Source organism: Pyrgilauda ruficollis, unplaced genomic scaffold, assembly GCF_017590135.1.
Source record: "Pyrgilauda ruficollis isolate IOZ18807 unplaced genomic scaffold, ASM1759013v1 scaffold4, whole genome shotgun sequence".
NCBI lineage: Eukaryota > Metazoa > Chordata > Aves > Passeriformes > Passeridae > Pyrgilauda > Pyrgilauda ruficollis.
Genome location: NW_024525489.1, coordinates 4,789,567 through 4,933,745, shown reverse-complemented (window position 1 = coordinate 4,933,745; position 144,179 = coordinate 4,789,567). Strand labels below are relative to the sequence as shown.

General features: G+C 41.8%; 1 protein-coding gene across 1 annotated transcript; it reads right to left on the bottom strand.

Annotated features, from left to right (window-relative positions):
• Nucleotides 1-60,856: 60,856 nt before the first annotated feature.
• On the bottom strand, nt 60,857-97,027 carry PKDCC (protein kinase domain containing, cytoplasmic). Its single transcript, XM_041477214.1, is given in 9 exon segments — nt 60,857-62,102; nt 63,648-63,821; nt 73,427-73,534; nt 74,362-74,441; nt 78,218-78,489; nt 81,568-81,690; nt 95,676-95,935; nt 95,938-95,994; nt 95,997-97,027. Coding segments are annotated over 9 exon segments (1,395 nt in total). The 5' UTR covers nt 96,232-97,027; the 3' UTR covers nt 60,857-62,016.
• Nucleotides 97,028-144,179: the final 47,152 nt, after the last annotated feature.

Below are 144,179 nucleotides of genomic sequence, written 5' to 3'. Positions count from 1 at the left end.
AAGGGCTGATGCTGCTCCATTTGTGTAAATTTGAACTGGGAGAAACACCACTGTAATCAATGGACTGTTCAACTGTACAGATAGCAGGACAAGGGTGCCCCAAACTTATTGTGTTTTGCACATTTTATCTTTCTTTACTTATTTTCCTGCCCTCACCTCCTTTTATTTATTCCTTAAAATGAAAGATTGTTAAGAGATGCGACTGGAAACAGTCTTATCACAGGGAACCGCCCTCAAATCAATGTGTCTTTTATTAGGCATTGTCTTGAAACTCCCAACCACAACTTGAACTGAGGACAAGAGAAGTTGGTGCCTTATTGCATTAGGCCTATTGTAATTTGTAGCTTAAAAAGCATTATTTAATTTTCATTTGAAACGGATTTGCAGCATATGCGATTTCAAAAAATAGGATGAAACTTACTGTCTCTTTCCATTTATGGCTCAAGCACTTTGTTGGAGGCATTGTCATTCATCACAGTGTCATCTCATGGTTATTAGTTTGCCTGCTGGGTAGAGGCATTTCAGCTAAAAGTGAAAGTACCAATTGTGCTAACTGCAGTTATATGTTAGCGGTATATTGAAGAAAATAGATGTGGTCTGGGACTTAAGCTAAAAGCACAAATTCTGTGGGGTGCTGAGAGCATCCTGCCAGATGCTGTGCAACCTCAGTTCCCATCCAGGGTGACAGAAAGCTAATGTGCCCTGTCTTTTTCAGGGTCAGACCACTGGTGATTAAACAATTCTAGCAAACATGATCTCATCCTTATTTGTCTGGGACATTATGAAACACAACATGAAGGAAGTTCAGATGTGGTAGCAGAATACAAAGCACTAACACACCCAGCATGATGCTTGAAATGTGTTCCTTTATAATCCTATATTTCCCAGACAAACACTTGTAAACATTGAAGTAAAACAAAACACATTTCCTTTTCATGAAAAAAATGCCTTAAAAACCACAGGATTAACAACACCAGGGAAGGACAATCCCCCGAAGGGCCTAAATCTTGTTTCCAAAACTTGGGCTGAGTTAACTGTGTTCAAGCTGAATTTCTTCACGATAGCACATGGAAAACATTTTTTAAAAAAAGAAAAGTATTACGGTCAAACAAACCCTGAATAGATTCTGAAGTGATACCTCATGATTTGAACACTTACTGATTACATTCCAGTGATGAGGGTGGGAAATGGAACTCACACATACTGGATCTGGTTTCTGGCTTGGCTGCAAGTTTTCCTGCATACACAGGGGCAAATCAGTTTCTCTGTGCTCTGTTGTGTGTCTCATAGCTAAAGAAAACAGAGGATATTCTGCTTGTTCAAGTCAAAAGAAACACAAATGGAAGAACTTACCTGCCATTCCTGTCCCCAAAAGCAAAGACCACTAACCATATGCTGAGGTGATAAGAAGTGATAGTATTATTTATTTTACATAGTAAAACAAAAAACATTGTGGAAAAAGCTCACTGTAGTTGTTTGGTTTTGGGGGTTTCTTTTCGTTGGTTTTTTTTTTTTCCCTGAATCACATTATTTTTGAAAATATACATAAGATTATGACATTATTTAACAGGTTTTTATTCAAATGTTGCAAAGAGCTCCTCCTTTTCTCCTGCCCAGGCTGTGTCCCATCATCCAATCAGAAGAGAAAAACTATCACAAAAGTGAACATCCCTGGAAATGAGGAGAATTATATAGACAAAATGCCTGGTTCATAGGGTGAAAGCATAAGTAATATAACACAGGCCCAGACCAATGTCTGTTTTATGGTGTTTTCTCTTTGGCAGCAGATTCAATTAAGACAGGATTCATCCCATATCCTTTTGAGAGTCTGCCCTTCAGCTGTGCCCTTCTGAGGGCTGTGCCCTTCAGCTACTTCCCATCTTCCAGCATTTAGCCACATAAGAACTTTCTAAGCTAGAGGTAGCATGTAAATCACCCATACAAAGCATCTTACATTCATGAATTTGCCTAACCCAGTAATTTCAGAGAGATAAAAATTACTTGTTTGTCCTTCACAGCATCCATCCTATAGCAAGGATGATTAAATGATGTGCTGAACAAAAAAACTCTTCCTTTTCCTATATTGTCCTGTTGTCTAGAAACATGGCCCTTAGTTCCTGTACTATTGCAAAAATTTCATCTCTTCTTAATTTCAGATATTTTCACCACACTAACCTTTCAGTCACCACTCTTGCAAATGGAAGGGCATTATTTTTTTAGACTCATTCACAGAAAACACCTCTGTTTGTTCTTGTTCCCCTTATCTATACTTTTCATGTTTTCCTGACACTGGTGCTTCACCCATCATAATCACAGTTGACAAATTCTTATTTGAACTCTTTCAAATCTCCTGTGTGAATACTGCCAAGTATTACTGATCTGTTGTGCTACTGATTTACTCTAAAATCTCTGACACTTCAAAATGGGAGTTTGCCCAGCCTCATTCGGTGTAAAGAATGATCCCAGTGTGAAAGTCTCCCACCTCATTTACAGGGGGGACCAGTGCAAATAATTCATTTGGCTATTCTATAGTGTCTTATCTTTGCTGCTTCTTCTCATCCTGCTACCTTTCCAGCCATACTGCTTCTGATGGAGATACAAAAGGCTTTACTCTTAGCTCCCATAACTTCTGCAAGTTGCTTTCACTAATATTTTAGCTAGCTTTGCTGTGGTTTAACATTTATTTTGATGGGGATTATACTCTTCCTCTGTTTTCTTTCTTTGGACACCACATCCATATTTTGGAAGATGTGTTGTCATTTTGAATAGTGTCTATTACACCACTCTTTAGCTCTGCCAGCTGCTTCTGGATGGGGCTCATTCAGAGTCCATTTTTATTGATGCTATTGATGACTAGCACACATTTACTCTTTTAAAAGCATGCATGCCACTTGCAAATATTTCATTCTTTTAACTACTATTTCCACACCTGCCTCAGAGAGTTTTGTCACTTTTATACAATTTCCCAACTATTTATCTGAAGTATTTTTGTGGTGACTTAAATGTTACAACAAACCCAAGTCTCTGAATTGCTTTTTAAGTGCTTGCTAAGGCTGGAAATCAGGCAACAAAGCAAAATAATGTAAGGTAAGTTGTCATGAAAAGCTTTCTGCATTTGATTCACATATTAATGCAGAGGTTAATGCTCCATCAGTGTTTGTTTCATAAATTGCACATGTCTACATTAACAGCATCCATGGCACTGTGGAGGTGAAGCAAGGGAGGAGGGATGGAGAGGCAAATTTATCCTAAAGGTACTACAATGAATTCTTTGTTGTCTACAAAATGCTTTAAAATTATCTTTGCCAAAACCTCGAAGTGTAGTTAGATCCTGATGCATGGCTTAATGGAAACATCAGTTTGATTGCAAATATTTCAGCATGGTAAACATCCTTCCTTCAACAAATCTGTATGTGAAGACTACAAATTAAGCCACAATGGGTGCTGACTACAGCTCCAGAACTTTGGGCAGAGTCTTAGGAAAACCTCAGAGAGTTTTTGTGCTCTCTCTCTTAGCAAGGTATACAAGAATCTTCTCAAAGTAATAAATGGAAAGGGAGTCATGTTCACATGAAACTTGGGACTTGCTAGGTGGTTAAGTATCTCATTCTACTTTTCGCAGGAATATGACCATGTTTGTGCCATACTAAATTTCTCATTGTAAATGTAAATCAGTATTTATTAAACTATACATTCCCTCAATATTTTGATCTGCTTTAAATAACGAGTAAATATATGTCTCTTTTTAAAAGTCTTGTTACAAATCTGACAAACAGAAAAATTTATGCAGATAACATACTCTATACATACTATAAGTTTATGCAAGTATATAAATATACCTTTTTAAGCTTGCTCATGTTCTGCATGCCTAATGGTATAAAACAGATGCTTTTTTTTTCATTTTTAAGAGCATAAAATCCCTGCCAATGGGAAAGAAGAGCTGAATTTATTTTTTATTTTCCAGACTGATACTTTGAATCCTGTAAGAAAGCCAGTAATTTTTTAAAAACAGAAGAAATAAACCAGGAAGACAGGAAGATTGGAAAAACAGATGTCATTGTAAATGACAAATAAGAATACAGTCCTGTTTTTAAAAAGCCTCTTCAGAAATTTTCCAATCTGATGTGATTTTCTTTTTGTATGGAAGCTTGAATAGAGTGTAAGAATAACTTAGAAGTAAATCTCACAACTTAAATACTGTATTATGGATTAAATCAGTTTAATTTAAATGTTAGTTAGTTAGTTTGTTTGTTTGTTTTTATTTAAAACATTAGAAAATACATGCATAAAGGAGAACTTTAACCAGACTTTTTGTAATAAGCCTGCTCAGAGTTGTGAACTCTGGGAAGCAAAGTGCATAGCCCACAGCAGCTGACCTAGAAATCACTGTTCTGAAATGATCCAGGGAGAGCTGACGCTATTTGTCAGTGATAGTAGTGTTTGGGGTGATCAAAAATTGCTTTAAACCATTTGGTCTATTTCTGTTTTTGTTTCTCACAATAATATTGAACCAACTTGTCATTACTACAGAATGAGTCAAAAGCAATGAAAGAGCAAAGGCAGACAGACCTGTGTGCTTAGCCAGAGCCATGCTTTGTCATTTTATCATACAGATCATGTCAGCTGGCGGCAGCATGAGTAATCTAAGCTTCAAACAATATCATTCTGCAGATAAATCAATGAACACAGGCAGAAACAAGCTGAGTCTATTTTAGACAGCCTAATGATCAGCAGTTTTTTCTAATTGCTTGTCAGACTTCAACCTGTCAAGCCTGAAGATTTAGGGACACTGATTCACTGGAGATTTCCTGATTGCATTCCTGCTGGGCTATCTATGAATCACAATAGGAGACTCCTAGGAAAAGGGGAGAAAATGGATCGCCTTCAGACCTTTATGAGGCACAGGTTATTGTCATGCCTCAACTAAATCCTAATTACTCTGATTAACAATGCAAGCCTGTCACTGCTCATGCATAATAGTGAAAAAGTTTGCAGTAATGACTATGAAATTCTGCCACTTCTGCTCAGGCCTCCACACGTGCCTTACTGGGGCTTTGTGGGCCCTGCGTGCCATTCACCCAGCTGCTGTTTCCAAAATAAGAGGGTTGCCAGGGTGAGCTCCATTTGCAATGCAGACCAGACCTGAACATACTTGGTGAGATCAACTGGCTCACAAGATGGGCTGCAGGATTTAAAACGTTTTGAGAAGTTACTGGCTCTGCAGATCAGATTTCTTGCTGCTTCATTAATTTTCCTGTTAAAATCAAAGGCCTATGGTACGTCACCATTCAAATTTAATGTCATCTTCTCATAAATATTATCAGTACCCTATCTGTCTCAAAATTTTGTCACTGCTTAACTGCTTTGTCACTGTATCTCTGAGGTATAGTGGAAATAATATTTAGGCAGGTGTCTGCAACAGCATATACACATCTACTTGGAAGAAAATATCCAACAGTTTAGTGAGAGGTATAGCACTGCTTTCATTTGAGGGAAAAAAAGAAGAGGCTTTTAGAAAAGAGAAGAGACTTTATTTCTTGAGAAAAAAAGTGTATTTTGAGATGCAGACTCTAGATTGCAGTCATCTACAGAGCTTTGGCAGTCCCAGAACATTTGCCCTCTCAGCTTCTATTAGCTCTGCAATCTGATCCTGCCAGCATCAAAACTGACTGCAGCTTGCAGAATTAGCCCGTGCTGACTCCATGCTGACATACAGCATTTCTTACCCTCACCTCCACACCCATACTCATTAAACAGTTGCAAAGTGTTGGAGTGCTCAGCAATGAAGCCTATAAAATTAAATCCTCAGTTATGCTTCAATAGGAAAATCAGGGCATAATTAAAACTCTTTACTTCTTGTTTCTCTGTTTTAAAGGACTTATCCTACTACTGTGTTCTGCTTTGCCACGTTCCCCACCAGAGCCCACAACTCTGAAAGAGAGTTTTGTCTTGGAAGAGCAGAAAATGCTGCTACTTCTTTTGTGGATGTGTGCAGGGTCTTCTGCTTCACAGCCAGTGCATTTCTTGGTAAAGATTTGGACTTTACCATGTGATCACTGAAAAGGAAAGGACGTTCTATTCTCCCTGTTTAAAGAAAAATTTCAAATTAAAGTATAGGAAAAAGACCCCATGGTAACGATCTGCTTTGAAATGACAGAGCTGTTTCCCTGTCAGAAGCAGCATGCTGCTTTCATTAAACTTTCTCTGGAAGTTCCCCGGGCAGGCTGGCCAGCTGGCAGCCCTTTGGCCCTGCCTGGATACTTGGTGCCCTTGGCACCGGTTGCCCAGGCTCCACACAGCACTGCTCAGCTGTCCGGCAGCCACAGGCACCCACAGACTCTCTCCTTGTGACAGGTATTCAGCAATGTTGATGTTTCATTCCAGGGCAAACAAAATGAAATGTTGACAACCTGGAATTTCCCAGAAAACAGATGTTTCCTTTTCTGGCCGGCTCAACCTACACACACACACACACACACACACATTTGCAGAATTATTAACTGCTATGCAATTACACCAGACTGTATGCCCACTTCAACTGTGTGGTGTGGAGGGAATCCAGCCTTCTATTCCCAAGTTAGAGCAGTCACCAGAGAGCCACAGAGGATGGGAAGCAGTTAGGTGCCATAAATCCTTCATGGAGCAAGATGGAGCTTTGTGCCATGTCATAGTGTGGAGCATCTGCTGTGAAGGAAGGAGAGCACTGATGTGTCTGAGTGGCCCACAGAGAGCCACAGCCCGTGGCTGACAGAACAAAGTACAGGAAAGGCATCACTGTTTGGATCAGCAGTGGCTCCATCCCCTGGGAGCCTTCTTTTTTTCTTTTTTTCTTTTTTTCTTTTTTTCTTTTTTTCTTTTTTTCACAGGAGCAGTTGCAAAGTGCCAAAAGCTATCGGGAAGCCTGCATTACATCAGCAAGCTGTGTACTGACCTTCTGAGCCAGCCCACAGGGAAGAACAACAGGAGGGAGATTGCAGAGGAAGATAGGACTACTTAAGTAGCAATTCATTGTGAACCACTTTTCTAAGCTGTTGATAGAAGCATCAAGTGTGAGAGAGGAAGGGGACTTATCTTCTTGCCCAAGCAGAACCCTAATGACTCCATAATGACTGCTAAATAATGTTGCCAATAATCTCCATTTAATTATACAGCTCTAGTAAGTCCTAAAAAGGAAAGAAAACACAGAAGCCGTCTGCAGTCCTAACAGACCCAGCAGTTCCTTAGCCTAGCTCTGTAAAATGCATGTGGGTATGTAGTAGGAGTTATCTCCTGGAAGAGAATTGCCATCCTTCATCTCATCTAAAATAGTCACTCATGGGAAATAAATTTGCTCAGCTCTTGACACAGCCATCAATAAACTCTGTCTGTTTCTCTCTGGCTTGTGAGCATTCAGGTAGGATGTCCTCAAGACAGAAATATATGTTATTTTACAAATCTCCTTTGGAAAGCTCTTCAGAAGCATTTTATCTTTGACTAGAGGGCACTACAAAAGCAGGGTGTTTAATGAACACAGCACCACTTCATGCGAAAATTTGAGGAATATTTTTCAGACAGATGCCTATTGTAAGAGCTTTGACTTTCACAATTGGCTTTTTAAAAGCCTGAAAATATGAATTCCCTCTTTATCATTATAAATTTTTTTACAGATTCTGAAAGTCTGAAAATAGGCTGCTCCTGGAAATAACAACTTAATAGTATACTGTGTGTACAACAGGCTAAGGAGAATATTTAAGCACAAAATTCTATTTTTGGCTTAACATTCTAAAGCTTTCCTAATGCTCATTTCACTAAAATATTTCTTCAGGCGCAGCCCAGATTCTGGCCAATACAAACACTGGAATATTCTGCAAGAAAATTGATAAAAAACATGGCATAATAGGTGAAGGATCTGTCATTTGACTTCCACCACCAGCTCAGGAGACTTACTGTTATTATAAATAATACAAATTAAGAAAACACAAAGAACCAGCTTTCTAGTTACAGTGTAGAAAGAGTGCCAGATTCTGGATTTGGGGATTCAATTACAACATGCAAGCCAGCAAAGCAGGAATGAAGAGAACCTCCAGAACTGTATTTTTATGAAAACATAGTGTGACTTCATCCATCAACTAGTGCACATTTAATTTTAGCCACATGTGTTAAATAAGCTGCCCTTAAAGCTCCAGCTGATGAACTTTGTTGGTTGCTCATTTTGGTGAATTCACACACCATCACCTGTCCTACCTCCCATTTATCTGTAGAGAGTAGAAGTGTAAGTGGGAAAATTCACAAACCAAATCTCGTATTATCTTAAATGAGATGGGAATTATATTATTAAAGGAAGGAGAAGTTATGTTAAGTAGCAGTCAAAAAATTGCTACTGTCTTAGCATCAGATAAATCTGAGGGTAGGCACTGATTCCAAAGCGGGAGAGATGTGGCGCAGGGAGCAGCCCTTCTCTGCAGGAGCTCCCTTTCCTGTGCTTCCATGGCCAGGGCTAATCACCATTCCTTTGGAAGGGTAGAAACACAGGCAGACACTGCACCTGATTGTAATACGAACCTGAGCTTTACAAGAGCTCTGCAGTACGAGAGGCACAGTCACATCTACTCATCTCACTGTAAATACCACAGAAATCTGAGCAGGTCACAGCTGATGGCAAACTCGAGCAGTGTGGAACCAGCCTCCCCGGATCTCTGAATGAGGTCGGCAGCAGGCTCCTTCCCGGCACCCAGGGACTTCATCTCCCTGTGCAAGAGACGAAGAAGAAAAAGAAAAGCAAGCAGAAGGAGATGCCAAGGGAACAAGCTGAGTTCAGAGCAGAATACAAGTCCCAAAAGGTGATGGGAAATGAGGAAAGGCTCTGTATTCCTCCAGTGGAAAATATTAGAGCAGGAGCACATTAGACAAACAGCAGCCACTTCTTTTCTTCTAACCTCATTTTTTTCCATTAAAGAATTTTTTAAAAAAATTGGCCAGTTGATGTGATTCAGCTCCTGAACTGGCTTTTCTATAGGTAACGCTTCCTGTCTGAGGTACTGTTTCTGGCTCACTGGATTTCCTGGCTGAAATTTTCAGTCACCTAGGGAACCTGCATGTTCACACATGTACCGTGAATTTAAGCAGGAAATGTCATCTGAACCCCATGAGCAGATGTGAAATATTCTGGGATGTTGGTTTTTGGTGATTTTTTTTATTTCTCTCTTTTCACATACTCCTAATTTGCTGCATCTTCTATGAGTCTTTTTGCTTCTTTGTTCTTTCTTCTCATAGTTTTTCTTTCCACTAAGACTCCTCACATTTCACTCCCTACTGATTCATATTTCTCTCTTTTTCTCCTGCAGCTACTAGCTTCTTCTGTGGTTTTGACTTTCTTTTGTCTCCAGATGCACTCCCTTCATCTTCACTCCTTTGTGTCATCAGTCTGCCCTATCTGGCCGGTTGCCCCATATGTAAAAGCTGAACCATCTCTCCTGTTCCCAATACCACTTATAAAATGGAAATTCACTTCAGTGCTTCCTCCCCAGCTATATAGATCATCCAAGCTCCATGCAAGGACCTCCACATAACTGCAGAAACACCCTCTGAAATATTCTATGGTATGGTGGAGCAGGGAGGGAGAGAGACAGGGTGAAGAGGAATTGACCTACATCTGCTTTTCTTGGTCATAAATCACTGCCTATAAAGTATTTAAATGGCTTTGAACACTGATACCTGCACCAGGCTGTTCCACAATGTCCCAGATTTTCCATTGGCATCTCCAGTATGCTGCAAAGGCAAATTCAGGCGGGTTCAGACACCTGTCTGTCCGTGAATTCCCAGGCGTGCTCTGTATTTGTCCACACGTATGCAAATGCTGGTGTTTGCAGCCACTCTGTACCACTGATTTAGAGGTTCCTCTCCTGTATCCAGATTATTTCTGTGGTAAAATAGGAAAGTAGAAGTTGTCCCTCTTCCAAAGGCCTTCAACTATTCTCCAGAATACATCTGCGTCTTTAATACTGTTCCTAGTCTGGAACGCAAGCGTGCTGAAAACAACAAAAATCAGCTAGCACTTCTGCTTCTTTATTCAATATAAAATATGGTCTAATGTGGAGCCATGCAACATGTGGTTATGCATTTGGCTCCATAGGCAAAATACCCCATCACTAAATTAAAAATTTCTTTTAAAAATTACAATTGTATATTGATTTCTAATGGAAAAAAAAAAAAGGCAATTAATGTATCTTGGTATATATTTGAGAAATTACACTTTTTAAGTCTACATTTTAGCCTAACACCCAAACAACTGCACAGCTTCTTACTTTAAAATATTTAGGTCATTTGAGGTCAGGCTTCTCTTTGCAGAACTCACTTACAAAAAGCTATTAGAGTCTGCCAATTCTGCAGTGCAAAATTTATAGCAACAGGTCAAAAGACAGTTCCTAGAGGAATCCAGCAGCCCTTTGTAGTAAATCAGCAGTCATGTCTTTGATAAATGTCTCCTGAGTCCAGCAGTAACTGTTCCTCTGTGCTGAAAGATAAAACAGTGGACTCGTAGAGCCATGCAGTCTAGGAAAAGTCACACAGCAACAAGGAACCGGTAAATGACTTCTGAGGAAGTAAAGTTTAACCCAGCACTCTTGAACACTGAACTTAGCAGCTCTGGAAAACAAGATGGAAGCCTACCTGGGCACGTGAATTCAGGTGTGTTGCTCAAGTATAAAATGTGCAGCACCTTGGAGGATAATAAGGCATTTGCTCTAACCCAAACAAGAGATATAAAACCTTTTCAGATTGATAAAACCCACTCCAAGTGTACCTATTTTCATGGTGTCATGAACTTCTGTGTTCAGCCTGTTACTTGATAATTCTGTTGGACTGCAGGTCCTACAAGCAAAGAGAAGAGGTTCTTCCAGGCTCCATTTTAATGCTCTGAGGACCAATCCTGCAGCTGCAAATGACATGAGCAACCTCAGCTTATAGGACCACTTTCACACAAAGCTCTTTTTTGCCTTTCATGGCCACATCTGCTCCCCTGATCAGCCACACTCAAGCCAGTGAGAATATTTTCCACATCTGTAAATTGGTCCATGCAGAGATGCCACAGGCTGAAGAGGCACCAAGGAGCCACTGGCTGGTTTGGAAGGATGAGGATGAGGTTTATAGGTCAGTTTTCACCCAGCAGAAGCAGCGCTCCCCTGGGAGGTGTCATAGCAGCCCAGCATTTCAACACCATGAGAGGCTAGACAACATCAGAAGCCGCAGCAGCCTGTGTGCAGCCTGTCAGTGCCTCATCATTTTAACCTCAGGGCAAGCGAGAGCTGATTAAGTCACACATTGCCAAGGGGCAGTTGGGGCTCTGGTGCCCTCATTCCTTGGGCAGGGTAAGATTTGGAATGACCACAGTACTTTGTTGCTGCGGTGCTTCACAAGTTTCTGCCACTGGAATAGGATAGCCAAGGATGACGGTGACTGGCGCAGAAGGAAAATGAATAGCTCACATAATTTTTCTGGCTGAGATTTATGAGCCCATCTCATGAAGATTAAATTGGTGGCGTGGTCTCAAATGAAAACTAGGTGTGAGAAGCAGCTTAACTTGACAGCATGAAAATTTGTACCCTGCTGGCAAAGAAATCTCTACTTTTTCTCCTAAAAACGCCCCAAGTCTAGTAAAAAAAATCTGGACTAACTCCCATCCTAGCTATCAAAAAAGTCAGTCCAGTCAAAAAAAATGGGTTAACTTCCATCCAAGCCATCAGATCACAATTCAGGTACTGGAACCATGCTAGGAAAAATATTATTTCATATTCTTTTCTTTCCAACTCAGTATCTGGCTGCTTTCCACCAGGAGAAGGAAGGCCTCCCTCTGAGAGGAATGGCACTAAGCCCTTAGCACATTTTTTTTGCACTTTTTGGGGGACTGCTTATTATGATTCCTTTTTTGGTGACATTTCATCTCTATTATCTTAGGAGTACATGCCTGTCTAGACTGGTTCACTAAGGATTTTCTGAAAATATCCTAGGATTTTTGGTAATAGCCTTCTGTACCTGCTAATGAAGATGTTTCTTTACAATAGGAAACAGTTCTCATCACTATTTCTGAAACTATTTCGTTAGCTGTGCCCTTACAGCTGAGACAAAATTACTCACATGCAAGCACTGGATGTAAGTATTCAGGACTAGGAATTTACACAGGGAAATTCCTCCAGAATAATAAATTATATTAGAAGAGAGATAGAGGAATCATTATTTCTGGAGCAACAGCATTTAAAAGTTCCCTCTGTGGATTAACACTTAATACACTTGATACAGGAGGAAGCTATTTTGTGGTCTGGAGAAGGAGAAGTTTTAAAACACGATAAAGTGCAGGACTAATGAACCACTGAGATCTGCAGGGTCTCTTGCCTCTTTACATCTCCCATATTACTAAATACAATACAGTAAAATTTTATGCACAGGGACCAATGAATAAAGACATAAAATGCATCATTATGCTGTACTCTAAGGACATTTTAAAGTCATTTTTGTTGGTGTAAAATAATATAGACTACCTAGGACTATAACTAGACTGTATGGATAAACCTAATACAGATAAATCTAAGCTTTATAGGGAAGAGATCTCATTGTCTCTACTTTGCAGATGCCTATGAGAAAGAGAGCTGGTTATTACTGTAATTCTGGTTCTCTCTAGGAGGAGGACACTCAAATCTGCTGTTCTAGTGCATTCTAGGCTACTAATTTCCCCCTCCCCCCCACCAATTCCTATAGGAGCCTAGGAGCCCTTGCTCTCGAGATCCCAGATGAAATGCTGGAGCTCAGCATTTCCACTGCCTCTTCTCTACCAGCGACATCATAGCATGTGTGGCAGCAGCTCTCTGGCCACAGAGAGAAACAACTTTCCCAGGCATTGTCCTGGGGAAAAGTCTGTGAGAAGTTCAGGGAAAAGAATGAGAAACAATTCTTATCTTCACTTGCCGTACCTGTTGTTGTGCACATGTAGAATGTGTTATGGAGATTTATTTACTAAAGGGTGGTTTCTTAATTAGCCAATGGTGATGGTGTTTGGATTGGAGGACCAATTATGTCCACCTGTAATTGTCTATAAAAGCAATGGGTTTCTTAATAGAGATATAATAGAAAAAAGATTATTGATCAGCCTTCTGTGAATCATGGAGTCAATGCTAACTATTACGTGGCTGGGGGCCTGCGACAACAGGCGTGTACTGTCCTGTTTTGCCCCAAGAGTTCCAGCTCACTCTGCTGTCCTCAGTGTGTGGAAGAATCAGACTGGGTTCCTTCAAAAAATACTCCTTCCTATCCCCTTTATATGTCTACACAGGGATAATAGGAAAGAAAAAAAGGAAATAAAATTTTATTTCAACATCTATAAAGCATATTCTAATCAGAACTCAGGCCTGCTTGTTTATGGTGCCACCATTCTATCTCAGACCAATGCAGCCTGCTCGCATGAAAATTCACAGCAGTCAAGTTCCTAAATCTGCTCTGTCAAGCCACTGGTATTACTTGCCAGGCTCCTAATACACCCCCAAAATAATACCTAGGTTCCCATCAAAACCAAACATGCTTTAAAAATCTGAACTAAACCCTCAGCAAGTGCATCTTTATGTATGTCCTAGTAAGAGAGATGTGCTTTTCTTCCTAACCTAGCTGACAAAAGCTGCATTGAGACAGTGCTCCAACTTAAAGATGCTTGGCTGTGGATGTGTTTCCAAGGAGCAAATGAATCCAGAGTCTGAGCACCTTGAGAGGTTTTTTGGTTAATATTCTATCAGGGAAGAAAAAAAAAAGACCCCACAGAACAAATATGCACAAGGTACACCACTATATAAACAGGAAACTAAGAACAAAACCTTCACAAAGACCCTTATGAACCTTTCTGTGCCTACCTGATTAACCTCTGCAGCACTCTGACATTGTTGTGCTTGGGGACACTAAAAAAAGGAGCTCTCAAGTGGACGGAGTGTGTAGTTCAGTATCTGCTGGGGCATGGAGGAATGGCAAGACCTGTGCCATAGCAGGTTCTGCCCACATTTATGCCCTTAACATCTTACTTGTGATGGTGGCCCTCTACATAAGTAGGTGTATTCCCAGCCTCTTCTCCATTATGGAAGTGTCTACAAGCTTGGCCATGTTTTTTTTTAACTTTTGTATTTAATAATCATAGTGTTTTGTAGCTGAATTTCCACCATCTGAGCCTTGAAACCCACAGGGAGACTGCTGTAAATAACAATCCCAAAGGGAGCCTTGTCCCCCTCCTTCCCTGCAGTGCTCCCTGGGCTGGCCTGAGCAGCACAAAGTTTGGGTCTGGGCTGTAGTTTATGTAAAATTAATTTATTTCTGTCTTCCATAAGGGTGATCCCCTGAAGCGGGAAAGAATAGATGGCAAAGGGGGGATAAAAGGTCAGTGGAAGCTTGAAATCCACAGTTTTAGAAGATTTTTTTCAGGTGTTCCTCTTCCTTCCTTCTTGCCCCTCACTCCGTCACATTTCAATTTCCTTTGCAGTCACATTTCTCCCTTTTAACATATCTTTCCCTCTCCTGCTGCTTGGGAGCAAAGGACTCCTGTAAACTGCAAGATAAACTGATTTACAGCCAGGTTTTCTGGAGTGTTGAGCTCCCATCAAAGTTCTCAAATACCTGCCAGGTTCTCAATAGTTTGAGATTGCTGGGTTTTGAACAGACTTGCTAGATCTAACATATATTTAACTGGGATATGAGGTCTTTCAATAAACTAGTTGTATGTTGGAGTTGTGCATTCCCCTGACTAGAACTGATGACACACAAAAATTGGGAAGGGCAATTACTTGCAAGTTGCTAACAAAGCAATAGCCTAACTCGTGCAGACAGAAATAGAGTTTTTGGCTCTTTAGGGGGTTCTTACATTCATATACTATTTTATGCAATTTACATCAGAAATAGGCCAGAATGAACCAGGGAAGTAAGTTAGAGTAGACCTGGCAGAGAAAATATTATTGACTCTACCCTGCTAGCAGCTCTACATTTTTTAAAGAACTGCACTTGGGTACAATAGTTTTGCTGCAATTGTTCATCTCCACTACTCTAAGGGTCTCATTAGAATATTTTCTTCATGAAGAATGCTAAGCAAGGAGAATATAGCTTTCTGTAGCACTGCCTTTTAAATTTATGTGCGTCATGGCAGCCATCCCAAATGTCATGCTGAGAAACATCTCAAGACTCTCAAAATCATGAGATTTTAAAAACACTTAGTCACCATTGACTCTTTACTATTTGTCTCCTGCATTTGAAATCCATTTGAGGTCACATTACCAAGTGCTTGTCCACTTGCAAGTCTAGAAATGTAACCTTAGGAAAAAAAGAAACCTGGGCTTCACAGGTAGTCATTTGAGTACAGGAAATAAGGATTTACTTGTGAGGATTGCAATAAAATCCTGAGATCTGGCAACATTGACAGTGTGATCCTTACTGCAATTAATGGCAGCTTCAGGAGCCCTCATAGGAGATAATAATTCCTTTGTGTGCAAAATATCTTTGCCCATAAAACTGTTATAAGGCTTAGCTTTGCATGTAGCTGCCAACATGAATTAGTCAAGAGCAATTCCTATCAAACAGTCCTATTTCCTATTCTAGTCAGGCAGAGATTTTGTGGGCAGAAAAGCAGCACAAAATGTTATATTTCTACTTCATAAAGTTATTTAATCATAGAATGGTCTGGATTGGAAGGGAATTTAAAGATTATTTCTTTCCAACACTCTGCTGTGGGTAGGGGCAACTTCCAGTAGACTGGGTTGCTCAAAGACCCATCCATCCTGGCCTTGAACACTGCCAGGGATTGGGCATCCACAGCTTTTCTGTGCAGCCTGTTCCAGTGCCTCACCATCCTCACAGTCTAGACTTTTTTCCTAACTTCTAACCTAAACCTATTCTCTTTCAGTTTAGAGCCATCACTCCTTGTCCGGTCACTACATTTTACTTGAGAAGGTTTTTTTATACCATCCCAGAAGACACTGCCGTTAGCAAATTAGCTAAACAAAATAACAATTGACTCAAGACAGGTGCCTATATGATTCTAAAACTATAGAATCTGCTGAAGAAAAAAATACCTAAAAAGAAATGAGTGGTGGCTCATTGTCAGACTACAGGGCTCTATAATGTGGTATTTCCCAGGCATCCCTCCTGGGCCAGTTTAATATTTTCATTAATAAAATTGCTTCTCACATTTTCAAACAATGGGGAAGCTTTCAGGGCCTGGAGGCATATTGAAGATGGTCACTAGTCTTCAGAAAAGAGAGAAGAAGTGGACAAATGCTCTTGAAAGTACAGTAGTAGGATGTGATTTAATATGCACAGTGGCAGGACTCTAGACAGAAATAACCATGTGCACAAATTCAGATCATGTATGATCACTTCTGCAGAAGAGAGATAATAGTTTATAAGCTAGATAGAAGGTCATTCAGTTAGAATTAAAAAAAATAAATTGAGGGGGAAAAAAAGAAAAAAAAGGAAAAAAATCATGCTGCATTTTATAAACACTTCTAGCAGAAGCAAGTAGCAATCCTTTTTCTTTGACTTGTGATGCCAAAACTGTAAGTGAACTTCCATTCCCATTTTTAGGTACTGGACTTATAAGAAGAGGTAAACTCATATAAAGACAGAATGGAAGAGAAATTATATTAATCTTTAAATATATACATAGTAGCAACAGTCTCACAATTACTAGGACAGAAGAAAATAATGAATCTAAGTAACAACAGTGTAGATTTAGGTTATTCTTTAGCTTCTGGACAATTTCCAATGAAGATAACTTTTATAAGAACAAGCTTTTATATTTAGACAATCTAATGAAAGAAATCTCATAAATAGCTATAATATAAAATAATCTGATTTTGTAGTGTAACATTCCTGCTGAATGTCAAATGGATAAGTTCGTGCCACATCAAAAACAAACTACACCAGGAAGTGATTTGTAGTGCAGTTAAAGAAAGTTTGCAATTAAGAAGAGATGTAGAGTACTTTAGTATTTGTTAATAATGTGCAAAAAAAATCTCAGGGTATCCAGATCATTCTGTTTCCAACTATTGGCGTTCAGTTATTGTTTCAGGCTTTCTCTATTATGCAGTGACTGAAATTATCTGAGTAGTTATTGTGGAACTGGAATCAGAGACCTAAGTAAACTAGTGTAGGCCACTTAATGGGGAAAATTTAATTTTATCTATCCTGTTGGATAATTTGATGCTTGGTTTTCTTGGTATCTTTTCAATATAAATGCCAAAAAAATGGCCTCACTCATTTGGATCTGGAAAAGAAATTAAACAGACACCAAGGAAGTTTTCCAGGAAAACACCCCTAGATCAAGCTGGATTTTGTTCACTTTTTCCAAGATAACCAACAAAGAAAACAATATTGAATAAATTAATTAATCAGGTCTTTAATAGAAGTAAAAGGTGCATAATTCCCTTCCTCCTTTCCACATATCACCATTCTGTGTATGGTGGATATAATTTCAACTAAACACTTTGAGAAGCTGAATGCATTGCAAAACGATGGACTCCCACTGAACTTATTAGCCTGTCCCTTTTTTAGAGAAATCTAAAAATTTGGCAAGGAAATTAAGAAGTTAATTGAATCTACTTATTGTGAAAATAACCAAGGGGAAAGAAGATGTACTGATGTTAAATGATAACATTTCATTTCTTTCCTGTCCTGAAAGGTGATATGTGTTGGAACTAATGCCCCTTGGCACAAGAGTTTGCTGGAATGTGCTGCTTTAGCATGGATCAGTGATCTTAAAGCTTTCCAAAGTGGGTGCAAATGTCACTCCACCGAGTAATGAGCACCAGGGAGGATTGTTCCCTACAGGATCTGTCTAAATAAATACAAAACTGCTAGCTGTCAGTCTGGGAAAAGGGTCAAAGGCTATTTTTTTTCAGCTGATGGCTTGTTTGTGAGGCATACAAAACAAGACATAAAAAATAAGGAATTGAGTAAATACCAACCAGCACATGGGAGAGCTTTATGAGACTGATCAGTGTGTAGAACTGAAATGAATACTCATGTGAAAGTCATGAAAACTTTTTCTTTCTTTCTTTCTTTCTTTCTTTCTTTCTTTCTTTCTTTCTTTCTTTCTTTCTTTTTCTTTCTTTCTTTCTTCTCTTTCTCTCTTTCTCTCTTTCTTTCTCTCTTTCCTTTCTTTTCATTCCCAGAAAGAAAATATTTTTTTTACTGCATTGTGGATATGCAATCCCACCAGTATTTGGACTAAGAGTATTTTCAAAGAAATATTTTAGGAGGATTCAAGAAGTGAAGTCGTGAAACTGTGTGATGACTCATTTCTCATAAATAGTGGCTTATTCTATGACAGCAAGGGTTTTTTTAGTATATTGTTATCTGCAGAGCCATAGAAGTCTATGAACTACCTGATCTGTGAGGCTGTGAGAGCTAAGAAAGCAAGAAAGAAATGTCTGCAGACTTAAGCACAGAGTGCTATACCTTAACTAGATGAATGCTAGAGAACCAGATGTGGAAAATATTTGAAAATCACTGAACTGAACTGTAATAAATAGTTTATAAAAAATAGTGTTTGAGATATACTGGCTGAGGACCCAGTACATCTCCTCCTGCCTTTAGTGAGAGCTTGGATGACTCCCTGGTTCAAGGCCTGGCCCATTGGAGTCAGTGTGAGTCATTCACAGACTTCAGTGGACCTAGCTGTAATTGAAAATCAGTCATTTTATAAAATATAAATTTGTTTGCAAAATGTTCATTTATATATAGGAACTAAGTTAATCAAATAAATGTTTTGTTGTTAATTATTTACCCTAAATCCAGTGCTTACCTAGTTTCCCTCAAAACTTCTGTATAATATCTGCAAACCTACACTGTAAACTAAATGGAGTAACACTGAATTCCAGAATTCCATGGAGTTACTTTTGAAGGTTTTATATGCTACATATACACTATATTCATATTTAAAACAGCTGTTTAACGTATGAGGATTTTACTACTTAGTTTACTTCTACCATTTTTCCATTAATACATTCACCATATATGCAGGCTTACATACGGACTAAAACAGACCCAAATGTTCTAAATACACAGTCAGTTCATTAATAAATGATAATAAAGAAAAGGAAAAATACAGTTTTTCTATTCATGCTAGCTGAAAAGATACAAGAGAAAATGACTGATCATCCAATTCCACAGACTACAGAACAAAAAGATGTAAACCGTCACCTAGCAAAAAAAAAAAAAAAAAAAACCCAAACCAAACAAATTGCATATTTTGAAACAGCTTAAAGAAAATTCCAGAAGAAAATAATTAGAGGCACATCTTTTTCTGGTTCTGGTCTTGCTCTATTCTCAGTGTCAGGTAATGCAGGTGTATTTTCTAAAACAAAAGCACATCCTCATGTTTTCAAAAGTACCTAGGGATCTCCTTGGCTCTACAGAAACCAGCTGCATCATGTCTCCACTCAAACATATAAAACTAAAGGCACCAAAACCCTGTCCTCTTCTAAGAAACTCGGGGTCATAAAAATGGCTGCTCTCAGATTCGTTGTCAGTATTGAACCTAACAACCAAAACTTTATCCACTTCCTGTGGCCTGCGAGCTTTCACGGCCAGCACAGACAAGCTCACCCTTTCCACTCCGGCTCAACGGCAAACTGAGCTGCGGGTCTGCTCTGGGTGGAGATGGCAAACAGATGAGTTCCCACACTTGTGTGCACTTGGGTTCTTTTGGGCAATTTTACATTAATTCAGAGGTCACTGGAAAGTGAACCCTGACAGGACGGAATGCTTAAATTACAAGACAAAAAGCAAACAAACTTGACCCCCACTTTTCATGATGGCTCTGACAATTGTGAAACACAAAAAAAAAAAAAAAAAAAAAGGAAATCGCGGAATGTTTGTTAGGAAAAAAAAGCATCTTGTTGTGCAATATAGTATTATGTCTCTCTGTGAAATGGGGAGATTAAAATCCACCATATCTTTCAGTTTTTCTAATTCTCTTCTGCCCCTAAAAATTCATGGAGTGGGGACAAGCGTGGCACGCACTAAGCATTCCAATTGCTTTTGAAAGGAGCGTTTGCTAGTGGAAAATGTGCTGTCTCTTTGATTGCAAATGTAGTTGATTGTGAGGAGAATGAAAGGATGACCTATGACATGACCTGCTAGCACAGTAAGGTCATTTTTTTTCCCCCTCCTCACACAAAAGATAAGAGACTGACTGCTTACAAAGTGTTCTGGCAAACGGACAAATTAGGACTGCCTGGACTCCCGCACCAGTCAGGCAAGTTATTCTAAGTGAAGATAAGTGAAAGTTTGAAATGTTTTGAGGAGGAGGCAGACTGGGAGCTTTCATTCCTTCCACAAATGGATGGATTGTGAAGGAAGAGAGCTGTGCAAAAATGGCTGGCCCAGGAGTTTCAGGTTTCAGACTTCAAGTTTCCATAGCTGAGCAGTAGAAAGGAGGAGGAGGAGGACAGGATGACTGCGTGGATGTAATGTGGGAAGGCAGCAGCTCAGGACAGGAAGCCTCTGTTTGACTCCCAGCCTGACCATTTGTTTTCCGTGAGGCATCACACAATAACAGGCAGACAAACAAGATCCTCCTTTGAGACACTGAGGCACAAGCCAGACCTTGGGTAAAATTCCTACAGCTATGTTACCATAGTATTTTATCTGAATAACACCTGTCCATTCAGGACAACTCTGACATTGTGAAAATTTAACTTTATGGCTTTTAAATCCAAACTTGCATTGGCTGGTCAGATCAGTGCATGGGCTAGTTTCTGTCTATGTGTATCCACATGCATAAACTGACTCTTGATCTACTGTCAGACCAACATTGCAAGCTCTGTATGAGTCACAAAAAAATGTTTTCATACCATGGTGATGTGTAATGAGATAAAATTATCTGTGAGAATTGTTCAAATAGGCTTGTGCTGTTCATTTTTACACCTAGCTAGAAAACTGAGATGCTTTTTTGCAAAACTAGGGTCAGATTTCTATTGAACCCTCAACAAGGCTCTAGTTTGGGTGAAAGTCCCCCGATTCCAACAAATAAACAGCCTAAAGCTCAATCATTTTAGCACAGAATTGCTTTGAGACTTGGGGTTTGAACCCTAACCCTCAGTGCAGAATTCCTGAGTATGAACTCATTCAAACCGAAGCCAAAACAAAGGTTTTCATGAAACCCAGGAAATCTGAAACACCAACTTTCTTAGCAGTGCTACAAAGCAAGCTCCAGAAAACCACGGAAAAGACCATACACCACCAAAAAAAAAAAAAAAAAAAAAAAAAATTAAACAGATGGAAAACGTCATTTTCTGTAAATGCTTATTTCTTTCTACAAAACTTCCAGGTTCTCTAATTTCTCTTTGATCTGTTTCAGAAATATACAGTATCAGTAAAGTTCCACCTGAAGTATATGTGGCACATACCTGATATCAGCTGGAAATCAAGGAAGGCTCCAAACAAAAGCAGAATCTGAATCACCCACCACAGGGTGACAGGCCAGATATATGTTTTCAGAACATTGGTGGAAAGCTGTCAAATGTGGGCTGTGTGATTTCACTTCACAAATTTTTTTTTTTTTTTAAATATAGAAATGAAATATTGGCACTTCTGAAAAACTTGCAAAATGAGACGTATCCTAGCATCACCCTGACGAACCAGATTTGTACCATCTGACAGAATGTCACTGTCAATTCATTTAGAATCTGGTCCAGAGCAATCTTTAAGCAAGTATTGTCTCAAAGCATGGCAGCAATCTCCTGCAAAGGTTCAAGTGTTCTATATGAAAAACTTTCATATAAAGGGTTCATATGTTTTATATGAAGAACTTTCTTTAGTGCTTCACAGGTTCTGGAGCTATGTTAAGAGGCAAGTTATAGGCAAAGCTGAAGCCCATTCTTGCATAAAGTATGGGTCCAAACCTGTATTTTTCAGCAATTTTCTTAGTAATAAAAATGAGCACATAAATGACCTTCTTAGCCCCATCAAAATCAAATATGTGTATAAAGCAAAAGCAAAAGTGTATAAAATAATCAACAAGAACAATTTTGTCCCCTATTCCCTGTGTCCCCCACTGCACACAGTTCCCATTCCCTTCTGGTGGAAGCTGTGGGAAAATTCAGTCCTGTGTATCTGTCAAGCTAAGTCTTTGTCTGTGACCAGAACAATGAAGACAGAGAATCTGGAGATCATTTCCCTCAACACTGTCTTGGACATGCTGGTATTATCATAGTTCTGTAGAGCATCCATACCTCCTTTGTCATGATTTTATCTCTAAAAAATGCGGGCACAGTGATTCACCATTAGGTTAAAATGAGCAAATTCAAATAGAAAATTTTATTGCCCCTTGTTTTAGAATATAAAACAAAATGCTTGACATCTGGTCTCTTTTAATGGCATCTGGAGCTGTGTCTAAAGAGATACTGCAAATTCAGTTTCTTCAATTGCATTTGAATTTCAGTATGAGCTATTTTAGGAGAACACAAACTTCTTGGTTTAGAGCTAGTTAAAATTACAGAGTAAGAGAAAAGACACTCTCTAAAGTTCCTTTATCTAAAATCAGTGTCTCTACATGGTACACTCTTTGATCTCTGGACAACAAAGAACAACCTCAGCTCAGAGGCAGGATGAGAAGGAGAAGCTGAGGAAATAAAACATTCATTGAAAGGCACCATCAGCCATCATTCAACCTCAGGGTGAGACACTGCCTGCTACCTTTTCAGATCACTTTTTTGATTTCAAGCTCGCTTTCTTTTTTTATTTCAGAGAGTAAAAAACTTACCAGCAGTTTCTGACATGTTTCAGATGAGCCATTTCACCATTTTACAGCCTCTGTGCAGCATTTTCTTCTATCTTTCAGCAATCATTTGGAGAGCTTCCTGCTGCTGGTGTGGAACCACTCCTCATGGATACAGCACCTCGTGTTAAGCTTTGCTGGCAAAGGGACAGTACAGGTTCAATAGATCTCATGGCTAGTGCATGGACATGGGCTTCTACTCTGAAACACCTCTGCCTTCAGTGTAAATAAATAATTATATTAATTATGTGAGCAAAACCTCACTGAATCTGACTCATGAGAAACATACAAGGCTATAGTAGTTAATTCCAGCTCTGGAAGCAACTGAGTCATAACTCAGCAATCAGCACATTGTTTGGATGCAGTATCAAAATCATAAATCTGACATGTTTTGGTCATTAGATGGACCAGAGATATCCATTTCGTTAGCACTGATCAGCTGCAGTGCAGCACTGATGCTTCACAACTGGTGGAGCTGGAGACAGAAAAACCAAAACTGAAACTCTCTAACTTTTAATCTACATTACATCAGTTTAAAACTGGGACAGACTTAAGACAGATATGGCCAGTAACCAACAGTTCCTGCCAGGCAGTAACTTATTAAGTTGCTATAACTCAGCTGTCTGTCTGAACCCTAGCACATTCAGTTAATGAACACTCCGTAATTTTTTTTAACCATGCTGAGATTTCTATTAAAAGCATTCGATTTGGGTTTTTGAACATGGCTGCTGGGCTTTAGAAGGAGAAGGAAGTTAATAAACTTCTTCTCATGCATAGAGAAAAATCAGGGGTTAGAGTTTCTTCTTGTTTTCCTGATTGCTATCAAATGGCTCCCACACTCACTTTCCAAAAGACATTTATCCTCAGCTCATTACAGACACTCTTCTTACTTAGCAAGAAAAACAGCAGGTTCCAGGAGCACCTTGACTCCATATTCCAGGCTCCCAAATATTGTGAAGCTAACAAGTGCAAAATAAAGGCTTTAGAACATTTAACATGTGGCGACAGAACTGAATATTTGCAAATATATTGGTGCACTGCAAGAACATCAACAGCAATAGGATAAGCTGTATCTCTACTCATTGGGCCAAATTCTGCTGCCTGTTTTCAATGCAGTTACCCCAGTGAAATCAGCTGAGTGACTCCAGATTTATATTCATGTAATGGAAAGCAGAATCTGACTCACCATGTGGAATCAATTTGGAAAGAAAGTTGCGAGTTTTATCTACAGCTTATTGAATTGTTCATTTTTCTTATTTTCTTATTTCTATTTTTCTTGGTTTCCTTGCAGCAGATTGATAAGCAATCTGAATTCCTGCTGAGGACTAAACTTATTATCAAATATCTGAGAGTAAAGGTACCTAGAGAAATGGATGGTCTATCCTATTTCCCAACCACCATCCAAGTTTCTTTTTGTTGTTACCACACGGAATTCTGACCCATATCATCACCAGCCCAAAGCAAAAGTGTATAAATAAGTCATAAAAGAATATTTACCTCTTGAATAACCTGTCCAGAGCCTGCTGCATGTTTATACAATCACAACTCTTGCAGAACAGGAGGAATTCTGCTGCTTGGGCTGAAGACTCCACAGACCTTAAACAAGGGGCTCAGCGGCTCCTGGGTGCTGCAGCCCCTGCTCCCAGGGGTTCCACACACCTGGATTCATTCCACAGCTGCAGTGCTGGGTCCCCATGCAGACCCCATGCCCATCACACAGGTTTCAATAGACACGGCTGGCTGACAGGCCCATGGGGCTCCATCTTTACCCAGGATGCCCTCAAGCATCCAAAGAGAAATCTCGTGACACTAAATGTCAGCTGGATTGCCACATGAGGAACGGCTTTACTGGGATTCCCATTTTTGACAGCTTTGGAACAGAAGACAAAATAGTGATTGATGAATTTCTGGCCAAATCGATGGGCATAAGATTTCTGCTGCCTGTTCCAGGGGAAGGCCTGCAATGAAGCTCATGGCAGCATTTGAGGATTATCAGTGTTTTTGGTTTTTTTCCAGGGAGAGCATGTATGTCTGGAAAATAATTTTGAACCCCTGTTCTTAAGATAAAATGAAGCATTTAATTAATTCCATCTTAATTCCACAGAGGTAGTATTTTAATTTGAAAGGTGCAATTGATCCTAAAAGATATGGCGGTTTGAGATGATAATCTCTAATGTGGGGTGGGGGCTGGGGATTATGAAATAGAGGAACAGATAAAGTGAGTAAAAGAAACTCAAACATTTCAATAATTTTATATTTAGAGAGTTCTGTTTTAGGGTTTGTTATAACTGTTATCTTTCAATGAAAGCAAAATAATACTCCTTACACAAGTAAACAAGAAACAAGATAAATAGAAGTTACAATAGTTGATTGTTTCTTATCAGTGCAACCTCCTACAACATTAAAAACAGAAAGGGTAAGTGAACTGTCTTCAGCACAACACTAGATTTTCATGAAATAGTGAAACTTTCCAGAAATTACTTGGAGACGTACAAAGCCACTCCTATGCAAATATTTAAACAATGTGAGAGAGGCACAGCAGAAACGTGCCTGAATAACTGGCATTGTACTTTACAGACAGAGAAGCAAAGGAAAATTATTTCATTAATGTCAGCTAGTCAAACGAAAAGCCAGAGTCTAAGATCGTCTTCTAAAGATAGAGGTAAGAAGCAACAAATCTGGCTGATAAAATTAATAGTGTACTTTCAGCAAGATTTATGAAAGACATTTTGAGTTAATACCATTAATGACATTTTGAGTAAGGAATGAACACTGATAGATTTATACAGCCTTATGAAATAGCCCAAAGCTGGACAACTAAATAGGTCTTCAAAGAGAAATGAGAAAAGGAAAATCCAATCTAGCTCTACAGAGCTGAAATAAAGTCAAGCAGCCATGCCCCTGCCTGCTTACTTCCTGAGAATGTTGGGGATGACACAGAAAGGCTGTACTTAGGAAAGCAGGTCACAGATCCAGAGTCACCTGGACTGCTGTGTGAAAAGGCACAGCTATAAATCACAGCTCCAGCACGGCCAAGTGCAGGACACCCAGCTATGCAAAGTGAGAGCTGCCAAGACAGCACACTACATCTGGCAAGTTGTAGCTCTGGAAATACTTGGGGTCTGGAGGTGTCCCTGATGCTGTGCTACAGCTGAAAGAGTTCATTTATTTCAGGGTTAGATGGAGCAATGTGATACTAATAAACAGGACAAGGAAAGTCACCAAACATTTACTTTGGGAGCTGGTGCCCAGCTCTGTACTGAGTACAGAAGAGCCATAAAGAGTGCAGAAATTACTTGGAAAATGAAACAAAGGAATGAAAATTTTACCTTATACCGCAACACTCAGGAACTCAACAGATTCCTGTGTCAAGGAGAATATAAAAAGGCAATTTTCTTGGTAACAAAAATGTAAGTCTTCAGAGTTGCAAAAGATCAAATTATAAGAAGCTTAACTGTCTGAGCATTGGAGCTAGACAAATTCTGAACAGTGACTGATTAGCCAGTAGGACAGCTTAATAAGGTTATAGTGAATTCCCATCACAGGCCATTTTAAACCAGAACTAGAATGTTTTCTAAATCAGATGCTTTTTTGGAATGAGACACAGCTTATGAAAATCCTGTGTCTAAGTTATGCTGGAGGTCAGAGTAAACGATGATACTCCCACCATCTGGTTTTGTAGTCTCCAAGTAGGAGCCTCAGAATAAGCTTCCAAAGGGAAGAAGCTGGCTCCTAACATCTCTAGCTAGCATTAATTTTAAGTGTTTGGTTCTGATGACAAAATGCATTCTTCAATGGTAGTCTACAGCAAAGTTATGATTTTCTAATCTTACTACTAAATTTTGACAATTAGTCTTTATTAGTTTAGATTTTCTTTAGCAGAAATACTTGTTAGGAAGATGCTGTCCTCTGAACAGCTGGTAAATTAGACAAATTCCCTTGTAAAAGAAACTTAGAACTGTGAGGAAGTGACTTTGTGCAAGATTAGATTAACATAACTATTTACTTCAAAAAGGAAAGAGCTAAAGGACAATGCCATAACTTGTGCATCAAGTCTCTTGTCTCAGTTCCAGAACTAATTGCTATTACAAATATTGACTCTGCTCATCCTGCCGGCAATCCAACAAGATGTCTCTTACTACATTTTCTGTTGAATCAGTCCCAGCCCCAGAACTATATGAAACTGTTCTCCTGGTGTTTATACAGACCCCAGGCCCGAGCAAGTGATTAGCTCCGGCTGCTGCGGCGCCTCAGCAGTGCAGGATGGCTGAAGTCAGACCTGCATTTACTGAGTTTATTCTTTGCCTCATCCCTGAATTTGCTGTAGGTGAAGACAGACAGACCCCTTTATTTTTCCAGCTCTCAGAACTTTCATATTTATCTTTTTCTAGCACAAATGAAGGGGGGAAATGGTGCACCATGAAGTGATGTTTTTCATGCTAATGGGTTTTTTTCAGCAATGTAAGTCCTTGCTAAAAGGTTTAGTAAATCAAAATTAAGCTATTTTAGAAGATAATTCTGTCAGGTAATGTAAAACTTTTTCTTCACCCTTTCTGACCTAGGTTCCTCTGAAGAAATCAGAAAATTTATTTCTTTGGGTCAAACACTGGGGACTTCTCTCCTTTTAGTCTCATTTGGTACCAGTGCCAGTACACTTTTTTGGCTCTATTGATACATTGCATTTTTCCATCTCTTGATAACACTGGATAGAAACAAAATTATATAGCATAAATACACATAAAAACACAGGCTAAACATGCAGGCTAAGGAATAAAAAATCTCAATCACCTGTGGCAGTAAATCAGCAAAAAGAACCTAAAAACCCCAAAAATTATCCACAAAAGTTAAAGCACTTAATCAGAACATTTCTAAAATCACATGCTTTGGCTTTTCCTCTACTTTTTTTTTTTTTTTAACTGACCTAAATCTTTAAAGTGGAGTAAAAGAGGAGGTTAAGTAACATCTTAAAATTGTTGGATGTCTTAAAATTTTCTCCATTCCTTTTTCCTCTCATTCCTTTTTTTCATAATGCAGCTATGGAATGGAAAAATCCATTATTCACATGCAAGGCTAGAATTCTTCCACTGAACCAGTCATATTATTTTTTCTAGAATAATTTTAATGCAGATTCAAATTTCACACAATTGGACGGGATTCATCTTATCCATGCCTTCCGTTAATTGCACATTCCTAAAGCTGTCGGTGATAATTTTGGTGAAATATAGGGTGTGCTGCATGGTGGAAAAGCATCAGACGTATCCTTCAGACATAAATGCTTACTATTGTTTAAGCTCAGTTGGTGGAAAGTAAATGCAAACTCTAATTTTAGCTTCAGTTGCTGTATTTCTGACTTTGTAAACAATTTTGCAAGAGGAGTTTTTTCTTTCTACAGAGTATAGGATCATCTTAGTTAAACAAAATTTTCAATAAAAGAATGTTTAATCCTCAATCTTCTAGAATGACTACCAATTTATTTAGTGATAGAAACTCATTAACTGGGCTCATATCAGCATTTATATTTTTGGTTGACTTCCTACTCTGTGGAAAAAATACTTTTGTTTTGTTTTTTTGAAAATCTGGTCCTAACCAGATTTTTAAGATGTGACTTAAACAAAAATAGCAATGTCTGTGCAAGAGATTTCTGTAATAGTTTTCATGAAGGATCCCACAGGAGAATTAGTTCAGTACTATCTTCCCAGTGAGAAAATAAGATGAAAAGGGAACACAAAATTTTTTCCCAGATACCAAACATGGAGATAAACCTGTTGGGTATCTTGCTCTACACATGAATTAGGCAGAGAAGAAACATCAGGGTGAGCAGCACAGTCAGAGGCTCTGTAGGGAAGTAGAGTGTGGCACCCCTTTGAGAGGGTTAGAAATTACTCTTTTCCAAGCAGTCATAGTGGAAGCAGACACCATTTTTCATAATGCCTGAAAGGCAGAAATAAGACTGAATGATGTGCCAGTAAAAGGCAGTTAATTTTCTTTGTATTGGCAATATAGAATTTGAACTTGACTCGTCTTTTCATCAAATTAGTAGTGGAGCAGACAGTAGACCATTTATCTTGTAGACCATCTTACATCTGACACCTGAAATTCACACTGTCCAAATTCAGCGCTTTATTTTGGCAAGCAGTTATGTGTTCAGATTTTTTGTATTTGCTTCTTGGATGATTCAGAGTACAGTAATTCAGGAAGCAATATTTTACATCATCCAGTACAAAAAGTGAGGCCATTTTCTCATATGCTATTGCAACTATCCAAAGCTATTCTTTTCATGGTCTAAAAGAAAAGAGAATGGTTGAAAAAAAGTTTGAATGGAACTTCCAATAAAGGCCATTTATTTTGTATTTCACATTTCTGACTTGTTTTGGTTTTTTTTGGTGTTTTTTTTTTTTGGTTTGTTTGTTTTTTTTTTTTTTTTTTTTTTTGGTGTTCAACTGTCCCAAGTTCTGAAACAGTTCATTTAATAAGATGTTAATAATTTTGGAAACAGCATCAGAACTAACCTTCTTGCCAAGTAGACAGGCCTGTTTTGATATCTTAGTAATGAATAGCACCTTCACCCCTGACTATTACTAACCCTTGCAATGCTAAGTTGCCATCATTATAAAGTTCATAGGTCTTTTTTTTCCAGACCAAAAGAATGAAAGGTTTTATCAAGATATGAAGTACATTCCAGTAATATGGACAATTTCTTTATTGCTGAAAGTGTAGCTTTAAAAATCTATATATCCTATTTATGAACAAAAAATTCCTTATACAGCTGTATTGTGTTGTTTCCACATTTGTTTAAACACAGGAGCCTGGCTGAGGAATATACAAACGATTCATAAAAACATGCCTATGTTACACATGTGTGAACCACATGGAAAGTAGCATGTGGATTTCAAACTCGGAGCAGGGGTTTCCCTTTTTATAACTATTCGAAGAAAAAAATATTCTTAGTAGGGATGTTTTTTCAATAACATTTTTTGAAACCTTAACTTCAGAGGGTATCAAAAATGCCTCTCATGAGATATGGGGCCACACATATTGCAGACAGCTGCTTGGAAAAGTTAAGACCCACCTGAAAAAGCAAAAGGGATGAAGTTTCCACAGCTCATTCCTTTCAGCAAAGCAAGAACCATACCTGGAAGACCAACCAGAGATACCCTCCATTTACCTCCATATCTATTAACTGCACTTTAAATTCCTGATCCAAATGTAAAAGATGGCAACGTACAGTATGAAGTCAAACAGGGGATAGAAGTCATAGTTCACACGGTCACAGGCAGCAGTGAGGCTTCCCATTTTCATAGAGTGCAGCTGACAAGTTTGAAAACCAGGATGCCATCCAGAGGGACTGGGACAATCCTGAGAAGTCGCACCATGGGAAGCTCACAGTGCTCAACAAAGCCAAGTGCCAGGTGCTGCACCATGGGTGAGGCCACCCCCGGTACCAATCCAGGCTGGGGAATGAACATCAGCCATAGAGAGGTCACATGCAGGCTCTGTCAGAGCTTTCCACTCGACTCTCAGCTTAACATCCTCAGTCCTGCCGCAAGCTCCACACAAAAGGCTCCCCATGGAAACATGTGTGGCCATAGTCCAGCACACTTCTGCCAAAGCAATTTCTTTCACAAGGGGTTTCAGGTCCCCTTCATACCACTGCGTTTTGATATGGCTTTTGGAGAGGAAAACTTAAGATATCCCCAGAGTACTCCCAATTTTTTAACTTTCATAAGAGGCCACCCAATGAACACTGGAAGGCTGTTCCTTGTGCTGCATTTTCTTTGGTGTTTTGTTATAAAAATTATAGCTAAGAGTAAAGAATCATTATTTTTTCAGTCCAGGCTCTCTTATAGAATGCTTCTTGGCTTCTCACTCTGCTGTCTTTGCACTTCTGAAAGTGCTTTACCACAACGCAACATTCAGAAAGCTCCTTCTGGAGCTGGTGCAAACTTAAATTCGGAGAGCATTTCATTCAAATATTTTGAAGGCAGAAGAAGCAAGCTATCACAGGTTCAAATATGGTGTGTGTTAGTGACCACAGCAAAGAACTTGCAGTGACAATAAGTAAAACAGGTTGGGAAAGAAGGCAGCAAAGGTAGAAAGGAGAAAGAGCAAGAATAGGTTTTGATAAGAAAAGATAAAAGCTCCACTGTTTTAAGGTAGTGTAACTGAAGTAAGAATCATGCCTAGTGATCTCAATGTTTTTGTTGTAAACAAAGAAAATGAGGCAGGATTATTTAAGGTATCAGCAATATAGGCTCTAGTCCTGAGTCTGTCTTTACAAACTGGTGATGGAAGAGTAGGCAGAGGGATATTGATGCACATAATATGGGGGTCATCACATAAAAATTAAGATTAAAATAAAGTCTAGTATTTCCTTGCAGGAAATTCACAGCATGGTTTTATTGAAGTAAAACAATGGTCTAGCAAATGAAATTGTGACAAATGGTAATCCTGGGTGTTTCTGCTATGGCTCCTCTTTTGGGACTGGGAACTGTGGTGACTGTCAACAAAAATTTTTTTTTTTTTTTTTTGAGACAAATAGGTGGAGCTGTGGAAAACAACCATCCTAAGGGAGCACCTTAAATCACCTGTCACTCTGAGGACAGGATAGCTGAAGTGGTGGCTGATCCAATGTGCCAGAGCTGCCCTGCCCCGCATCAGCAGACAGGAGACTGAGCGTGCTCCAGCACAGACATCGAAAGTGCAAGCCACATACGTAACTGTTATCATGGAAAATATATATTCCCATTGGCTCCACTGTCAGATACTCTGAAGCCATGGAAAATGCCACAAAAGATAAGCCGTGCACTTCTTTGTTCGTTCCCCTTGTTTGAATTGTTCTCTGCTCTGCAAGTCCTTTATCAGCGCGATTTGTACAAAGGCATCAGTCCGCTTCTGATAAGTATTGCTGATATCATTATTGCTGAAGGGTTGCTAGGGCCATTTATTTCTGAACAATGAACAATGGGCTGTGAGCAACATGTAATCAGGGGTTTATCCACTTATCTATTAAGATAGTTAAATTTTGGGGTCCCTATGCCTGTTTGTATTTGAATCACAGCTCCACTTGGACATAAAAGCACAAGAGTTTGGAGAGGTGGAGTACTCTTTATCCCGCTGCCTCGAACACAGGAGGTCAGAGGACTCAGCTTAGCAAGCTGGGAAAACTCTAGTTTGCCCTTTCAGGCTTGGCACCGCTTGCAGTGGAGGGCTAAACAGCAGAAGGAATCCGGGGATCACTATTCATTTTAACAATATTTAATTTTCCTGGCACAAAATGCTGATTTGGGGAAATGTCAGTGCATACCCGATAGCAGAAATGCTTTTTTTTTTTTAACTTGAAGGGTAGAATAGATTGAACAAAAAGAATTTCCTTGGCCTCAGAGGGGAAAAGAGGAAGTAGATCAGATCTTGTGTTTGTCAAGGGAGAATTAAGGAGAAAACATCTCTGCCAGGCTCTTTGTGATGGACGTGATGTTATCTCAGATGCGCCAAAGTCAAAGGCACACTTCGAGATTCATAAAAGTCAGATTATCTGCTATCTATCTAATGAAAACTATAGCTGCAGTGCTGTCAAAAAAACCCTTATTTTTTTGTGTGTTCTTTAATAACTGGTATAATTTTGGAGAAAATAAAATTGTAGTGGAAATTCTCACTGAGCCAAATCTAACTTTTAGATGATGTGACACTTGGTTTCCTAGAGTTACATTAGAAACATCTGGTGGAAAATGTTACTTCTTGATCTGTGCTTAAAAAAATTTCCTCTCCAACACTCTTAATTAATCTTCAGAGACATTAGCATTAGCAATAGTTCATTTAATGTATTTCAGAAATAAAAGTTGGAGTATGATCGGTGGGCAATGATTTTGTTGATATTTACACAGTAATAGCTCTGTAGTAAAGCTGTTGTAACAAACCTGGGGTTTAGCTCTTCTTAATTATCCAGGGTAACACAGTTCACTAAGCATGTCACTTGGCACCACTCCTTGCAAAGCAGAATTTTCCTGAAAAGCTTGTTTGTAGAAGAGGTGGGGGCAAACGGGGGGCTGGCGGTGGAGGATGCGGAGCTGGCTGGCACAATTGGCCATTGACAGGGCCCTCCTGCCGCGGGCAGAGCCGCCGCAGAACCTCCGTGGAACCCAGCCCAGGGCCAGGAGCCTCTGCCGGGCTTCGTGCTGAGGCACAGCCCTTCCCGAGCTGGGCAGCCAGAAGGGACAAGTGCAATGTGGCACTGCAGCGTTTGGCAGAAGTCTCAAGGGTGCCCGAGAGGATTTCCCTGCAGCCAGACTCAACTTTAGCACCAGACTATACAAATTCCCAATCCATCTTGCATGCATTGTGGATATTTTTGTTGAGTTCATTGAGTTTTGAGTCCCATCCATTAAATATGATGAAAATTAATCTGCTGCTGCCAGTGACAGCCAGGTTTAAATAAACCTCACTTTTTTCCTTCATGATTAGTGCCTTTGCTGCACTTACTAGCCAAGGTGGAAAGATGAGTCAAGTTCAATGCATGAACAGGTGTAAGAGCAAACAACACCTTCAACACACCCTTCATTATCAAGAGACCATCTAGCACAGCCTGAGAGATGTTTAATTAAAAATAAATGTATATTTATTTTTATAAATAAAAGAAGAGCTCGCCAATCTTTTTATCCCCATAGCTATCAGCATGGGATATGAGACTCATTTAAATGCTCCCTCTCTCTGAAAGGTTTTTAATTTCATTTTTCTTATTGTTAAATTTTTCTTTGACCAGAACTGTATGGTACAACAGAGGTTTATATATGTCATCAGTTTGTCTGTATAGTAAAAGATATTCATGAACAACAAAAAAATCAATTATATTGTAAGAACATTTCTGAATTTCATGCTTAAAACCACTTCAGTGCCTCTGTCCAGATGAATTTTGTATGTGAAGTTTTACTGTTGTAAAATTATAAAATTGCAGTGAGTTTATTAATCTTGATATTTATTTCTTAGAAACATTAAATGAGTCCTAGTGACAGGGGAAGGAATTGAAATTTAAACAGTTTCTACACAGAACCAAAGATGTACATTTGATTTTTACTTTTTAAAAATCTAAGCAGTTTGAAGTATTATGGAGTTAGCAATGAAACTACAGCTATTTCTAATTATTACTGTGTCTGACAGGATGCACATGTTTATGGAATAATCTATGCATAGCATGAAAAAGCTCTTTTTACTGTTTTTGAAACAATGTTTACATCAAAGTGAAACATATGTGCGATAAAAGAACAAAGCAGAAATCCCTAGTTGCTAGTCCTAGTTGAGATCTATATATAGGATATTTACAACATTTTTGGTGTGGCAGAAATCTGTGTCAGAATGATTAATTAACAGACATGAAAAAGTAAAGGACCGTGAAGGGCTGAGGCAGATACAGAGTCATCTAAACTACTAGGGTAGGTAGAAATGAGCACTTGAATTTGTCAGGCGCTTGCTGCAAAGTTTTAATATTACTCAAAAGGCACCTGGGCCCAAAGCATCAAGTGGAAACAATTTTACAAATCAAAGGAGATAAACTATGTGAAAAAATTATGAGTAACTAGTTTACTCAGAGGACTTGTAACAGCATCTGGAGCTTTCATCCTCGCCCAATTAACAGTGACCAAGACTAAGTCTCATCAGGAATAAAAAGGACAGATGTTCCCATCACAAAATCACCACCACAGCTGACACCAATTGACTTTCTTATTGGTCATGTCAGCAGAGGGCCGATGATTACAGGACTATGAAATATTGTCCTTCCAGAAAGGCCTCAGGATGGCTGAGGAATGATATCTAGACTGTGTCTAAACTGGGAACAGACATTGCTTAGGCTCCTGTTTGAAGAACTGTAATTGCCCTGATTCTTTTATTGGACACAGATATTGTAAATCAGGATTGCTGACTTACAGAGGCTTCAGTGATATCCACGGAAACAGATCAACATAAAATCTGTGGGCAGAAGGGCTGGGTTGGGTCACTGGCTTAGAAGGATCTCCTCTCAATTTTTCTCGCCCAATAAGCTGCCTCAATGTCACCTGAGGAAGAAGACACTTCCCTGCAGTGCAACTCTCTTATTAAGAGCTGTTGAGCAACAAAAGAAGAGTCTGAAATAAACCATTTTATTGGCAAAGGGGAAAGTTTTGCTATTGTTCTTTCAAATTCCTCAGTGGGGTAAGACACACAATGGTGAGTATGCTCCCTTTTGCTCTTTGATGACTGTTTTTTAGCCATTCAGTTGTAATAAGATGTAATTTGAATTATCCTAATTTTCCATTAATTCTTAGTTCATGTTTTCCATACCTTCCATTAGTTCTATAAGTAGAATAATATTTAGTTAGCTGAAATGGGATGGTTTAAGTGTGACCACTGTGTCTGGAGATAATGTGAGCAAGCGTCAGCATAAAATTTATAGGTACAGAAACATAAATAATTCTTCAATAAGCCCCCTCAATCTTAACATAATCAGTGGGAAACTAAAGCAGTTGCTGTCCCCCCACCAATCATGAAAGTACAAACTCACAGCAGGATTGGTTGATCAATGGAAAACTTCATTTTGGATAAGAGCCATTTTTAAGCCAAAAGCTGTTTATTTAGGCTGGGAAGTTTGGCTGTAGGGAGTAGGCATCAGAGTTGTTTATTATTGGAACCCAGAAGCACATTAATTATGTGATTTGAGTGACTGGGTAGCATCAGCCCTGCAGGTTTTGGACGTCAAATGCCCTCATCTCACATGGCGTAAACTGACCCCTGAAGTGTGGGTCTGTGCACCAGAGGTTAAAGGAGGACCCTCCTCCATCCCCACCCAGGCTCTGCCAGGGTGGCTGTGCCGCAAATTTATGTTTTGGGGAGATCAGAGCGCTTTGATATACTGCACAGGGCAGCAGCATAGCTTCAATTTCACTTACATGTTGTGATTTCCTATGAAAGATCATCTGTCATTGGGGGCTCTTGTAACACATTTGCAAATAAGGTCAAACAATTTGCTCAGAGGTGAACACGGTAAGTATAAACACATTGTAAATATTTGAGTATGAGTTTAATGGTGTTTGAGAAGCTCGCACAAAAAACCTCACAAATAAAATCGCTATATTTAAAAACAAATTAGAAACTTGCACATTATTTTAGCCTTTGGTGGGCATTCATCATCATTATGGATACTTGTGTTTATTTGGGTTAGTGTTGGGGGAAAAGAAACGTTTAGAAAGGCCCAGCAAGGGCGGGCAGGGCGGGACGGGGTGCCCCTGCAATCACCAGCTGCCATCGCAGGAGCACGCGCCGCTGCCTGGGGCACCAGCTGTGCCTTCGCCCTCAAAAACCCATTAGGCCTGTCCAAAAAGCATTTCTGAAGAGCAATTATGGGGTACAGGAGCAGCAGCTTTGGTCTATTGGCACTCTTGGAGAGGACTGACCCAGTGCTGGGCAGTGAAGGGATGGGTGGCCTCTGTGGACAGCACCGTGGCACGTCTCGGCTCCCTGGCTAGGGAACAAAGAGGGTTTTCCTGCGAAAAATGGCACGTGGAGCCACATCACACTCTGAGGAAGATAAACTGAAGATGACTGCCCCCAAAATTACCTTAGGATTGGAGAAACACCCATTTTGCCCCAGACATAGTGATAAATGCACTAATGGGAATTTCAGTCAGTCCTGCCACAACCTTCACAGAGAAAGCTCCCCACAGAAACATGTGTGGCCATAGTCCAGCACACTTCTGCCAAAGCAATTTCTTTCACAACGGATTTCTGGTCCCCTTCATACTACGGCATTTTGATATGGCTTCTGGAGAGGAAAAATTTAAATATTACTAGAGTACCGCCCCACTTAGGTTTGCATCCCTGAGTAATCTCCAAGCAAAGTTAAATTTGAAGAGTATTAAGTCTATTGACTTTTTATTCCAAAATGGTAACAAAAATGGTCTTGAAATAATTCTGAGAGTCATGATTTTCAGGACTGCAATATCCATACTCCAGCTGTTTTGCACAGGGCCCAACACTGCAAACACTCCTGCACATAAAGTGAGGAGAGCCATACCAGAGTGCAGACATTTCCAAACTTAAGTTTCCAGCTACTAAACTCTTTGAAACAGAGAACTCTATGTAAGTGGAACTGTACCTAAAGCATTTGGCATGTTTGGGGGGCACTGTAATAAATCATATTAGTAATTGTGTATAAATATGCAAATTGCATTATACAAAATATGTAAAAAATAGTGGATTAAAATAAAAATATATAGGTTGGACTCCCAGCATCAAAAGGGCCCTCTCTGTCCAGTGGAATCCTATAAATGGTATAGGTGAAGAATTCTAGTTCATTAATCTTACTTTTGATCTTTTTGAGTGAAATTCACCCCAGGGTTTCATTTGGTCTCTCATGAAGCCGTCCTATATATCACACAACATACAGTGCACAAAGACAATTATTTTGCTAAGATTTAGGCTGTGTTCCACTGCTTGCCATCACTTATAAGAGTTTTTTCCCCTTCTGTGGCATTATAAATTGCAATGCTCAGATACACTTCATACCTGTTACAGGGTACTGCTAAAAGAAATGGATTCTAGGTGCCAAAAGAGCAAGGAGCATTGGCAGCTGCTTTGGGAGCTCTGCCTTAGTGAGCCTGTGAGTGAACAGCCTGTTCTTGCATGGCTGTGGCTGGGGGAGTGAACCCTGCACAGCTTTTCACAGCTCCTTGGGGAAGAGTGAGCTATTGCGTAGGGACTGACCTTCTGTCAGCCCCTGAGACACCACAAACCAAACCTGGGGGAGGACAGGACTTAAACTGTTTCTCCTCAGCCAAGATCACACCCTTCTGGAGATTGCTTTGTCCCGGCACAGAAGTGTGAGCTGCTGCAGTAATTCTGCCATGAATGAGAGTCTTTCTTTTGAGTCATATACTTTTGTTTCCAGTCTATGGTGTCTTGGCTTACTACTGTGCTGGGGATTATCCCTCCAGAAAAACAGAGCCTGGAAAAATTACCCATTTTCAGCAGCTATGAAACTAGGTTTTAAAAAGTGTTTCCCTCTTTATATACATTTACATATGAATTGGTTTCACTGCAGTGAAACTATGTAAATTATTGTAATAATAAAAAATATAATAATATATTTTAGTACCATAATGTAATAGGAAAATGCACTACCAATAATATTATCGTTACTATTATCATTATTACTAGTAGAATAGTACCCTCATAGTTAAAAATTTCTAGATGCCAGTCAAACATAATGAATTGGACTGATTTTTTCCCAAGCAGCAAAAGCCTCAGCCTTACAGGAAACTCCACGCAGGCAAATCCCAGGTGAGCACAGAGGAGTCCTTGGCAGCTCAGGAGAATGGCCCAGCAATGGCTGCATCGGGACTGTGATCCAAGTAAGGGCCACAGGAGAACTGATGAGCAAGAAGAGATGGGAACACTTACACATGTACAAGGAGACATTTCTATCAACAGGCTGAATTCAGCTCACTCCTACCCTCAAAATCCTATCAAAACTGCTTCAGGTAGCAGCAGAGTCATGCGGGTACAATTTATGGCATAACTTGGCACGGACAGTGTATTTCTCCATTCCATGGGGCTGGGGTCCCTCAAAAGTCTGATCAGCTAATTCATAAATGCCTTGTGTAGCTATGTTATCCTGTATTAATGTGAGATAATACATCATTCTAATTTCATAATATCAAATACAAAGTTTATGAACAAAAAATATTTGGCACTGCAGAAGCGGTGAAACTCTACATAGTTAAAAGAGAATATTATAGCACAAAGCAGCTCTGAACAAGTTAATATTTTTTTTAAAAGTCCTGGAGGGTTTCTGGAATTTCTTCCAGGCTAGAACATTCTATAACATTGCATGTCATGTGCCAGAGAATGGACTGAAATCTTGTCCTGTGCTTATCCTTTTTCTGCCTTATTTTTGAGTCTCCTCTGGTTGTACTTTTTTTCATCAGACCACACGAAAGAGGATTGTCAATAGCACAAACAGATCTATTCCCTGACTACATCAAATGTTATATTTTAGTCTTTCTTCATCAGAACCAGCTGCTTCAGCTTCTACATTTAAGCTTGAAACACTGTGCCCTAGCTTACAATTATTATTCCCCGCTCCTCACTATCTTCTAGTACCATCCTGAAGCACATGTCAGTCTTGGGGCTCTTTTAATACCCATTTCACTTACCATTAGCTACAGAAACCCTTAAAAATAAACATTCTGCACGTGTATGAAGTTTATGAAGATATATCAGACTGAGTGGGACAATAGGGTTGAAGTGAGACAGCAGAGTCCATGTCCACCATGAATTTAGTTCTTTCCTTGCCCAGCTTTTTTCCAAGGATATGAATACCTGGAGGAGTGACCCAGAAGAGATGAGTCAGTAGGATATGCAATTTTTAAAAAGGTAGAAAAAAGGAAATCTTTGTGGAAAAGCTGAATGGAAATAAGAATGAAAGAGGAACAAAGACCACAAGGGAGAATGAGGCTGCAGGAAAGACATGAGGAAGATCTGAGGCTGAAAAGAGTGTGGAAGCAGGAAGAATGGCCACACTGGGCAAGGTACAGGACAGTCAAATTAAACTTCTGAAGTTGACCATGCCCCAGCTGTATGCCTTGAAATGAGAGCCAATTTAAGAAATATGTCCACAGAAACTACAGCAGGTTAGCAGCTGAGTCATAAACTGGTCCTCCTTGCTTCAGGATAACCACAGAATCACAGAATATTCTGTGTTGGAAGCAATCCACAAGAATCCTTGAGTCCTGCTCCTGGCCCAGCACAGGACACCCCAGGAGTCACACCATGTGCCTGAGAGCATTGTCCAAACACTTCCTGGGCTCTGTCAGGCTTGGTGCTGTGACCATATTCTTGGATAACCTGTGCCGGTGCCCAAACACCCTCTGCGTGAAGAACCTACTCCTAACAATTTATCACACAAAAGCAGAGTGAATGGTATATCCTCATCCATCCAAATCCAATCTGATGCTGCAAATCTGCCCAGAAATCTAAAGGCTGCACTAAGGGAGGATATAAAACATTTTGTCTTTTCCAGGAGGAAAATCAAAATAGCAGAATTAGCTATCTCATGTGCAAAGAGGCCCTGCTTGCCAGAGTCACGTTATTTAAAGCTTTTGATTGACCTGAGAGACTTCCTACTCTTTCTTGCCTCTGCCTCCCACTTCACATACTATAAGAGGGGTGGGTTTTTTATTTTTAACTGTATCATGACAATAAATTTAAAACTCTTGGATCTCTCAGCTCACTCTTCCTCGTTGGCGCCTCATTTGAGTAATGGGTCATGAAGTTGACATTCCTCCAGTGATGTATTGCTTGCTAGAGTGGCACTGACCACAAAAGGCAGGTCAAATAGTCTTTTAATTTAATCTTTTACAGCTAGAGATTCAAATGTTATAAAAAATGCAAAAGAGGATATCCATGTGATACTCTCGCTGGGGAGAGTATCCATAGGGGAGAGAGAGAGAGACAGCACCAGGAGCCATGGAGAGCTATATCTCAGGAAACATGGCTTATTTTGGGGACGAGCCAAAGGCAGAATAACAAGTGAGAGGGAAATGACGAAGAGTTTCTGGGGAATTTTTCACTAGCTGATTACCTTCTGTTTAAGGGTTTGGCTCCAAAGGCTTTTTAGGTGGCTTCATCCAGAATACCCTTCACAGCAGAAGAAAACTGTTACTCCTGGAAAGTTAAAGCTGAGTACATTAAACTTGGTTTTCTGTCTGTGATTTTGATTAATTGTGTTTCTTAAAATACATGTTGTCTCTCTTAGGCCATTACTTCTGATGGCACAGTCCTGGAGGTTCTTAGATTGCTGCAATTTATTATACTGTTTCTTAAAGTGTAGTGTGTCCTCTTAATTTTATGAGGAGCGAGGGTACACACAAACAAGAACAGAGAAAGAAAACAGTGAATTGTTTAGCAAGCCAGTACCACTTTGCATAGGATTATGAGTATGTTAACAATTTCAATAACAAAAATTAAATTAATTAAATTATTAATTATTAATTTTTACTTTTTACTTGGTTTCCTCTATATTTGATGGAGTTGAGTTTGTCTGATGCAATTCTATTTGTTGTGCAATTTGATTAGATCTCCTCAAGCTCAAAGAAAAAGAAGAACTAGTTTCAAAGTTATGGATCCCTTTTCCCATCAGTGCTTTGCCATTTTATTATTCTTCAGGCTGCACACAAGGTATGCCCTTGTTTTATGGATCCCTCTAACTTTTTCTCTCTGTCACTGAAATACAAAGTTTTGTAAAACCACCATCAGGAAAACCATATACCAAAGCTTGTCTTGAATGAGCAGAGACATGTGCTTGTACTTGCTGAGGATACTGATATAGTCTCAGGAATCTGATTCCAGGCAGGAGATTAATAGTTCTGAAAATAGATGAAAGGCCATATTTCTGCTCAGTCCATAAAAGTACTTTTTGTTGTTGCTTCAGCCCCACATATTGTTTATGCTGATCCATCTCTTCATGAAGAAAACCAAATGTCTATATTTCTTTTTTTTTTTCTTTTGCTGAAGTTAACCCATAGCATTTTAAAGTTGAGGAAGAAATTTTGACATTCCTATTCATTCATCACTGACACTGGAAAATTATGAGACATTATGAGAATGCCTGAAGAAAGAAAAATGTTTATATTTGACTTTTCATATCTTGACCCTCTGAGGTTATTTGCTTCATATTTTTGACTTAGATCCACAGCCTGGAAGGCTAGCAAGTCTAAGTTGCCATTAAGAGTCCCTAGTTTTAATGGAAACTTAGATTCTCACAAACTTCCACTACGCCAGCAGCTAGGGCACAGAAAAACCCAAATATCTCAAGTCTTTGTGATAAAATTGAAAAACTTGGCAGCACTTTTGCCTCCTGCTGATTAGCTCTTTAATCTATGAGCAATCTGATATGAAACCAATAGAGTAAGTCAACAGTAGATAGTATTCACTGTGAGTAAAGCTGGCAGAAATATGTGCTGTTTAAAACAAAACATGCTGAAGAAAGTTCCCAACCTGAGAGTCTTGGTTAAAGGATATACACCATATAAAATTTATGCACATACACACACACACATATATCAATAGGATCACAGATACCCACACTGTTAAAAACCCTGCAGCAGGTTCCAAACTAAACAGAACTACTTGGGTGATGGTTCCAGCATGACTTCATCTTGTTAAATAAAACACCACGTTATTATTTCACTGTTAATTTTAAATCAAGTGAACTGCAACTGTATGAAAAGAGAGAAATTTGTTTATGGCTTGCCTCTTCAGTGCCAAGCTGCCACAGAAACAGCACAACTCTGTTATCACAAGATGATACATGACAGGAGTTGGCACACATATGCCAGGCTGGCTATGATGCAAGAAAGCATTTCCTGCATCTGACAATTACAAAATCCTGGTGGGTTTGAGCATTTCAATTTCTTAGTTGTATGCATCCCTTGATGTATAATAAATATATGTGACAGCCTCTCCTTTAGACAGGACACCTGAAAAACCTCTTACTCTCTCTTCTACTTGATCACTGATTTTCACACTATTTTGTAAGAACTTAATTACCTTTTAAATATAAGCTGCCTCTGTCAAATTAAAGTCAGCTAGTGCTTTTAAAAAGATTATTGTGGGGACACACTGTGAGACTGCAAAATAAGAAAAAAAGGCATGTATTCATCTAATGGAAGTAATTCTGGCTTACTTCTGTATTCTATCACAAATCCCCATGAGGAGCACGGGCTGGCATTTGTAAATGGCAGCTGCTGCCTACGCACCAGGGCAATCAATCTTCAGGCTACTGCAGTTATCCATGTCAGAATAGTCAGTGGCCGTGAGTCAACAGGCTGAAGCATGTGCCATTTATTCCTATCCACTTGGAAGTATCAAAATAACAGCTCACCAAGGCAGAAAAGAAAGCAGTACCTTCTTAATTTCATATCATATTTAATATGAATACGGTAGTTTAATACAGGGCATTCACAAAGCTTTATCTTAGATATTAATCTCATTTTATTGGTTTGATATATTCAGAGAAAAATTAAACCACCCCAACAGACAATATTGCATTAATGTCTTAGTCATTCTGGACTTTGATATCAGTGGCATTCTAGAAAAATGGTGATTTATAAACAGATATTTTATTCCAAACATATTGTCTTATATATCAGTAAAAACAGGAGTATAAATTTCTCAGAGCACTTATATTGCTGACCAAAGGGAAAAGTTCTGCTAAATAATATTATGGAATTTCTATCCCTGGCAATATATTTAAGGATGTGATTTTTACATGTATACAGATTTAGAGATTTTATAGATTTTTTAATAGATTTCAAGATTTTTATTTGCCACTTAAAAAAAAAAAAAAAAAAAAAAAAAAAAAAAGTTTAATCCTTACCAAACTGTAGATTTGAAAATCTGGATTGAAACCTTCTTCTGCACAAGAGCCATGGAGGACATATGTCAATGAATTAAAAATTGGCTACTATTAAAACTAAATAAAGTAGTATTTCCTTTAACTGACGTGTCCTGAATGTATTGAATCTGAGTTTAATCAGATGCCTTGAAATGTTTATACAGTGGGGCAAAGAAGAAAGAAATAGATGGCTACTCTTCTCATTGACATTCATTATTTTGTGTTTGAAATCATATTTTAGCCCCATTAAGCCAGTAGTTTTCAGCTTATGGGCTGTGGATAAAGGGATATGTGGACTAGTTTGTAGAAAGTCTGCAGAAGGTAGCTGCAAAAGACAATGCCAATGGCTCTCAAGAAAATGGGCTCCCATCTCTCATGATGAAAAAGACTGACCCTGCATCTGGTAACCCACAATTCTGAATGTGGGCACTCCAAAGCTTAATTTATGAAAGTGCTTTTTGCCTATTTTGCTAACCTCGTCTTTACATGTCAAATGCCCATAGCTGGAGTGATGATTCAAGCAAATCTTCACATAACTTTGTCTGGGTTTGTCATTCTTCTCCAGAGGCTTTTTCTGCATAGCATCTTCAGATAAATTGAGGCATCCAGAACTGAACTGTGGTGCAACAGGGAATCTATCATTTAGTAGTTTCCCATTAAATCATTATTACAGTGAGGTATTACTTTTGTAAAGTATTTCTCTAATCCTTCTCTTTGTTAGTTTATTTTGGAAAGGCATATTCAATCAGCTGTAATAATCTCAGTGATTCATATCTGGTTCCTCAGAGAACCATGTTAGATCATAGACCATTACAATAATGAGAATTTTATTATATTTTCTAACACATAGTCATTTTCAGCTGCCAGAATGCTGATAGATGGATGGAAGAATGAATGTTTCAGGCAAATGCAAGTACTTTTAGGAGCGTCTAATAGCCCTTTTTAGTTGTTACTGATCCAGAATAATTTGTTAACAAATTGCATTAAAACTTCTTTTTCAAAGTAATTCAAATGATAAACAGAAATCCTATATGTTCTCTTATTACTCTTTTGGTTTAAGATTGGCTATTTGCTATGAATTTCAAGTATCCTACAGGCTGGCCACATGACTAGCTATTTATTTTATTTCAAAACCTCTCACAAAGGGTCCTGTCAGAAGTCTCTTGAAATTCCACGTGAATTATGTTCAAAAGATACATTTCATCTCTTACTCCATGCACTTTTAGCACAGAATTCTTGAAAGATAGAGCAGCACAACTTGCCCTTACAGAAGCTGTGTCAGTTGGTCCTTATCGCACTATGCTTATCTTAATGTGTAATCTAGTCTTGAAGTAGATTCCATTTGAGGTCTTATCTTTCCCAACTAGAGCAGATTAAAGAGGAAAGTCTTTGTTCATTGAAGTGCTGTGACTTACTTGCTCTCAAATCCTTGGAATTCAGAGACAGGCCTTGCTGTCTAGCAAAAGGTTTTATGCACTTGCTCAACCCCAGCACAAACAATGTCCCTGCAGCCAGCAGCCCTCTCTCTCGCTTCAAACTACACGTGTGACCAAATACCTTCCAAGCTGTGCTGAGCAAGTAAAATACCTTGCATGAAGAAAAACAGCAGAATGCAACTATCTCAGGCTATTAGCACTTTTTTTGCCCCTTTCAATGCAGTTTTCATAAATCACGTGCAAACTTGGATTATTCAGAAGCTTTCTCTGTTAAATACCCAGTTTCATTAGTTATAACTTCCTCAGACACATTTTCTGTTACCCCTAAGGAACTGCTGAATGTTTCCAAAAGAAGCACATGACGAGAATATTTATTGATGAGAAAAATGAAAAGAAAATATGTGTCTGAGTTTCCCAAAGCCTGTTAGGAGTTCTGTCTAAATTTCTGTTTTCCTGTCATGTATGGCCTTTCAAATGAACCTTACACCTAACAACAAACGGACAGAATTAGCCTTTTCCACATTTTTCCTGTGGCTGGGGAAATATGCCCCCTCCACCCCACCTTCTGCTCTATCTCTTACTGTGAGGTTGTTTAGTTTCACTGGGTTAGCATCCAATGCAAGTCATTTTTGCTGCGTGTAACTGGGTCTTTTAACTCTTGTAAAGCCTTTGAAGTTTCCTCTTTCTGCAAAGAGGTCAACGCGGTCTTTCTTTTGCCCTTTCAAAAGGACCTTTCATTCATTCCTGTGTTTGGTCAAGTTGTTGTGGGTTCTGCTCTGGCCTGGCACCATGAGTCCCCTCTACACAAGCAATTGCTGCTTTCGTGGCTACTGCTGTTTGTACTCCTTATTGCTTCTTTCATTTATCTTCGCTGACACACCAAAGGAAAGAGGGGGACGAAAGGGGAGAATTTGGCTGTAAGCTAAATTGATTGCATGTTATATTTCATGGAAGTCTGGCAGGAAGAGTTGAGTGATCTCAAGAGTTTCGGGAATATTTTCGTTCCTATTGTGCAAATCAATCAAAGCGCACTCGGCCCCGGCTGCCCGCCCCCCTGGCAGCCTGGAGCAGAGCTCGCTGCATTGTCAACAAAGGTTTGAATAGAACAAAAGTCTCCCAAGTGGACACTGCATTCACTTGATGGGGTCACATATTACCCAACATTTAATAAAACTCACATGAATTTGAAAAGGATTGCCAGATAGATCAATGACCGGAAAAGCAGTAAATTTAGCAGGTTGGAGGGATGTCTAGGTGATGGTATTACATGTGACAGTTGCTCTTCTGCTTGGATTTTAAGTATCATGGGTGTCTTGGGACTATTATAATGAATTCTTGCCAAATAAACATATCCACCACTTTCCTGGGAAGCTTCCACCCACCTTGCATCTGTCATGGAGGAATTAGTTTAAAGTGGGTTGCTTTTTCCCAAGCCTTCATCTGCAATCCCAGCTGATCAGACTGGTTTGGATGTAGCTTTGTACACTTCCCTGGGGCACCAGCACAAACACGGCAGAGCCAGCAGAAATGGGGAGGCTAAGACAACACCTAAGGAATTGCCCCCCTAACTGCTTGGGCAGAGAATGTCTCCAGGAGATCATGCTCCCTCTCGTTGTGCCAGAGCAATGTCTTGACCTTCTCTAAAAAACAGAACCATAATCCTGATGCTCTCATCCTGCCTCTTCCTTTAAAACCCAGAAGATGCCCAGGCTATAGCCACTCTGCTCACCCAGTATTCCACCAGGTCCTGAAAAAAGGTGATCTTGGTAATCATGATTCCTGCTGCAGTAACAAACTCTTAAATGCTGGCACAACATGGGGGTTTTTAATTTCATGCTTGAAAGCTGAGTGAGAAATAATGACTCTGCATTCTCCCTCAGCAGAGGCACAGCCTTAGGATATCTAAGGAACACAAGGCCATATGATATGTCACTGTTCAAATATTCAAAAGGAATCCAAAGGAGTACTTGGTGCTTGTTCCTCCACCCTTATCTGGTTCCCCACTAGCTTTGGCAATCCCTGTCACAAGTGAGAGCTGAGGGAATGCTGAGTCTGGAGTCATCACTCAGCCAACAAGTTAGTGCTTCTGCAAGATACACAGAACTTGCTGACTACTGGCACCTTATTTTGGACACAAGTCAGAGTAGAAGGAGAGAAAGGGTGCAAGAGCTTGCAAAAACCTGTGGTTCTGGGCAGACCTTCATTCTGCAAAAAACTTCCATGAACCCACTTTGGACTTTGTAATCCTATTTGCCAGAACCTCTTACTTTTGGGGGCTATATTAATCCCCTCTTTGCAGCAAGACACAAAACAGACCATTTATTTGGAGTGCTTGTTCTTTGGTAACACAATACAAATTTATGTCCAATTAACATATTTATGAGAGGAGGAATATGCAAGTACAATTTTAAATCAATATAAATATGAAATATAAAGATTGTAAAAATCAGAAGAAAAATCCTGAAAAGAGGGCATAGAGGGACATACTTTCAATATAAGAATTATTTTCATTCTGTTTTATTCTACGTCTCTAAAGAACAAACATTAATTTTTAGAAAAATATATAGGATTAAATTTTCCAGCTGGCTGCCTGAGTTCTTTGCACCAATGCCATGCTTCTGCAGCGAGAAAACCAACAGTGCACAAAATGTACAGAGGCTTGCCCTTTATACATTATCATGCACAGTTACTCTGTAAAATAATTTCAGTTGGATGGTTCAGAAACCCAAATTTGTACTTCATTGGAAAGGCTGAGATTTTCAGAAGAGTTTAGGGATTGACTTTTGCTAAATATAGGTGACAGTTATTGTCTGGCTGCAATAAACTCTTCAAAAAATTACAGCCCGAAAATCCCATGTGATAACTATCAGTTCAAGAATCTAGCAGAAAAATTGTATTCTTGCTGGGACTTTGCAGAGGCAGCCAGAAAACCACAGTTAAGGAACATTTAAAAACAGAATAAAACATTGCTGTTGGTGAAAGTGAGTACCCTGATGTCCAGCCAGTTTATTACATAAACTTTTCAAATATAAAGCTCACACATCACCACACAGCAACTCAGTTTGAAGCCACCTGATCCACCCCCACCATGAGCACTAATACTGTGCAAGAAAAGATTATTATCTGGCACAATTCTGCATTCCAGCAAGGATGCTATCTGTTGAATCCATGGATGTTAAGCTAAACGTTGTTTCTAATCAAAAGTAAATAATCTGCTTAAAGCCCACAGCTGTTTTCAAGCTCTCAGATTTATAGATAGAATAGGTATGTGGGATATACTTCTATTATTAGCCTCAGAGTTAATTGTTCCGTTTTCGACCTGCACCATCAGTTATCAAACCAACTTTGCTGACTAGTGCTGGATGAGCTGTTATGTATCAGAGCTCAAAAGAGAGGTATGCTGATAAGAGAAAATGTGAGTTTAAGACTCATCTGCTGTTGAAGACCCCCAGAGCATGAGGTGAATCCCTCCCTCCCTCCCTCCCTCCCTCCCTCCCACTGCTGCCCATGCTGCATTTGCTGCAGCCCCGAACACAGCTGGCTTTCTGGGCTGCAAGTGCATCTTGCTGGGTTGTGTTGAGCTTCTTTTCAACCAACACAATCCACAACCTTCTCCTCAGGTTGTTCTTAATCCATGCTCTGCCCAGCTTCTATTTGTGCTTGGGATTGCTGCCCACCCAGGAGCAGGGCCTTGCTGAACTTCATGCAGTTCTCATGGGTGCACCTCTCAAGCCTGTCCAGGTCTTTCTCGATGGCATCCCTTTCCTCCAGCACGCTGACCACGCCACACAGCTTGGTGGTGCTGGGAAACTTGCTGAGGGTACACTCAACCCCACTCTCCATGTTCCAAACAAAGATGTTAAACAATATAAGCTAAAATTAAAGAATTCCTATTTCCACCAAATGCTATTTTGATTTGTATTGGTTTGTTCCTTGGTTGTTCCTTGGTTCCTTGGTTGGCTTGGTAAAGGAGGTTGGTGGACAGTTTTAAACCTGTTCTAACCACATGCTGGCACATCCCACCATGAGCAGTAGCAACCTGAGGGAGCACAGGAAGTGGAGGACAGAGACAGAAGAAGACATGGGACACACACCCCATCTTGGAGTGCAAAATCCCACAGGAAAAATTACCTGCAGCCTCAGTCAGGATTGCAGCAAGCCCATAAGGCTTGGAGGAAATTTGCATCTTTCCTCAATGCATGCATTTCAATCATAACTCATTCCACTCTCGCAAGTACACTTTTAATTTTTGACTGGAGTCACTGACAAGTGCATTTGGGTTGTGCTGTGTAGAGATTGGTGAAAAGGCCTAGGCCTTTGGCCTAGGCTATGCTTCAGCATTGAATCTGTGAACCAATTCAGAAGGTATCATTTAAAGTGTAAGTCAAAATGTGTTTCCTTAAGTTTTCCAGCAATCCACTTTCTGCAGATATTTCAGATGGTCAAGTCTGATCATACAAACATTATGGAAAGCAAACACCAAACAGCTGTGAGCCAAATAAATCAATTTCAAATCCAGGGAGGACATTTGCAGAATTCAATAGGAACCATTATCCTTAGTTCCCAAGGAAAAGGGATCTCAGTTCTGCTTGCTGAATGTGTATTATTTGCTGCAATTAACTAAGAAGTTGATGTATCAAGGATCGAGGCCCAAATCTGGGATATACTGTAAGGGGTGAATGGTGAGGAATGTTTCTATCTACTTAAGCTTGGGCTTAGCCTCCAGTGCAGTGCAGTCACATGGAACATTTGCTGAATGGCTGCTGTGCTGGATCTTGAACTGTTATACAATTATAAAATATCATACAATCATATAAATGTGGGGGATTTAAATTAGACCTCCTGTGCTGGGTACTTACAATATTTTTCCCTTTCATTTTTCTTCTTTTTAACTTTATCAATTTATTTATTTTCTCTTTGGCTTCTGGAATGTAATCAGTGGAAAACCAGGCACAGGGAAAACAGTGTTGTGGGGCTTCCAGCCAGGTCCAGCAGTGCCCCAGGAAACACCAGGGCACCGTGACTTTGCCTGGTATCAGGAGGCACTCAGCACCTGCACGGCTGGCCAGTGTAAATGAATGCTGGCAGCAGACCTGTACTCTGGGAGTAAAGGTGACATATAATTAGTCCATATGACTTCTGTTGATAATAATTGCAGGTAACTGGCTGCATTCTGCTAGTCCAAATGACTGTCACCATGTGCCGAGGGCACATGTTATCTGCAGGGGTTTCACATTTCATTTCAAGCAAGGAGTTATCCATTAATAAAAACAGGAGGCGATTACACAAATGTGCTCTCTGCCAAAACTGCCTAGCAGAGCACATGCAGAGCTTTTTTGGCAGTGCCTCCCCGCTGAGCAGCACTGCCCCTGCGCCTCCCTCTGCAGCACAGCCAGGCACAGGAGGGGCTCCCAGGGAGTGGTGGAAACGCCTGAGTAATTCACTGTGGGGAAATGCAACAAGTAAATACTTGAACTGTGTTGTCCAGTGAAAAGGAAACAAGACCATCTTGCGGTGGGAGAAGGGGCATGAAAAGATGTTAATCGCATGAGCAGTAATCTCTTTGGCTGCTCAGTGTGCCACACTTGGGCTTTGTTTGCCTTTACTTATCTGGCTTACTTACCCCAATCCGTGTGATCATGGAGGTGCTGGAGGGCCTCTTTAAGAGTGCACGAGACCAGCTACTGGGGTAGAGCAATGAAACATTAAAGAAGAAAGGTGGTACCATTAAAAAAGCAACCTTCAAGGCCACCTATCTTGACAAAAGGGCTCAGACAGGCAATAAATGCAGAAAATCATTGAGACAGCAATGAATTATGAAGGCTATTAAAACCCACAACTGAATTTACAGAATCAGCTTCCCCTGATGTATTATAAAAATGCTTTTCCCCAGGAACTGGAGATATCCAAATTTGTATTGCAGATTAATTACAGCTTTATTTAGCAGAACTGCAGAGGGGGAGTTCGGCTCAGTCAAAACAGCATGGGTGTTAATAGTGTTAAACTTTCTGAATCTCATATACTGCCAGGAAATCATTAACATTGCATTTAACAATTTCAGGTACTTCTGGTTTTGAACTCCAATTTTATTATTTATGGAATTTTGATTGCAGAAAAAACATACCCAGCACTTGTATTTAGATTCTGTTTACAAAGGAGCTCTGTCTTCTCCCTGGAACTTGCATAAGAACAGAAAAGTAGATTATGTGGTTTCTTACTAGTTCTTCACAAAGAGTCTTCTGTTTCTGACAAATGGTTTATGCAAATGTATTCTCTGAACTGTTTTAAGCTGTACTCATGGAAAAATGACATTTTGCGAGCAGGAACAATGAATATTCAATGCATCATTTCTTAGGTGAGCTAATGGACGGCTTGTATTCTGCAGCCACTGCCATTCTCTAATTTTGAAATTTTGACAGAGGGCAGAGAAGTATCAACAGGCAGTGGGAACTGAAAAGCACTGGCTCTCAGACTTTCCATCAGAATTCCAATAAAGGCAAGTCAGGACTTTAAATTACAGGCTGGAAGCAAATTTTCAGTTTCCCCGAGCTCAACTAAAGAGCTGTTTTACAAAGGGCAGTACAGAGAAAAAAATCTATCTGCATCCTTGAAATCATAGCTACTGCTGAGCTGTGGAAGGGCAAGAGGGTGAAGGCTTCACAAAAGCCTCCCATAGATATTAATCCCTGGTGTGAATGGCACAAGAAAAGAGGCAATTTGGAATGTACAGGCTGTATCTTACAGGCCTTATTCATAAGAGCAGGCACGCTGAAGTCAAAAGCTTTGTTTGTATTGGGCTGGGACTTGCCTGAGAGCAAAGGCTGCATGAGGAGCCCACATTTTGCAATCCTGTTCAGAAAGGGTGGGCTGCAGGAGGAATTTGACCTTTCTATGACAAAACCAATTTAAGTCATCAATTCACATGCGACTCCTATTTAAGTCATCAATTCACATACAACTGCTGTATAAAAATGATAGCGTTAATTTGACAGAGCGAAAAGAAACCAAAAGGAGGAAGAAAGGAAAGTTAAAGGAGCTGGAATGTAAATGTCTTAAGTCTTCTTTGCCTCCCATGCACCTCACATGACAGAGGTAAGATTTTTGAGTAGAGCTCCCTAAACACAACAGTTTAGGCAAAGTAGGCAGGCTTTGCTCTCTCCTCCTCATCTTTTTCATGCACCCCTGCAGTTTTTCACAAGTATTTTTCTGGTTTGAAAATAGGATGCAGGTTGTTCTCAAGGGTAAGGGTATCTCTTCCAGCTCCTTTGTATTGTATTGAGCGCTTAGTAGTCTACATTTACCAGAAAGCTGGATAATTATATCTGTGAAACTTAGACATTTAGAGATAAAGAATTGTTTAGAAAATCTTCACCCAGACTGAAAAGAGGATCAGATCTCTTTTTCTCATTTACAGAAAAGATATTCAGCCTATGAAGCAGGGTAACTAATACCTTTGATAGCTGAGCTTCTCAAGTTCATCACATTAAGTGCAACTAGAGATTGGAAGACAATTTCATGTATATAAATGTGTTCTAGCAAGTCCATTTAAATAGCAAGTGATCTTAAAAGAGAAATTTTTGGACACGATTTTAAACTCAGCCTTCCAAACAGGGAATTTAACAGCATTACTGTAAAAAACATATACGCAGTAGACATCTCATTTCCACACAGTCATCTGAAATTTGTAGTCCAAATTCAGAGTTCAGTTACCTCACCATAATTCCTGAATAACTTGAACCTATAAGCCTATACATTCAACAAGGTAATTGTGGACAAAAACTCGAAAACTGAGATTGGAGATCCTGCATTACAGTGTCCGATCACACTAAATCTGCTTCAGTTGTTTTTACAAACTATGCCCAGAAAAATCAGAAACTCACTGCTTAGTCCAGCTCTATATAATAGTAATATATGCCAAAAAGATTGCAGTATTGCACCCTTTTTTAGTTCCATTAGCAGAGGTGCTTTCAGAAAATTCAGATCTAACTGTTGGGGGGAGCAATGAGCGATTCCAATCTGTGTGTAGAAATATCCACTGCTAGACATTAACATTAATCTTTCAGGATGGTGAAAAACCCTGCCTTCTTTGGGGGGGGGGGGGGGGGGGGGAATGAGGTTCTGCTAAACAAATGTTTTAAGTGGCCTTCTGTGGACTGTACCTGCTAGTATCAAGATTCTAAGCTGAGCATGGCTTCCTTTGGACAGCATTTCTGGCTGACAGACAAACAAATTTTGAAAGCAATTCACAGAGGAAAAAAATTGCTGAAAACACCAAAGATGTGCTCCATTTGTAGATTTAATTAAGATATCACGCCAATAGAAAAGCACTTAGTCTTGGTGCAAGCACAGCAGAAGAAAATTGTTCTGCAACTAAGCTGAAGAGCTTATTTTCAAAGTGGGAGATAGTGGTCCTGCTACAGCTGCAAGAGAAGTGATATAACACTCTTACAGACAATGTCTGGAGATGGTTTAATAATTTAAGCTCATGGAAATCCTAATCGGCTGCTTGACAGAGAGGAGGAGACTGTGAGAGGAAAGGTCAGGTCTGTACTTACTCTTCCCTCGAGGTCAATTGCTGGACACTGTCAGACACTGCAGCTGAGGTCACTGGCTGATTAGTCAGCCCCAGCAAGGCCATTTTGGAGCAGATGAAAGTTGCCTGACTGTCAGTGTCACCACAGCTTTGCATCTCAAACTTCACGTGACCTTTCAAAATCCAGTTGCTGCTCAATGCAGGGTAAGGAACTGGAGTTTGTGTTATCTGCCCAGTTTGCTCCCCTGGCACCATTCAGGACAAGTCCAATGCACACCTACATGTAATCCATGAGGAAAAGCTGGGCTCTTATCACAGGGTGAAGCCATGGCCAAGAATCTGCACTGCTCACTGTGGGTCACAGCTGGGAAAGGGACAGAAATTAGAGAGAACAGAGTAGGTGAAGCCCTGTGATAGCTCTCCAGGGGACCATGGTCCTCTGAGACCTGTACAAAGCCTTAACAAGTAAGAAAAGCCTTTTGTAACACGTGTGCAGGGTCAGAGGGAAAGGAAGATTTGGGATGCCATATCCAGTGCTGATCACTCCCCTGCTGGTGGGGCATTCAGTTCAGGCTTTACACAGCAGAAGCTTTAGGCCAACTTGCATATTTTTAGCAAGTAAAAGGCCAGCTAGGATCTTTTCAGCAAATAAAAATGAATATTAGTTTGATTGGCAATTTTCAGGGACTATTTCTTCTGAGCAATACATAAACAGGTACAAATGCATCTAAATCAGTAAATGAATGGCTTTGGTTTGCCAAAATGAATTGCCAAATAATTGCATGTCAAATTGCAGCTAAAATATCTCTCAGTTCTCCATCAGGCTGCTTTGTTTGTTATAAATAAAACCTTGATGCACATAAAGCCAGAAAATACCATGTCCCAGTAGTTCTCCCCAGATATGCACAGATAGGTCTTACTATGTTTGCAAATCACATTTCTGACACAGAGCCTATTGTGAAGAGAAAATGGCTTAAAACTTGACCTGAATCAATACTGAGACTGCAAAAAAAACCAAAAACTAGAGTGTAAACTCAGGCTCCTAATATTGTAACCTCAAAGTTTCGCTCGAATTCCTTCTTGGAAGTCATGCTTGCACTACTTACAAAGATACTAAAATGCTTCTTATATAACTGCTCAGGAGAAGCTGTATGTGGGGAATAAACTACTGAGCTGGCATCAATTTAATTTTACTCTAGTGTTCTGCAATATGGTATATTTCACATCAGCTCCACTGTGTTAAGTTCTTCTATCTATCAACTTGAAGAGACAAGTTTGACATTAAATTTATTTCTTGGATAAATTACTGGATGCTTCTGAAGTCTACACTGAAGCATGAAGTGATAGTGTCTGCTGAAGCCATCAGTTCTTATTGACAAGTCTGGTTAAATTATCAGGTTGTATGTAATTTTATTTGAGTGTAGGAAAATGAAGGTTATAGCCAAGAACTTGGTGGGGTTTTCTTTCCTGAGATGATGATTTATTCATTTTGGCTTCAATAGCTACGGTGTCAGGCGTATTTTATATTTTTCCAACTTTGACACTTCAAACATTTGATTTCCCTTTGCAACTTCCAGCCTAAAACATGTTTCCCATTATATATATTCAAGTGACTGCCTTGCACACACTGACTCATGAGGCTGGTTTTTATTTTCACAAAATATATAACCCTATTTGAATAAAATACAGATGGTGTCCAATACATTAAACACAGCAAATTTGCCATTCCCTTCTCCTCCCCTCTGTGTTCCCCTCCCCAGATTTTCTGTAGCTGCATGAAATCTTATCAGCCTCAGCTTGGAAAGGACATGGCAACAGAAATTTGATGCCATTCATATATGGTTTGCTGCAATAAACAATGTGCATTTTTTTAATTATTAGCATTTTTCTGTAGGATTCTGCATTTGGAGCTCTGCTTTAAAGCAAGCTTTGTGCCCCTTGGAAGGTAGTGAACAGGCAGCTTTACATTGCCCTGTGGTAGAGTTTGAATAAAGGGCAATCAACATGGCATATGGCACCAAGGTCCAAGATTCAGCTGCCTCTTACATCACCAAACAATTTAGAAGGAAAAAAAAGGCCATATACAAGTGTATAGGAAATTACCTAAGTAAATTAGTAAAAACTGCTGAAATTAATTGAAGAAAAACCTATTCTAGGTTTGTTCTGAAAGCATAATTATACTTCATAGTGTACACACATGTAACATTTACTTGGAATGCATGAGGTTTGGGGTTCTAAATAAGATTCTATCAGCATCACTAGATGGCATTGGAGGGTGCTTTATCTCATCATAAAAAAACAGTCTGTAGTAATTTTTATTAGGAATACTAAGTTTACACACTGAATTTATCCCAGGCAAGCTGAAGGCATGTTCTATGGTGAGGGAATTGCAACATGAGGCAAGAACCAAGGCTGGCTGAGCAGTAACAGCTTTGCTGCAGTTTCCTTCTGTCACACACAGGGAGCCCACCACCTCTGAGCAAGAATGGGACAACTGAAACCTGGAGAGAAATAAACAGCAAAGGGTATTAAAGAAACTGTGAACTGATATTACATGGGCTGGTGACTTTGGAGAGGTAAGAGTTAATCTCCCCTTGAGATGTAGGGTGGAATTTTTGGACTGCATATTTGTTTTTCCCTCACAGTAAATTATACAATTATTATAAAAATAGTATTTCTGTTTTTCTTACACCTTTTTTACTATATAGTTCCCATGTCACTTTTCTATTACTTTTAGAATGAGACATGTTTGCCATCCAGTGATTTTTTTTCGTTAGCTTCAACATCCACTTTGGAATTACTGCTAACTTTAGCCACTGATTCTTGTCCATTGATTGTTATTGCACAAAAGCCATGCAGAGTCAACTGCACCACAGGTATCCTGGTTTCTGAATTGCAAAAGTATTACTATACTCACAGAGCTCTCTTTTACTTCTGCTCTTTAGTAGCTGGCAAAAAGAGGCAAAGAGGAGTTTGTTCACCTATGAATACACAATTCCAGGAGCTCAGTCTCTAAGAAATGGACTGTATATCATAACAGTTGTAGGCCATGGAATATGTGTTGCAATGTAAGGCAGCAAAATGGTGATTTCTTTTCACATATGCCACTTTGACCCCCAATCCAAGTCTTTAAACTTTTCAGTTCTCGAGGTAGACAGTGCAGAGTCTCTTCACAAATTCACTGCATGAATGTGCATTATTTTTTTCCTCTGTAATATTCTTTCTGCTTAAGAGCTGTCATTGATCAAAGTTCTATAATGGATCACAAATCAGAGCCATGTACAAATCAAAACCTGATATTTAATTGAAGTGTTCCCATTCTTTAAACAAGCTTTAGGTTTGTATCTTGTGGGGGTTAAAGGACAGGATGGTAAAATGTGTAGGAATAGTAGCACACATCATGATCAACAGCTTGTGCCCAAGAATAAGGCAGTACCTGCCAGTAAGTCATATGGGGTTTTTCATAGGTCATGAACTTGCACAAACCCAAGGTCTTGTATAAAACATTAAATACACTCACTTCTAAAATTGCCACTGTGCCCCTGGTCATCTATTTGTCTGACTGGCTGCTCTGCATTCCTTCTACTCTATTTATGGAAAGCTGTAATTCATAAATACCAATTTGTACCATTATCTTCATACATGCCAGGTACTTGTAGTATTGAAAACTGGAACTTGTTCTTAGGGCATACTTAAAGTTGGCAGAAGGATGATAAATAGGAATGGCATTATGCCTGTTAAACACTGAGTATAAATGTGTAGAATTCATATTCCCTTCCTGGCATTATTTATTAAATAATGTGTATTTCATTTCTGTATCTTGTTAAAGCTTCCATCTAAAAGAAAGATAAGTTTTCATACTGTCATTGTTTAAATTTCACAGGAACCTACACATGCTCACATGGGAAAATCAGTGTATTTTTCCTCACTTACATGGTTCAAACATTCAGGTCCAAGAGGTAGGTTTTACTGTGTTCCTTCTTCGCAGATACTTGAAAATCTAGCAGTCTGATACTGTTTTATGTGAACATAAGTCAAGGATTAACTGATCTATGCTGGCAAAATTAAGCTCAGTAAGATCAGATTCTGACTTTATCGTTTCAAGTAGCCACTGGATAGTTTCATCTCCCTTCTCAGCCTCCCAGTCATTTGCTGAAAAACTGTGGTTAGCAGGGATTTTTTGTTTAAAAGCCACAATTTCCAATAAATGTGTTGTTTGCCCTCTGGCTTGACATCAAAGACAGTTTCATAATGAGGGTGGCTCCTACTGAATTATATTTCCCATCAGTTTGCAGAGAAGTGGGGCACCTATTACACAAAGGCAATTGTTGACTGTACACAAGCACAAAGGGAAGCAACACAATGTCTGCTTTCCTCCACATTTTTAAATGCACCTCTTAAAAGCATCCATTCCAACTGAAAAAACATCACTTGTACTTACTTGCAAGAAACCTACTTGTTAGAGCTCAAATGCCAAGGCCCATGTCTGTGCTGAAGGAAGGACAGGGAGTCTGCATGCCCTGGGAGCTCTAGAGTAGGGCAACCCAACATATTTCATTCCTGCTCAAAACATACAAAGAGGGAAAAAATATATTTTCATGGCCAAAAAAAAGATTCAACAATCACATCTCAAAAAATATTAAGCAGAGTATGACCATGAAATCTTTATATACTGCATTCTTTCCACCAATGTTCCTCTTCTTCTTTGAGTGCCATTTTTTGTTTCTGCAGTCAATTGATGAAAACTTCAGATGAGTCTTTTCAACCTAAATCTGTTTGACTTCTTTCAACACCATTTCACATTTTGAAATGGTATATGTTTTCCTCAAAAAAACTTGTGAACAGTCTTGCCACTCTATTTTTCTTCTTCCCCCTGCCCCAATAGTATTTTGTAGTTAAGCCTTCACACAGTTTCATGCTGAAGAATACAATATAAACTCCCCTACTAAATCTGAACATCAGTGTTCACATCATCACTGTTATCACTGTTCATATTATTATTTCCTGATAGGTAACATAATATGATCTCTGGATATTTACTGCCATCTTCCATATGCTTTGAATTAAAAATCCTCTTAGTACAAGTTGATAAGGGGAATTTCAGAGGCAGGGACAAAGTCTTCACTGTGCACCTACCATGGTCAGGTCCTGCCCCCAGTGAGTGTCCCCTGTGGCTGCCACACCACAGTCAATAACTGCAACAGGAAGAGCTGCCTTCATGCCAGTCTGCTGTCCTCCCTGCACCCCATTCTGCCATTCCCACAAATCTCACAAACCTTTGGGAAACTTGATCACGGCTGACAGGACAAAGCAAAATGCCTCAGTGAAGCAGTGAGAGGCAGGGGAAATCACAAATAATTGTACCACACTGAACTCCTTTATCTTATGTTGAAAGTACCTCTGGCATTCTTCACCAGCATCTCACTGCCCATCCAACCCCCTTCACTCCTTATACAAACTTACCTGAACCTCTCACCTGGAAACAGGGTTTTCAGGCTTTTTCTCATAGCAATGAATGCTCATGGCAGTATTACTAATTCCACCACAGATTTCTCCCAGATGTGATGTGAGTTGTGACCACCTGTTTGAAGCTGATTACAGGAGACCTCAGCTTTCTACTTAAAAAGACACACTGAAGTTGGGGAGAAAGCTCAGGAAAATGAGCTGAGATAAAGCAGTAGGCTCAGAGAAGACAGAGAAAAACAGAATTTTTATTTTGGTCTAAGCAAAGATGAAAGCTCTTGGCATGTCTCCCCTGCAACCCTCAGGACATCAGGCTGAAGGTGATGATGGTCAGTGCTTGTTTTATTGCCTGGAGCCTGTTTCCTGTGGTGGGGCTAGAATCACCTCCTCACCAAATCACTAGGAGACAGTGGGCAGCTCTTGGAGATGTTCTGAGCCTCAGACAGGCCAGGACGACATGATGCTGGACTGGGCCAAACACTCAGCACAGCCCCTTGCAGAGCTGCAGCACCCATAGCCTCATACAGCTCTCACTTCTCCAGATGAACTCAACATCCTGTTTAGCACTTCATTTTGTGCACAGGCAATTGGTTTTTCACTGAGGAAATAAGGTCTCCCTGTTCAGCATGACACATACATAAATACGTATACACATACACACACGTGCATGTGCACACACAGACAGCAGTCATTTAAGGCCCTGTGGGTGTCTTCTTTCATATTTCTACCTTGTGGCTTGAGGAAGCCAGGAAATGTAAAAAGCAGTCTAAAAGTTAGGGGAAAAAACAGATAGAAATGCCTTTTCCACAGAAAACATGAAGCAGGTCCCAGGCTGACTGGCCCAGACCTGCCAACTTGCTTTGTGACTTTGCTTCTTCCTCTTCCTCCTCCTCTGTGGCTTCTCAAGGGTATCCATGCCACATGTGCCAGTCAGGCACTGCTGAATCAGACCCTCTGCTGCAAAAATCACTTTCTCCACATAAATTCAGAATTTTGCCAGTGCTTACTATGGCTGTTAAATTCTCTTATTGTAGTATCACACCTCTCTTACTAAGATTTTAATCAGCATTTCCACTGGAAAGCCTTACTTTCAGAGTTATAAAACATGCCTGTATAAAGTCGATTACCACTGAAATTTAAAATCCAGCTTCTTGGCTCACAGCTATGTTTCTTTCTTGCTTACATGATCTCTTTTTGCAAAAGCTGATATAAATTGGTTTGGCAACTTTGTTTAATTCTAGGGATAAACAATTCCTGACTAAAGAGGTATTTTTTTCCAGTGTGCAGAAAGTGATGGAATTAAATTTTTGAAGTTACCTACTAGAGCTTTAAAGTATTACCCTGAATGCCTTTTCTTTTTCTTTTAAATGTTGGGCATTTTTTAACATAGGAATGCAACTAAAGGATTTAAATTTAAAGAACATTTTTAAATGCTGAGTATTTTGGGAACTGCACAGTGCTTAATGGGAAGGAAATCACAGGAGGTTAAAGACTTTCAAAATACATACCAGCACCTCAGTGCCAACAACCCATATCACTTCAATGAACTGTGCAGTATGTGTTGGCATGATTTATGCAGCAATTTTAAAAGAATCCGTAGTGTTTGTTTATTACCACAGTATGATTGATGGGTTCCTAAGTGCACGGCGACACAATCAGCTGAGCTATTAAGGCTAGGAGTTTGATAATTTGTGAGTTACAGCCATTACAGGACGTCACTTCAGCCAATTGCCAGCCATTAGGGCATCGGTGACCTCAGAGAAACGGCGGAGAGGCGAGACCCGCTGCCTGTGGTGCCACTGCCAGACCTTCCCTCCGGCGCCCCGCACTGCTGCCCAACTTCCCTGGCTCTCCTGCTCTCCTTCCCTGCCCTCCCTTGCAGGGGCTGCTACCCGGCTTCCCTTTTGACCCAATGAGAAATTTCATCAAGCCCTGCTCTCACCTTTGCCCCTTCCAAGTGCTAAAAGGCTGATACCAGCATAAGGCAAAGCACAGAGTAGCAAAGGCTGCTTAACCACTGTCTGCTAACTGTGACTCACTTTGTGACAGGCAACCACATAGGCAAAGCCACCAAGTACTCCAGGCACCAACAGACCCTTCCCTGGGAGACACTGGAACAACCTCAGTCCTTTCTGGAAAAAATATCCCAAGTTTAAGTTCACATACAATACACTCGATTGAGGCATTTATTTGAAACAGAAATACACAAAAACCAAGAATAAAAGAAATTTTATTTATCTTTTTTTTTTTTTTTTTTTACAAAAATAAACAATTTGAGAAACAAAAGCACATTTTTTCCTGACTGTACAAACTACAAAACAGTATGACATCGGTCACTTTAGCACTTACTTTATTGCTTTCACTGAAAGCAAATTCTCTAGACACATCCTGCCTTTAAGATGCATTTTATATAGAATTAAGGCTAGCATTCATTTGACATCATTAAGATCATTTACTTCATTTACTCTAAGAATCAGCAAGCGATGCCTTAGAAAACCAAGGACCTGATGATAAAAGGTACGAATAACTGCAAGATAGTCATTAAATTAGTACTGTTCAACCAGCTGGACTGCTTTGCCAGTCTGTCAAAGATGTGGCTTCCTGAACAATTCAAACTGATTCAACAAAAGTCTTAAGCACAGGCTTAATTGTAAGCATATGCTCAGGCCTATCCAGCAAAGCATTCGGCACTTGGGTAAGTCCCTGCCCTTTCAGTGGGCCTATTCATATGCTTATGTGATTTGCTAGATCCACAAAATGGCTCTTTCAAATTAAAAATGAAACTTTATGATAACATTGGAAGCAAAAATGAAAATTAGTTGCAGTCTTGCAATTCTAAACATAAGCAATTCCTTCCGTTTGACAAATATGTCGGCATTGCATATTCCATAGCCTGAACACAAATGCTGATTGTCCTCAGTAATGTTTGCTATTCAGCAGACAAACTGATACGCTTCAGTTCCTCTGTTGTGATTGTACGTGCCCAAATAAATACCAGTGTGGAGGATACAGGCTTCCCAGAGAAATGATCAGCTTTCATCCCTGGACGCACATGTATAGGTCAGAAATGTTATGCTAACCTTGCTTAGAAAAGCCAGAGCTGCCAGCTGATTTATAACCAAAATTATACTCTAACAGTGTATCATCTCTTGTATTTTGTTTTGGGTTGTTTTGCTTTGTTTTTAAATCACATTTTCAAAATCTTGTTTTATTGCACATTCATCCTGGTCATGCAGGTTATTTCTTTAAAGTTTCCTTTAGCACTCTATAGATTAGAATGAGTAATAGTGCAATTATTCTCCGGCCACAGCCGCCTTCTACCTAACAGCTGCCTATATTTATACACAAACAGCTCTTATCACTCACGTGTCAGACTGAGCCACTTTAGGTGTCAGTCTGTCACCTTCACATATGTTATCTTGTCAGGATCAGGCACAATATGATTTGAGGCCATCTTGAAGAACACAAGCTGCCGACCTGCATTGAATAGGAAAGAGGGGGAAGGGAAAAATATTTAGAAGGGATGAGCAAAAGGTTGCCTACCTTAAAATGCTGAAATTTCAAATTCTACTTCAACCTATGCATTCTTTAGGCCATGCAAGTCTGAACTCTCTCTTAACTTCAGCTGGTATAAACCTGAACTGTTTTTGTCTAAAATGACACCAAAATTTCCCTGGTTTCAGTATCTTTACTCTTACCTAATTATGGTCAAGATACAGCTGTGCACAGCTAGCACAGTAAATGAAAGCAAGGTCTGAAGACTTTAATACAAATTCCATGTGGTCTTTTAAAAAATGTTTTGAGACTCCCACTAATAAAAACAGGCTTGGATTTAGGGCTTAAATTAAGGACATTCATTTGATTGTACAGAAGCAGAATCATATTTGCATGCTTGATCTTTACAAAACTGATCAGTGCAATGCGTATTAAACGTGACTTTCTCTGAAACAGCTCTTTCTCATCACTTTGTAGCTCTGGGCTTTAAACAAGGTTTCTAGTTCTCAGATAAAAAGCAGCAGCAAGTGACAACAGCCTGGGTAGCACAAGGCACCTGCTGCATGTATATCCAAGGCCTGTGGGGGCTGAATTTGGCAAGGTTTCTTTGTTTGGTGTCTGTGGGAGCCACAGCACAGCTCTCCTATCTCCCCACATTCACTATCTGGCACCTTATTCACACTCCTGCCTCCCAAAGAGCTCCTGCTGCCCCACAGACCTGAAAAATCACTGCCTTTCTTTGCAGCACAGAGATACACTCTATGTCTGCTGTACTTCTGCCTTCCCTCTCTAAACTTGAGAAAATCAAATGCTATTTGCTCCCAGCCTGCCTCTCTAGGGGGCTCCCATAACTATTTTCTTTTAAAGTATTACATGGCAAACGGGATGCCTCAACTACTGAGCAAATTTCCGAGCTGCAGGTTTCAGGGACTCAGGTGCTCATGCCTCAGGAATGGTATGGCAAAGGGAATGACAAATAAGACTACAAATAATGCTGTCCCATTTGCTTTTAATATTGTAACCTGAGATAGAAGCTGCTCTAAACTTCCTATGAATTTCCCTGTGCCAGAATAAATACTTTTATAGTATATCAATTAACTTCAATATTCCAACTACAGATAGTTTGACATGATGACCTAGTAGTCCCTGGTTAGCTATAGACAAGGTTAACAGGAATCAGATTTTTCTTGGTTCCATGGAAGTGCCTGTTCACACCTCCCAGAAGCACAAAAATGCAAAAAAATAACATTTCAGATCCTGTAGTTTGGTAACCTGAGATCCACATGCTTAGCCCTCTAGTGCCAGCTCCTGGGAGCTTGCCTGTAATTTCTGCTCCCCTAACAGCTGGCAAAGAGAAGTCTCACCAAAAAGAAGCTGCCTCAGCTGAACCTTCAGAAACTACCTCACTTCTAGCTACTCCTGGTGGCTCCCGCAGCCCAGCACAACACACTCCCCAAGCTGTATTAAAACACTTAAGAGCAGCCAGAATAAGTAACTCAGTTCTGCTCCACAGCATCCAGGACCTACCTGTCCAAGTTGTCTGGTTTGTCAGGACAAAAGCTTTGCACTGGGAGTAGCTGTCACAGATCTCAATGGCTTCGTTGACATCAAACACAGAGAGGAGGCAGCCCTTATGATGGTAGGATGGCCAGCATCTGTAGTTCTCATCAGGAATAAAGGCTTCAGGCACCCGTCTGTACTCTGCAAATCAGAGCAAAGCAGTGGTTGGAAAGCTCCAGCAAACTGGTTGTTTTTAACAGGCAAGGTTTATTAGAGCAGCTTGGGAGCAGGATATATGATGGAAAAGCTGATGGTTTAGACTGTACCAGCTCTGGCTTATTCCCAAACGTGTTTATAGCTCTGCACTTTCCTTTCCTTTTCCTTCCCTCCTTTCTTCTTCTCACCTTTTTCTCCAGAAAGCGTCTGTAAATAAACAGTCTGTGCACAAAACCCCTTCCCCTTCCCCACTGTGGAGGCAAGGCTTTGGTTTTATTAGGAGTTTTACAGGAAGAATGTCCCATTGAATAAACAGCATCCACTTGAATGAACTGACTCACTGTCCTACTTCTCAACAGTGAGCAGGATTGTCGGGGTGAGACCTTACCAGGCGTTCCCAGCCCTCCCTCTCCCTCAGAAGAGCATGCTATTTTTCTCTGGCTCCTTTAGAGAAGGAAGAAAAGACAGGCTTTTAATTAAGCAAACTTTTTTTGCTTGCTCAGATTAGGACAAAAGAGGAGTCGCTTGATGGGCCTCTGAAGAGAAGGGAGGGGGGAAAGTAGTGGGAGCATGTCAGCGTGGTCCTCGCCCAGCGCCTCCGCGCTGCCCCACCGACTGCTCCTCTCCCTTGGCTGCCGTTCAGTCTCACTTGCCTTTATGAGCAGCCTCTTGTTCTCTGTTCACAGCTCCTCTCACTTTCCCAGCCACTAACGGGGCTTTCTCTAATGAATGCATCAGCAAATTCAACTGATCATTTATAAACATTTCTATTTAGCCTCCAGACGCACAAATTAATGGTTCCCTCCTGTCTCTCCTCCCCATGTCCTATTCAAAAAACTAAATACATTCTACATTTCTTCTAATTGTATCTATTATGGAAACCAGAGCTGTCTGCCCTGACTCACAGTCTATTCTTAAGTCACTTTGGTTCAGGCAGTTTCTGCCTGCTCTGCTGATTCAGCCTGCTAATATTTCATGCAGCACGTTGTATGAACACCACTGAGTCAAAAGCAAGTGTGTCTGCTACTCCAAACTGTCAATATTTCAACTGGGAAAAGAAGTGCACATTCACGAGTGCTCATTCTCACCACAGAGTCTGAAATAGTGGGAAACAAACGTAGTAAATACATTCTATTTTAAGCCCTAGCTCATTTAAAGTGTCATAAGAAACATTCCCAAACAAGAAGCAAAATCAGAGCTGATCATGTCCCAAAATAATCAAAAGCAAAAAAGTTTTCTTAATTCAGGAAATGCAGATTCATGCACAAGAAAAAAAATTCAAAATGTAGTTACACTTTATGACTGGTCACTTTTCCATCAAAAATATTTATGCATTTCTTCTGAAGAGAAGTCAGAGCATAAATCAAACTGTTGGCTAGGCAAAAGTCCCTTTTTTCCCAGTTTCTGTATCAACTGTAGAGTAACAATAATTGAATGTAACAGAATATTCTCTTATGTTCACATGGCAACTACTGAGTTGCCTCACAGCCTATGACAGTAAAAAGATGTGCACAAATTAAAAGCAAAAAAAATATCAATTCCCTGTAGTTAGCACCGTATGTAACCGTTTGTATCAGCATACATGCTATGTTGACTGGACATAAAATGTGATTATCCACAGCTTCTCTTTGCACACCACAGAACGGCCACCTCACGCTGCACTGTGCCAAGCCCCATGCCACAGGGGGATTTACAGAAGGATAGTCCTTGCTGTGGCAGCAGGAGATGAAGCATCTGCCTGATTCTCCGTGACAGGAAGGAGCATGTCCCAGCCCTTCTCCAGGGCACTTTGGGAGTCTGACAGACTCCATGCTGGGGCTGGGAGGAAGCTGCAGCATCATCCTTCAGTACATCATCACTGCACTAAGAGCACAGCCCTACATCACATCATGTATTTTTCTTCACACAAGGGAGAAGCCCATCTTGAGGGCCCTTATTTAATATTTAAAATATTTAAACTTCTCTGAGCACATATATGCATCTTTAATAGGCCTAAAGTACTTCCCTTTTCCTCAGCATTGCTCCTAATACAGCTCTCAGGGGTTAGGCTCTCAGCTGACATACACAGACTTCAAAAGAGCATCAGTGGTAGGAGATAAAGTTCTCCCTTTACATTGCCCTTTTCAAGGTGACCAAGCCTGGTAAATCATCTGGGCAGCTCAGACACATTAATCAACAGAGTTGGGCCAGCAGTAAGTGCGATGGCAAGGTCCTGGTATGAGTCTGCCAGTGAGGATGGAAACAGCCATGCAAGTATAGTGTCAACACACAGCAGAGCCCTGTGGCAGTCCCTTCTCGCTGCTCCCTGCCAGTTCTGACATGAGAAAAAGACATAACCATCTCCAGTGACTCATGGGAGCAGGTAACAGGAACATGGCAGTGTGACACAGATGCAAAGAGCATTTTCCTTTGGCTGTGAGATCACTAAGCACTAAGCAGGTGGAAACACCACTGCTGGAATCTGAGGGAAGGCACACAGTCTGAGGGAATCTGAGGGAAGGCACACACATGGGCTCCACAAGGGCAGCTTCCAGCAGGGCCTTCAACTGGCAGGAGCCATTGGATACCTGCAATCTGGGGATGGAGCCTATGCTGCCCGCAGGGAGGGGAGGATGCAGTGAGGGGAAAGACAGGAAGGCAGCTCCTGTCCCCCCTCGCATGGCGAGCAGCAGCGATAGCTGCCTGCGAGTGCCTTCACTTAGGAGCATCCCAATGGAAGGCAGCCACAAGGAGTGGAGAGCAGGACACGTGATGGCCCTGCAGCCTGGTTCCTGTCCCACACCATCCAGGCACTTCTGCTTGCCCTGGGAAGCCAACATGAGACCTCCTCTTCAACTACTACAGTCAGAACTGATCAGAAACTCATTGCAACACCAACCAAGTGGTGGTTAAAGCAAACTGCACTTCTCTTCAAAACTCACTCATCTCCAGCAAAGCAAGGCATATGTCTTGCCCATTTGCATGGTAAAGGCAAGTATCCATGGAATCTCTTACTTGCATAGTGTTGATTTAGGGAGCTTACTCTTTAGCCTTTATTTGTATGAGTTGTGAAGAAATGCACTCCTCTCACATGAACTGGAAGAACCCTCCCGAAGGATGCTCCTCCCCTCCTGAGATGTGTCCCAGCAATGACATTAGGTCCAGCCCTCAGGAGAGCTGGGCTTCCCCATCACCTTTAAAATGGACACCACAGTGCAGCTACTCAATTAAGCAGTACTCCAATGGTTTAAAGACAGTTCCAGCTCAAGTTTTTGTCCTGCCAAGACCTGGAACTTGCTTAAATGGAGTCCTTGGAATTTGAAGGCTCACAGCAGTAAATCACATCATAAAAAGGTCAAAGTTCTGGTCAATTTCCAGACTAATGGTGTTTAAAACCAATAAATGCTTGCCTAATACTATAAATGCAGCCATAAATTAACACTTTTGTGTACATACACATAGCTTGACAGAGAGTACATAAAGTCTGTCAAGGTAATGGCAAGGAATAGATCAGAGAAATGCAAGGCATCTCTACTGGTATCAGCAGAAAAAGAATCCTTTCCTCCATCTACTAATTTTGTGAGGATTGAAGCAACTAAATGCAGTGCAGTAAGCCTGATCTTGGTGTCACTTACAATGGGTTTACTCCAGAGTTTAACACAGGGGAGGTAATACAAGAGCTCACAGTTACACAGATAGATTCTACTCCAAAGCATTTTTTTTTTTGGTAACCATTTTGGAGCTTCAAGATACCTTGCTCTGCTGAAGCAAGGCAATCCTCAAAAGTTTTGGTTTTTGACAGCTTTTATAGTTTCAAATATTTTCATACAGTTGTTCTGATGAATCAAAACATACTGCTTTGATCAGGTCAAAGTCTTAGAAGTTTCTTAGCATGTTAGCCACATCCCCATGATGGCCACACTGATCCTCGAACCAAGATCACCCACTTGTTGTGACAAAGTTAGAGAGGCATCTTTAAAAGCAATCTGCAGCATCACTGACCAGTGCAAGAGCTATTAAAAAAAAAAAAAAAAAAAAAAAAAAAAAACCAAACCAATGCTTTAAATTCTTATTCAATCTTTTTTTCCATCAAAAACCACCTGCATTGTCCCAAAAGCCGACTACAATCTATAAACATACTCATTTTCACTGTACTAGACTGAATCATATAAAGAGCTCCACAAGTATATAATAAACTATGTGAAACCGCCTGTGGTTTCCCCCTTTTAACTTGTCTGAATCACCCTAAATCTGACTTTAATCAGTCCTAATGACCGTTTATTTCAGCCACAGCAGCCAGACTGCATTTTTACTACCAACTACTGCTACTTGCTGGAGATTTGCCCAGTTCTCTTATCACCTGCCAATACACTGTGGGTCAATGACAGAGACACAACCACGTTCATCCTTGACAGAAAAATCATGTTGCTTTTTTTTTCTCCCTCCTATTTTCCTCCAGTCTCAAGAGGAACACTGGCAGTCAACTCTGGAATTGCTTTTAATTGCTTTGCTCACAAGTAAGCAGAAAGAGCCTGATCTTGCCAATATCAGCAAAAAGTGGTATCGAGCAGTGTTTTGCTCCACAAACAGTCCCTTCTGATTCCCAGGGAGCTCTTGGAGAACAGTATGGGATCCAAAATAGACAATAATACACTGATGTTTTTAGTACGCTTCATTTTACTCTGAACTTTCCCTCATGTTCCAATACCTCACATTTAAACAAGCCTCTGACAGCAGGCCCCGCGAAGCACGCTGCACAGTTTGCTGCAGAGGGCGGCTTTTTGCTGTGTGTGAGGAAGCGAGAGGGCAGGCCTGGCCCACGGGCCTCTTCCAGCCAGGCCTGACGCATCCCAACGCTTTGGAAAGGCAGGCTGGCCTGGCAGGGCACGGCTTTGCCTCAGAGCAGGAGATAGCCCAGCTCCTCTGGGGAGCGTTTCCGTCCTCCGGCAGTTTCCTGCGCGCAGGCCAGGAGCAAGGCGAGCCTCGTTGCTTTTTGTGCGCTTCCATTGTGCTGGCAGCAGAGCCATATTTAAATCGGCATGCAGGCTGTCGCCGAAACACAAATAAATAACGAAAGGAACGACATGTTCCCTCACATTTTATTCCTGTTAACATGACACAGCTGGAGCATTTTTCCTGCCTCATGCCCCACATCCCAGGGAGATGTTCCATACCCACAGCCACCTCTGTGGTACACACCAATTTACCAAAGGCAACAGGCCCAAAATGTCCTACAAATGCTTAAACGTTGCATGTGGTCCACCCAATTGTAAAAACAAGGATGCTGCTGATGGACAAGGCAAAAGTTACCTAGGGTCACGTGTTGGGGCATTTAAGCTTGAAGACAGATGCCCACAGGATTTATAAAACACCCTCGGCGACTTCTTTAGCATTCTGGAAGGGAACCGAGGACCTCAGCAGAAAGTATTTTGCTGTGCAGCACCAAGTTGGACAGGGAGAAGTTTAGCAACAGCAGAACACATTGCTCAGGGAACGGGGTAAATGGTTTGCACAGTGGTGGAGATACAAGTGAGCAGAGCTGCACACAGCTGCAAAGGAACCTGCTCGTGTATTCCTGTCTGCTGGGATTGCCTGGCTCCTGATGTGAGAGCCCTCCCAGCAAGGCAGGGTGCAAAGGGAGATTTCTGCCCTGTGCACCTTTCCCTCTCAGCCCTGAAGGCTCTGGGAAAGGGACACCAAAGGAACATGTATAAAAATAATTTTAAAAAATACAAAGCAGATAAGATTTATTATAATATATTTCGATAGAGCAGGAATCTGGGCTGCAGTTTGTTCCTGATTTCAATAATTCTTGGGTAGATTTACAGATTCCTAAGCAGGTTGCTATAGTGACCCTGCAGAATATTTTTTTCAAAACACTGTTGTACTGTAAATATTTACATACAGCATAATCCTGCCAAATTGTCTTGAGACAAAGGAAAACACAACGTGTCTTTGCTTTATGTCCAGCCTTCCAGCTTTTTTAGCTTTGAGAATGTGCTTTCAGCTAACAGCAGCAGCTAATTACAGCTTTCTGTGGGTTTGCACACCCCCAGACCTAATAATGGGTCATTTATTAGCTTTAATGAATAACAAGGCTATCCGATTTACGAGTGTTAGCTGATTTCACGCATTTCTGAGTAAATTCTGAGTTAACTGAAGGGCTGGGGCTTAGCTCAAGGGCCAGATACTCGGTACAAATCACTGTCACTTGAATGAAGTAATAAAAACCTTGATACTGGGGCATGACTTTACTGATGAACATCAGTAGTTTTTTTATAGTCTCCTTAATCTGGATAATTAATGGAATGATTTAATCATTTTTAGATAACATATGTCAGAAGAAATACATGGTTCCTGTTTTAATTCACATTCTTCTGGATTCCAGCAGGAGAGGCCAACAGCCAACAGAATATAAAAGCATTTGTTCCTGGTGTTGTTTTAAACGCTGCAATGTTCCCATATCAACATGAACAGCAGTGTGATTTATGATTGCAGAACACATACACAGCTATCAAATGTCTCCCACGCCTCTACTCTAGGATACTAAACCAAAGTCCAGAGCATAATATAATTTACAGCACTATAAAATCTTTACAACTGAAGCACAGTGAAAGCTTAATATCCAAGACCTTCTGTAATATGACTATGTCATCTTGTTAAACTTTATTTATGGGAACACTAGGGCTGACAAGAACTTTCTTTGTGCCACTTCCCTACTGCTTATCAATATCACCTTTCTCAGTTTGTGGTGTTCATAGGAGGAGGTCTTCCTTTCAAAAACCTAAGTTCACATAGATAACTGTTTCCTCAACGTTAATATTTTAGTTATGGCCTTACATGACATGCCCAAGATCATGATCTTGTCTTTCCTACTATGAATTTACAATGGTCTATCCAAGATAATGCCTAATTCCAGGCATTTAAGACCTAAGACAAATTCTGAAGCTCTGTTACCTGAACCTTCTGTAGTTTCTTTTCAAAACCAAACCAAACCAAAACCTTATAATTCTTGGATCTGAATTCTCCTCCTGTTCTTTTAGGATTTCAAAATAGGTCGTGCACCAGAAAGGCCTTATTTCATCACTAAACCTTTAGATGCCAGGAGACTGGCATCACAAATTCCTGTCATTTCTATTATTTCTGAGAGCAAAAGTCCCGGGAGTGAGTCACCTCGTGAGAGTTCTATCATCTGGAGCAAAATGGATGCAAGCCTGTGCCTCCCCCATCTTGGCACCCACTGGGGTATGAATGTTGATTAGCTCCAGTCTGGCCTGAGAACAAATGATCACCTTTAATTTTATCTTAACTTGGCACTGGGCTGAAAAACACCCTTCTTGAATTTTGTCTATGCTGCAGAGCAACACAGGAAACATTTTACAAAATCATGCAATCTTAAAAATATTTTTTTGTCCAAACACAACCAAAGCAGGACCTCAACCTACATCTTGGGAAAATATCCCAGTTGTTCCTTTTCATCCCTGTCTACCCCTCTACCAAGACCTATACACAATATTCCAGCTGCTCAGCTGCTCAGCCTTGGTTTCAGTGGTGAGGATGCAATCTCAGTTAGGAACATCCTGCCAGTAGAAGAGGCTGATTCCCTGGACACCACTCCCTTCCAGGGCACCTGTCACCCTCTCCTGCAACCCCACTGTACCACAGAATTCCTCATTCTATTATCTCTGAATAAATTCTAATTAATAATTTCTAATTCCATAATCTCTAGACTGAAAATTTTAAAAATTAATTCCAACACAGTATTAGTATCAGATATCAGTCAAATATCAGTTGAGGAAAGATTATGGTTGGAATTAAAATTATAGAAGTGGGTATATAGGCACATTTTAGCCCTCATTATATGACTTCTTCATATTTGTCTGGCAAGGAAAAGGAGTCTTAAAATAGAAATAGATTAGAGCACCTTCTCTGTGTGGTTAAAGTGGCCTTAGAACAAACTAGAAACAGACCTGCACATCTTAAAGGCATGGCAGCTAAGTCTGAGAACACATCTAATCTAGGTGTAATTTCTAGCAAGATACCCAATTCCTCAGGCTTGTCCCTGGTTGAGAACATTTTCCTATCAAGAAATTCAATACTACACTCCTGGCATTTAATGTACATTATCCAATAAGTTACACAAAGCATCTACAGATTTTCAACATCTTTGGTCACACTGTGAAGTGCCTAAGTCCATTAGCAGTGTCCTGCAAATAAAACAGGCTCCTTGCAGAGCAGGGCATTCCCAGCCATGAATATGGGGGCAGCAGATTCTGCCTTATGCTATCCAGGACTCTACAGAATTAAAGAAACACAAAAATGTGTAATTATTACAGTAGCTAAATATACACAGAGCTCTGCTTCGTATCTGTGGAAACCTGCACTGATACATTGACTACTGCTGTCCAAAGCTTCTCTCCTTGTGAGTCTTTATAAACATGACAGATCTCTAACATTCAAAAACTTCACCTCGTCCTGCTACAGAAGTGAGACCTGGAATCACCAGCATCATAGAACAACTTCAGCTCTCCTGGCACTTCTTCAACAAAGGACATGTTTGTACTATTGATTGTACTGCTGAAAATAATTTTGCTGCGTTGACAGGTATCACTCAGCAGAGATGTGATGAAAAGCTGAAAATTAAAAAGTTAAATGAACACCTGCAGCAATTTTCCTGCCAATTTTACAACAAAATAAATATTGAATTATTCTGATAAGTGGGTCAAATTCATCCCTGGTATCATGGCCCTTTGAGGTTAACAGAGCCACAACCAGAATTAATTTGGCTCTTCTCTGTCACTGAGCAAATGCTTCACTGAACTTTTCAAACCCCCTTTGCCAACATTCATCTTCATTTAGAACCCATCTTTCCCTCTTAACTGAGTTTTTGCAACAAAGCCATAATTTTCCTATCAACTTGCAGTCAATTATGTTGACAGTTTGACATGAACATTGTACATATACAAAAATAATTTGCAAAACAGCTTTTACAATTGTTGCACTGAACCGTCATTTCCAGCACACATATGAATATGCACCACTTCGTACAACAGTCTGAATAGCATACAGACGTATTATGAAAAAGATACTGTTATTCAGCCTTGTTTTCATCCTGCTCTTTTTTTCTATTTTTTCATTCTATTGCTAGCAGAAGATGAGGGACACACTATTTTTCCCTTGCAAAGGAAGTAAAAATTTTATTCTTCCAATCTACAAACGCTTATGTTACAAGAAATTCCTTTTAAGTCCCAGGAAACCTATGGGGGTTATGGCCTCATGACTGGATTCTCCCCAAAACATGTTCAGGCAGGTTCTGGTACTACAACAGCAGCATGTGGATGTGATGAAACACGTTTTCCATAAATATGTCATGGAGAACTCCCTTTGGATTTCCTTATTCCGATTACAGCCTGCTCACACTTATGGATGTCCAGCTACATCACATAATGAGAAGAGTTACAGGAGGCTCCCAGGAAGCAAAAAGCAGATAAAATATTATCACATGAATGATTTCAAGGACCACTGAGCTTTTCTTTCTGCACATCAGCCCTTGCAAACCCCACAACAATGACAAAATCTCAGACTTTAAGTTTCAAGGAAGATGACTTTACCAGCTTTTGGCACCCGGGTTGTGTTCTGCAGGTACTCCCCACTCTTATACAGATTCAAAACTCTCTCCAGCTGAGCAGCTGTCTCATCAATTCCCCAGTGAAGTTCTCCTTTAAAAGCAGAGGAAAAGAATGACTTAGATGAGGAGCATAGTGCACAGGACAAAACAAGGTTTTATTTGAATGACACCCTAAGCATGGGAGCCCTGTGGTGCCCTGCTCCATGGCAGGGTGCTGACGTGGCCAGGAAATCCCACAGTTCCTACAAGTCAGGTTTCACACCTGACGTGGCCCAGGCACTCCAGAGGCTGACTCATCCAGCTGGTAGCCCCAGGCCTGCAGGCACAAAACACTGAAGAGAACTCCCCACAAGAGATCAACACCAACCAATACAGGGAACTCCAAAGCTTTCCTTGTTCAATAGCTATAGCCCAGCATAATTTATTTTCCCTTTGGACGCACACTGGACCAAGGCACTGAAAAACCCTCAGATCAGTGTTACCGGCAACTACTCTTGCCTCAAAGCCACTACCTAGGTAATCAGTAAAAGATCTATGGAAATGTCATTTGTACCTCTGGCTTCTGAGGTATAAAACACCACAATGAGAAAGTATCCTGGGTTTTTTCAAGAAAATTTCCCTTTCCAGGGACAGAACTGTTTTACAGACCCCACAAGGAATTGCATTCTTATGCAATTCACCCTGAGGTGTCAGGATGAAATAAATATCTCTGTGAAGCCTAGATAAAATCTAAAAATGGGATTTCTCTGATGTATGGGCTCATTCTTGCCTTCTTGGTATGGAAACAATTTTATCCTGGATAGAAAAACAATCTAGTTCTACTGCAGTGAGCACAAAAGCAGCATCCTCCCCTCCCAACCATAATAGTTACACTAAAAAAGCAACTACTTGGCATTACCATGTGTTTATTGTGATTACCTGTTGCATTGACTATCTTATCCAGCAATGGTCTCAGTGAGGATGGAGCACTGTGTGGAAGAAGATAGGTAAAAAAAAACCTGCAATAGAAAAGTAACCAATATTGACTTTTTTTTTTAAACAAAAGTTTACAAACATCTGGTATCTCCTGAACATCATAAGGAATAAAAGTCCTATTGCTTATATACCACTGACCTATTCAGGAAATATAATGGTATTCTATACTCAAATAAATACATAGCTGAGACTATTCACACACAACTGTCTGGCATACCTAGACCATGCTGCTACATACAAGGCTGCCTTGTACCTATGTGTAAATGTTCCATTAATACAGCAATTTGCTGTGAAGCCCCATGGATTGTGACTATTTGCAAAGCTGCCTGTACTTCAACAAACTAAAAGGATGCCATCAACCCCATAAATCTTGGGCTTGGTTTTTTTTCAAACCTTGAAAGTGCATAAATTGGATTTCTGTTCATTTCTAATAAGTGAAATTACTACCTTCTTTACTACAGTTTTCTTAGACTTTCAATTTAATTGCCAGGAGAAAGCCATCTTCTATTGTTTTAATGCTGCTAGAATACAGAATGTCCTCTCAGTTCCTATCATTTATCTATAATCAAGATGCATTAATTTAGGTATCCACTGATGGAGGTAGAATCACAGAATGGGAGGGGCTAGAAAGCACCACTGGAGGTCAGCTAGTCCAGCCTCCCTGCTCAAGCACTGCTCCCTAGAGCAAGTTACTTAGGATTGTGTCCTCGTGGCTTTTAAATATCTACTGAGAAGGAGATTCCACAACTCCATTTAAATGTTTTTTACTACAAAAGAAAAAACAATGTGCCATTACCATCCCTTGAAGTACATTTAATTTTCATATTCCTCCTTTAGAGTTCTGCTACTCTGCCAATACTACTACCTATTGCAACTAATTCAGTGTCACAGAAAGCTAAGATGGAGATGGACAGGTCAGGATATGACAATACAAACAGAACTACTGGACGTACATATTAGCTAATGAAAAAAACAGGAACACAATTGGGAAATTGCACTGCTTCACATCTACCTTGCAAAGCAAAGTAAACAATTTTTCTTATACAGAGACCACATTGTCAAATGGAAACCCCCAGGGACTCATGCTCAGGAGGGAGACCAACAGATGCTTTACATAAACACAAATTAGAAAATTCAATTACTGATACCAAAAATTGATCACAGAGGCAGGTATTATTGACCTGACACTATTTATACAATGAATATTGCTCTGAGAATGTAACTCCCTTTTGCATCCCAAACAAAAAGAATGTTTATGGTTTTCCCAAGTGAGATAATCCACTGGTAGGTTTTCCTTACCATGAGTACAAAACAGCCAATGTAAATACATACAGAAATCTGAAGAGCAGCACAACATTTGTAACAAATAATTTGTCTGGTAAACTTAGCTCATTGTTTTTGCTTAGAGAGTATCCCTAAAGCAGAGTCCAACTGATTGTGAATAGTTCTTTGCAAAAATTCAGTAGCTGTCACTAAGTTTGCTCAATGCTGGCTGGAAGCAAGTCACGGAGGTTATTGTTTTTCCGTAGCTACAGGGCCACAGAAACATGCGACTGTTCTACTGCAAACACCCACATGTGAAATCCTGACATGCAAAGACACTGGAGTCTGCACAACTTAATTGCAAGAACATTTGTTATTCATCGATTCCAGGGCCAGTGGTATCCTCTGTGATCTGCATAACACAAACTGTCAGATCCTTTTACATTCATTCCTACAAATTGTTTCTTTTTGAGAACTATCTGATCCTAATTTAAGAGTTCTCAGTGATGGAGAATTCATCTCAGTCATTGGTTAACAGTTCAAAATATTAATTATGTTTACTTTCAAAACTGTCCAGTGCTTTAAAAACTGTTCTGCAAACACTTGGAGGAAAACACAGTGAGACACATTTGTGACAGGAGGTAACCATCTGAAAGTCAAAGTAGGCCAGTTCTTGTAGAGATTTCTCCTAAATGTTTTCTCTCCTTTAATTATTTACCTCATAAAGAAACCAGCAAGATAGGTTTAAATATGCTCTCAAGGTTAGGGTGTGCTCTGTTTTAAAATTACAAGGGGCTTATGCATTGTTTGACATATTGCTGCTTTTGACTTCTAGCTAACAGCTTCAGAAGGCAACCTCTAAGCCTACAGCAAGAGTGCACCTATGAAAATAACAAATTTAGCAGCCTATCCCTAACGAAGTAGGATTTCACCTTCTGAGACAAGTGCCTAGGTCTTGATGTAACTCCTTAGCATGGGTGGTCACAGCCTCCCACACCATGAATCCACCGTTCAACAAAATCCCATGTCTCTATGGAATTAAGGCAAAGCATGGGCTGAGAACACTGGGGCACTGTGCATGAAATACACACTTGAGAGCAGTTCAAAGGCACTATTAAAAACTATATTAGAAAAAGACCACTTCCTTCAGCGTGAGCAGCAACCTGCCACAAACCCACCACACCACAGACATGTCCCCACTTAAAACTGAGATGGATGGGCGCTTATTAAAGGTTTCTTACCCAGAAACAGTAAAACAGTCTTAACCAAAAGCTAGCAAGCTAAGCAAGATCTTTAAGCCAAGCAAATGGAAATGGAAAATGTTGGAGGACACACTAAATACTGTGCTGCACAACTGCAGATGGCTGTCATGTGGTGCAGCCCATTTCAGTGTGGTCAGCTAATGCGACACACATGCTGGTGAGCGCCCTGCGACCCAAGCAGAAGGCTCTCTTTGGAGCAGCCTCTCCTCACGTGGTCTGGAAGGCAGTGAATGGCATGGCACTTGAAAGGGAAGCCTAAGGAATGAGCACATCATTATGGCACTGCTCTAAGATCTCCATCCTTCTATCTGGATCAGCCAGGGCGGCCGCCCACTCCAGCAGTGCCCATCAGTTGCAGCAGCAATGGCAGGATGAGCATGGCACTGAGCATCTGTGCTACTGGCTCCCTGGAAAGCAGTGACACGGCTCCCCCAGCATCCCACACAGCCCTCCGGGGGTGTGATGGTTGATGGGGGAGAGCCAAGACCTCAAGCACAAAGCCATTGCCTAAAGGACCCAGCTGTAAATCTGGACATCGCTTTAGAACCAAATTTGGAAGATTTGCAATATCTGAACGCTTCCTTCAGCATGGCCAACTGGTCCAGCATGGCCCACCGCCCACGTGTCCCCCACTGTAGACATAGCATCGGGAGTCAGTCCCACAGCACCTGCTCACACAGACCCGGGGCTGGGAGAGAAGGGTGAAAAGACCACCCTTGCTTTGAGAGGTTTGGGCTTAGACCCCAGAATGTCAGCAGCTGAGGGTGGTCCCAGAAGCTCCAGGGATGCACTGGGGCTGTTATCACCCTTCCACAGCAGGCTCCAGCACTGAGCCAGAGGGCAGGATGTGAACTGAGCTCTAAGTCTCCCTCTGAAGCCTGCCCTTTGCTCAGCTGGTGGTGCAAAACTTGTGATGACCCCTCTTAACTCACACCAAAGAGCTGCTGGAATTGTCTCACCACAGAACTTGTGGGCCCCAAGCTCCAAAAGTGCTTATGTTTCATTCCTATGAAAATCTCTACTTGAGTGAAGAATTCAGCGGGATTCAACCAACATGGAATTCGACTGAGTGGTGAATCACACTCAGAGTATGAAAAATATTTCAAATGCTGTAAGTGCCATGTATTTTCACAAATGAAACAATTATTCATGGCTTCACTTACCCCTGGGCATTGGTTCTGAGACAGTATGTGCTCATTGATGTGAATAACTATAAAGGATGCTGGAGCTCTAGGCCCACTCTTAATTCTACATGGCTTTATCTGATCACAGACCTGTAGGCATTATAGAGATTCCTCTTTTCATTCATGCTCTGACACCGTCCCTCAACCGAGCAGGGCAGGGTGAAGTTTCTTGCAGGGAATTCCATGAAGCAGTCGCTGTTACTGGTGCAAGAGCTCTCCTCAACACTGGCATCATCCAGATCTGTCACCTTCAGCTCTCCATCCACGATCACAAACTGCCGAGGGCGAAAATCCAGTAACGTCACTGAGCCAAGAGGAGAGTGAGCCAAGTAATGCAGAAGCCGAACTAGGCTGAGACAGATCTGAAACACAAAAACATGGGTACTTTGCATTGTTTTCTCAGTGCAAAGTATATAACAAAACCAGTTTAGCTGAAGATATAGTCATAAATGTATGACTTAATATAAGCATTATAACTTACACACAAAACTAAATGTTGCAACCATGGTATTTTTCACAGGATTAGCATAGCTGATTATAAAACCCTTAGAGACTTGAAACAAAAATAAGCTTCTTTACAAGTGCTTTCCCACACTATTCTTGAAGCAGGGTTCATTGTTGCTATTCTTACTTTTAACAGAAATAAAAGCATTAACTTTTAATAACACTTTATGCACAGGCGTTGACCACACAGTCTGATCCTGCTCTTTTACAAACTCCAGGTCTGGAAATTTTGGCTGGATTGCCCTGCACCCGTGACTGGAGCTCCAACTGCAGACAGTGTCTGTATTGCCTCTGTACTGATCCTGCCTCTTTACTGTTTTTATCATTTTTTTTCCACTGTTTCCCTCTGGGTTTTTTTTTTTTTTCCCTTTTTCCAGGAGAGAAGGAATCAAATTCCCAGGAAGAAGAGCTCCACAGGTCCAGTGTAACCCTGCACCATGCCTCAGGATAAGTGTATATGTCTGTCTGCCTTGACGGGTCTGCCGTGGTGGACTCTTATGCAACACTTTGAGGCTGAGGTGGGAGCTCGGTGCTGATGTTTCACTTTTCCACTGCAGATTAGAAACTTGAGTAACTCTTACGAGGCAGCAGCCCTTGATGAACATTGAATTCAGCCCCCTTACCAAAGTCCTGTTTTCAATTCATGCATTCCTTTAGAGTCGACTATGTAACCTATTAATCCAAAGGTAGCAGTAACATGAACACAGTTAAATACTGGAATTTTTATTTTATGAATTAAATAAATAACAGGTCATATTCAGTTTAGCAAGCTTTTTACTGTTTATGTATGATCTTTGTTTTCCATTAAAAGACAATGTTAAGGGCATGCGCATTGAAGTAGTCAAATCCAAATTCAGTCTAGGGGCTTAAACAATACACTCAAGGGTGCACCTCAACACATCCTTGATAAGAAAGCTGAGCACAGCTGAAGTTATCCCCCACAGACCCTTCACTTGTGGGATATTAGAACCATCTAATTCTTCTACCTAATCCTTCTCCTGGTTGACCAGACAAAAACATTTTTCTCTTACTTGCAGGATACCATAGTTCATATGGAGATGTTTGTAGGTGCATACAAGTGTGGCTATGGGATGCTAAACTCAACCACCCTTACCTCCCCTTGGAAGGACACAGAACTCATGTCTGTGTTATCCTGCAATACACTGTAGACAAAAAGCCCATCCAGCCAAAGCTAATATATAATATAACTATCTTCAAATGCCAACAAACCCAGAATTTAGCTTGAACAAACCCACAGGTTGTCACCCAAAATTATTGCCTTTTCACAAATGCCAGAAAGCCCCCTGCTCCTGCACCAGCAACCTCTGTGCTCAACCCCAACAGGCTCAGCCATGCAGACGTGCTGCAGGCTGGGACTGCAAATGCCCCCTTACAACAAGCTTCAAGCACAGAGGTGAAGGCTTTGTTCTGTGTCACACACTTCTGGCTTACGCAGCTTACTGCTGAGTCCATCCACACAAGGAAATTATCAATTGTAGGAATAACCTCATGGATTTATGCAGTCATTTTCAGGACTGGACCACAAACAAGTCTCACATATCAAGAAGACAATTCTATTTCCTTCTTTCTGTGTTAGTTGCACCCTAGACAAAGGAATGAGCATGATATTATTTAGGACTTCATTACAGTAGTCACAGGAATGTTTCACCTGTAATTCTACCTCTGTGAAGGTCTTCATCTTCATCTAACACTCCTTTATCTTTCTTTGCAACTGCTTACTCAGAAATATCCACACTGGAAAGAAACTTCTCTGTTTATTACCCATAATCTCACATATCTCTTGGTCATTTATTTTGTACATAATTGCTATCACAGTCCATTATTTGCATTCCCTGGATGAGATGAGCTAAAGGCAGGTGGTCCTGTTTTGGGAACCCTGCCGAGTACCTCTGCTGCTTATCAAGACCACTCTTCTTTCAGGAAAAGGGAGCTGAACCTTAATGCAGGCAACACACTTACTCCAGCTGTATGAGTAAAATAAACTCTGCCAGGGAACATTCCTGGGCACAAAAACTTAATCCCACATGCACACTGGCTAGCATGGTCTCTGGCCAGGTCTGACCAGCACTGAGGCTGTTCTCCAGCACTGTCCCCAAGCAGGATCCAGCAGGTAGCGTGGCCTGGGGACCACTTCCAAGAGGTTCCAATCCTGCTCACAGCCTTCAGAGAGAGCAGGAATGCAACTGCACAGCCGTGGGCTGCACCTTGCTCTTTCCACCCAGAGTTCACTCAGGCGTACTTTTAATTTTCTGGCACAGATGTAGCCAAGCAATCCAAATTGTTTCAGATGGAGACTGCTGCTGCCTTTCAACGTCCTAGGGAGTTAACCTCAGACAGCGACATCCCCATACACACCAAGCGAGACAGCTGTCTTGATCAAAGCATTGCTGCAGTCTGGCTTCATTTTGGACAAATTAAGTGTGACCTTCGTGCTCCTGGTAAATTGCCAGTGCAGTGGACAAACTGGGTTTGAGATTTGTGTACGTTTATTTCACTCTTTCCCCAGGAAAAAATGAACAGAGCAGGAAGCAGTAGAAAACAATTATAAAACAAACCTATGATAAGGATCAGGAGAGAAATGTAACATCCTTCTATTGTTTAAATCCCAGTTGCAGAGCCCAATGCCAAAACTCCTGGGCCTCAAGTAAGAAATGTTTCAAGATATCATGTAAAAACCATATAACTGGTTACAATTAGATAACATTGACAGACAAAATAACACAGCATCTTAAACACTACAGAGGAGAGTGCTAAATACTGCTTCTAAACCAAGATGTAATCATATGCAAAACAAACATTTAATAAATGTGAATTGTGCTGAAGAGTACACAACCTCTGATCCATAATATTATTTATTTATTGCTAAAGAAAGATCTTTATTTCCTAAAGATCCTTATGAAACTGCTGCTACTCACCCGAAATCTGTCTTCCCAGGAAGTCTGTAAAAGCTGAATCATCTCCAAAGGCGAGCCCAGTTCAGTGATGGTGGTCAGTGTGTCTGGGATGTCATTGCTGTCTTGGTAGCAATAGCCATAGAGCTGAGAACAACAGAACCAGGAAACATCAGTGCAGTGCACTTCGGCAGGTGGATTCCCAGAGGGGGCTGTGAGCAGTGCTTCTGGCAGGATTTGTCGCCCTGCAGGGAACACAGGCTGAAGGACTACATCCAGTGGACTACATCCAACCCACTCTGGACGAGTTTATGAAGAATTGCAATCCATAGGAAGGTCTCAGCACTAAAGGTGTTCATGGAAGATTGTCCCCCATGGGAGGGACACCACCCTGGAGCAGGAGAAGACTCTCAGGAGTGCTCTCCTGAGGAGCAAAGAGCCACAGAAACAGCATATGGTTAACTCCCTCATTCCCACTCCCCTGCACTGCTCAGGAAAGGAGGCAGGGAAATCAGGAGGGAAATAGAGCCCAGGAAGAAGGGAGGAGTGGGTAGAACATGTTTTTAAGATTTGGTTTTATCTTTTATTACCCTACTACGATTTGATAAGCTAAATTAATTTTTCCCTGAGTTGAGTATTTCACCCACGACATTAATTGCTGAATGATTTCTCCCTCTCCTTAACTCAATTTACGAGCCTTTTAAAATATTTTCTCTCCCCTCTCCAGCTGAGGAGGGGAGTGAGAGAATGGCTCTCGGGGATACCTTGCATCCAGATAGGGTCAAACCATGCCAAATATATGACAAAAAACAACAATAATAATAATTTCATATATCTATGAATGCAGAAACAGAAAACTATCTGAGGAAAGGTAGGTTAACCTATGCAATACCTGACTACATAATACTGATTTTATGTTTAAAAAATATTGTAAAATAGTATAAATTACATTTTCCATAGGATCACTGTTTGTGCCTTGAGTGGCAATGTCTATTTCAATGGCACAGCACCTTGAAAAGCATTTGAAAAGCCAAGATTTATCTTTTCCCAGCCAGAAATTGCCTCTCACTATACCTGATGAATTTCTGTGTACAGTATAATTAAAGCAGGGCAAATACTCCAAAATACTATCTGCCAGTAGCTTCTACAATTTAAAAGCATTTAAATGCCAATTTCAGCCATACTCCAGCTTCTTCTTTTATCTGCTTTCCAAGGATTTTTGAATGATTTCCACTTGCACAAATAATTGCACTAGAAGAATATTTAAAGACTGTGGAGGAGAGACTGTCTTGCTTTATATGGAGTGGGACAATGTCTGACAGGCTGGAGGACAGGCTTTTATGAACTCCCTGCCAAGCCCTGGCAGAGAAGATATTAAATGAGCCAGATAAGGATCTGATCACAACTTTCCAGCCAGAACAGCATGCACATGAAATAAAATTAAATGTAATCTCTGCCCCCAGTCAAATAAAACAAACAGTAAAAGGTTTGATGTGAAAATGCAGGATTAAAAAAAATTCCCTGTTGCTACTCCTCTCCTGTCTTGCCTTGAGAAATTTGATTTTTCAAACCTCTTTTAGTTTTAAAAAGCTCAAGGAAGATGACAGGGGGTTCCTCAGTGCTGAGAGCACTCAGATATGGCCCTGCAGATGAGGCCAGGCTTAGGCAGCCAGGACAGGGACAGATCCCAAATCATGAGGAAAACAGAGTGCCATGGCCAGAGGGAGCGGCTGAGGCTGCACACAGCCCCTGCGAGCAGATTCCAGCATCCAGCACATTCTTAGAGCTTGTGACCTCCCCAGGCAGAAAAGCAAAGACCAAGTTAAAGTCAGCAAATATGGGATTTGTTATGAGCCATGCTGCTAGTTTTGACTGTAGCTGTCTACATTTAAAGGAAAAAGGGGTGCCAAAAAATGTAAAAGAGTAAACAATTTTTCTTTTTGGTGTAAAAATGGCACTGTACTTCAAAACAACTGCTTAAACACGGACATTAACCTAAACAAAAAAAAAAAAAAAAAAAAAAAAAAGAGCTAAAAGATTTTATTTTAAAACAAGCCAAAAAGAGGATTTGTGATAGATGCCAACATGAACATTTGAAGTAGGAAAACAAACCGTTGCCTTTACTGCCACAACCATGACAAAGACACTAACAGCAATAATTTCTCCATCTAGAGCATTCAGACCACACTTGGGTTTGTTCCTTATCATCTGTGACACCACTTCTGTGCAGTTTATTGCCAGTTTATCTTAGAGGATCACATCAGCACAACTGTTTAAGCAAACCAAAAGTTGATTTGAATGAAAACATTTACTATAATATATATTATTTTCTCATGGAAGGTTGGATTCTGCAGTCCTTACCAGCTTCTTCCCACCTCTCCTGTGTGTGGGCACACTACGGAGATGGGCTGAAGCTTGGCAGATTTGAAAACCCTCACTTCTGAGTCTCAAAATCTAGCATCTGTTTCTGTATCATCTGCAGAATTCAGTTCTTGTCTCTAGCACAGTAATACTATCCACTGGGAAAAAAGCCATAAGGGAAATTAGCAAGCAATCCAGACTGGGAAATGACAGTATTGCAGTAACAGTTGGTTCACAGTAACACTGAAGACAAAAAAGGTATCAGCCTCCAGCAGACATTGTCAACATTTGTGAAAACAACTCTGGTAATAGAAACACAGAAGACAAACACCATTATCTATTCCTTTTGATTATACAAACATAATACATATATATATTTACACCAAAAAACGTTGAAAAATTAGTCTTACTATCTATTTATGTGCATACGATCACAGGAGTGAAATTCCTTACAGTACCTATTTTTGTCTATTGTATCTTGATCCATGAATGGCAATAGTAGTAACAGTAAGTTAGGTTTGCTTTCAGCTCAAATTTTGCCCACAATTCTTTCATTTTAGTTTCCAGTTTGTACCTTGGCAAAAGTCTTCACTGCCCAAGTATATCTATAAACTAACCTGAGCTTTTTATTACTTTTATTTAAGTGAAACCTCTCCAGACACAGTGTTACTACATAATTATATAGAGTTATAAGAGCAAGAAGTCTGAGATATAAAGGATTTATTGGGCCACATTTATACTTCTCTAAATGAACTCCTGAAACTAAATGCAAAAATGCACATGTAATTACATAGCCATATTTGTATGTGCAATTACCATGATTACAAACTGGGCAAGTCCCAACGGCCAGTTAAGCATCTGAAATGGTTATATTCATCTTCTCCTGATGAACCACCACCCAACACACAGATGTTACAAAGTACAGAATATATATAGATGCAAAATATTCCCAGGCAGCAATACTGAGGCCTTCCATTTTAAAAGCTGACTTACACAACACAAGAAACAAGTACAAGGGTACTACCCAAAACATTTTTTTAAACTTCCTTTTGCTTTTGTCCAATCCATTTTAAGGTCAGAAATGAGACAGAATGGTTTGTATTCCCAGACAGTGAAGTAAGAAACAGATAGCTGGTGCATACAATAACAAGAAAAATAACCACACGGGGAAACTGAATATAGCTGGAAGCAAAAGATGAGCCAAAATATCTCCTCTATCTGAAATTCTATTAGGTTGGACATCATTCTCAGCGTCACAAAGCTACACTTCAGACATATTGAAGAGTGATGGTTTTCATACGCTTTTTCAGTATGGTTCCAATTAAATGAATGGAAAGAAATACAATCCCACATCTTTTTGCTATCTCGAGTCACTGCATTTAAATGCCACCCCAATATATTTTTGTGTAGAATCTAATAGCAAACAGTCACGATACTGGGATGCCTTTCTGTCTGTTTAGAAAAATGTATGCCAGATATGAAATGTTGACCTGTTCTCACATCATGTGTCGTAATTCATTTATTTCGAGTAGCCCCATTTACCAAATTATTCCCTTGCCATTTGGATTTTCTCAGTTGTAAAGGCTCAGTCCTGCATTAGTCTTTCTGTACCCAAAATTCTCGCTGACTCCCAACAGTTTTTAGGTACTTTGGGCATACAGGGTCAGCCCCTGTGAAAGTTATATTGCATTGTAGGAGCCCGTGTCCCTACAGCCGCCCAGTTCACCTCCCTTTACAATTCCCTTTTACTACAAATTATGGGGACAGAGGTGCCCCTTTCAGAGGAGCTGGGGCAGCAGAGGAGGGCAAAAGCAGAGGTCAGCCTCTACACAAAAGCCAACAAGCTTACTGAATAAAAACACAAAAAAAAAGAAGCTTATTCAGCTGTCATCAGCAGGGTAAGTCTGTGCAAACGATGAGCCCTCCTGCACTGGTGTAGACACCACAGCTGGACTTCCGAAAAATAAATGTCAAACCAGAACCATTGCCAAAGTGTTACATTTCCTTTGTGGAGGTTGCTCAGTCACAAACAGTAGGACCCACCTTTTCCAAACAGGTCTCCAGCCACTTTCCCCAGCTGGGGCTCTGCTGGCTCAGCTCGGCTGCCAGGCTGGGCAGGACTGCTGGAGGGCAAAATGCCTCTGCACAGATCATACCATTTCCCTAAAAACTACAACACGTTGTGAATATTCTTCTTTCTCTCCAACCACAAAAACTGGCAATTTCCCCCTTTTTGCTTTAATGAACATGAGATTTCTGTGAGTCCTGGAAAGTGAACTTCAAGCACACTGCTACCAGCTGTAATATAAGTGACAGGCTCAACTGCATTACACCAGAAGTAAATTTCAGAAACCTAACTCTCTTCTCTTTCAATTTGGACTACTATTCTCTTTTAATTTTGACTACAGTAGGATCCAACTTCTGCCCACAATAGAAAAGTGCAATGAAATACAATCTCACATGTATGAAGAGTGACAGTAGTCAACACTTGACACAGCCTTTCTTTTGAGAAATACATGGGGACAGAGTTGCTTAATCAAAACTGGTTGAGCCGAGATTGTATTTTGTAGTGTTTTGGTGCCCAGGGGAAATAAAAAGCTCCTACTGGCCTTTTGATGAGCCATTTGCTTAAGCTGCTATGGTTCAAAACCAGAACAGCGTATTTTAGAAGCTCTTGCCACTTTATTGCTAGGTTAATGTAATATTTCTAGGCAATCAGTCCTTAGATTCACCTTTCATCCTAGAATCTCCCAGACAGAGCATCCCTGCAAGAGCAGAAATCCCGAGCACAGCCTGATACAGCTATGATTTACCAATACATAATTTGAGACATTTCTGTCACTTTAAGATTTATTAATCACTTGTGTTTTAAAAATTTCCCTTCATTGCTGAAGGTACATACATCTATAAATATACATACATATATACATATTTTAAGCACATATATACACATATTTTTGTATATATGACATATATGTATATTCCTGTTCTGATCTCTAACATATACACACAATATTTGCATGTGTATTTTTAAATGTTTTATATTTTTTTTAAATACATACTAAATATTCTTATATATTGCCAATCAGCCCAAAAGCACATGGAAACCTGTAACATGCAGGGAACCTGGAAAATGCAGGGAACTCAATGCCTAAATTTACTAAAGATTGATCCAATGCCAACTTTCCTGATATAGAATATATCAAGATGGCACATGAGAAGTAAATTTATTTTCTCCCATTGAAATCCATCAATCAAGCTATGCAAATGCTGAGTTTCACTGGATAAAGACTCACACAGAACATCCCCAGCACCATGCAGAACTTTTGAGAGTGGGACCCTAACTGTGTTCTGACAGCTGTGAGGTGGTGTTTTGTCTGCTGGATTTTGGAACCAAGAGAAAGTAGTGGGTAATTCAAATATTAAACTTTAAATTTACAGTTCTGCCTAGGCTTTATTTATAAATGTATTATTATGATTAGCACTAAACTCCAGGAGAACTACAAGGTAGAAGAATCTCATTCCTGGCACTATTACTAAACATGTTACTAAACATTTTCCTTAACAGAAAAATTGGAATGTAGTACTCAGAAACGGAACACTATGTGTATTTACCTATATCTGTTGCTATATCCATAAAGGTCCACAGATATCTCCATATATTTTAGAGGTATATGTGTGTATACATATCCATACATACCTACTGCTCTGACACATATTATGTTGGCTATAATCTTATGATTTAGTAACGTTATCTCCCTTTTACTCTCCCTGCTTTCCTTATACTCTGAAGTGGAAAATTCTTCTACTAAAAACATTTACAACTCTTTTAATTTGCATTGCACTGCACAAGCTCAAGACCCAACCCTGCAAATATTTAGTCACTCAAGCAGCCTACTCTTGTAAAGCCTTCCAGGGAAGACAAATGGATCACTCATACAACCAGGATTTCAATGGAAACAGGCTGATATCACTGGAGGCACAGTTCATTATCTTGTAAATAGCCAGATCAGAAGCTCCCCTGACCTCCATTCACGGCACTCAGTTTCTCTGCACCACAAGTTTAACCCTTTGTCATTACATGATTTTGCATTACAAAACTGTCAAATAACTTCTGTGCATCACATGTTCAGAAATGCTTGTCTTGGATTCATTATAATATAAATTTTATAATATATACACATCTGTATAATTTTTATTTCTTAGCTATGAGTAATTTTGAACTTTATCATGGCAAGCTTTAAAATAAGCTTGGAGTCCATCTGCAGCTTCACAGTCCAAGAAAAAGGCAAGCCTATCCAAACTAACTTGTTCCAAATTTGGCCTAAAACAATATAAAATACCCATGTCTGGTGTCTGTTACCCAAACTGAGCAGTTCAGCTGAGTGTGATGAAAAATAAAAGTCCTTTAAAATTAGTCAAGAGTCAATATTAGTATTAGCAGAGTGCCTGTGAGAACCAGTTCTAGTCAAGATTTTCATGGCCATCACTCAAATGAAAAATGGCAACAGAAGTTAGATATCATGGGGCATTTACCTGAACCATCAGATGACTGTGTTGACACAAAAATTGATACAAAATATCTCTTAAAAAGACCTGCTTGAATATTTGACACAATATGTCAAATATGACATTACTTCACAAACCAGGTCCGCAACACTTCCAAGAACAGCCTGAACTGATGCCTGAATCCACCAACACTGTGTCCATGCAGAGAGCAGAAAGACAGAGGAGCAGAGCTATGCCAGCCCTGGTGTCCCCTTCCAGGGGTCCTCTCCTCCTCCCTGGCCAAGCACCACATCCCTGCCTGCCCTTCCTGAACACGGCTGCAACTAGAAGACAGAGCATGTGCAAAAGGGGCAGAATGATCCAATTCAGGGATAGGATTGGATAGGATATTTCAACTGGTCAGTCGGAAGGAACAGGAAATCATGTAGTCCAACTTCCTGGCCATTTCAGGGATGACTAAAAGTTAAAGGATGTTATTGAGGGTATTGTTCAAATGCTTCCTTTACACTCACAGGCTTAGGCATTGGCCGCCTTTACACTCACAGGCTTAGGCATTGGCTCTCGAGGGAGCCTGTTCCAGGGTTTGACCACCTTTCTTAGTGTCAGGTCTCAACCTTCTGCAGCTTCGAACAATTCCCACGTGCCTTGTCACTGGGATAAGAGACCAGGGAGAAGATATTTACCTAGCTATCCCACACTGGTGAGCAGGGGGAATGAAAGGATAAGTTACAAAAACCATGTGCTTCCCTCTGCAATTCTCTCTTGGTCATAACTAATTCCAGGCTGGGATATTGATGGCCCAGAATGACCTTGCTCATTCATTGTTGCTCCCATGAAAAACGGCAACAGCAAGGGAAAACTTGATCATACCCACAGCATCCTGTGGTGATCTCTCCAAGCCACTGAGCAGAAGAAGTAGTGCTGGGCTCTCCTCAAAGAAACTGGATGAGGTTGCAAGTCATCAACTCCCATAAAGGAGGCAGAAATTCAAACCAGTCTTCTGGAGTGATTTACGTGGCACATAAAACTGAGAAACAACCATAGAAATCATTCAACAAATGATTGGGATTAGTTTTATGAATGCTACTTTTAAAAGGAGGGACAATGTAGCCCTTCTAACTTATGTGATGACATGTGCCTTATGGAAAGTCATTCCTGCCAGCAGCTTTGCAAGTTCAACAGCCTCTGCCATCCCTAGGAATTCAATGGGAAAAAAAATACTATTTGGTGACTCCAGCATCAAGATGTGCAGCTTGCCTTCCAGGGACAGGAACAGTTAGGAGGGGGTTTGCAATTGTATCAGCTCTATGCTTCCAGCAGCTCTGCAGTTCTTGTTAACAGATCCTTTCTTCACTCTTAAAAGTGCAGGATAACATCTGGGCCTTTTGGGAAGCAGTCTCACAATAAAGAAGCACTTTGTATAATTCTTCTTTCCTCGCCAAACCGCATCTGTCTGCTCTCCCTGCCCTTCTCTGCTCCATCCCGAGCTCCTTGGGGCTGTGGGGACATCTGTTAGCAGCAGCGGGCTGTCTCTGCCGAGCCATCAGTAGGTGGCACTGCCTGCTTTTTTCTCTCACCACATGAATGTCCACCCCCAACACCACTAACCATCTCGAAGGGTGCCCAAGAGAGCTAAATACCTCATCTCCTTCAGGTTCACTTACAATAATGTCAAGCAATGGATTGACTGGGGCAAAGGAGCCACTCCATTCACGGCTCCCCAGGCAGTGGTGGTGGCAGCAATTTCCAAAGGAAGCAGGTGGCCAGCAAGAGGTGCCAACCTCCGCTGCCACTGACAAGATATGACAGGCTCATCTGTCGGGGAGCTGAGGTTCCTCTGATCCCAACACCAGTTAAACAGCCCCTATCAGCCTGGTCTTGCACCACGTGGTGGCCTCACTCCTCTTTAATGAACTTGTCCCAAGAGCAGCTCAACTGAGGTAATTTAGAAAAACACTCCCAGTCTAACATGACCTTCCTAAATGCAGCAGTCCTGTATCTGGGGTGCATAGTCAGAGCCCATCCAGCTCCAGCCTCAAAGGTTAATTCTCTTTAGGCACTTGTTTTTGAAAGATTTGATCCCCAAGAACTTGGAACCTCTGCTGCCCCATCCAAAAATTAAGAATGACAAATTCTCCATGTAAACTCCCACCAGCTGCTATCAGCAAGTGCAGCACTTTCCTCAGGTCAGTAGTTCCCCGAGTCCTGATGGCCAAGCTCCAGTCAGACAAGGATAAGACTCGTTGTCAGGAATCCTGCACCACTGCCACCACAAAAGCGATTCAATGCCCACCCGCTGGCAACAGGGAAGAGGTCCCTGAGTAGCTGTTTCCACAACAGCACAATCTCCCCTTCCCCCCTGCCTTCTGTGAAAACAACAGTAGATTCCTGCAAGAGGGATGGTGAAGGACCAGACCTTCAAGACTCCATACAATCCCCATGCAAATAAGTTTGCACTGGAAATTAATTGTATATTGACTCTCTTCACAATTGGAAAGATTGTCTACTTCCACCTGGAATAAGCAAACCATACACAAAGCTTTATTATTTTAATTCTCACATTAAAATTAAAATTGCCCTATCCTGTTGGCTATGCATATGTATAGGGAAACCATCAGAGTAAAAAAATCTCTTAATTATCACATGTAAAGGAAAGAAAATCCTGTTTAAAAGAGTATTTAAAAATATTGTGATCGGCTAGCACATCTTAAGTCTACTTGTCAGCAGTAAGTGATGTATTATTTGCAGTCTATTTTAATCAACTAATTTTGCAAGAGACAAATATTCTCCCTGTAAATCACGACCATCTTTAAAAAATCAGTTACAAATACAATAGAGCTAACTGGCCCAATTCATACAGAAACTGCTTTGATATTTGGATGGTGACTTTTCTAGTGCAGATGCCATCTCAGTATTTCAACTACACATTTTAACTTCACACTAAAGCTAAATAAGCCAAATGAACTGGCCTCGTCTGGGCGGCCAGCAAGCCATTGGTGCTGTTAGTAGCTAAGTGTCTTCCACCAGCATCAGACAAAGCCAGCCCTTATCCCTGAGCTTCTGTGTGTGTTTTTATAAAGAGAGTGGTAGCTTCTTCTTAAATGAATCATTGTGAACTCACACTGAAAGTGCTGATAAATAGTTGTCACAGAAATAAGTTTGCACCTTTCCAAACGTCTGCAGTTTCAGACCTTCCCTCCCTTCTCTTCAGCAATGCAAAGACGAAGAATGGCATCACCCTTAATTCTGATACTTCAGGGCTATAATTACATTATTACAGTAAATCAAACATTGCCTTTGTGTCACTACAATTGTGCTCGTTGTTTGAAATTAACTGCAAATGGTTTGATTTTCTTTTCTTCCTCAATATGGACAGGGAGGAATTAAAGCACTCTAAATCATCTCCCGCACTAAAATGCTCAGAAAGCCAGGATTCAGACAGCAGCATTTGAACTCTGCAAGAAAAGAAATCGCAGCACGGAGTGGAAGGAAGAGATCGAGCACTGCATTCGACAGAGCGACTGCAAAGCAATTAGCGGGCTGCTAAATCCTCTGTTACAACAAATCAGTGACCCAGTTCCCTCTCTTCCCCAGTGCCCTTCATTATAAAATCAACTTTAATGAACTACCCCTCTCTTCGCCCCTCCAAAGCAAATATGTTTCCACCGCAGCCTGCACCTGCCCTTCCCAGTGGCTGCCGCCCCAGGGAGCCTGGGGCAGCCCCAGACGGCGGGGGCAAGGGGGAGTGCCGGCCCAGCGCTGGCCCTTCGTGCAAGTGACGGAGCAGAGCGTGGAAATAAAAACAGGAAGGCAAGCTGCCTTCGCCTCAGCATTGCCTAATGTGAAACCACTCTCCCTCTTGCTAGTTTTCCGTGTTTCTTTTGCCAGACTTGATTCACCACATCTGCCAGAGCTGACACATCTGGCTCCTTCCCCAGGCAGAGGGCACGGTGGATATGTCAGCATGTTGTCTAAAGGCACTGGTACTTTCTGGAAAGAGCTCTTTTCCCCTCTATCATATATCGTACAACAATCAAGTCTTTTTAAAAGGATGGCTAAAAAAAAAAAAAAAAAAAAAAAAAAGCTGATTTTGACAAGAGACAGGCCAGAATGAGAACTGCTGAGACAGTAAAGAACAAGCCTGTTATCTTACAAACTACACTTCAGGCTGTCAGCTGCCAAAGATTTACAGGAAAACCCCCCTTCCTAGGACTGAACCGACACGAAACTTTATTTTCAGCAAAAGAAACTCATGAACGCACTCACCGCCACGAGTCCCTGACCGGGGCCGGGGATACCCGGGAGCGGCCGGGAGGGTTCCAGCTGAGGCAGGGCGGCTGCCGGCCTCTTCGTGGCCGCGTCCCTGGGGTCGCTCCCTCCCACGCCCGCGGCGTGGGGAGGCGGAGGAAGAGCTCCCGCTCTCCGCAAGCGGCCCCGCTTCGCCTCCAGCCCGGGCGGTCTCCAAGGAGCGCCCCGGTGAGCGCCGCCGCCCGGCTCCATCCCTCCCGGCTCCCCCGCCTGCCCCAGCCGGGGCTGCTCGCCAGCCCTGCCCTCCCCCGGCACGGCAGGGTGACAGGAGGGTGGCACGTCCTTCCTGCTATTTATAGCAGCCGGCTCGTATTTGGGTATGCCCGGAACCGCCGGGGAGGGGGGAAAATGAGCAAAACAGAGGTAAGAAGCAAAGGCAGGGAAGCTCCCGGGCCTCGCTGGCCCAAAAGATGTGGCATAGTGCCTTTGGCGTCTGTAGCCAGTGCGGTCCTCCCGCTCCAATGGGAGCTGAAGGGCCTGTCAAAAGCCAGAGGAAGGAGGAGACGCTGACTTTTGAACTGATTCCTCTGCCTCGGCAGCAAACCCTAGACAGTGAATTCTAAGCCCGGGGCCGGCTTTTGCTGAAAACAAGTTAAAAATCATGGATCCTGTCCTGTGTGAAATTTTAACAGAGGCGTAACCAAAATATTTCACGTTATTCCCTGGTGCTCCATTTTCCACATAGGTTCCACAACTCCTGCGTGACACCGGAGAATTGCTCCTGGCCCACAGCGCTGTCCCGACAGTGTCCAGACAGCGCCTGTCAGGTCGATATTTACCGTCTCCTTTCAAGGTAATGCCTTATCACGCTGACTCAGGCCGCAGCACCCTGGCCCCGTGCGCCCCCACAACGCGGTGCATTAAACAACCAAGGGGCAACGTCCGGGGCCGCGGGGATCTCCTCCCGGCCCGCCAGCACCGCGGGGGCTGATGCAGCAGGAGGGCAGGCAAAAGGAAACACAATGACAAAATCGGAACGAATCTGAAAACATGTTTCTGCTTTAAGTGTAATCTATTTTTAAATGGGGTGGCATGTAAATATGAAGGCCTAAATAACGGACGGGATTTCTGCCCATGAGAGCATTTTCCCAGCACGGAGGCTGGGCGTGTTTCCCCTGGCGCTGGTGGAAGTGCCTGCTCATCCTCCAGCTCCTCCTGCCCCGGCCCCACCCCACCATGGGACACCGTGCATCTCGCCTGCACTTCCCTCCTTCAGAGTCCACCTGACATCCCAGACCAGAGAAATGAATTACTGTGGTTCCTCCACATCATCCCGAACCGGAGAAGTGAATTCCTGCGGCTCCTCCAAGGTTTGCTGTGGGGGGAAGCGGGGTGCCAGGTAACTTCGGCAGCGCTGCCAGAGACCCCCCCACCCACACCTGCGGGGACAGACAGCACACCTCACTTCCTTTTCATGAGAGGGATGGCTCCAAATTAATGCCAAATTAGTCCCTCCAGAGAAAAAAACTACACATGAGTAAAACAGGAAAGAAAGGCTAGTGCCTACCAAAATGACTCAACTTTACAAAACACACACTGGCCAACTCACACTAAGAAAAAAAAAAAATCAAGACAAAACCAATCTTGGGGGAAAAAATCCTCTCAGAGCAACCAGTAACGATGGCTGCACCCAAGCATGGCTCTCCCAAACAGAATTCATCATAGCTTAAGAGGAACAACTAATATCCTTCCTAGGAATGTAGGGTTTTGTAGTTTGTAAGACGTTGTTCTTCCTATGAATTATAGTTAAGACCTGGCCCCACAGAGGAAAGGGAGGGAGGGAGGGAGGGAAGGAAGGAAGGAAGGAAGGAAGGAAGGAAGGAAGGAAGGAAGGAAGGAAGGAATCTATTTTCTTGTCGTGGATAAATCATGACTAGCCTTTCTTTGAACAGTTTATGAAACTCGAGAGCTTTGATCGCTGGGATCTGAAGTTCTCGTGGGGGAGCTGGTACTCCTGCTGCAGCTGCTGAAGAAGAAACACAACTCCTTTACCCGATTCAGTTCAAAAAGCACCTACTGTGAGACCGTCTGGTCTTAACGTTCATTTTTTATTCTACTGCAACGCTCATGCTATGCGAAACGCAATAGGAATTTCCATACCAGCATTTACATCCAAATGGACCCGCTGAGATTCATGCTGATGTGTAACAGCCCTACAATGCAGCCCCTTCTGGCAAGTGCCGCGGTGCCGGCGCACCGGCCAGCAGGACTCCCACCCGGCCTGTCCTGGGTGAACCCCCTGGGCTGACCCGTGTGCCGGGGCTGCGCGGATCCAGCTGAGCCCGCCGGGAGTCCCAGCAGAGGCTGCCAGGGGTGATCCCACTGCTGTCTTCTCTCCGGGGGTACCGGAGCCAGCGGCGCTTGCATTCAAGCCGGCCTTTATTTCCCGCTATTCGGGGGGTGTTTGTGGATTTCCGAGTCCTTCCTCAGCCTTTCCCTCGCCCCTTTCCTCACCTCAGTATTCCTTTTGTTTACGAGGAAGCGGGATCAGAGCACAAGCCGCAGGGCCGACTGCCGCGGGGGGATGCCGGGCAGGAGGGAGAACGCATCCCGCACCACTCCCGGCCTTGCCTCGGGCTCGGCGCGTCGCGCCGGGGCGATTCACTTGTCGCCGAGGGGTGAGCACCGCGGCTGCCAGCGGAAAGCGCCCATCGACGCGCCTTCCCGCGGACACGCGACGGGGACGGGAGGTACGGAACCGCCGTGCCGGGGACAGGGACATCTGCCCCGGCGACCGCGACCCGCACCGTGCCTGCCGAAGGGGATGCGGCTGCCCACGGAACGGGGGACGGGGGTGCGTGTGCGAACTCTCGGGAGCTCCCCGGCCGTTCCCCGCGCACGCCGGGAGTGGCGGCGGTAGCTCCGACAGGTTGCCTGCGGTACAACTGAGAGCGCCGGGGAAAAGCAGCGCGACCCACCCGCCCCGGCGGGGCTCCGCGGCCGGACCCGCGTACCTGCAGGACGTTAGCGTGGCGCAGCCGCTGCAGCAGGATCATTTCTTTGACGATCTTGTAGGAGGCTAGGCGGTAGCAGTCCCCCAGGGCGGAGAACTGCCGCACGCAGTGGGCGATGTCGTGCCCGCCGAAGTCCACCGCCTTCAGGGCCACGGCCAGCGTGCGGTTGAGGACCGCCTTGTAGACCGCCTTGGTGTAGCCCGAGCCCAGGTACTGCACGCCGCTGACATCGCGGATGTCGCGGCAGCCCAGCAGCGGCGGCTCCAGGGAGAGTTCGGCCGAGGCGCCGGCCCACGGCCCCGCCGCCGCTCGCCCGGTGCTGCCGGTAGCGCAGCACCTCCTCGTAGCGCTCGCGGATCTGCCGCGCCAGGGCGGCCTGGCCGCCGCCGATCTCCTCCTCCGGCGGGTAGAGGGGGGCGCCGGGCGGGGAGGGGGGCAGCTCGTCGCGGGGCGGCGGCGGGTGCTCGGAGCCGGGGATGAACAGGAGGTTGAGCAGGGTGCCCAGGAGGAAGGCGAGGCAGCAGCCGGCCGCCACCGCTGTCTTCCTGCGCCTCATCGCCACTTCGCTGACGGCTTGTCCAGCCTTTCGGGCTTCTCTCCTCTCGCCCCTTCCCCGGGAACCAGCTCCGAGGCTTTTTTTTTTTCTCCTTTTTTTCTCCCCCTTTTTTTTCCCCCTCCCGGCTATGCCGGCGGCAAAACGGCCCCGGGCGCTCAGCCGGAGCTCAGCCCCTTACGACGCGCCCGCATGACACTTGCCTCCCTGCTTTTAAGGCTCTGAAGCACTTATTATTAGCGGGACACGGGGCGGGCGGGGGGATCCCCGTCCCGCTGCCCCCGCCGACGCGCGCTGATTGACAGCCCGGCCCTTCCCGCGGCCCGGCCGAGCAGCAGGGGGGCCTGGGAAACGTAGTCCCCCGCAGAAGCCCCGCCGGCTGCCGGCGAGCCCGGGAGCCAGGACTACATCTCCCAGGCTCGGCCGAGACCCCGGCGGGGAAGGCGCGGAGAGGGGCGGGACCGGCGGGCGGACCCCCCCGACGGGCGCTACCGGGCAGGGCGGGCCCTGGGCGCTGCCGCCGGGCGGGGAGGGAGCTGGGTGACTGTGGCTCTTCCCACGCGTGGCCGCGCAGCCCGGGGAAGTCGCGCCGGCAGCGGTTTGGGCGGGATACCCTTATCCCCCTCCCCGGCAGCCAAGGAGTTTGGGGGGTGTGTTGTACGAGCATCCACGTACCACCACAGACCCACACAAAGGAGAGGGGTTAGATGTCTTTTCCACGCCAAAATAAAGCGAAAGGAGGCGGCTGCAACCCCGAGCTGTGGGTTCGTCATTCGGAGTGAAAATTGCAGCGGTCGCGCCCCCTCCAGCCGCGGCACAGCGCGGATGAGAGCAGAGAGGGGATGGGGCTGCGTGTCACCCACGGGAAAGAACAGCCACAAATCACGGGCTCGGCAGGGGGTAGCCCCTGCCCCGTTGGAAATGTGAATTGCAGGGGTAAGCGCTAATGACATGGTTATCCATCAAGCCCACATTACGATGCTGTTAGCAACTAATTAACAAATACAATCAGCCCGCGAAACTTCCACAAAGGAGAGACCATCAACAAGAGAAAAACCGTAAAGAGTCAGGCGAGGCAAAGTTCACCACAATAGAAGTGGGAAATCATTTCCAATAAGGGAAAGGGACGAGACATTTCGGTAATACACATCGGATAGACTGTAGGGAAAAAAAAAAAAAAAAAAAAAAACAACAACAAAAAAAAAAAAAAAATCCCAAAACAGCAGCCACGGTTCCCGGGAACTACCGATCAGTGATAGTCAGCCTTTCCTCCAGCACTGACAAAAAACGCAGCTCGGGGTAACTCAGCCCTCAGACTCCGCCCGTCCGCTGCCGGCACCCAGACCCGCGGGGAAGTGCCCGGGGACCGGAGGCAGCGGCGAGACCGGGAGGAGGCAGCCTCGGCAGGGGATATGGAGACCGACCGTCCCTCCCAGCAGCCTCGGAGCCTTTCTGTCGCCGCTTCCCGAGAGCCCTCCGCAGGCACCGGGAGCGCGGCCCGGCACACGGGGCGGGCAGAGGCTCGGACTGCGGCCGGACCAGGCGCCCCATGCCCGAGAGTCTCCCGAGCCTGGCACCAACCACCGCAGAAAAGTGACGGCAGGGAGCGTAATCACCAATTAAAATAAAAATAACAATTGTAGGAAGGGGAGGCTGTCTGCCGCCGAAGGGACAGCAGGCTCCCGGGCGCTCAGCCCAGCCTCCGCGGGCGCGCCGCTCCCGCATCCCGCTGCGCGCTGCCCCGCGGTACTTGCTCCGCCCGCCGGGGCGGTGCCACCTGCCTCCCCGCGTGTGAGGACCAGGGCTCGGAGGGAAGCTTTTATGGATGGGGTGGGTTTTTGGGTTGGTTGGGGGTTAGGGTCTTCTTTTGTTTATTTTTGGGGGTTGGGATTTTTTTGCTTTCATTCATCGTTTCTGTTCTTACCTATCGGGAGCAGCGTTTTACCCTCCAGAGGCAGCCAATTCCCGCTGCGATAAATGGGATTTTCACGGGTGGAGAGGACGGATAGCAGGCCGTTTTTATGGGTTTCTTTCCAAAGTGAAGGCGTTCTAACGGCAGGAAATGAATTTCCAAAGATGTTGTGACACCTGCAGCCCTCCCTGTTTTGAGCGGGACCCCCCCCCCCCCCCCCCCCCCCGGGGGGGGGGGGGGGGCCCCCCCCCCCCCCCCAGCCCCCGCAGGCGACGGGAGGTTCAGGTTGCCTTCCCGCGGTAGGTGCGGGAAATCTGAAGGCACCGGACCTCCCCCGCTACCGAGCCCTTCCTCCGCCGGCCCCTGGCAGGGCAGAGGGCTCCTGGTGAGACTCGGTGCATTATTACCCAGGCGATCAGCCCATACCCAGCGCTGCAGGCCAAGCCAGCTCTCAGGGGCCAGCGATGCGCTCTTCCCTCTGCCCGCCGTCCTGCGCGTCCTCCGGGGAAATCACGGCGATTTGTCCGTGCCTTTGAAACATGCACGCTCGGCTGGATTTACGGCTTTGTTGATACGAGCCAACACTTTTTATTATTGCACAGATAAGAGTCAGAATATAGCCGCGATCAGTCGGAGCGGTTGTGCAAGCCCATAGAGGCGGCGGCCCTGGGATGGTTACGAGCCAGTGGTGTGAGCTCAGCGGAATATTGTTTACGGGCCAGACCGGGGGTGACCCGAGGCCAGCGGGCTCATGGAGCTAGGAGCCAGCTTCTCCGAGAGGCCGTGTCCGCCACGAGAGCGGGGTGTAGCCTTGGGGATGCTGCATCCCCGCGGCGACAGCTGAAGGCCCCGGCAGGGCCAGCGCGGAGAGAAGAGAGATCTTGCTTTACTGTTCACCTCGCACGGTACCCGCTGCCCCGCGGGTTTGGAGGAGCTGCACATCTCCCCGAGGCGGGGGCAGTGCCCGCATTTCTTGCATGGAGGAATAGGGTCCGCAGCGACACGGGGGTTCTCCCGTGAGCATCCCCGGGCGCCCCGGAGGTTGTGCACCCGGCGTGTTTGTGCAGTTTACAGGAACACAACCGGACTGCAAAACAGATGCTCCGTAACAGCGGGTCACCTGTTTTTCACATCATGCTCGGTCTCAAAGCCGGTTTTCTTCATTATATCCTTCCCTACAGATACCATGAAATACATCACTCATTTAGATATGGGAGCCGGCCTCTGGAGGACGACTTGCACGGAGCACTTTGATGTTGAGAGACAGATTTCAAAAGATAGAAAGCTCCTTCGATGTTTCTAATTACCCCGCGCCCGGGGCCTGCCACTGATTAGGGCGGCGGTGCCGGGGGTGATGCCGAGGCGGGCGGCCCGCGGGGGCACGTCCCGGCTCGGCCCGGCTCGGCCCGGCTGCGCGGGGAGGGGCGATCCTCCTCCTCCGTCCGCCGGCCAGGGAGAGCGACACGGGTGCATCAGCAGAGCTCCGCTAAAGCCAAGAGCGAGCCGCGGCCACAGCCCGTGCCGGCGTGAGACGGGGCAGCAGCCTTTGCTGCATGCCCAGCGCCTCCCCGCCGCCGGAGGAAGTTTGGGAGCAGGCGGGATCTGTTCCCGCAGCCGAGGCCCTTTTGCAAGAGACTGCGCTGAAAGCATTACAGCCCTTACTAACACTTCTGCTCACATGCGAGCCTTTTATCTCGGCTGTGCTGTTGGAAAAGCTGAATCACCGCGGAGAAAGTGAGGACTGAAGGGTATTTTTTCATATGCAACAAGCTGCTCTTTATTTAATCCTCACAGCCCCTATTTCTATCAATATTCCTAGAGCTGAGAGATCAAACGCGGAAAAATTAAAACCATGCTACCATACTAAATAAGATTAAGATCATGGCAATACATTGGCTGCTCCTTGGGGAAATAATTTTGTTGCTGCAGGAGTCATGGCCATCCTGCAGGCAAAGCTTGTGTTTCAGGAATGGCTGATGGGAAAGACAGTTGGGAGTTGCCTCCAAACCCAACCAGGATCCACCTCAAATGCCCATGCTCCTGTGCCCTTCTGCTCCCAGCCCAGTTCCTTGGGCATTACTTCTCTATGGAGTCAAAGAAATTTGCTAAGCTGAGCCCCATTATCCCTGTTTTGCTCTCACCAGCAGGCATCTTCAAGTGAGTCCCACTATTGGTCTCAAGGGATTTTGACTCCAGGCCCCAAAAAAAGAAGACCCACATTTTCAAGCATAGGTAGCTTCCACAAAAAACACAAATGGAAGCTTGCAGCTGGAATAATTGAGTTTCTGCTGAGGAAGCTTGTTCTTTCAGAACTGTCCCGTGCTCACATGATTCCTCTTTGACACTTAAGGAATTAATTCTATTTTAAATTTTAGATTACATCATAACCTTTTGAATTCCTGGCCATCTATTCTGGCTGCTTATGTGGAAGAAGAGTTTCTTGTAAAGTCCATCCTCAGACATGAGGCCAGAAGCCTCTTGAAAACAGAGTCTATGGACTGTGTGCCTTTCCACTGAGGGGTCTTCCATGGCCAACCTCTCCTTCATTCCCTGCTTTGCCAAGGACTTGTCAGCTTTCAGGGAAGGGTGGAAAGCCTCTCTTTCCTCAGGGATGTGGGGCCAGCAGTGCACCCTTGCATATGTACATTTTGTAGCCTTCTTTAAGTTTTCATACAATCTCTATAGTGTTTTACAGGATCTTTTTTTCTGATGTTCTTTCTTTTCTCTGAGGAAACATACTCCCTTGATATTTGAAGCAAGCTGAGATGCAGCCAATTGTATTAGTTCTGTCTGGAGCAAAAATGCATAATGAAACACTGGACGTGTGGTATGAGTCCAAAATAAATGGTCACTAGCAGAGCCAGCAAAAACCTACGAGCTCAGATAGCCTGTGAAAAAAGAAAAGCTTGAATTTTACCTGCAGTGCTCTGCATTTTTCCAAAGGGGAAAAATGTACTTTGGAGTTTAGAGAGCTTGGGAAGAGACGCTGGGGTACTGAGCCTTTTTCATTACATTTGTGAATTGTGATGATTCTTGCATTTTTCATGAATACAGCATGTGTAAGTGGGAGAAAGTGTTTTATCTCCTAACCTGTTATTCTCAAAGCACAGCAGTTCGGGTTTTATGTGCCAGATGTCTGTGTGTCCTGACTCTTCAGGCGGTTGGAATTAAAGCTTCCCTGTATCAGAGAGGTGTTATAAGGATAACTCCGTTAATGTATGTGGAAATCTGGTACTGAAGCGATAAAGACCCTGTAAATATTTACACAGACAGACGAGCTCATGGAAATTTTACATTATTAGCTTAACTCCATTACAAGGAAGTAGTTGAGAAAGTCAGCAGTATATTACATTCACTTTTTTTTTTTTTTTAATTAAACATTGACAACACATCTGGTGCTGCTTCAAGCCACTAGATTTAGAGGGTCACTCTTTTAAATATTTTACAATCTGCGGGGAAATATCAAGTCTCAGGCAAAAGAGAAAAAGAAACATAGCTGCTATAAGAATAAATCTTGCCAGTCAGACCTTTTACACTTTTAAGAGTTAATAAAATAGTGAGTAAAGAACAACCAGAGAAAATAATTTATTTGGACATTCAAAAGCCTTTTGATAAACACCCATGCAAGAAACTGTTAAGGAAACTTGGTAACCACAAAGTGAGAGGTAAAGTCCTGTCATGGATTAAAATCTGGTTATAAATGGGTGTGGAATAAATGGCCAATTCTAGTAGGGAAAGAGATTAATAATGAGGTGCCCTAGAGAGTGAGACTCAGACCAATATTGTTTAATGCTTTATTAATAACCTGGGGGTGAATAGTGAAGTGGCAAAAGTTGATGTCAATAGAAAAACACTTAGCTTAGGTCAGGAGCAAATCCAGAAGAATTTAATAAAATGGCAGGACCATATGCAGAAGTATGAGGGCAGCTTGGGAAGTGCCTTCAAAACCTACAGCAGCTGTCTTGCTCCTTCTGGCACATGGGAGTGTTCTCAACAAAGCTGGGGATAGGTAGTCAGAGGACGGGCAGGCGTTTCCAAGCATATCAAGTACTCTTTGACTATGTTCGGTTACTCTTTTCAGCTCCCCTAGTTAGTTCTGCCAGGAGGAAAGAGTGAGCTCCCACATGGCCCCTCTACCAGTCTCTGAGTAGTATCTCCAAAAGCTCCTCCAGTAATTGTTTAAAAAAAACCATTGTGAGTTTCCATGGCTGATCGTTTCCTAAGGACATGACAAAAACTCTGGCATCACCTCTCACAGGCATTTTAAAAATTATGTGTTCAGTCTGACTGGAATGACATGGTAACAAACCTAAAGTCCACTTAATCTGAGGATGTAAGCTCCTGAGTGGTGCCTGGCACCTGGAAAAACAAAACCTGCCAGCACAGCTGGGGTGCAAATATCTATGTGAACATAGTGGTCTCTTTATCTGGTGCATAAAATAAGGGTAAAGACACAAGCAGCTACCTGGACAACTGTGAGAATTGTTTAGAAGAGTTGTTTACTCTGCGGCTGCTTCTTCCCACTGATTTCTGTGTGGCTGTGTCTTAACTGAGCTGTGCTGATGTGAAATGTAGCACCCTGTGCAGGCAGAGGCCTGGGCTCACACTGCAAGGTCTGTGTTTGAGCCTGCTACGCTCCTCCTGGAGCTCTGCATGGCGATCCAGGGCACCTTCTGTCACCTCAGTGCTGCCAGTCCTCAGTCCCAACCCTTCTGTCTCCACAGTGCCACCCAAACACAGCGCAGGCTTTTGAAGGTAATGGCATTCATGGAAGTTCAAACGGCTGCTTTTCACAGGGATTTAGTATTGTTTTGTTTTTACCCAGTGGGTCATTTCCAAGGATACTATTCTGGAAAAGAAAGCAACTCATAAAGAAAGATTTTTAAAAATCCTCTCGATATGGCTTGTAAAGTATTTTGAAGTACCAGCAACAAAAGAAATTATTTTTAAATCCCCTCTTTCATTTGATGATTTATATTACATTAGAACTGCCTTATGTCCCCAGTGTTGGAACCCCAGAGGAGTAGGTGGGGCTCAATACTCAAGAGGAACTGGAAGGCATCACACCCCAGGTGCGAAGTCCGCGTGCACACGGGAAATGACATACCTCTGATCCTGCAGCACCTAGGAGTCACCCCAAGGCTCTCCCTTCTCAGTGAATTACACTGCCTTGCCTTGTCCCCACGTTTATAGTTCAAACAAGTTCTCCGTGGCTTGTAGGCACTCTTGGGATTCTTGCTTTTACTTCTTTCTTTTCATAGTCTGAAATGGAAAACCACACACATGCACATGACATCTGGTCAGCCTAATAAACAATAACCTAATACTTTAATGCAGGGGGTGGGCTCCCAGTGTGAATGGGCTTCGTTTGTGAAGCTTTATGAATGGACATCAAATGAGGACTTGCTCAGAAGTGAAGAAACACCTTCAGAACCACTGGTCTAATCACTCAGCATGTGGAACCAGGAGTTCTTCTGAGGATCACACTGGACAGGAGCAATTTTAGAGGCCAGGGATGGGTGCTGTGCGTGCTCCTAAGCCTCTAGCTCCCAAGCCACAATTTTCTGTGGCCATGGCTCACATAGTTGTTATGGGAGGGAAAATGTTCAGGCAACATCATGGTAATGTTTGCAGTAATTATGATACTACACAAGCATAGTGTGCAGTCATGCAAATGTGAAGGTCACTAAGTGTCTTGGAATTTATGGCTTAAAATTGGTACATTCCACAATTAGCACCATCACTTTTCTCCATACAAAGATAAGCTTTGGGAGCTTGTTCTGAGAATCGGAATTCTAGGCAACCTGTGGCCCTGAGCAGCTGCAGAATTAAAGAAAGAAAGACTACAACTCAAGTATGTGACTTCAAACCACTGAGGCAGAGCCCTAGCATTCCTTGGAAGTGGCTGCCCTCTGCCTGCCTGACTGCTCTGAAGTGGGGGAAGGTCTGGCTGCCTCCACAGTGTCTTTACCACTCATCTCTTCAAGCTCTGCTTGAGGTCTTGTCTTTCCCATCTTCACCTCCGAGCCTGCTTCTCCCAGCACACTACGTTTTTCCTTGATGAAGCCCCTCCAGTCATCCCTTTGGATCATTCCTGCTGTCAGAGAGAAAATGGCAGTTTCTCAGCCTCCTCCTCCTCCTCTGCTCCTTTGCAGACTGCAATGACTGCATGCAGTGACCGAGCCACTTCTAGTGGGGCAGTGCTGGTTCCTCTCCTCCTTGCTCCCAGAACAATAAGAAAAGGCTGGCATTTTGTAAATCCAGGCATAATTAATCACCACCAGTGTTTTTATTTTAATTCATCTGTTTACATAGCATCGAAGAAGTTTAGGAACTGTGAGCTTTTATGCATGATTGTAGAAGATACAGAAGATACAGATGCAGACATTTTGCCAGGTCATAAAATCCTTTGCAGCAGTAGCAGTTTTTTAGGGGGCTTAAACAATTTTGGATAGAAATCAGCACAGAAATAAAAGGGTCAGACTGGAGAGGTACAGAAGGAGGTTGTCTGAATCTTAGTTGTTCCAGCAGCACAGAACAATGGAAAGGAGCAGAAGCAGAGTATTTTGTACTCAGAAGATGATTTCTTGCTGTCTACCAGTTCACAAAGACATGGCAAAGAGGAAGGCCTAGATCTGTAGTTTATTCCTGTGCCTTTGGTATCTGCCTCCAAGGGTGCTGGCAGGCAGGATAATTGCAGTAGTGGTTTCTAGACATGGGAATACAGTACTTTCTGTGAGAGAAAGGAAAGATGTCAGGTCCCTTTACAGCCTTTCCTTTGAATAGACAAGATGTTTGAATTGTTTCTCAGAGTCACTTAAAAAAAAGGCATGTGAAAATGTCAGAGAATTTCCTCTTTCCCTTTCCCACCCAAATACAAAATCAAATAAAAGCAAACACATGGGACACAAATACAAGAGCAGCCCCCTCTGCACGTATTTGCTGTGATACACAGGCTGTTTCCAGATGTATGGATTAGATTTCATCCAACTACTGCTGAAAGCTCAGCCTAAGAGTATATATTGACCAAACTGGAAACTTCTGGGGAAGCTAAAGCACTCAGTGGTCAGGCTCCTGCCTTTGGATATGATATTGGTCACTGCATCTACTTTGTGACCCTTTTGCTGTCTCTTCATTCCAATTAGACCATTTTCAAGCCTGCTAATGTATAAATTTAAAGTCCCTGGTGTGTAACTAAAAATGATAAATAAATTATGTGGGGTTTTCCTACCTTTTTCCTGAATATTTTAAAATCAACTGTTGGCATAGTTTAGGGAACATATAGCCCTGTTAGCATTAGCAGTGAAGTACGCTCACATGAACACTTCATAATTGATAAAAACCAATTGCATCATGTTAAACAACCTCACAAACAGTTTGGAATTTTCATGCATCATGTGGATGAATATCCCACAAAACTGCTTTTACTAATTGAATATTTGTGTGTGTGGTTGGACCCCATATAGGAATTTCTCAGACTTAAGTATGCATTCAGTAATAGTTAGTATATGGGTAAAAGGGATCACATGTACAGACCTGATGCCTGAGGCTGTGATTATTACTGCCTAACTCAGTGCTTAGTATTTTTGGTCCTGATTCCAATCCTGGTGGTTAGGATTGTCCTGCAATCCAGGAAACCTACATATCTGAATCCCAGAGGGACCAGAGTTAGCCCTTGTCCCTCATTTCTTACTGGAGTACTCTGGTAGTTTCCCTCCACCATGAATACTCATCATGGGCCGACTATTAAAAATTATTACAGAAATTATTCTGTACTGGAGTACTTTTTATCAGCTGCTACATAAAAGCATTAGTCAATCCCTGATTCAGTATGTATGAAAGAAACAGACAAAAAGCACTCGCATTTCCAGCAGCTGGGGAAGGTTTAACAACACTGAAGGTGGCTTTAAAGTCCATTTTGCTGGTGTCAACTTTAGGGCAGTTAAGGCATGGACTCACAGATGGGGGGAGATGCCCAGTGGGTTTCTGCCTGGCCAGCTAAGCCCTGCATTGGCTGCAGAGTGAGGATGCTCACAGCTGCATGGCTCAGCACATGGCCGTGGGAACTGGAGCACCCTGCTGCCTTGGCTGGTGGGGACTGACCTGCCAATAAGGGTTGGGCACCCTGGGTCAAGGGTTAAAGAGATTTCTGAGGATTCTTCACATTATAGGTTGTTACTCGGGGAAAAATAAAACAACACACCCCCACACCAAACCCCCCAAAAATTTAAAAATTGTTAACATCCTCAAGTCTAGGTTAATTCTGGAGCCACCTCTGAATCTGGCAAAACCACACTGATCTCAACTGCTTTGACAGAAATGCTGGGAATTTTATGTTCTTTGAGCACCCCAATGGGTTGAAAATATTCCTGAGAGATTATTAGGCTCTCAGCTACTGCTCCAATTCACAGAAATTAAACCTTCCATCATCTGGTTTTTATATTTGGAAAATGTCAGCTATACTTCCTATCACATATATTGTTGCTTCAATGCACTGGGCCTTCTGTGAATTTCAAAACACATAACTCAGCTCTCAAGCATTTCTTTTGTAAATATTGATAATGGTTTCAAGTTCTTCATTAAATAACTTTTTAATGAGTTTGAGGACAAAGAACTATTTTTTCACAGTCTCACAAAGATAAGAATCATAACATATCTTTCTGTACCATGGAACACATGGTTCTCAATACCCCATGGTACAGCACAGGCTTTCCTCACTTTAAAAAAAGTTTACTTAAAGAAAAAAAGCGCCACAATTATGAGAAACAAAACCTAAGCAGGCCGTACTAAAAGGTCCAAAACTACATGCAAATGCTATGTGACAGCTTTGCAGGAAAGTGTGTGTTGACATTGGAGCAGCCTTAGAAAGCTCCATTTATTCCAACAGCAAGAAGAGTCACAAAATGCCACCATCACTGCTTAATATGTTCAATGTATAGACCTCTCCTTGCTCAGCATTATTTATTGCCTGTGCTTTTGCCAGAAAGGATCCCTGTGTATATGCTTAAGATCGAAGACAATAAAATATTATGATGAAGTTCACCAGGGGCATTTTCCAGGGGGAGGTTTTTTATCAGTTTACGGGCATGATCATAGTCCTGCAGGAGATCTCTTCTTTGGAGCTGGCTGTAAACAATTTACATGGTAAGGTAATAGGAAACCTTTAGGGTGCCTTGGAAAATATTAAGTTATAGGAGTTCTGACCTCTGTCTTCTAGATCTGGCCCAGAGGACTGATGTTTACTAGCAACTATGCAGCTCTCTAGGAAACTGCACACTGTCAGTGAAAGAAGGGTTATTTTTTTAATATATTTAAATTAAAAGTTGGACCGGGTAGCTGTATACTCAATCAAGTATGTTGTACAACTAATTTTCTCTATAAAAAGCCAAATGTTTACCTTTGAACTTAAAAATGTTGCCTTCAGGCAAATCGTGTTCCAGCCAGCTGTAGTTTAAATGCCTGGTGCAGGTTCTGTAGCTTGCTTCTTCATTCAACACTCAAAACCATTCATGTTTGCTAAGTGGAATTAAAAGCCAGCTAGGAACAGATTACTGGTCCCCTGATATTAGCCGTTCTTCTCACACATTCACTTAAAGACTTTCGGGTCTAATAACAACATTTTCCTGTGCTGGTCCTATTGACAGCGTGAAACCTTAATGAAGATCCACTTCAAATGTAAATACCTGGTTTTGCTTGCATGCTTATTCGAGGGAATTTGTATTGAATCACTTGGCTGTGACTGAAAACAGAGGTCAAGAGACAAACAAGAAAGTTTAGGTAATTTTAGATGCTGTTTTAGGCCCAGCCCATGGCTGGACATGTTGTCAAAGTTCTGCTTTCCCAGCAGAAACATCTCAGGCTCTCCAGTCTCCCCCTGATCAATTGTTCTTCTTAAAAATAGATTCAAAGACATGCATTGCCACTTGGGTTTATTTCTTTTTTTTTCCCCTGCAGTCAGAATGACAACAAAGCCACAGGATATCTGTATTGAACATGAAACCGAACAATAAGGACTGGGAGAGGAGCTGTTGTTGATTACCAGCTAGCAGGTTCTTATTTGCATCTATTATTTGTTGATGTTGAGATGTGCGTTAAGTGTTTAGGATGTGTTGGGGCACCAAGAGCATTCCAAGGGTATCTTTCCAGCCGTTTCCAGTTAAGAAGTCTGTATTACTGAGTTGTGAATCAGAAGAACCATTCAATCTTCCATCTTTGTCATTGTGCCAACACACAGGAAATGACCTCTTCCTAAAAGCTGAGCACCTGCAACTCTCATTAAGATTGGTCCAATGTCACCCATTGCTTTTCAGACTCCAAAAAGGGGCCTCTTACAATCTACCTGTTTCAAATTCCCTGAGGATTTATTGGCTCAGAACATAGATTACTTGTCTTGGTATCAGGGATTTCCTTTCTTTTGAATAGGAACATAAAAACACAAAGAAAGCCTAAACTCAAGTAACGTGAAAATATTGTGTTTGATTCCAACCCATATATTCAAAGTTACAGATGAATGCCTGACTTTAACTTGAAATGTGATGCCTTGAGTCTGCACATGATCTTGCTACATATAAAACGTTTGGAAGTCTTTGAAAAAACGGAAATATTCTTGGCTTTAGTTGCACTCTTATTATTATGCTTTCTTTAATGTATTTATAGTTGGCTCAATAGATCTTTAGGTATATCAAGCTTGGGTAGCAAGTTTCAGGACTCATGAAATCTGTGTTGTTCCTGGTTGTAGTGGCAGCACACAGTCATGCCTGTTGTGCACTTTACACACGTTGTGTCTTTAAGTGAAAGCATCCCCACACATAAATGGTATAGTCCAAAAGCTTGATCCAAATCTTCCTGAAATATACAGCATGGAAGTTTATTTCACTGATATGCAGGACTAAAAGTTTGAAACACTGAGCTCTCGTTTCTTAAGAATGAGCAGTAAATTACAGGCACCTGCAACTTTACACTGACCTGAAATTGCCCTACTTTTGCCCTTTTAAATTCAGACAAAGCAATAAAATTTAATGTATACATGCACTTACTGCATTAAAATTAATGGTTTCATTTCCAGACTGATTGCTGACCATGAGCTTAAATGAAATTAGTTCTCCTAAAGGATGACTAAGTACTCTTAGCAGTGAATACTGGTTTTTAGACATTGTTAAAATGTACCATAGAGGGCAATGAAAATTTCACGTTCAACATGCTCAAATGCCTTAGTGATCCCAGGGTTTTTTGATAGGTTCTGACAAGAAATAATCTCTGAGCTCCATTCAACAGCTCACTCAAGTCAGAGTTAAAAGGGAAAATACATCAGTCATCTTGAAAGGTTTAAATGTAATCCCTTCTAATGAATATTTTTTTTCCATTGCTGTATGCTCACTAATAATCCTATCAGAAGTCTTCTGCAAGAGAACCTGAGCAACTTCATACATGGCTTCTTTTAAAGAAGATATTGTACATTCATCAGGCATGTTCAGCAATGTTCTCCCAGGAATGACTTTTGTATTATGAGAGCAAAACTTTAAGCACATAATTAATCAGCAGTCAGAGCTAGATGAATGTGAATGGACATGAAGAGCTTGCAATCAGAACAAATTAACAGGCACATAGTTTGCACTTACAGTTCCATTCAGGCAGATACTGTGTGACTCCAGGAAGGATACAGTCCCTATCCCACAAGTATTGGAAGGAAACCCTTCACCATTCTGTGAAGTCATCTTCAAGGATTTTAAGCAATCCAAAAGCTAATGTTTTTACATGTACATACCATGTTTTACCCATATAGAGACTGATCAATGGTTCACTCTTCAATCAGTTGGCTTGAAAGGCATGGAATTGCTCCAAGGCTGGACTGTGAATCAAGAGGAATTACTGTGCTCTCAGACTATAGATGGGCAATGATGTCTGAACTAGGAGATGACTGGAAAACATGGTGTTAAATAACTTTGGACTGTGATTTCACTGGGACCTCAAAAGCTCTGAAGCCAAGGCTGGTTCCATGAAGGTTGTGTTCTCTCACAAGCTCTATTCAAAATCTGGCAAAGTATTATCTCCACAGCTGGTCATGGCGGGCAGCTAAAGGATGATGGCAATGTTTTTGTGGGGGACTGTTTCACTTGCAGCACTTTCTAGTACAGTAATCTTTGCTCAGTGTTGCAGTCGTTACATGTGCTTTTAGCAGAGGAGCAAAGTTGTGAAGTGTGAGTTGTGTATCTGACTTTGGAGATATATCCAGGATACAGGGGCTCTCTGTGAGTATCTTCTGCCTAACTTGTTGACAGGCATACCTGCAGACTACATACTTAGTAATCAACATCCAGCAGCTTTTGCAATCTTAGCTATCAACATCTGGAAAGCTGTCAGAACCAAGCTTGGGATTTGGATTACAGTTTTTTTTCACAAGGTGTACAACTGTCCTGGCAAATAAAGCCCTTAAGCCCCATAAGGAGCTTTAAAGTATGCAATTACTTTAAAGGAAGACCACTTAAAGGACACTGAAAGCCTCACAAAGTTTTATAGCTTTTGTGGCAAGACCTTCTGACTCTTAACTGCCAAACTCAATCCAATGATAACCATTTGTCTTCTGAGGGAAAAAATGCCCTGATTTTTAATCCTACACACAGTTCAGCAGCTGGGGATCTATGGGTGGAATAGTACTGGTATTTCTTTAGTTCCTTCTATTAGGTACCTGTCAGGGGAAAAAAAAAAAAAGAGTTGTGTAGGTAGCCCAACATTCCCCTTCTTTTCTCCCTGAATATGAGCTCTGTATGGCTGCCAGGGAACAGAAACATCTTTATGTTATAGTGCAGCAATGGACCAAAGGACATATACCTGAAGCTAATCACCATATGTGAGAAAGGCAGCCTGGTGTCTAGGAACCAGAAGGAAGAAGCCCTTTTGTAAGATGTTTTCTCATGGAAAAGATTTTGAACAATGCTGTTGAGCAGCTAATGTCATATTTACTTTCCTGGTTTTGTTTTAACACAGACTATCTCATGTAAAAGGAGACTCCAACACACTCACCTGGCACTTCTTGCCTGAGGCAATGAACCTAGCAATTTCATCTATCAGTTACACCAAACCACAGCACGCTTAGGTTGCTATTGTCTCTCAGGCTGCAGAATAACTCAGGGCAATGGAACAGTTACTGGCACTGTAAATGTTTTCAGACACTGAAGCTAGTAATATGCAACCTTATTTGAATTAAATTACCTCTTTAAGAGAGTCTGAAACCGGGTGACTTCATATAATTCATAATGTTTAAGAAGGCAGTTTAGTGTGGCAAGTTAAAACCCATTAAATTGCCCTGTAGTTTTCTTGGCTGTGGTTGTTTTCCTTAAGTGAAAGTAATTAAACATAAATATTTACTAATATCCCAGGCTGTGAAACTCTATATCAAGAGGAACAAGGAGAATCAACCCAGTGCTGGCTTCCTGCATTAATACCCCACACTGGCTGAAACATTCTTGCTGGCTTTTGCACAAACAGGGCTGGCTGATGTGGAGCTCTGATGGGGAAATGGAAGCTCAGCAGTTGAATTCATTTAAACAAGAGGAGGAAACCACTGCTTGGATATGATTGCTTTTTTATATGCGGGATTCTTGCAATGGGCAGTAAGACAGCTCAAGTAAATTGGCATTTTCCCTGCTGATCCTGGACAAAGACCTGCTCCAAAAATCTTCTGTCAGCGGAAAAAACTCCACCGAGTTGCATCAAGGCAGCATATTTGTAAGGTCTGTGAATGAGCACAGATGAGCCCAGCCACTGAGGCAGCGATTCCTTTCCCTGCCCCAGCCACCCCACCTCACTGCTGCTCTCCCCACCGGCATGAGCACTGGTGGGGCCATACAGAGAACCAACACTGGCAAATAGCAACCAGGGCTGGTGGCCCCAGCTTAGCCTAAAGTTTCTGCAAGTCAAAAGCTCCTTTTTGCCAGGCCACTGTAAAGCTGGTGAGATGACAGACCAGGAGAGGCAGCAAATTCTTGTTAGTCTGGATAATACAAACTCCCAATGTATATGTTCCTGGGGGCCTTTCAGGACACCAGCAAATGGGTCCAGACTGGCCCAGTGAACATCTCCGGGTTAATATTCCATCTGAGAGCCCTTCAGACCTGATTTTTCAGAGACAGGCATAGAGGATTCAGCCTTGAAAAGCGCCCTGTACTCTCTCTTTATACCCCATCTGAAACTAAAGGCCTCTTGCAACTTTTTAGAACTTTGTAACACAATTAAGCAGGCTGAAATTAGTTCCATTGATTATTGAAAGTTGATCTGTGGACAGATTTTTGCCCTTTCTGCACAGACTGGGTCCACTTCATGCTTATGCAATGACATCTCTTCACCACCATCTGATAAAAGAATTTTCATAAAAGACCCAAGACCTCCTGCACTGTCAGAAAAGTATGGACCTGCTTACCTTGAAGAAGATATCAATTGCTGACCCAGGGGCACTGCTATCAAAGTGAGGTACCATGCACTGGGCAAAAGAGCAACAAACCCCTAAAGTGGATGGTGGTTAGAGTCAGCCTTATGCGCCGTCCTCCACCCTCTCTGTCCGTGCTGCCTTCTCTGGCATGCGCATGGCTGGACGCGAGAGCAGCCGGTGCCTCGCAGCATCAGGCTGGACCAGCACAGCCTTGGCAGGGCAGGGGGGGCAGGAGGTCTTCCCAGCCCTGAGGGTGGGTACTGACCCTTCTGGCCCCAACACACCACTTCCATCACACAATTTGCGCTGAGACACCGCAGGACCATAGTGGCACCCGTTAACTAAGGGCCAGTCAAGCAAGACTATTAAAAATACCCTGGAGCCTAAAACCCAAGCTGCCCAGGTGTCAGGCAGAAGAAAGCTTGAATTACATGACTGGGGAAGTTTATTAGCACACCCTTAGACTGAGCATTTATCCAGAGAACTTGTTGCTTCATGTTTAACACTGGGGATATGGCTGTGCCTTTTAAGGTGAGTGAGGAAGATGGAGTTGTTGCATTTGTGTTTGCCATCCACATCCACCCAGAAGGGACCTGTGGAAGGTTTGCTTGGCAGGGTGTTCCTCTTCTCAGGCAGAGAAGAGGATTAGACCAAGGATTATTAATTTGTGGAGTGACGTTTTTTTGTCCTGTGAGTAACAGCCCTGTAAACTATCTCCCCTGCCCAGCAAGCAGATGTCCCATGAAGAGTGACGCAGCACTCTTTTACTCCTCCCTGCTGACCTCTCAGAAGACACACTATGAGGGTTCAGGTCACCCCAGAACCAGTGCTTCTTTACATCCCCTGCCAAGCAGGGTGGCAGTTCTCACAAAGCATGCTCTTAAGGCACATGATGTATTTCAGTCATGGTTAAGTCCAAAACCTTCTGCCAAGAACAAGCTTGTTAAAAGCTGCTTTAGTCAAAAAGATGGAATACTAAGCTGCCTGCCTTTACAAGACAATTTCTCATAGAAGCTGAAATTCAGACATTTTCCTTTGGAAGAAGCTGGCTGGATCATTTCAGTCTTTTGGGGGGTATAAGGCCCAAAGAAACTGCCAAAACAATTTTAAAAAATGAGTTCTATACGTGGCTGGGAAGCAATCTGTATGTTCTGCTGGAAGAGGCTGCCCCACACGTGCCGGGTGCCTGCAGATCCAAGCCATCCTCCTCCTTGTGCTGGAGTGCTGTGGCCTTGGCTGCTGATGGGCAGAGCACCATTGAACATGGGGCTCCTGTGCTCCTTGGCAGCACTGGAGCAGTGGGCTGATTTTTCTGCTAAAAAGGGCCAATGGTAAAAGGGAATAGTTCACATTTGCTAAGGCTATCGGGTATATAGAAAGAAAATCAGTTAAACTGTATTTTTTGAAAAAAAAAAAATGCCCTTACCTAATTTATAAATCATTCAGCTAGACCATCCTCCAGCCATATTACCCTAGGCTGAATTTTTGTCACCAAATCAGTAGCATTTGATCAAACAAACACATGCAAGTTTGACATGCAAGTCAAACTGCAAAAATAATTCAGGTCCAAAAATGGTAGTTCAGTAGATAGCATGTTTCTATCCAAGTAAGTACAACTAAATAAATATCAAGAGCAGGTTTAGTGTTTTTATTTGAAGTCTGGAAGGCAGCTTTCAATAGTCTGAGAACACAGTCTTCTCCTTTTAGCCTTTGGTACACAAAGAACTCCTGGAGTCCCAGATGCTTCACGGAACCATGGAATTGTTAAGGTTGGAAAAGACCTCTAAGACTGAGTCCAACCATTAATCCAGCCCTGCTAAGTCCACCACTAAACCATGGCCCTAAGTGCAGCATCTACACATCTTTTACATCCCTCCAGAGATGGTGACTCCACCACTTCCCTGGAGAGGTTGTTCCAATCATTGAAAACCCATTTGGTGAAGAAAATTTCCCTAATATCCAGCTTAAGCCTCTGTGGCACAACTTGGGGCCATCTCCTCTTGTTCTATGACTTGTTACCTGGGAGAGGAGTCTGACCCCATCTCTCTACAGCAAGGTGTGGTATTGCTGAGCCAGTTCTGGCTGGCTGCATGCTGGCAGCCCTGAGAGCATTGCCATGGCAGTGCTGGACAGAACAGAGATAAAATCTCTGCTAGGTCTGGGAAAACATTCATGATTTTATGTTGCAGGCAAATCTGTTTCCCAGTGCAACCTAACAGAAGGTGAACTGTTTTTTTGGTTTTTTTTTTCTCATTTTCTTATCCAAAGGGTCTAACAAACCCTCAGTAGATGTTGTAGCAAATGTGATAATTTCTTTGCCTTCAGGGATTCTTCTACAAATTTATCCTTTTACTCTAATTGCTGTGGATATTACAGTCCACAGTGTAATTAAACCAAGCAAATCAAGGAGAAAGCTGAAAAGGATAAAAGTTTTTTCCATTGCATTTAATTGGGAGTTTCCCCACAACCTGTGTGGCAGTAATTGGCTTAAAGTCTTATTTGTACAGTAATGCTTGATTTACTTGCTTCTCCCTTCTTCCTTTCTCTTCCCATGGTGGCACATTATTGTTTCAAGCCACTGATCTTTGCTGTGGTCTCTTGTTTCCCACAACTTGCATTGCTGGGATGTTTACTTCCTGGATTTAATTCTAATTTAGCCACTACACTAATCCTTAAATAAATCTTTTTCAGTTCAACTCTTTCCCTTAGCCCTATACACCAATGTTTACACTAATTTAAATAGGCAGGATATTAGATTAAAGTTAATTGAGGGAGTCAACACACTAATCCAGTTTCTACAGGTTTGCACCCCTGAAGAAAATATTAAGAGCAGCCGTATAAATTTCCATTTCTCATAGAGCAAGGGAGAATATATTTGGAGGGGAACCCACTATTAGGTTTTAGAAACCCAAGTCTTTTGTATCGTAAGTTTTGTCAAATAGTCAAACATAATGTAAGACAACACAGGCAGTTAAGCTGAATTCTCTTGCTTTCCCATTCCAAGACCCAGGAAAGCTGTCTGAACATAGCTGGAGAAACTACAGGTTTCCATGAGAGCAAAACACAACATATTATCCAAGTTTAACAATCCATACAGTACTTCCAAACAGTACAACTACAATTAAAAAAAAAAAAAATCATTCTCAACCACTTGAGTTAAATGCTTTGAATGCCTTTTTTTTTTTTTTTTAAAGAGACAAGACTGAATTTTTAAAACAGCTAAGTAAATCTAGTAGTTCGATTTCCAGCTCCCAAGTTATTCAGACTTTTGGTATAAATTTTCACCTGTGATCATGCACACAATTCAAAGTATATAATAATTTTTCTAAAAGCTGATACAGTGATATCTAAGCAATAAAAACATAATCAGATTAATATAGAGGAAAAAAACTAAAACAACATCACCACCCAAATATTTGAAAAAATTATGTTCCACAGACTTTTTTTTTTTGTCTGAAGATTACCTGTGCTCTGTGTGGGCTGCAAGTTCTAGCTATTTTGTTGCATTGTGAATGCACAAAATGCTATGAGAGGGATATGGATGATGGTGGCTATTTTTTTTATGATGTAACACTGGCATTGAAATAGCAGCTTCCAGTAATAATTTAATTGTGTTCTGTATTGTGCAGATGCATAAGGATAACTGCAGCTGTGTATTTAATTTCTGCTTTCAAGAGTTAGAAAGAAACTTAGCAACAGAGAGGGAACACATAAAATACAATACCTGTGAAATGTCTCTTTTTGAAAAATGAAAATCCACTTTCGACTACAACAGCCTGGAGTTCCCAGAGCTGAAAGCCACATGGAGTCACAGCCCTTTCCTTTCAAACTGCTACCACCTACCTTTCTTTCATGTCTCCCTGTAACGAGTTTGATGCTGACTTACACCAATTAATAATGTGACCCAGAGTGAAAGTCAGCAGTCAATGTCAGGAAATCAAATTCTGAACTCCTACCAATGGCTTGCCCATAGCCCAGGCACATATTTATGTAATAAATCCACTCACTGTACTACGTCGAATCCCGTTAAACCCTGAATGCTCTGGGGCAGAAGTTGTAGCCTTTCCCTGCCAGGTAGGTGTTTACGAGCCTGGTAGCACCAGAAGCGTTTCTGGAGCCCACAAACATAATTTAGCTGCAGTAATGTGAAATTACTGAGCCTGTCTCGTGCCGACATGTGTTACACGCAATTGTAAAAAAGAAAAAAAGTTTAACAGCTTAGCCACAAAGGAATGTTTATATCTGATTACACTAACTGCTAATTTAATGGTAGTTAATCAGTGGCATGTAATACAAGCCAAGCAGCCCAATGGATTTATTGATGAATGGCATTTAAAGTTGTTGCTGGAAAACCAGTGCGGCAGTTGGATTATACAGGCAGGCTCAGAGCCCTATCCAGCAGCAGTGCCTTTGCTAAAGGCAAACTTCTGCTTCAGCCTATGGTGCTTCAAACCTTGAGCTACCCCAAACTTCCCTGAGCAGCAGAGCAGCAAGAAAGCTCATGCCCATTCCTGCACAGCACAGAGGAGATCCCCTGGGGTCATTACCAGTAAGTGCCACACTGCTGAGCTCTGAATTTTAGTGAAAAGCAGGCACCCTCCACAAGCCTGTGTGCTGCTCCTGCCTACCTTCCACCACTGGAACAAACAGTACCAGGGTTACAATTTGAAGCTTAAACACTGGGGTGGGATTTTTATTCTGTACTCCACATGGCTATAGGGTCTATGAGCTACAAGGGGCACACCTCTACCCTTCTGATGGCAGCAGAGACTGAGAGATGGATGCAGCCCCAGTGCAAATGCAGCTTTGGCAGCTAAACAGCATCACCTCCCTGCCGATTCCTGGGCTGATGGGGTTCAGTTAGGGGCATGATAAAGAATGGTACAGTTGCTTTAACCCCTCTGGCAAGGACTGATTAGCCTGGATGCACACTCTTCAGCCCTCCAAACCTGACCCACACAGCTGCCATGTACCGTGGAGCTCGTTTTCCCTAGTATGAAATATGAGCACAGGGAGTCTGTGGAGCAGTGCTGGAAGCAGATTCTCGTGGAATTCATCTATGCCCAAGATTAAAATGCAGAGAAAAACTTTTAAAGATCAGACTGAGCAATGAGCCTACTCACAGAGGCTTCTTGGAGAGGCTGCTGCTCCCTGCTCTCCCCAGAGTGCTGCAGAATCCAGATATCCATCCTCAGCCTCCTGACCCTTTGGCCAGCTGAAATCATCATGAATTTTTACTCCTGACTTGGTTGGGATGAGGCCAGCTGCCAAGTGAAAAGCATCTGTAAAGGAGTAAAAAGTTGGAAATTATGTCAGTTATTTATTAATGGCAGGGAGTTTACTGAATGCTGCCAAAATTTAATAGCTTCTGTTTCTTTGCAAGCTTCAGTCCCTTCTTGTGCAACTGTCAGGAATATGTCCAACAATGCCTATTTCATGAGCAACCTCTTTTTATCATTTAACTGGAAGATTTCAGACACAAGATGGTGAGTTTTCAGACTATTAGCAATGGCCACAAGAAGAGTAGATAAAGAAAAACTATTTCACTTGGAGAGATCTGCCAAATAAGGTGCCTTTTAACCCAGCCCTGCAGTGACAGGACATTGAAGAAGGGCACACTTGAAAAATAAAACTTCATCACAACTGTGATTGTATTAAATTCATCCTGATGACATTACTGGAAGAAAAGCAGAAATACCAGCATGGCAATAATTTCTTGCTCAGAATTAAGTGTAAGCCAGCCCTGAGAGGAGACAGTCCATTAAATCATCTCCCAGCTCCAGGGGAGGCATGGGGAGCCCCAACAGCTTTCCATTATCTGATAGAAATAGTAGGTGATGCTAAACCAGTTGCAGCCTCCTGGAGCTATTCATTTATTTATTAATAAAATCTGGCATTAACTTTATAACTCATGGAAAGTGTGCATGCATCCTCAAAAAACTCAGTTGCTGCTACCCTCCTTGGTAGCCCTGGTGAGGCTGGTGCACTTGGAAAGGACTGGGAGAGGTGGAATGAAATTCCCCTTCCTTCTTAGGTGATGAGAAGCCAGATACCTAATCCATCTATACATCTAGACTTCCTCTGTAATCAATAGCCCACAGATGAGGTGGGATGAGACCCTTGTCACGTGCTTTTTGCTCATTTCTTTATCTAGATGGAAGAATCACCCACAGGAAATTGTCTTCACCAGCTGTTAAGGGCCCAGAGCTGACTAGCAGGAGGTGAATCCATTCCCCTCTGGGTGGGTATCGCTCAACCTTATGCCCTTTCTCATTGTGTTCTTCCTGAGGGCCACAGCTGGGAATGCACACAGGCAGACACAGGCCCCAAATCAAAAGGAAGTCAAATTGCATTTGGAGTTAGATGTCAAATGAGAACAAAACTGCTGAAGTGTGCAAAAAAACCAAGCTTGCATTTCCCAGAAATAAACAGATATTTCTGATCTTCCAGGATCCATACACACTCAGCACAGAATTGGGGTCCCTAGCAGCATCTGGATAGTCAGCACCTCTCTTAACACGTTTAGTGGGACCAGCAAGTTAAGGATGGGCTTCCCCCCTTGTCTTCTCTCCAGCAGCACCCTTCCTGGGATAGTGCAGAATCAGAGGAGGAATGCCATGGTGGTCTGTGTGGAGATGGGGCTCCAGGTAAAGAAACACTGAATAATTTAGGTTGGAAAAGACCTTTAAGATCATCAAGTTCAACATGGTGGACTTTGTGTGAATCCCATAGGGATGGACTCTGGCAGCTCAAATCAGTGGAGCACTGCTGAAAGCAGCAGGACAGACGCCTGCCTTGTCCCACAGCCTGACAGGATCCCACTGATCTGTAGCCAAGAAGCTTTTTAGTAGCACTGCAAATGTTTATCAATTACATGAAGTGTACAAACAGCATTGCTCACCCAGGGCAGGAGAACCCAGCTCTGCACACAGTTCTGTCAGAGCAGCCCATGAAGTCATCCAGAAGAGAAACATTCCAATTAAACATAGGAGGCTTTGCACGTGTGGAGCTGGAGCCAGCTACACTGTGAGCTCAGTGCATTGCAAACCTGCGTGTGCAACTGCACCGAGTGCTCACAAATGTGAGTTCTGAGACCCTGTAGACAAACACCAACTGGGACTGTTCACTTTCTTCTTGGCTCTTCCCCATCTCTTGCCATTCTTGTTGTGTTGATCCTATTCTCAGCACTGCATATTTTTGAAAAGAGCACTAAATAGTGATGGTGCTGGTCACTTCTGAGGCAAGGGATACTCCATACATAGGAAGTTTTGTTGCTTGTTGATTTTCAGAGCCAAATTTTTTATTTCTTTCCAGCTCTGCACATACAAAAAGCAGCAGTGCTAGACACAGATTGTGCTGTGGAATTTGTTGCTGGTCCGGTATAAACAGCCTGTCCTGTGTATTGACCTAATGTAAACAGCCAGTAGCCTGTATAAACAACCAGCAGTTGAGCTCAGGCTAAATGAAACCCCAAAGTATGTTTGAGCAGCAAGAAATCAAATGTCAATACATATATTTCTAACTGTAAGCTGTTGTTTTCTGCTTGCCAGAGAGAATGATCTTTTTTTTTAAATTTCTTGGAAGTTTGGCATTGTGTTGCTTGTTTCTCCAGAATACAGGATTGCCAGGGGGATGTTGCTGCTATTCCACAGTCCTGTGCCCGTGGCTGAGCTTCTCCCAAAACAGGGCTGCCAGGGGATGAAGGAACACAGCAGCACCAAAGGAGCCTCAGAGGAAGCAGATTCAAGCCCAAAATCCCAAAGGAAATTCTGCAAGGTTCAAAACTTCCCCTTGGAAAAAATTATACAAAATTATTTGCTAGACCACATTTGTGTATATGAGTATCCATATAGTCATCTTAAAGAACAACACTGCCCTGAAAAGTTGTCTTGTTTCTGAGAAAACTCCTCTTTCTTCAGGGTAGAAGTTTATCAGAAAGCAGCATCCAAGTAGAATTATGCCCCCCCCTTTTTTTTTTTACCTTATTTGAGAGGCAGATTTCTTTGAAAATGCCAGCCATTCTTAAAGAAATGTATTAAATACTCTTTAAAATTCAGTTCAGAGATTAACCTTTACTGTAGATTTGACCACATTAATATTTTGCTGCTTTTCTCAGAGGGAAATATTGGACTGAGCTAAAATTAAATGAATATGGTGGAAGAAGAGGGAGGGAGTGAAAAGGGCAAACAGATAAAGCAGAAAGGTGGACCCTCATATAGATATACTTAACAACAGCAGGGGAGAAAAATAAATAGGTGCAGTTATTTTGTGTGGCTGAGAGAAACTACAGAAAGAAAACAAGCCTTTTATCTTGAAATAATCCATCTGACTTCGGCCCACCTTGGCAGAGAGCTGTTTGCTCTCCAAGGAGAAAGGAACCAGATGGTTCTCATATTTCTAATGGCTGCATATCTACATGACAAACACCATCTTGGAGGTTAGCAGTAAGTGCTGGAAGCTTCATTGCTGTGTGTGAGGGGAGCAAATGATTAAGAGAACATCAACACTTTCTTGTCTTTGTTTTTTCCATTCTATGTTTTTGAGTGGGTTTTTTTAACTCCTACGCTAAACTAGTCCAGAATGGGAAACACCCACCCAGCAAGGGCTGCTCATCCGACACCCAGGCTGCATCTGCACCTTCATGGAGGGGAAAGTGGCTTGATTCCGGTTTGATGCCATTTAGCAGTTCTCACCAAATGGATTCATTGCACATGTACACAGCTGGCCCAAAGATAAGCTGTCTACTACAACCATGTCACTTGCAGGATGGTTGAGTTTTTGCGTCCATACCAGGAGTGAAAAATCAAGCAGAACTCAGCCTGAGGTGAACCCTGCTGGGCCATAATGCATTAGGTTTCTGTACTGCTGAACCATGTAATGAATCCCAGGGTTGGTGCTAATGCAAAACTAGTGGCGATGTGCTAAATGGTTTAACTGCTCATAAAATGGTGACTAGCCACCTGTCCAGCTTTTATTGGGCAGGGGAAGTTTAGCACCAGTAATAAAACCATACATATTAAGTTACAGTGGCTAGATCTTAACAAAAGCAGGAAATAAAATTAGAAATTAATTAAAAGAATTATGTTACACATAAGGTGTCAGAGTGGCAAGCAGGCTGCTGTCTTCCCCTCACTGTCCTGAAGGACACAGGTTCTCATTTAGAAGGTTTCACAGCAAATATGACACCAAACTACTTTAAAGCTACTTTGAGGTCTGTTTAACTATTCATGGGAATTAATCAGAGTGAACATTAAGGACCCACTAACCCTGAAGCCCATCAGGGTAGCTGCACCATTCAGCCTTGCTTGGTGTAATAACTGTATTTTCATTAAAAAACAAGATTTTGCCTCAGATTGCTCTGATGTGTGAAAAAAATGCTCTATGTGGCTTTTGGAAATGGAAACCTATGTCCATCCTACTTTATTTACATTTTCACAAAATGGAAAAAAAAAGTACTCTAAAAATAAACTTATTTGAATATTAACAAGAGGAAAAACAATGCCTTTGCAAGTATCTTGGGCAGAATGATTACTGTCCAAACAAGACTTAGAAATAATAAACTAACTTGAAATCTTGCACCAACTAACCAGGGCATAACCACTTATCCATAACCAGTAGTAAATCCCAGCTCCTTGAAGACTCTGCAGGGGGTGTATAAATTCATATCTGTTAATTACAGCTGTTTCCTATTTCCTCTACAGTGGTAAAGACAGCAAGCTACTGGCCAACAGTGATGATGAAGTGATGATGAGGTTAACCTCAGGAGAGGTGTGCTTCTAGTAGGTCACACCTGCAAAAAAATTTAGAAAAGCTCATCAAGGACGTCGCTCTGAAGAGAATCTGAGTATCAGCACAATTTTCCAATAATAATATTATCTGGGGCATGTGTGTATGTATACATATATATAATGTATATACTTGAACTGTTCTTTCTCCATGCACAATTTGTTCACATTAACAAACATGGCATTTGCTTAGGACTTTGCCAAAGACCTCCCAAACCTGGGAGGGGAGCAAGCAAGTGATGGCATCTCACTATTCTCTTTTTCCAGGTCACCGTGGCCACCATCACCACGGCGCTGTGGCTGTCCCTCCTCACAGGCAATAAGGCACTTTCTGCAGCTTCTGTAGGGATGGGCGCTCCAGTGCCAGCCAGGCTGGCATCCTGGGCACTAACACCACAAACTGGCACTGCAAATAATTGCAAGCATGACAGAGCTGTTTAAAACTGATTTTATCATATTCTTCACTTTGTGGCATGGGATTTTTTAAACACAGAATTTCCAAAGGGAGTTTGTAGCAGCATCTTGAATGTGAAATAAATGGATACAGAAGTGATACAGCTATTTTAAAAGAGATTACTGGTGTTCTAATATAATTTGTTTAAAGGATGAATGTAACATTAAGGAATTTTTGTGTTATAGGAGCACATATTTCAGCCATGTGCAACAGTGTTAAAGGTTTTCTGTAGGCAAATTAAGTCCTTTTCAATATTTCAGATGAGCCGGTCTACAGATAAATATATATTGTATCAAGCTGAACTGTGCAACAGAAAAACTTTGAGTAATCAGCCTGGAATGATCTACTTTTACTCCTCGTGCTTTATGGAAAGTCAGCATGACACTGTTTCCAAGTTTTACACCGGGGTAGGCTTTGGGGACTCTTTCAGCCTGTAGTGAAGCTTCCCAGCACACAGATGTGTTCCCACGGACAGACCTGCTCTGAGGTGCAGAGCCCCAAGATGCAGGAGCAGGAGTTTGACCACAAACCTCTTCGCAGCACAGGTGTGGCCCCCACGCGTGGCAAAAAATTAGCACAAACAAGAAATTACTGTGGGTAAAGATAATCTTGGCACTGGCTTCTTGGGTTTGTTTGTGGGCTACTGAATCCCAGTGGTCACCTCAGGAGGATCAGTGTTTTGGCATGACTGAACAGAGACACTAAGGGCAGTCTGTCCAAGCTCACTGCAGGCTGGGGTGCTGGTAGTTCTCAGGTGTCCTTGGGATCTGACACATGCACCACCCTAGTGATACTCCTGGTTTCAATACATTTAAAAATTAAAAATGTTGCAATGATTAGGGAATGCATTCCACTAGAAACACAGGGGTTTGAAGATTTTCGTCTCCATATTTTGGAATCAGCTCTGTGGTTTTTTGCATTTGTCATTCCAACAGCTTTACAGTGATGGATGTGCAGCAGAATGCAATGTAAAAGAAGAAGCTAAGTAATATGAAATCAGGAATAACTGAAATTAAAGCTTGACTAGAAAAGCAAAACATTCATAATTAAGCTCATTTCAGTATGATGGATGTTTTTGATTTGCACAGACAGCTCTGCGAGCATACATCTGGGTAATACCAAACTACTGTCCAGAAAACATGTCAAATGTTTTTAAAAATTAGATTAGGGATTATACTTTTAGTCTTTCCTTAGTTCCTTTGTTATACATATCGTTTCAAGGCAATTGATTTGCCAGTTGCCATAAACCCTGTTTAAATATTCTCCATGTCTAAGAATATTACCAAAGGGAAGCTGAGCACTGAAAACCACCCTGGCCCAGTGTGACCTTTTTTCCCCTGGAGCGCCTGTAAAAGCTACTCTCACAGCAGCAGCACCTGGCTCCGTAGTGGACTTTGCCAGAGCAGTTGGACTTTTAACAATCCAAAGAGTTCAGATCTGGCCATGTATGTACTGTTTTGGAGGTTTCAATGACAGATTCAAATCTTGAAACTCTATACTGAACATGATGCTTATCATATGGCAAAGGAGTAGAGACTTGTTTATTATTAATAGCAGCCCATATAAACACAAGCCAAGTCCAGTCAGAGATGTTGCTCCCCACCCAGCATTGCTGCAGATTACATTTGCCTGCTGCTTTTTACATTATCATTATTCATAGTCCTTCATTTCTCTCAGCTGTGAATGATGGACAGCAACGGACAATGCACAAGGGTTTGAAGTGTGGATTTTAAAACATGTGGGAAGAATAGAAATGATATATCTATGGATACTCCTCAGAGGTCTCAGCTCTAATACCACAAGGAGACCTTCCAAGCTGTGTGTCCTTTCTGGCAAGGAGGCTGAGGGAAGCAGAGACAGAGCACTGGGCTTACACTCTTGGAGTCTCGGCAAGTTTTTGCTTGCAGACACTCAGGGCATCAGTACGAGTCTGGCCAATGTTACCTGCCCAGATGTGTCTTCTGCCTTCAGTGCATGGAAATAAAGATATATTTTGACCTGAAGATACCCATGCGTATGGGTTTGTATATACGTGTACATATTATAAATCCATGGGTTTCCTTCTGGATAAAATATTGGTTTTTAAGCCTAGTCTTGACCCTTTTTACTAGGCCCTCTCCTTCCTCCTCTGAGAGCCCAACAACTCCTCTGAAACATTTTTCTTCAGAGGACAGCATCTGAACATGTACATATTTATGTCTCTCAATATGTGTGTGTATATATATACATATATATAAAGTTTCTCTGTGTCTCTCTCCATACAAATATATTTAAATGGTCTGAAGTGCTGACTGTCAGCTCTTTAGCTGATGTGCACCACCAACAGAGACAGTGGAAATAAATGCATAGTATATCATAAGGATCTACATTATATATGTAGCTATAAATTCATCTTACTGAATATTATTTTATAGGCCGCCTATCACCTAATGATGATATATCTGAATAGATATAAAGCTTTGAGATAGTAAGGTTAAGCTACCATACTGAGGAATGCAGTATAAATCTAAGTGGGTAGAAAAAACAGAATCAGATTAGCGATGTTTTACATCTTGTGGAAGACAGAAAAATATACACTATCTTCTAAAAAAGCTGTACAAAGTTCCAGGTTCAAAAACCGGCATTCTTGCTCAATTGCCTGTTTTCTTTCAGCCTTTATATTTATTTGTTAAACTGCTATTTGTTGTGTTTTTCTTAATATTGTTGAGAATATCCTTTATCCAGTGTGTTCATAAGATATTAACATGGTGTATTTAAAAACGTTTTATATTCTGCTGTCCACAGGAATAAGTTGTTCTGATGGGTTCTGATGGGTTGTTCTGATGATATTTACCAAAGCAGGCAAATTAGAATTTGCAGAGATGGCAAGATGCCTCAAAAAGTTGGAAGTTTTAGGATTCAGGCTCAGTGAAGATTTTGTACCTTAAAATTCCTTTTATTTATAGCCTGTGATTTGATTACACTGTTGGATACCAATTATTCCAAAAGTTAATGAGTAGTGTAATATCCCATAAAACAACAATCTCATGCAAAATATGTTAGTAAAAGAAAACTATAATTGGTGGGAAAAGTTTTTTCCCCCTTTTCTCCCTAAAATAAATAAAAGGAAACTATTTCAAAGCACTTTTTTGAAATAATATGTAGTTAACAGTTGACTATGCAAAACTGCTCAGCATGAGGTAGATTCTCTAAGGAATGGTAGAGCAAGGAGAAAAAAATCCTCCAAGCTGAACAGTGAAGTACGTGCAGCAAAAGTTGTGGCTGGGGCTCCAAGGACTCTCCCAGGAAGAGTGTGAAGCTGTACAGAAATGCCTTCCCCTTTCTCCCACGACCTTTTAGGCAGCAGGTCTCTAACAGCTGCAGCTCCTTCCTCCTCTCAAGAGGAGCTACCATGTTCCCTACATGACAGATTCAGACTGGAGTCCATCTGCCTGCTGCAAGACACACTTTTACCGTGTCCAAGGTACAATGAAATGCATCTGGAATTTCATTTCCCCAGATTTCCTCCTGCCATGGGAGCCTCTGCACCTGCTACCTGGCACTGGGGAGTAAATCCCATGGGCAGTGCTTGCACCCCACCCCAGCAGCACAGGAAACAGGCTGCTCAACATTTGTTCAGAACACCTTACTCTGTATCTGGGAATTTTTAAGGTAGTAAATTCTACCCATCATGGCTGCAGAGGAAAACCACCAGCTTTCTTCTCCAGACAACTTATGGGAAGAAGCTTGAGCCAAAGATACTCAGATGAACAGAATTCCTAGGCTAGAGAAAAGATAGTTTTTCCCGTTCAAAAGGCACAGACCAAAATATTATCTCAAACACCTAATTATTCTTATTAAGGTAACATTTTGATTTGAAACATCTGCAGGTTCTTGAGACTTGACTGAACCTGACATTCTCAACCTTTGGCAACTGTGTTACGCCTGGCTTGCATTTGTGCATACGTGTGCCTTGGGGGAGAGGCAAGGAAGGGCTGAGTGCATCCTGGCACAGTGAGATCCCTCTCCAAACTCCTGCTGGGTGTAGAGCACCAGCAGAGTCCCAGTGCCTTTGTGTGTGACAGTCCTGATGGACAGAGCACACAGAGCAGGACTCACTCCATAAGTCTGAAGAACCCATATTATTCCTCCAAAATGATTTCCACAGAGATCCTTTCTGCCCTTTCGCCCAAAAGAGGCTAGCACCTCCCTTTACCTCTGCTAGGTGACAAATCCAGCTGAAACCCATCGGGCTGCCGCAAAACCAGATTCCTGCATTTCCTTCCAGAACAAAGCAGGTAGCTTATCTACCAGAATTCTCCTTCTCCAAGGTAACTAAAACAACCCCAACCTTCCCCCTGCAAAAAACCCAAAACACAAAAACAATTAAACAACCCAAACAAAAAACCCAAATCTTTTAAATTAATAGCAAAATAATAATTAAAAAAAATTCTGACACAATGATAATTGAAAGCTCTACAAAATAAAGGCATTTCTGAATAACTAACTAGATCCTTCTCTGGTTAGTATAAAGGCATACCTTTACCTATGGCTAGGTCTTTGTATAGAAATCCATGAGGAGGAAAAGATATATTCTCAACAAAATAAAATGCTGTCAGCTCTTTAAGTTTTAGTGGGAACTGAAAATGTCAAGCTTATACCTGTTAGGCATTATTTAAATTGAAATATGGACCTTCCTCAGTCTTCAAAGTACTGCCCTTCAGGTGATAATGATGGATTAATGTTGAGAGAAAACGACCTAGCAGCCTGTTAGTTACTTTTTTCAATTGAGTGGGAGCGCACCAAATTTTTCATCGATCTGCCAATTGGAGACAGCTGAGAAATGACGACTGTGCTCTACTACAGGGTTCGGACATAAATATTCACTGATGAGCACATTAAAATGTGGGAAAGCAGAGGAATAGTTTGTTTGAATTCTGGTGCATTTAGTGTTGTGTTCAAGCAGCTATATATTTCTAAACAGTTAGAAATAACTGTTTAGAGGGTTTACAAGTTCAAAGAGCTGCCCCCTTCACAGTCAAGTTTCTTATAAGTTTCTTATAACATCACACAAATTCATTTTACAAGGCAACTCTGTTACTCCAAGATTAATTCAGTGCCCTTTAAACTGTGGGAGTTGTATTCAAATGTGTTTTAGATTAAAGTGATTTAGCATTATTCCAACATCCAGCAACATGAATGTATGTTTTCAATGGATGAATCTGAAATCAGCTGTTCTGCATTGTTAAGCCTCTTACAACAAGCTGTTTGGATTGCTGGCTGCTCAGCACCCCAAAGGGACAGATTAATCTCTGAACTCTGTGGCTGACTCGTATTTAGAGTTCTCAAGCGTCTGCTGCTCATCTGGGCAGCCCTCAGACAAATAAGAACTCACAGGAATCAATAACAAGCAATTCCAGACACTGGGGAATTGGCGATAACTCTTGCCCTAGGCAGACGCAGAGACCATAGCTGCACCTTTTGCTTTCCAGGACCCACCCTTGAGGTTGTGGGGGTCATCCTCCCTGAGCAGGGAAGAGTCATCTGGAGTACCAGGGACACACCCTGTCGGCAAAGAAGTGAGGGTTTTGCCTGAAACATGGCATGTGCCATGCAGTCCAACAACACGCCAGGAAGAGCACATTTGCTGGGAGTGTAGAAAAGAGCCCATGAATGCACTCTGTGAGACACCCCAGCAGCAGCAGCAGGAGCAGAGGTACAACAGCAAACCCTTCATAACGTTGTTAGTCATAAGTAATAAAGTAGGAACAAAAGTCCACTTTCATTCTGAAGGGAACAGTTAGCTTTTCCACTTCAGAGACCAGAGAGAGATGACTTTTTTTTACCTGGAGCACTGAAACGTGCAGGAAATGGGGCTCTGTGGATCACTCAGGCATTAAGCCTGTGAACCTGAGATCTTTTCCAGAGAGGCAAGTAAAAAGCATGAGAAAATAAATGTAATTCAATAATTCTCCAGAAGAGAAAAGCTTTTCCTCTGCTTGTCAGTGAAACGCAACAGTAATAGCAGGTGCATGAAAAACAAATTCACCACATGAATAAAGGAAAAGCAAGGACACTTTACTGACATATTTGGGTCAAAATGTGAGAGGGAGTACTTTAGACAATTCATAAACAAATCAACCAACTTGTTGATAAAGAAACAGTTCGAATTTAAGCAGGCTGTTTTTTCAAATCATATTTATTAGCTACTGTCCTTGTCTGCCTAGATGAATTGCTGTTTCCTGGTGTGAATGTGCACTACTCAGCTGCTTACTGCAGTCCCTGTGTGTGGGAATGCACATCAGTTTGAGAGTGCCAGAAGGAACATCTTTCCTGGAGGTGAGAGTAAGGGGCTTCCCCTGCTCTTCTTCTGAGCCTGACGCCTTACAAGGTTTGCTCCCTGCAGACACAGGAGATGGGACAAGGCTGAAGCCAGTAAGACAAAGGTGCTGATGGCTCTGATGCAGCCTGCAATGAATTCAGAGGCAAAATACGTGATCTATCAGAGCAGGTGATGGAGATCTGCTCCAGTATCCAGTGCAAGGATTCCTTACGTAGTCCTAGTTTGGCCTTTTAATGATCCAGTTAATAATTCATGGCAAACAATTTATAGTTAATAATACAAAATCACTAGAAAATAAAAGGAGCAATGAATGTGACTTATCAGACAGAGATGGAAGTTTGGTACCCTGTCCTTTACATTATTTTACCCAAATGATTTTTTTTTTTTCCATGCAGAATGAGTTATTTCAAATCAAGCTAAGGGAAAATTACCCAAGCCATAGACAAGACTCACAGAATCTCTTTTTGATTTCTCACAAGTGTTCCTTGAAACAGACTTTCAAATTCTAATAACCCACTTTTTATAGGAGAGGCAGGATAAGGAGTGGACAGGAATATTTGCAGATTATGGAATTTCTTTGGGATGGTGAAATTTGTATCTCACATCCCTGAATATCTGCATAGGATATCATAATCAGTAGTCCTGTCACATACCCATGCTGAGATTCCTGCTACATCCCATAACAGAAAAGACATTCCAGGATTTGTGTCCTCCATGCTCAAGGACATCACAGCCTGATATTTCATGGTTTCAAAGAGGTGGAGATGGGAAAGGCATAAGTCAAATATGGGCTTTTACTAGGCAGAAGGGGAGGCTTTTCAGGATAAATTGCCCCATGGATGTCAGCACACTGCCTCAGGACCTATCTGTGATTTCCCAAAGGTCAAGCAAAGAAAGAAGTCTGACCAAAATATTAGTTTCTCTGACCAAAATATTAGTTTCTCTAAGAATAGCAATGGGAAGCAAGAACAAAGTTCTTGTCTCCTATCAAGAAATTTCCTCAGATTTGATACAGTAACCTAATTCTGCTCTCATATTTCCACCAGAGTCACCAGGAGAGATCTTCTGAGGCTGATCAATGCTGAACTTTGAAGGTAGATCTCACCAGAACAGTGTAGGATGCTCATTTTGATAGGCTGGAGAAATGTCACAATCTCAGTGAGTGATAAACTTGCCTCTGTGGCTGGCCCTGTGTTTGCATTTTTATTCTGATTTCTTACCATGACTTGCCTTCACCCCTCCCACCCCCTGGTCACTCCTCTAGCAGTTGCAACAGTAGGAGCATTTTTGTAGACCACCAAACTGTTCACAGCTGGTGCCTTATCACAGGGATGCTTTCCCCACTTTTCCCACTGCAATATTTAATGCAGCTTAAGTATAGAATGGGATATCTGCAATCTACTCGGCTCTGACAAGTTTTGTAGCTCCCATGTTTTTGACTGTCTGAGTTCTTTATGACATTACCACTTTTAAAAACCTTTGATTTCAAAATAAATGTGAAATATGGCTGGCATAAATACTGAAACAATAAATAAAATCTGTGCAGCAATGACAGTTTTGTTCCTCCCAGCTGTGTGGATATTCCTGTGGGAAGTTGAGCAGGCATAAGTTAGAATAGCCTTGAGGCAACTCTAATATGCACCTAGGATGCTGATGGGTCGCATGGCTGGCATAGGAACAGAAGAATTTCAGGATTACCATAGTTACTGTTTACTCACCATCCCTGGCCCTGCACAAAGCACAAATCATGAGGAACTGTGGGTGAAAGCCAGAAACTTTAATACAGAATTAAATTATGGCTAGCAAGAAACAAGAATCAGAAGTTTGGCAATTAGTTCATCTTACATAATCTCCTTAAAGTCCAGCTGCTTAGCAGAATTATCCAAAGTAAACTTCTGTCGGTATTCCTTCTTTTTCTTAAAAAAAGAATTATTTTTAAAAATAACCAAAAATAATTCCTGTGTACAGACTTTGTTCCTAATTGGACTTGCCTGTTTATTTTCACCCAAATAAAACTCTATTGAGTGAGAGGTTTGTCTTGGACACAGTTGTGAATTATGTACTTTTCTGTCATACATTTCAACTTATAACACTATGTCACTCATTAAAAAATAGGCATTTGCCCTGTGCCTGAGACATAAGTCCTTGATGTAATAACAAAGTCAATATGTTCTATTGCATAGAGAATGTGCAAATAGGAAGGAAAAAGATTCTAAGTAAATAATTTTTTTAGAGGCCAGTGCGGACAAAAGCAATGAGAAAAGTCTCAGACTCATTATTTCCACTGCCCTAAACTGGCTTAGACTGTATTACTCTAAGTCTTGGGCTGACAAGAGGCTGGTGAACCTTGGAAGACCCAGGTCTTCTTTTAGCTTTGAATTTCAATTTGGAAGAGAAATCTGACGCTGAGCAAGTTTCACCCGGTTTCGGGTTTCACTGGAAAAGAGGGACGCGGCTGAGGAAACACAGGTAGCTGCCAGGAGACAATTACAGCGAGAAGGGCGAGGTCTGAGCAGCTTCCTACGGTGAACAGCCCAGCACTGAGAGGTGAGGAGCATCCCCAGCGCTGAGCACACGTCTCTGACGGCGACATGCACCAACTGGGCTCAGCAAAGGGGGCTTGGCGCTCTTCAGCCAAACGTGTCTGTCTGTGACCTTTCTAAATGGCAGGGAGGCAAACCACTTCATCCTGTGTCAGAAGGCACAGCCAGACTCTGCAGATTTTCCCACAAATATTGTCTGCCCTGAAGCCCCATTCAAGAGGAATTACAGGATGATAAAGTATTTGTCCGCTAGTAAGATAAATGCACAACAGCTGGAATGTGGGACCTGGCACCAGAGGGCTTTTGCCAGCAGGCCAAGGAAAAGTGTGCATAGCAAGTAGGAATGAAATTACATGGCTTGTCTGTCCACACTGTGTAAGAGTGTAGGGCCAACTAACTGGAGTGACAGATCAGCAATTTGTCATTGTAAGGGAAGCAGTTTACAAAGAGCATCAAAATCCTTGAAAGACGTGTAACACATTGATTGAATTCTCTGAATAATATTTTACCAGTTAAAAAAAAAGAAACCCAACCAAAACAACTGAGATTTAATTATATGCCCCCTTCCCTCAAAAAATCATTAAGCATTACAGCTGCTTCATTCTAGCCGTCCCAATTACTGATTGTTATCAGCAGATTAAAATGCTTCCAGCTGCAAGACTAATTAACTGATTTCATGTTTTCTGCCTGTCCTGATCACAGGGTAAGTCTAGAGTCAAGGGAAGCGCAGCTACAAGTGATGGGAAGGATTACTGGCAACACTGTGTGATTCCCAATGAAAGAAAATGCATTCAGCCCTCTGTTCCACTCTCTTACAGCCATGCACTCAAAAGCTGCAGTGCCTGTCCTCAAGCTGTTAGTGCTGCTTTGTCACAAGCTCTCCCTCCTCCCTGTTAAACACTTTCTCTCTTCTCCTCATGTACAAATCTTATTCTCAGAAGAATTCAATTTTAAACATGGAAAAGGTTGGGAACAAGACCTACTTTTGCACATATAAACCCAAGGTAGTTTACGCTGCAGCTTTTCAGGGAACAAACTTGTGTTTATTACTGTAGCATTAAAGCCCTGTAGGAAGAGAATCAAATCCGACGGTCTTTGCACAGCTACTATTAGTTTTATTTTACATTTTCCAACCATCTTCTGTATTTGACTATGTGAAAATCTTAATCACTGAATCAAACGAATGCAAAGATGATAGAGGTGAATTTTTCCTACACTCTTCACTACCCACTATAAACTATCTACATATTTATAAAAAATATCTAAAACTGTCTAATTGGATAAGAGTTCAGAAATTCAGACATAAGCAACAATCCTTTCTGGCAGACATAGCACTGTGTATGTTTTGGACTAACATTTAGTTGTCTGCAAGCTTTATATGTGTGTATATATACACAAACACACACATATCAATCCAAAACATGCTCAGCCTGCATAAGAATATCATCCTGGTTTTAATTTTAGGAATATGTTGCTTTATTTTTATTCTGGCTTCCTTTTCCTTTTTTTTTCCTTTTTTTTTCCTTTTTTTTCCCCTTTGTTTTTGAAACTGTTGCATTTAGAACATAATATTTTATAAAAAATGGGAAAGCTCCACAAAGGAACACTCTGGACTAAGTGAAATAAGTTTTTTGATATGAATGAAGGTCTGGTGCTTTATATACTTTATTTCATGTAGCAGAAGGTCTGGTGAATGTGTGAAGCCAAGCATATATTTTGGTAGTTTAATACTGAAAAAGCCAGATTCTTCATATATGTTGCATAGCTTTCATTGAAACAATACCAATCTTGCACCAATTCAGAATATGTCCCAAATCAATTATATACAACCTATCCAAACATAAATATCTATCTATATATATATATATATATACACACACACACACATATATAAAACATATATATATATATATATGCATTCTTATGCATGAATAAAATAGATACTGGAATAATATTGATATGATTATTTGATACATCTGTCATTTCTGACATATACTGTTCAAAGTAGAGCCCAAACTCAGCCCAAACAAGTAAACACACCCTCTGACTTAAGATATTAGTGGCACATGTTCAGTACAAGTACACATCCCTCCCAAAAATCCCCTGCTGTGCTTCAGTGCTTATCACAGGGCAGTGAGCATCCCATACGGCCGCCCTGCTGGGGGATCAGACCATGGCTTACCTTCACCAGTGTAGAAAGAGCCAGATCCAGGGCTCCTAAGCACAGACAAACACCAGTGTGAGGACTGGGAGGGATGCAATGGTCTCCACAAAAAGCCCTGACATAGCCTGAGTGCAGCTGAGGCACAGCAGCCTCACTGCTCTGCTGTCAGTATTGTATAAACCAGGAAAATATTACTCCTGACATAGGTTCAATATAATCTAGAAAAAATCCTTAAAAAAAGAAACAGCACCAAAAAAATATAAACATTTAAAAGCCACTAGGTCTATATTTTGCCTGAAAAATAAATGTTATTTGCACTCCACTACAAGATGTCATCATGACTGTGGCACAGTACATAATGACAGAGTAACTCCGAGTTGTCATCAGAGATGATCCAAAATAAGCAGCACACTGTAAATCCACAAATAGAAAAATTACAACTTTCACTTATATTTTCCCCCCTAGACCTAGCCTAAAATTGGGTTGAAATTACCTTTATCGGCGTAGCTTTGAAACCTGACTTATACAGGTCAGTGGGAGTGAGGGGAAAGAGCAAATGTCTCTTACCATCCTTCACAGGCATCGCTCTGGGAAGCCAGCTATTTTCAACATGTGAGTGAAAACTAGGGAAAAGTTGAAGACCTTGAAACACCACATGTAGATCCTAACATTGCATGATAGAGATGCCACCCAAGAGTTTCAAAGCTGGATTACAAGGCAGGTCCTTGCTCACTGTCAGCCTTGGACCCATCAGACTGATGAGGTTTCATGGCCACACCGACCTTCACACCCCTCCTCCACTGCCCATCAGTGGTCCCTGATGCCTCACAGGTACCAGCTACATCCAAGCCACTTCTGGAAGTGGGATGGGATAATTTTTGAATGCAAAATAACTCTTTTACTTTTACATCTATCTATCCAAGCCAAAATGTTATGCTGAAATGAGCATTTACAAGGACCTGAGGCCAAAATGCCAGGAGGCAGTTTTTACTGTTTGGTACGAGGTTGAATCCTGCTCACGATAAAATATGGTCCCTACCCTTAACCCCCACAAACTTCATGAGGAATTGAGTAACACATGCTGGAAAAAGTGGCAGTGTCTTCTAACAAGATCCTAATGGGAGCTATTTTCTGGAAACTGCATTTAAATTCACCATAAATTAAGTTGTTGATAATACAAGGTATTTTCTTTTGTATGTAGTAAAAGAGTGAAAGGTTACAAATTTGATGATTTCCAGCCAAGCAGCTCTTTTATACCTTTTCAGCTTTAAGGCTCCAGATCTGCAGAGGGAAAGCATATGTTTAGCTTTATTGCATAGACTCCAATGTGGTTACTTACCATATCTAAAACTTAATCGATTAAATAAGGCTTTGCCTGGTTGAGATTAATTCCCGCATATGTATTGTCTGGGACAAAAAGTATAGTTTATTTTATGAGAAACGATTGCTATCTTAATTTGATGATTTAATTTTTAAAAATATTGACAGATGTGCTTTTCAGTAAATGCAAAAATGCATCACAAGAATTTATTCTTCAGTTTTGGATTTTAGCCCTGCTAACATCAGCCATGCTACTTACATTTCCTGGTATAAGACAAGGAGGAATCAGATCTAGGGCCTGAAAACTTAATTTAGTTTTAGGGAGCCCATGTAACTGACTGTAGTCATGGAGAAGTAAAGCATTAAAGATGAAACTTTAGGGCAAGATCTTCTCAGCTGGATGCACTGTGCTTTCTTAATTGTTGCTTATATTAAAAAAAAAAAAAAAAAAGTATTCTTTTACTTCCTGGGGATTTTTTTTTAAACTCTTAGTGATGAGGCTATACTTAGATGTTTGTGTTTCATTTTGATGCTATTTGGCTGTTTATTTTCACCATCCACTTTACTAGACTACTTTACCCTCCAAAAAAAAGATGGTACATCAGTGGTGTTTGCTCACCCAAAAAGCAGGGGGAAGCCTGACAAAGGCAAAGAAAGATGCAAAGTACATCCAAATGACCTCCTTATCTGTCTGTCAGGTATCAGTCCTGGCACTGGCACAGCCAGGCCACCAACCTGCCAGAGGAAAGCCATGTTACACGGTGACACCTCTGACAGGGCCACTGTCACTGCCTCGGGGTGCTGTTAACCTGCACGAAAAACGGGAGGAGGAAAACCAGTTAATCATGTCAGAGGAAAGGCAAGGCAATGTCAGGGAAGCTCTTGGAGGGTGACACAAGTTAAAAAAGGGGTTGTGATAATCCTTAGGGCTTTTTGGGCTCTTGTGCCTGCATGAGAAGAACCACTGGGAAACACAGGTTTCAAAGGCATGAATCACAGAATCATAAAATCTAGAATGTTAAGGGGTTGGAATCTACCTTAAAAATCACCTAGTCCCAAATCCCTTTTTCCCCTGACATGGGCAGGGACACCTCCCACTAGACCACGTTGCTCAAGACTGTCCAGTCTGGCCTTGAACACTTCTAGGGCTGGGGCATCCACAGCTTCCCTGGGCAACCTATAAAGCAAAGCATGCTACAGTTCTCCTTAGGAATAGCAAGTAGTATTTAATGGCCTGTGCCTACTGGAGGCCAGATTAGGAGAGCATCCTCAAACTCCAGACAGCATCAGAAAGCTGAAAGAAGATTCCCAGAAGGGCACATAACACGATTATGGTGTCCTGTGTCATCTCCTGCCAACACAATGTGGGCATGAAATCCCCCTCAAGGGCATGGCCTTACACCAGAGTCCACCACCTAACCGTCTTCTTCTGGGGGATCAAAACCCCAAGGAATTCCAGGCCAACAGCAACTGCACTTAGTCCTGTATCTTTAGATCTGACATTCACAGGAAAGGGTTTCCTTGTCCAAAACTGCAGATTCAAACACCTAATAACCAAAGTGCCTGCATTTACAAACCTTGACTTTCAAAACACAATACAATCAGGAACTCCTAGAAACCGTAGATTCCTACTGAAAATTGTAATATTTGTAAACAGTAACAAAGGCTTATGAAGCAGTCCTGGAAAAAAAAAAAAAGGTGCTTCCAGGAGAGAGGAGGAAGTTAGGAGAGTTGAAAAGCAGAGAGAAAACAGCTCCCAAAATCTTTCAGCAGAAATTAAATAAGTAAATAATAGCCTTTGATTTTTCTGGGATTTTGTAAAAAAATTATTTATTTGGGTTTTTGCTTGGGCATGACAAATAATCCCCAACAACTTCACAACATTTCCAGCTTTCATTTTTCTGTTTCATGGAAACCTTTAAAAATTTATGTGCATACACTTCTTATAAGAAAGAATTCAAGGGAGAACTTTGGCCATCTCTAGGGAGCATCCAGTAGATGTTTCATGTCCTTATTGCATAATGAAAAAGAATAAGCGCTAAATGTAATAACTAAGCCCTGATTTTTGCAGGCAAAATTCTTTCTTGCCAAGTTTCACACTGGAACCAACTGCAGCTCTCTCATATATTTTCTTCTTGGGAATCTTTGCAAATTAGAAGAATGGAGTTTTCTTGCAAGTACCACCTGCTGTTTTTGTAGAAAACAGGAAAAACTCAAGTTTGACATATGACCTCCAAAATTTTTTCTATTTATGAATAAAACAGAAAGCACTTCTCCAGCCTCATCACATCCCAAGCCAATATAATTCTCAAAAAATTAGAGCATCTTTTCTTGTAACTGAAAACACTCTTGAGGCTGATTCCACAGAAGCCACATTCAAGTGTTTGACAACTTTTGTCTCATACTTTCAGACAGAAGTCAAGAAAGAAGTAGTACTTTTTCTTAATTATTTTAATGTGCTATAGGAATCAATGTTTTAAAAATCCAATGTAATTACTTTTTTTTTTAATGCTTGTGCAACTAACCAGTTGTAATAGTTAAGTTTTTAAAAAAATATTTGCAGACTGCTTAGCATTTTTTTCTCGAATGAAATGTATTATGTTAAAGTTTGGTTTAAATCTAGTAAGTGCCTTCATTTCTGGCACTCTAAAGTGGCTGCCAGAGCTCACAGCTCCCTGTAAATTTTCCTGCGTATGGACACTGGCATCTGAAAGAAGAGCTGCAGTGTTTCTGCCTAACATATTAATCACCTATGCTGCTAGTAATTTATCTTTTCCAATGTCTACATAAAACAAATTAGTTGTAATGGCAACAAAAATAGCTATCAAGTATACAGCACTGTCCCACCCTGTGCTATTAAAGACTCATTTTAACAACAGGAGTGCAGATCCTGTTGGTCTCACCTGCTCAGCTATTAGTTTCAATTTGTCTCCCAACGCTTGCCAACACGCTGGGGCGTGTGAGCAGTCCCAGAAGACCTCTTTGGAAAATCTCACTCCATTCCCACACCTGACAATATTTCACTATACCTCAGGGTAATGTTAAACAATCTTTGCATTGTCCTATGCCATCTGTTCAACATTTTTCAGCATAACTGCTCCACGCTGGCGTCTCACGCGTTGTAGCCAGTTTCTGTTATACCATACCATTCGTTTTTGTCATACTCTTTCCTTCCAATTCATTTCTTTTTCATCCCCAGCCAGCGCTGAGTATCACCAAATGCGCTGCATGACACAGCCAGGAAGCTGAAGCAGTGGAGGGAGCGTTGCCTTGCCCTTTATTATTGCCAGAAGCAGAATATTCCTAGCTCACCATGTCGAACAGCCAGCCAGCATCACTTCCAGAAGAGCCAGTGGGCGCTGGGTGACAAATCCCACAGTTAACAACTGATTCAAATAGAGACACTGCTGCTGCCAGCTCAGCAGGGACCATCCCAGCCTGGCTGTGTCTCATACAGAGGGGGAGCACTTCCACCCAGCAGTAACAAGGCTAATGCCATGTTGGCCTTTAAACTGTGAGAGTCCCAGGGGCTTTGGGCCAGCCACAGGCGCCCCACTACTGCCTGGGCTTGGCACTGACTGGGGAGGACAGAGACCCACGCTCCCTCTTGGCCCTCTTAACAGCTGGCTCAGGGTCTTTAGCCCTGCCCTTAAGCACCAATAAATTACATCAGCCTTCCTTGTCTGTAAAATGCATATCCTTATTTGGGAAATAGTTTGGAGCCAGCAGTGAGGCTTTTATGTCAGTGCTAAAACCATTACAATTGCACTTGCACTGCTCAAATTTGTCTCACAACTTAAATTCAAATGTGCTTTATTTAAAACCTCCAAGCACCTAGACTTCCATAAACAATAGTAGTGACTACTTTCCTAAATAATTAATACCTTCAAGTACTCAGTTGTATCCTAAATGAATGCATTTCCAGTACCTGATGAATAACGAGCTTTCATGCTAAGCTGAGATAAAAGCCTTCTGGAAGAGATGGGAGTCCATCTGTTTCGAAAAAGCCCTAAGGTTAATTTTAAAAGCCTAGAGTAACTCTGGATATTGTTTATTCAGATCTAGAACAAATCATAAATTAACTGAAAGGCCTGTTGAATTTGCCTAATCAACATACTGAACTGAGATTTTTGAAATCCTGGCCATATCCCAAACAAATAAGTTACTTTCTTTTAGGCTTTGTTTTGTTTTGTTTTAATTTCTTTGCCTTCCCATACTGCTGCTCACTAAGCTAAAACCGGGCCATCGCTCTTTTTCCAAATGAGCACATGTGGTGACATCCATCTCCCGTAACCATTGACCTCGGGAAGTTAAGAAAACAAACGGTTTCAAAACCACACTGTGAAATATGGCTGCTAAGATGGCCAGCACATTCTTCTCATTTTTCATTAGCCTCTCTTGTAGCTGTCACAGGACAAATCATCCAGCAGGAAATGGCACCCAGGTCTCCATACAGCAAAGTCTGACTAAGCTTAAATCAATGGATAGTCTTTTTCCATAAAATCTCATGGTAGGAGTATAAGATAGCATGTTTGTCTTGGGCACATCCCAATCCTGGCATTCAGAGGAAAGTGAGTCGATCTGGGGCAAAGGCTCCTGAAGGTTGTATCACCATCATCCCCCTGGGATCCCAGAGCTACCCCCAGCATGAGGCTGGCAACCTGCACTGCTCATGCCCACCCAGGAGCCCAGGAACCACCTGGCCAGTACCACCCTCAGCTCCTTACGTGTGTGTCACATCCCTGTGACGTTTGATTTGACTTTTTTTTGCTGTCTCCCAGTCCCTAGCTCTGCACATGCATTGTCATAGCATCATGTTTCACATCTAATACCTTTTCTTCCTCCCCAGCTTTGTACTGGGCTCTAAAGTGTACAAATTCTTCTCTTGCTGTGATGCTCTCAAGCTCTCACCATTTGAGCAGGGCAATAAAGGCTGAAGCGATGTCAGCCCTCAGCTTGCAGAGGAAGAAGTGAGATGCATCACCATGCCTGGAGTTATTTAAAAAACATGTAGATGTGGCACTTAGAGACATGGCTCAGTGATGGAATTGGCATTGGTTGGATCTCAAGGGTCTTTTCCAACCTAAATTATTCTATAACACAATGACAGGGAAAGAGCAGTTTCCTGGCATATCCCCAGGAACACGTGCTGCAGCCAGCAAGGTGCACCAGCAGCTCGCTCCCTGCCCAGGGGCCCAGGCAGGCAGCCAGGAACCACTGGGGCATAGATTTGGAGCCAGGCTAAATTACTCTGCAAGGAGATGAAGGAGCACTCTGCTTGCCTGCAACAGGACAGATGGCCTCTCCTGCACTGTTGGAGAAATGCAGTGCGACCCCCACAAACATGGAGCTTTTCAGCCACCGGGATGTAAGGGGGATATCTTGCCTTGCTCCGAACAAAGATAGCTCTGGTCTAGTGTTGCTCTGGGTACTTGTTAATTGAAGATTAACTGTGGCTCTAAGGCAAAAGCCTTGTATTTGGAATTTTTTGTGAGGATGAATATCAAGAGGGAATCTAGTGAGGTTTAATTTTTTTAAAAATCTGAACAAAGAGTGGCATTGTTGTTAGGTGAGTCCCACAGGGAATACCAAGATAGCATGGAAGGATGGATCAGGGCCAGCCACTGTGGAAAATAATGTACTTCAAACCTAATGATTGTGAAGTTCACAGGAAGAATGGTTTCAGAAGCTGTACTTTTAATCCAATCCATATCCTCAATGCAAGTGGTGGAAGATAGGCAGGAGTTCAGATCCATTTGAGGCTATCAGTTTATTCATAGTCAGAATTGTCTCATGCCTTGCTCAGAGTCAGGGACTAATATTCCCCTACTTGCCTGTGCTAACACTGGTGAAAGTCCTAGGTTACTAGAAATGCCGCACAACTGTATTTGTTCACAAGAAAAAGTTCTGAGCATAACACCATCACTATTTTAAAACAACCAATAATACTACATCCACAACAAAATCCTGTTTCTGGAAATGCTACCTGTTGGTTTGAATTGGAGAATTCATTTGACTGAAATTAGGCTGCTCAGGACAATCAGGTGTCTGCCCTTGTTATTTATACCCAGGCTTATGAGACACGAAATGCATAAATGTGAATAATTCTGTGCAAACCCCCCAGGAATAAAACACATGTATTAGCCAACAGCATGTTTTAATAATTAGAGGACAGCAGCCAAGGAATAGCATAGTGGTATTCAGAATGTATCACAACCACTCTCTCATTCCTTTTTTCCTAAATCTCTCTTCTTCTCTCATTTCTGTTGCTGTCATGCTGCCTTTTCATGACAGAAAGGAAGCATTTCTAAGCCTCTAACATTAGGTGCCTGAGGAAAGCTCATCTCCAGCTTACAAACTCTTTCACTCTCCCCAGGTGGGAATGAGGATTCCTAAGAAATGCAACAAAATCAAATTGGAGAGAAAACATAACAGGCCCATTTCTGTGGGTTTGTGGGATTCCTATTCCAAAGGCTTCTCAGAACCAGGGTAGAGAAAAGCCAAAGGATTCAAAAAATGTTGTATCAGTCTTAAAAAATTCAGGACATAGGCCTAACTACTCCAATGTCTCTAAGAAACAAAGCAAAGCAACAACCCCTTCTAATTCTTTTATCAGCCTTCTGGTTTTTGAGCAATTTGTATTCACGAAGCACATGTAAGCTTTCCTCCTTAAGGTCTAGATGTACTTAAAAACAAAAGCAAGAAGGAACAAAATAAATCCTAAGAGAGGTTCTCATGTAATTATACATATCTAGGGACTAAGATTTTAAAAAACAGGAGAACATATGGACATATGGATAGCCTAATAAAATTGTGAGCTGGCAGTAACCAGCATATAATTGTGTGAAAAGAGAACATAAGCATCGTTTACTTTTTATGTGGACTAATGGACAGAATATTGGCATGTCAACAGGAGAAATCAGAGTTTTTCTTTCTCTTCTGTTGCAAAGCCAGAACAAAATCATACAATCCCTGCATGACTCATTATGCCCTTTCATTTTTTTTATTTATTTGGTTGTATTGCAAACCTCCTTAGGGTATGGGCTACCTCACTATCTGCCTTTACTATGTCAGCACATCAGGAAATCATTTGGGGTCAGATTCGTCAACACTGCTTCCTATTGCAATACAAGTACTCAGAATTAAAAAAAAACAAAACAGCAAAACAAACAAACAAAAACAAGCCACACACACACAAAATCTCCCAACAACAACCAAAAAAAACCCAACAAGAAAAAAGTCATAACCAAAATATGGTCCTCAACTACAAACACTCCTTTTCCTCAGATTCCTGGCTGGGAGAAGCTCAGCGATAAGGAGGCCTGCACTACAAACTGCAGAAAGTTCAAACAGCAAAAGCCTGATGCAAAGCCACATTTACTGCAACTCTAATCTACTTCTAATCCACCTTCCTCTGAAGACCACTGCACAGCATAACACAGCCTTTAGATAGCAAACAGCTACAAAAATCCATTGATTTTTCAGAGCAACATAAGCTGCCAAAAATGCATTCAGCCCCTGTGGAAAAGACCTTCACCTCTGGACAGAGCCCATCACTGCACACCCTGTTAGCAATTGCCAGCTCTCAGAAAATTACTTTCATCTGGCTGTAGAAAACACAGATGTAGAAGCAAGCCTGGCAGCCCTTCTCAGAGTTTTATTCAGTGCAGCTTAAATGAGATAACCATCCGTGATCCCACAGCACACACCAGCCCCAGGTCTTGATCACACACAGCATCTGCCATACATGAGAGGAGCTTTGAGTGCCCTGCCCTTGCTGCTGCCTATTTATTAACTTTCAGGCAAATACTCATGCCTGGCACCTAGTTACTCCTTGCCACAGTCTCCCTGATAACTAAGAGGTTTTGTTTCCTATTTCTTTTTCTTTTATAGAATGGTACACAGTGAATGGGCCTCAAAGTGTTCAGCTATTACTCAGCTAGGTAATGTTTTCACTCATTAAAGATAAACTTCAAAGAATTGAAATTCAGTTTTTAGCACATGGAAGTAAATATAATGAGAATAGAGAAGAAAAGAAGACTTTTTTTAACAACACTACTGTCCTGAATAGCTGTTTAATAGTATTTGCCCTTCATTTGCATGGCACCTGGGTAGAGGTGCATTTGCCTCTTGTTCCTGAGCTGCCTCCAGCTCTGCATCTCACTGCCAGTTCTAACTGGACATCAGTGCTTCTTGCTGAAACAATTAAACAATTTGGCAGCTGTGTCTGATGCTTCCCTCAGACTTTGCCCAGCATCACTAGTGACAGAGTGCTCAGGGACAGAGCTTCAGAGCTTGCCCAACAAACCTCAAGCTGCCTCTTGCTCACAGAGGTTGATGTCTTTTAGTCAGTGTCAGATATTACTCTTGAAGCTGAGAGGGCTCAGAAAAGGCCAGAAAAATACAACTTTTCTGGTAGGTAGGTGATGACAGGAAGGAGAACTTGGTTCAGTAAATCCAATTCTCTTCTTGACAAAGTCAATAATACGGTCTTTGCCTCATTGAGCAGAGGCAGGGTTGCACTGGAAGCAGCCTGGAAAACACCATTTCATGCCAAGAACAGGCAAAATTATACAATTGCTACAGCACTGGACTTCAAATTTTTTCATAATGTTATCAGTGCAACCTGCCTCTGCTCAATGAGGCAACTCTTCAACATAAGCAGAAGCAATGAATGCTCAACTACTGGATGTCATTTATTAATTTCCTAATTTGCCTGAAATGGAATGGTAAGATCAAATCACACAGAGGAAATGGTCAGGACAGCAGCAAGAAATCTTAACGTTCTGAGAAACTATTCATACCAGTGACTTGAGTATTGCCAGAGAAATTACTGAAACTTGCTTAAAACAGCACATGTTCAATAAACACACAAATAAGATTCTCTTGCAAGTGTCAGGGCTTATCATCTTCCTCACAATCCTGATGCAGACAGAGGAGTTTTTAGCCCATGACAGACACCAGAAGATATTTGGTCCAGCAAACACCTACCTTGCCACTATGTGTAGCTATTTTGAAGTATATCC